The 144,179-nt window shown below is 34.1% G+C and overlaps 3 protein-coding genes, 1 long non-coding RNA gene and 1 pseudogene across 6 annotated transcripts; 2 read left to right on the top strand and 3 right to left on the bottom strand.

The window, feature by feature from the left end:
• Positions 1-25,858: 25,858 nt before the first annotated feature.
• On the bottom strand, positions 25,859-26,134 carry LOC129940080 (GATA zinc finger domain-containing protein 15-like; the record flags this gene model as incomplete). Its single annotated transcript, XM_056048320.1, has 1 exon — positions 25,859-26,134. A coding segment is annotated over one exon (276 nt), but the record flags the coding sequence as incomplete, so codon positions are not given.
• Positions 26,135-38,116: 11,982 nt separating this feature from the next.
• Positions 38,117-130,185, bottom strand: LOC129939471 (sialic acid synthase). Of its 3 annotated transcripts, none has more exons than XM_056047497.1 (3): positions 80,366-80,480; positions 60,766-60,981; positions 38,119-39,099 (listed from the first exon to the last, which is right to left on the bottom strand). In XM_056047497.1, the coding sequence occupies exons 2-3, from the start codon at positions 60,772-60,774 to the stop codon at positions 38,302-38,304; spliced, it is 807 nt and encodes a 268-aa protein (XP_055903472.1). In that variant the 5' UTR covers positions 60,775-60,981; positions 80,366-80,480; the 3' UTR covers positions 38,119-38,301. The 3 variants fall into 3 exon arrangements, with proteins under 3 accessions (XP_055903471.1, XP_055903472.1, XP_055903470.1); XM_056047495.1 differs by lacking the exon at positions 80,366-80,480 and adding an exon at positions 129,731-130,178 and having other exon boundaries at positions 38,120-39,099; XM_056047496.1 differs by lacking the exons at positions 60,766-60,981; positions 80,366-80,480 and adding an exon at positions 129,731-130,185 and having other exon boundaries at positions 38,117-39,099.
• On the top strand, positions 70,243-71,080 carry LOC129939472 (uncharacterized). Its single transcript, XR_008780544.1, has 2 exons — positions 70,243-70,509; positions 70,667-71,080. It is a non-coding gene; the product is annotated as an uncharacterized LOC129939472 (long non-coding RNA).
• Positions 130,186-132,614: 2,429 nt separating the features above from the next.
• Positions 132,615-135,432, bottom strand: LOC129953855 (viral IAP-associated factor homolog; annotated as a pseudogene).
• A 4,193-nt stretch (positions 135,433-139,625) lies between these two features.
• LOC129940973 (uncharacterized) lies at positions 139,626-140,873 on the top strand. Its single transcript, XM_056049506.1, has 5 exons — positions 139,626-139,918; positions 139,983-140,092; positions 140,155-140,380; positions 140,450-140,665; positions 140,726-140,873. Exons 1-5 carry the CDS (start codon positions 139,865-139,867, stop codon positions 140,849-140,851), a joined length of 732 nt encoding a protein of 243 aa, XP_055905481.1. The 5' UTR covers positions 139,626-139,864; the 3' UTR covers positions 140,852-140,873.
• The last annotated feature ends 3,306 nt before the right edge of the window (positions 140,874-144,179 follow it).

The raw sequence follows: 144,179 nt of genomic DNA, 5'->3' as shown, positions 1-144,179 counted from the left end.
CAAAGTCTACTTAGATTTAAAATATTTGAAATTCAAATACGGAATAACGGCTTAACTTGACTTATTATTTTATAAATACCATAGTCTAGTTTGTAAAAAGAGCTTAAGTCAACTTAAGTTTTTAAAAAAATAGAAGTGTAGTTTGGAATAACAGCCTAACTCAAGTTAAGAAAACCAATATTCTTTTCTGAATTTAGGAATAACCGCCTAAGTTGATTTAAGAAAAAAAAGAAAAATGGTAGTTTTTAAAAATACTCAGATACTGAATTTCTTAAGTTGACTTAAGCTCTTATTCCAATTTTTTTTTGTACAAATAAAGAAACAGTTTTGCCTAACTTAAGATAGGTCTATATGAAAAAACGAAAAATTGGTACCTAAAAGACTTAACTTAAGATATGAAACCGACGTTAAATAAACTTCATATTTTGTGTGAGTTAAGTTGTTTTCCAAATTTTTATTTTGAAAAATTGGAAAATTGACTTAGCTATTAGGTTTTTTGTTAATAACTTCCGTTTTAAAAGAGGTACAGGCACACAAAATTGAGTGGAAGTAGATTTTGATATTCCGAACACGATTATGATAATAACTCAATTTCGTCATAACTCGAGTTAGGCGGTTATGACTTGTAGCCACAGATATAACTTCTCCTGAAATGAGAAGCCAATTAATTTTAGGTTTAACTTGAAACTTTTGCAACAAATCATCAATATGTCGCTTTAAAATATCAATTCTGTGGGAGGCCTGTTTTATTTCATCTGTGTATCGGTGACAATGACATGGTGATATTGTGTGTTGATGAATTTGGAGTTTTGCAACAGTCTTCCTCTAAAATGTTGATTTCGGGTATCACATTTGTGTAGTAGGACGTGATTTTTCCTTTAGATATAAGTTGGTTGTAATTTGAATACGCTCTGCAGCCTCCGTTGAGAGTTAAGATTCCAGTAGAGTGTATGAGTTGATCAAAGATTTCAGTTTCTTTACAATCTATGGTGAGTCGATCTGGTTCACTCAGTACAAAAATCCATTTATTATATTTTAATGGATGCCATACTGCTATTGTGCCTGTTACTAGGTAAGTATGACACGAAGATGGTATATTTTTGTGAGTTGTAGTTAATAGCTTTGTCTCACAAATTGGTCTATCGTAACTTGAATGTATCATTTGTATTTCACAAATTTTATCAAATTCAGACAAATCTTTACAATTTTTAAGGTCGTTTAATTGAGCATAATGCATTTTACTTTTGGACATGGCTAAATAAGGAAATGCTGGGTTTATAAATGCATGTGTGGATATATTTTTAGGAATAGGTAAAGGAAATATTTGATATAAATTGAATTTGTTAATTCTAGGAAGAGGAATTTGAATAATAAAAACAAGTTTATTATTTTGATAAAATCCAGTTAATTTGGAAATATCTAGTAACTTATATGCGTTTTCATAGTTCAACGGAATTGGGAATGTTTAACTATCGGAAAGGAAAAGTATATTTTTACTAGCTTTTTACACGCGGCTTCCCCAGCAGTGAAGAAATTAAATAAGTATGAGAGATAAAGGGTAAGGGTATAACAATAGAAATGTGTCAATATAATAACTAAATTTTATTGCTTGGCTGAGATCAACAATTTTTAAAAATTACTACAGACAATGAAGTTTCAACACCTTCATATATGTTTATTGAAATGCAACAACAAATGTTAAAATATATTTCACCGTAACAAAAATAAATAATTCTAAATTCTAACAATTTAAAAAAATAAAATACAAAGTATTAATTTAAGATATTTTTATAGACAATGTTATAAGTTTTTCCGTCGGGTGCAAATATGTGTACATTCCGGGCATTAGATACACGTGAACAGGCTACATAAAGTTGACCATGAGAGAAGCATGGGTTTTCTAAATGCACTCCTGCTACCTGTAATGTTTGTCCTTGATCCTTGTTGATAGTAACAGTAAAGCTAAGCTTGACGGGAAATTGAACCCTTTTAAATTGGAATGGAAGGTCAGTGGGAATAATTGGTATCCGAGGTATTATAACACAATTTTCATTACCGACACCTCTTAAAATAGTAGCAATAAGTATGTTCTGTCCCAATTTTGTTATCCAAAGATTTGTTCCATTACATAGCCGAGGAGCATCTAGATTTCGCATAAGCATTACTGGTACATTTAGTTTCAATTGAAGTTTATGTGACGGTACACCCGATAGTTCAAGTAAATTTAAAAACTCCACAGGATATGAAGTACTTAGTTCCGTATCCATAATTCTATCTATTGACAAATATTCCTTCATTTCTCCTTCAACCTCGTTTAAAATGTCAGTGTTGATGCTATTTTCAATTTATTTTTTTGGTGCTAATATTGCTCTTGCACACAACCACTAATCACTACACAAATTTTGTTGGAATTCCGCAAAAACATTAGCAATGAGATCCACATCACTTTCTTCTAAATTACAAAATTCTCTTGACAGTGATATGTAGCCTTCAGCGTCAGCGTCAACGTCTAAACAACCATCACCAATTCATTATGAAGATGCACTCTTTTATTCGTTTTCAGGCGGTGTTTTTCAACTGTCGGCCATAAGCTTGATGATTTAATGCACGCTTGAATTTCATCTGCTGGTCTTCCCCTTGGAATCACTGGGAGGGTTTGACGGAAATCACCGGCCAATAAAACTACCATGCCTCCCATTATATCTGTACTATCTCGCAAGTCCTGGAGGGTCCGGTTTAAAGCTACTAAAGCATTCATGTTAGACATTGTACTTTCATCATACACTAAAAGCTTGCATTCTCGCAGCATCCTACCTCGTGAACTATTTTTACTAAAATTACAGATGGGTGAATCTTCCTGTGTTAATTTCAATGGTAATTTTAACACGGAATGTGCCGTATGACCGCCCTTTAATAGCGTCGCGGCAATACCTGACGAAGCTACATCAACTGCTATTTTTTGGTCTTTTTTGACGGACATCTATACTAATATTATAAATGCGAATGTAAGTTTGTTTGTTAGAGTAAGAATTAACATCTGCGAATAAGATCTAAAATAATAAAGTAACAGCTAGCCACAAAAATTACGGATAACCTCAAAAATGTGAATAGTATTATACTGCATGCAACGACAGAAGAAAATAACAATAAATATAGAAAAATCAGAAACAGTTGAAACTATATTCAATTAAATTAAATATTTTCGTCACCGTCGGTAATACAGTGGCTTGGTATTACAGTATTCAGGGTTGAAACTTCATTACTACGATGCTAGATGATGGTAGATGGCGTTGAAGTAGCTAAATTTGACGATATTTTGACAAACAATTTTCTTATTTTTCGTAAAAAAAAATTATTTTTTGTTTTAATAAAAAGTATCCTATGTTACTTCTAATACCTTCAAAAGTGTATGTGCAAAGTTTCATGATGATCGGTTAAGTAGTTTTTGCGTGAAAACGTAACAAACAAACTTACATTCGCATTTATAATATTATATAAGTATAAGTATAGTATAGATTCATTTCATCAATGAGTTTTTTTGGAGTAATTATACTTGGATAAATTATTTGTGTTTTTGCGAATAATATAGAATTAGTTAATTGATCATATTGTTCGTTCAATTCATTTACTAAGTAGGTCAGTTCAATTAACTGATTTTCAATTATACTTGAATTTTGGAGCATATCTTCCTCTTTGTTTACTTTATTAATAAAGTATTTGAATTTTTTAATGTTTTCATTAAAAATATTTTCTTGGACCTAAATAATGCTAATTGATTCATTGGAATTAGTTATAGTACTTTTTATAATTTGAATTTGTTCCTTCATAAGCATTTGAACTTTAGAATCGTCGTCTTCTACTTGTTTTATAGCTTTGCTATATTATTTTGCATCATCAGCATCGGGAACGCCGAATAACCAATTCAAAGCATAACCTCCGCCATTAAAAATACCTCTTTTAGTTCTATGACGATTAATTAAGTGAGCTAATGTTTCTTCTTTTTGAATAAGTTTTGTAACTTGTATTGATAAGAAACTAAGTGTTTGAGAACAAAGAGAATTTAGTGATATTCCAGAATTTTTCTCACATAGAGACTTTGATTTTTCGTAAATTTTCTCTATTAGTTCTAGTTTCTTTTTAAAAAATGATATACGAGTATCTGTATAAGTGATTAATTGCCAATAATCAGAATAAAATCTGGCATTGCCCAGATTTTCATAGAATAACCCTCTACCATTAGTGATTTCATTGATTTTGAAGTTTTCGGCATTCGCCTCTGATATGGGAAACCTGTAATGAAATTTTCGTAGTGTAAGCTTATTAAAATGAAAATTTCATGAATTAGAAATATGTGCACGTTTAATACGATTTACATGAACTTTAACTGGTTTATTTTTTATTTCTAACGTAACATTTGTGTTACCATGAATCTCTAAGATCAGAGATCTTATAGGGACCTTTATAGTTAGGAGTAAGTTTTCGAGAAGTTCCAGCTCTAGATGAGTTGTTTTTTAAATATACTAAGTCATTAACACAATAAGTTGGATTATGAACATTTCGATCATAATTAGTTTTTGACTTTTGTTTCTCAGTTAAAAGGTTTTCTTTAGCGATTTGATGAGTCATGTTAAGTCTATATTTTAATTGATCATAGTAATTTTCATAGGTATATTTAAATTCAGGATATTCTGTTAAAGAGCTTGGTAGTATAGGTCTGTGACAAAATAAAAGTTCATATGGAGTGAACTTAGTTGAAGAATGAATATGCGTGTTGTATGAAAACATTGCTAAGGGAATGTATTTATCCCAATTAGTTTGATTAATATAATGCTTTAGATAGTCTTTGAGTGTAGAATGTGACCTTTCTAGAGCACCATTAGATTGAGGGTGATAAGCACTAGTAATGATGTGTTTCATTTGAAACAATTTTGTTAGATTCTTAATAATTTCTGATGTAAAATCAGTTTCTCGATCAGTTAAGATAGATTTTGGAATTCCGAACATAGTTATAAAATTCACGAGATTATTAGCAACAGTTTCAGCTACATGATTAACTAAAGGTATGGCATAAGAGAACTTTGTTAAGTCATCTTGCATGGTAAGTACATATTTATTTCCATTTTCAGTTAATGGTAAGGGACTTACAATGTCAAGGGCTAGTCTTTCGAATGGCTTATTACTTGTACTAGTACTTTCCATGGGAGCTTTATTAGTACGTCTCATGCTTTTGTTTAATTGATATGATTGACATTCTTTAATATATTTCTTGATTTCATTACGCATTTTTTGCCATTTGTATTTTTGTGATATTCTTCTAAACATCCTTTGATATCCGCAATGACCGGATAATGGCAAATCATGGTTTTCCTTGAGAATTACTGGGATTTGTTCAGGAGTTGGAGTTTTGATAACATTTTTGTACATCGAGATACTAATTTTTGCATTTCTAAATATAAATAAAATAATGTCTATACATTTTTGATATTTGAATTGATTGAACTCATCGCATGGATTTGCTTTGGAAATAGAAGATTCATTGCTCAGTTCCAATTGAATACGTAAGTTTTGTATTGTATAAAAGAAATCTGAATAAGAGGGTTTTTCGTAGAAATTGTATTTTTATAAAACTGATAAAATATTTGTTTGTTTTTGCTAGTTGTTTTATAATTTGAATATAACTCATGTGGTACATTACGTATTACTTCAAAGTTAATAGAATTCGATAATATATCATCGGTATGAACATTTTCGTTTGAAAGATCAATAGCAGTAATATAAGCTACTGTTTCTTTTGAGTTTAGTACTCGTATATTCTCTTCGAGTTCTTTAAAATCGTGAATATTTGGTGAAAGAGAATTATAGTAAAATTTAACATAGTCGTTAAATGTTTCTTTAGTTTCCGCATAGAACATAGTAGTTGTATTTTCTTGACGAATACGAGATAAGGAGTCTGCATTTGAGTTTAGACCAGGTTTGAAATGTATCTCATAATCGTATTGTTCGAGTTTTAATCACCAACGCAATAGTTTAGGTGCATTATCTTTAACATTGAACAACCAAACTAATGGTCTGTGATCTGTCACAATTTTGAATCGTCTACCATATAAATATGGTCGAAAGTGATTAATACTCCACACTATTGCAAGGAGTTCTCGTTCTGTTGTGCTGTAGTTTGACTCTTGTCTATTAAGTGTTCTACTTGCGTAAGAAATAGGCAGGTCAGAACAAACTTCACCTTGGCTCAATATGGCACCTATTGCAAAATTGGAAGCATCCGTGGTAAGGATAAATTCCTTAGAAAAGTCCGGATACTGTAATATTGGCTCGGATATAAGTTTCACTTTAAGACAATCGAATGCAGATTGTTGTTTTTTTCCCTATTTAAAAGGAACATCCTTTTTTAAAAGATTTGAAAGGGGTCGAGTTATTTTTGAAAAAATTTCAATGAACTGTCGATAGTAGCCTGCGAGGCTTAAGAAAGATTGTATATCTTTTATGTTAACAAGAACTGGAAATTGGCATACAACGTCAATTTTTTCAGAATTTGATTTGACACCTTGATTTGTGATGTTATGACCTAAATAAATAACCTCTTTTCTTATAAACTCACACTTATCTGGTTGAAGTTTCAGATTATTAAGTAGAAGTCTTTGGAAAACATTTCGAAGTTCTGATTGATAGTCTTCTAATGATGACGCATAAATCACAATGTCGTCTAAATAGACAAAACATTGTAGACCTTGAAGGCCTGTTAAAACATTGTTCATCAATCTCTGGAAGACTTATGGTGCGTTTTTTAATCCGAAAGGCATACGAATAAACTTGAATAAACTTGTAGTGCCCATCGGAAGTTGAAAAAGCGGTTTTGCAACGATCTTCTGGTCGAACATTAATTTGGTGGAAACCAGAAGCTAGATCCAGAGTTGTGAAGTAATTAGAATTACGTAATTGATCCAAAATATCAACAATATTTGGAAGATTAAAAGCATCACCAATTGTGACGTTATTCAATTTCCTGTAGTCTATGACAACACGCCGTTTTTGTTGACCTGAAGCGTCAACTTTCTTTGGCACCACCCAAAGTGGAGCGGACATGAAGATACGGAAGGCTTAGTGATTTCTTGATTTAACATTTTTTGTATTTGCTTATTAACTTCTACTTTATGTTTTTCAGGGTAACGGTACGTTTTTGCCGCTATAGGTCCTGAATTATTTCATGTTGAATAGCTGATGTAGAAGTAAGGACATCTCCCTATAAGTGAAATATGTCACTGGATTCTTTGCATATTTCGATACTATGAGATTTTTCTTCAGTATTTAAATGATCGAGTCTTAAGTTAGCTTGTAAATCTTGAAAACGATCAAATTTATTTTATTTTGTCAATGGAATTAAACTAGGTAATGGTTCCAATTGACAGGAAAGATTTCGAAGAATTATAGGATTTTCAGTGGTATTTAGAATTGAAGCAGGAGAATAAGAATCATTATTTACTTGAGTAATTGCTCTTGACAAGAATACACCTTCTTGTAAATATAGCTCTGAAAGAATGCCTTCTTTAAGCTGAGGATTAGTTATAAAAACTGAAATAAGTTTTTTAGTACGAGGTTCGATTTCAATAAAGTTTGAATTTGCTGAACTTTCTTTTGAGTTGATTGGAATATTTCCGTACTTAAAACGGAGACAGTGGATTTTGTAATCGATAATGGCATCCATGGATTTAAGGAAATCATTTCCCAGAATTCCATCATATGGAATATTTGAATCCGCGGTTAATACATGGAATTTATATGGAAGTGATTTATAAGGAAAGTTTAGTATAAGATTTGAGCAGCCTGAAGTTTTAATGGGATTATTCTGACTAATTCCATTTAATAGAATTTGCTCGTTTTGATAAATAATAGTTTGAGCTCGAAGAGATTGACCTTTGAAAGTTGAAATATTTGATCCTGTATCCAGTAAAAGTTTAAGAATTTGATTTTTTGATTCCATACATGAGAACGTAGGAATTTGTTTCTGAGAACAGAATATTTTCGACTATTAATTGTTTGTTGCCTCGTTCGATATCGTTGACTCCATTTAGGCATGTAATGAAGTCGGATTTGAGTTTTTTATTGTTGTTGCCCCTTTTAATATAGGAGTGAAGTTTATAAGAATTTGATGAGTTGGTATATACAGTGGTGTTTATAAGAATTTGATGATTTGGTACATAACAACTTTTAACTACGTCACCATAGGTAATTCCTAATAAAATTTGTGTGAAAACGTTAACAATAAAGTTATGTTTAATAGTTTATCTTAGCATTAGGCACAAAAAAAAGAAAAGAAACTACGGAAAAAGGTCACTTGCGCTTGTCCTAGTTGATATTGCTAATCCTCTGCCAGATCTCAAAAAGAAAATCAAAGCTTATTGTGTTCAAGGCTAACTTCTTTTAACCAGATCGAAGAGCCAGATCGCTAGTATCGTTCAAGCACATGTATTTTTTTCTTTCCTCTTTTTTTATTATATAACTCTGTGTCTTAGGTTTTCGATAAGACACTTCGGCCGAAGCATGGGGATCGATATTCTCATTGCTTATCACCAGCCCAGATTCATGCAGCAAACAGGTGGTGATAAGACCAGGAATTTCTGTTTATCCCACTGCTTGTGCCATTACAGTGGGAAAGCACAAGGTCAGAACACACCTAAAGTGGACCCCTGCCATTCCACTACCGCTTGTGAGAAATAGCACATTCATCACATATACATATTTTAACACCAATTGATAAAAGGAAGCTGATCTACTTTCCCGCATCAGCTTTCGTGCTATAACCACTGCCATTCCCCTCATCATAATTTTTAACCAACATGAATTAATCAAAAAAAAAAAACTTAAATAATTTAAATTCAATTTTTACATTAATAATATAAAACAAAAAAACGTATAATTTAACAAGTAGATCGGACATCAACAAATCTGCTGTGCACATCATCTTTGGAGAGCCGGTGAGTACAAATAAAGTGTTTCTTTATATATTGTGAATTTCGAAATTTAAATTGCATACCGGTTAAATTGAACGTTCATACATTATGTAGTAAGATATATTTTTATAGTTTGAAAAAAAAGAGAATTTGTATCTGAAATTAGATCATCCCCTAATTTTAATTTTAAATTTTATTTTATATTAATTCTGATTGAACAATAAGATTCAATTTGTGTTTTCTGAGAGTGAGAGTGGGAGTACGAGAGTCAAATCAAATCAAATGGGGTGGCGCAACAGTCCCTTGTGAACCAGGGCCTAGTGACCTACAACTCTCAACCATTCCTGTGTGCGAGAACTGTTGTCAGGAATGGAAGGGACCTACAATTTGAGGCCGAATCCGAACGGCTAGTTTTGAGAAAGCACTTTTTCATGACAAGAATTACTCTTGAAGGATTTGTCAATTCCTCGCAACAGGCAGTACCCGCGAAAATTATTTTTTTTTCTTTTTTTTTAAATTAAGGTGGCACAGGTGAGAGTGGGAGTACGAGAGTGCCTATATCAAATTTCTTTTGAGTGAAACAAAAACTTTTCTCTTTATACTCAATAGAAATAAAAGGAAGTTGATTATTAAAGCAATTTTTTTTCTGTACTTTAGTTTGCCTTGTATTTTCACTCGATCTCTGATCAAACTCAAGTTCAATACAAAAAGAAATTTAGTCAAGTTAAAACTATAGCACAAAAACAAAAAAAAAAGAGAAATTGAATTATGAACTAAACTAAATAAAATTCGTTTGGATTTATTTTATTTTTACAATTTGAGTTTGAATTTGAGTCCTTTCTTTTGAAGTTATGATGGAGTGATTTTTATTCAATTAAAGTGCTAAAGGGAAGGGAAAATAGTGATGTTCATAACGTTGAGTAGTTGTAGCTAGGCAGTGCACTACATCAAATTAGTGGGTGGGTTTACACTCAGGAACACCAAATTACTCCCAGGGTTTTATTTTGTTTCAGAAAAATAAAATAATAAATACAAATATTTTAGCGTATATATACATAGGTTGTGTTCAATATCTTCACTCATTTTCGGCATGAAGTAAGTGAATCGGTAGTCTGTAGCAACGATTAGAAGTACCCCGCCCACCGACGAGCTGGTCATATGGTGAAGCAAGCATGCCGGAACATACTTTGTTGCTCGGACATTCATTTAACATCTCATGAGCTGATTCAGGGAATCCTGTGGTTTTTAGGAAGCAATGAGGGAAACCATTTACAACGTTTGGTTAAATGAGAACAGCTAAATCCGTCACAGACTTCAACTAAGATATGGCAACCTTTACTTCGTCTAAGTCGGGAGGACGGAATGGTTGGTTTTCGTCGTCTATGTTGAATTGATCATCCTTCCTGACAGTGGAATTCGGTTTGTCGTCACCGTTATACAGTCTGCAGAAGTGGTCCTTAGTTATCCTCAGCATTGACTGTGGTTCCACTATGATGTTTCCACTTTCGTTTTTGCAGCCTTCATTTCTAGGTTTATGTACCTGTGAATTTCGTTTCACCTGTTCATTAAACTTTCGAACTTCATTCTTGCTTTTATACCTCTCAATATCTTTGACCGTACGCTTCTCATGCCCTCTCTTTTTCCTTCTGAGAAGTCGGCGTTAATCTCGCTTCTTCTGCTCATAGAGCTCACGAGCAGCTCTCGTCCTTTTATGCATCGCCGCTGTGCGTGCCTGTTGTTTGGCTGCATTTGCCTGCCGACATTCCTTATCAAACCTTGTTTGTTCCTTGTTGGTGGCTGTTTGAAACCCAGCACACTAGAGGCGGCTTCTCTGATTGCATTTTTGAAATATTTCTACTGGTTTTCGATACATTGTGTTGGCGGCAGAGAACTTCGAGAGAGGTTACTTGTAACTCGGTCGGAAAAGGATTTGGCGATCTCTGGCAATTGTAGCCGTTCGACGTTGTACCTTCTCCCAGCATCTCCCTGTTTTGCCTTGGGTCTGGAAATCCGAAAAGTTACCTTGGCTAGAACGAGGTAGTGGTCCGAGTCGATGTTAGCTCCTTCGTACATCCATAATGCTGGAAGCGTGTCTGGCGTCGATCGCAATATGGTCAATCTGGTTGACGGTAGATTGATCTGGAGAAGTACAATTTCCTTTGAAGATGTTGAGGTGTGGAAAACGCGTACGGGCTACCATAACGTTTCGCCCCGCAGCAAAATCTATGAGCCTGAATCCGTTGTCGTGCAGGCTGTTCTTCCCGATTATTCCACCAAAGATGTCTAATGTTGATGCGTATGGTCATGAGGTGCTCATTGATGCACCTATAGCTCAAGACTTCTTGCCTAAGTCTGGCTCCAATGACGAAGCTGCATCCAAATAAGCGCTGTTGGTTTTCGTGGTAGCAGTCACCATAGTAGATATCGCATATTTTCATCCTCTTTTTGCCCGGCCTATCCCATCGTATTTCCTGGATGGCGGTTATATCTGCTTATCCTTCGGCCGCACGTGGTCTGTTAAGGGACCTAACATTCCACGTGCTTATCCGAAGTTGTCCTTTATTTGTTTGCGTTGGTTGTCAACAATAAATCCGTCCGTATCCGAGGCTTGTTGGTGCTTCTCAACTATGAAAGCTTTTACGTGGCCAGGAAGTCACCCCGACGGCACAACCCCCAACCTGGAGGGCCAGATCCTAAGTATAACTCCAAGGATGGGAAGCCGGATAAAACCGCTCCTTATAGGCCTGGGCTCCGAATAAGTCGAAGAAGCCCTATAAACTGTTCACTAAGTAGTTCAACCGTACTGGAACTGTAGACGCCACCGTTGATTCCATCTCGGGAATTCCTCCGCTGCCGTCTGGATAAGGACAGGTGCCTTAGTGGAAACACATCTCCCCACCTCTCTCGTTTGCTGCCCCCAACAACTTTCCACTGGGGTTGGAAGCCAATCTCCAGTTGAGGTACTAGGCACCCGATGTTTACCACGGGGAGTTGAGAGTAGGAGTTGATAGACAGCTGTTGGTTTTGAGAAAAACCTGTGGACGCTTGTGTCCTCTTGAATGCACATGTCTACCATTTGAACATCTTTTATACCAGTTCAACAAGTTCAAAATCAGATTCAAACTCTGAATCAAGTCGATCCCCAAGTCCAGAGCATAGATGTCGCTACAATAGCAGTTCACACATTGTGTTACAAGTAGTTCCGGTTGAGTATTTTTTAAATTTATCACAAGTATAATTGGTGTTATCTTCAAAATCTAGTGGTTTTCGTTCAAATACGTCGTCATCTTCATCTTGTCACAGTCAAGAAGAACAGCTTAAATGAAACGTATGCACACAGCTGATAATATAGCTTATAAACGTTAAGCCATGGGAAAGATTAAGCATATTTTAAGAGTTCTCTAAGCCAAAGACATTTCTAAATAATGTTATTTCAGTTGATACTGTTAAAAAACGATAGTCAATTTTAATGCTTTGGTTGGAGCATCAGACCTAATATCACCTACCATTTCAAACTTATCTGACAAAACAGAAGTTAAAGATATAAAAAGAAGATAATTGAAGAGTTACTAAAGCAGCTAAGAGCAGGTAGTCGAAAATGCCACTGCCAAAAAAGATCCAAATTGATCGGGTTGATATAAGGTTTTTTACACTACAATTATGAGAACTCAGGCTAAAACAACAAAAACAAAATATCAATCTTCAAAGAATGTTTCGTTTCATAATCAACAACAGTTACCGGGTAAACCCCAAACCGTTCAACTATGGATTTTAGCTATGTTACTCTACCAAATCATATTACTGCTGTTAATGCTTTGTTTGGAGCTTAACTTTGGCCTCTGAAGTAAGTAACTTTACTATTGCGATTTTCTAGTTGTTAATTTATTATGTTTTTATCTGTTCATATGTATATATTGATTTGAAATCAATCCGTTCAAAATGTATAATGTCTCTTTTTTGTTGGCAAGGATCAGTATATGAATAAAAAAAATTTGTTAAGCTTATATCCATATTAAATTTCACATCAGTTCAAACTCTTTCACAATAACATTGTATTCTTTTTTTGTGGTAAAAAATTATTTAAATCATTAATCATGTAGACTTCTTGACATGATTAACAACATGTTTATTTGATATTAAAATAAAATGGAATTAATAAAAATATGTTTTTAAAATCTATTCTCCACCTAACCTTATAATTGAAGAAATAAATTAGGTTTAGCAACAGTAATTTAAGACCTAGAGACTTACAACTAAGCAAGATCGCGTCAAGTGGTCCCCCTTTTCCACTTGATTATCAAATTCAGGTATGAGTATTTGTTGATAAAGTATGTACTATAAACAATTAATCCCCAGAACAATTTTTGAAAATTTTTATTTTAACACTAGCTTTTTACCCGCGGCTTCGCCCGCAGTGGAGAAATTAAATAAGTATGAGAGATAAAGGGTAAGGGTATAATAATAGAAATGAGTCAATATAATAACTTAATTTTATTGCTTGGCTGCGATCAACAATTTTTAAAAAATTAATACAATGAAGTTTCAACACCTTAATATATGCTCATTGAAATGCAACAACAAATGTTAAAATATATTTCACCGTAACAAAAATACATAATTCTGAATTCCAACAATTTAAAAAAATAAAATACAAAGTATTAATTTAAGATATTTTTATAGACAATGTTATAAGTTTTTCCGTCGGGTGCAAATATGTGTACATTCCGGGCATTAGATACACGTGAACAGGCTACATAAAGTTGACCATGAGAGAAGCATGGGTTTTCTAAATGCACTCCTACTACCTGTAATGTTTGTCCTTGATCCTTGTTCATGGTAACAGCAAAGCTAAGCTTAACGGGAAACTGAACCCTTTTAAATTGGAATGGAAGGTCAGTGGGAATAATTGGTATCCGAGGTATTATAACACTATTTCCCTTACCGACACCTGTTAAAATAGTAGCAATAAGTATGTTCTGTCCCAATTTTGTTATCCGAAGCTTTGTTCCATTACATAGCCGAGGAGCATCTAGATTTCGCATAAGCATTACTGGTACATTTAGTTTCAATTGAAGTTTATGTGACGGTACACCCGATAGTTCAAGTGAATTTAAAAACTCCACAGGATATGAAGTACTTAGTTCCGTATCCATAATTGTATCTATTGTCAAATATTCCTTCATTTCTCCTTCAACCTCGTTTAAAATGTCAGTGTTGATGCTATTTTCAATTTAATTTTTTGGTGCTAATATTGCTCTTGCACACAACCACTAATCACTACACAAATTTTGTTGGAATTCCGCAAAAACATTAGCAATGAGATCCACATCACTTTCTTCTAAATTACAAAATTCTCTTGACAGTGATATGTAGCCTTCAGCGTCAACGTCTAAACCAAGCGTCAACCATCACCAATTTTCAACAGCATTTCTGCGTAAAGTCCTGAATCCACGTCATTATGAAGATGCACACTCATATTCGTTTTCAGGCGGAGTTTTTCAACTGTCGGCCATAAGCCTGATGATTTAATGCACGCTTGAATTTCATCTGCTGGTCTCCCCCTTTAAATCACTGGAAAGGTTTGACGGAAATCACCGGCCAATAAAACTACCATGCCTCCCATTATATCTGTACTATCTTGCAAGTCCTGGAGGGTCCGGTTTAAAGCTTCTATAGCCTTCTTGTGAGACATTGTACTTTTATCCCACACTAAAAGCTTGCATTCTCGCAGCATCCTACCTCGTTAAATATTTTTACTAAAATTGCAGGTGGGCGAATCTTCCTGTGCCAAATTCAATGGTAGTTTTAAAACGGAATGTGCCGTAAGACCCCTCTTTAAAAGCGTCACGGTAATACCTGACGAAGCTACAGCAACTGCTATTTTTTGGTATTTTTTGACGGACATCTATACTAATAAAAGCTTGCATTCTCGCAGCATCCTACCTCGTTAAATATTTTTACTAAAATTGCAGATGGGCGAATCTTCCTGTGCCAAATTCAATGGTAGTTTTAAAACGGAATGTGCCGTACGACCGCTCTTTAAAAGCGTCACGGCAATACCTGACGAAGCTACAGCAACTGCTATTTTTTGGTCTTTTTTGACGGACATCTATACTAATATTATAAATGCGAATGTAAGCTTGTTTGTTGGGGTAAGAATTAACATCAGCGAATAAGATCTAAAACAATAAAGTAAAAGCTAACCACAAAAATTACGGATAACCTCAAAAATGTGAATAGTATTATACTGCATGCAACGACAGAAGAAAATAACAATAAATATAGAAAAATCAGAAACAGTTGAAACTATATTCAATTGAATTAGATATTGTCGTCACCGTCGGTAATACAGTGGCTTGGTATTACAGTATTTAGGGTTGAAACTTCATTACTACGATGCTAGATGGCATTGAATTAGCTACATTTGACGATATTACACGTGTTTTGTTGTAAAATCTATCCATAGTGAAGTAGGATTTTACACGAATAACAAAAACAATATCCATAGTGAGAATAACACCGATAAAAGTTAGAGTAGAATCTGACTATGGATAGGTTTTTGACATTTATACCATCCTCGAATTGATCTTATGTAATTTCGTTCTCAAATGTTGGTACGATTAATATTGCATTTGTATCTCGATGGCTGTGTTCGTTGAGTAGTTCTGCATTTGGAATCATGTGTGTTTCCCATTGCGGAAAAGACGAATCTATTACTGTTGATATTATTTAGTTTTGTTAGTGAAAATGGACTAACTGGGCTTATTTTGCAAGAAAAAACAATAAAAAAGAGTTTTATGTTTTGCTATGTTTCCAAAAAAGGTTTATCTCAGTTAAGAATAGATAAATCTCAACTCGATTCAGGTATATAAAGAATTGAGGCGAGCTTCAAGCTCGCTTCAACACCACATGTTAATGTAGTAGTCTACGAACAAACCCCCTTTTTGAAGTTTTTTATTATTATTTTGACAGATCTTGTTTCAGTTGTACCAATTTTTAAATACAAAAATTTGGCCACTACCGATCGTTTTGTTGGGAATTTCTCACTTTACTATATATGAAATGCGAACAAAACGCACGTATTTTGACAAACTATTTTCTTATTTTTCGTAAAAAAATTATTCTTTGATTTAATAACTACTTCTAATACCCCCAAGTTCTCTCAGAACTCCTACAAAATGCCCTTAACAGGCTAACTAAATGGGCTAAGCAATGTGGATTGGACGTCAACCGACACAAAACAGAATCAATACTCTTTTCGAGAAGATATAAAATTCCTCAGATTAGCCCACCCAAGATTAGAGGAATACCATTAAGCTTTTCCGATCAAGCTAAATATTTGGGCCTCATTTTAGACAAAAAACTAAATTGGAAGGCAAATATTGATGAAAGAGTCAAAAAGGCTACTGTAGCGCTTTTTACTTGTAAAAAGGCCATACTATCAAAATGGGGCTTCTCCCCAAAAATAACACAACACAACACCAACCGCAGCACTGGAAGTGCTTTTAAACCTAACACCACTTGACATCTTCTCTAAAAAGGTGGCTGCCAACTCATGTGTAAGGCTTAGAGCCACCTCTCAATGGACCAGTAACAATACTGGAAATACTACTATTCTAGACAATTTCAGATCTATCCCAGATCGCTTAGACTATACCACCCCAAAAATGGTATTTGGTAAAAGATTCCATGTGTCCATCCCATCAAGATCCTCCTGGGAAGAAGAGGGACCCCTGGAAGACAATGCGGTACACTTCTATACTGACGGTTCCAAGACCGATCACGGAGTTGGAAGTGGTATCTTTTCAGAACAACTGAATCTCAGTCTATCCTATAGACTTCCCAATCAATGTAGTGTATTTCAGGCAGAAGTAATGGCGATTAAAGAAGCACTATCCTGGCTCAAAGAAAACGTTATATCTTGTAAGGATATACCAATCTTCTCAGACAGCCAAGCCGCTCTTAAATCTCTCGCGTCTGTCTCCACAAACTCTCGAACAGTCCACGATTGTCAGACGAAACAGTTTAACATTCACCTAATTTGGGTGCCGGGCCACAGAGACATTCCGGGAAATTGCAAAGCCGATGAGCTCGCCAAAAACGGAACACTTCTGCCTTTTTTTTTTTTTATAATAAGCGCACACTCAAGGGGATATATTACCCTTATTATGTAGACACAGTGTGAGCACTAGGAAAGGGAGAGAGGGGTTGAAAGGAGATGTCGGTGCACATTGGTTTTGAATTCCTGAATATTGCAATAGCTGGGAAAGACAGAGTGTGGCAAGGCATTCCACATTCGCATAGTACGGCTAAAGAACGAATCTCTGTACTTGACAGTACGACCGAAGATGGGCTCGAGGGTATATTGATGAGCATTCCTAGAAGCGCGAGTACTACGGTTGAACTGTTTAAGGGGAGGAATGCAACTGGCTATTTCTCTAGAGCATAAACCATTAAAATAACGGTAAAACAGGGTGAGACAAGAAACATTTCGACGATGTTCAAGTGACGTAAATGATCTTATGATGGTAATATCACCAATCAATCTAAATGCTCTACGTTCAATACTATCCAAGAGGCTTAAGTAAGTTGTAGGAGCACCGGCCCAGATATGGGAGTTATACTCAAGCTTTGGACGTATATAAGTCTTGTAAATAACAGCCAGATCAGAGGGGGAGAAAAACTTCTTGCATCGCCTTAGAAAACCCAAACTTCTTGCGGCATTTTTGGCGACATCGCGTATGTGATCGTTCCACAAAAGGTGGTTGGTGATACACATACCAAGAATATCCAGATGTTCAGTTTCCTCGATGCAAGTGCCATTTATGGATAATGGCAGGGGGGGTATATTTCGCTTTAACGATACAAGACAGCATTGCGTTTTCGAAGCATTAAATTCCACGCGGTTTCTTATTCCCCATTGTACAATGCTGTTTAGGTCGGAATTTAATGAGCTTATCATATTTTGTCGTTGCAGTTCCACATCCGAAGAAGAGGGGTGTGAATCTGAAAACGAATATGAAAAGCTAAGAGTACTATCGTCAGCGAAACAATGTATTGGATTAGATGTTGCAGACAGGAGATCATTAATAAAAATGAGAAAGAGTGTTGGAGAAAGAACAGAGCCCTGGGGCACACCAGCATTTATTTTGTGGTTTTCAGACTTGAATCCATCCAATACAACTTGTATTGAACGATTCGAAAGATAATTACTAATCCAATGAAGTAGGGATTCATGCAAACCGAAAGCACGCATTTTCGATAAGAGAGCCTGATGCCAAACCCTATCAAACGCTTTTGAAATATCTAGTGCAATAATCTTACTTTCTCCAAAACTATGTAAAGATTTGTTCCACTGTTCGGTGAGATGAACCATGAGATCACCAGTGGACCTATTGCTACGAAAGCCATACTGTCGGTCATTAAGAAGCTTCCGTTCTTCAAGATATTTCTTGAGCTGATAATTAATCAGCGTTTCCATGACCTTGGAAAGAAGGGACGTAAGTGCAATCGGTCGATAATTAGACGGTGAGGAAGATTCGCCTTTTTTAGAAATAGGCTGGACAAATGCGGTTTTCCATCCGCTCGGAACGAGACCTGAGGAGTAGGACAGATGAAAAAGCTTACGCAGTGGTTTTGCCAGCGATGAAGAACACCTCTTCAGAACAATAGCGGGGATACCATCCGGACCAGCAGATTTGTGTATGTTAAGATCTTTTAGGACTCTCGCTACAGTACGAGTGCGAAAAAAGATTTGCCCCATAGAATCATTAACTCGCTCAAGTACAGGCGGAGTCATAACACTCACTGGCAGAGTTGAATTGGCGGCGAACTGCCTAGCAAAGAGATTTGCTTTCTCTAAAGAGCTAACAAATGGAGTGTCATTCACAACGAGCGTAGGAACCGAGGAAGAGGAAGAATTCCTCATATTTTTTACAAATGACCAAAAATTTTTACTGCCTTTGGGACATTGCAGTATTTTTTGCCGTAATTGTTGGTCATGTAAAAATTTGGTCCGTCGAATATGAGCGTTGCAGGCCTTCCTGGCTTGCTTGAACTTATTCCGGTTTTCCTCAGTTGGATTGGCTTTAAAACAACGGAAACTTACCTTCTTAACCCTAATAACCTCTTTACAGCTCGCATCGAACCATGCGTTTTCCTTAGGTCTGATGCTTTTAACCCTATTCGGGATAAAAGTTCTCATTCCCAGGAGAATCAAACTTGTGATCATATCAGCGCTGGCGTCAACGTCACTATCGAGGAAGCATAGTGACCAGTTAAAGATCCTAAAGTAATTGTTGAGACCGTCCCAGTTGGCTTTCTCGTATTGCCAAACGGTTCTCATAGGAGCTCTTTCTTTAACTGGAGAGTTTTTACACGAGAAATTTGCTGATATGACACAATGGTCAGATGTGCCTAGAGGAGATAGAACACTAATAGTGTACTTACCAGGGTCAGAGGTAAGAAACAAGTCAAGAGTGTTTTCTGCTCGAGTGAGCTCGTTGACCAGCTGAGTTAGGTGGTTTAACTCAGCGAAGATCTCAGCACACACTCCTTCTGGTGTTGACTGGCCCGAATGTTGAAGCCATGAAGAATTGTGTACATTGAAATCGCCCGTAACAACGATTTCAGTGCGAGGATAGGACGAAACAATTCTTTGGATGGAATCAGACAAAGCATCAAATTCACGAGAAGTTGATACTCTGTCTAGATTTGGGCTTCGATAAAGGAAGCAATAGTGAATGATTTGCTTGTTCACGGAAAATTTAAACCACATGAAATTGAAAAAAGAATTGGTGCAGAGACCATATTGTGGCAAAAACTGATAAGCAACATCATTCCATGGTGAGAAAAGAATAATGGCACCAAGTTATACCCTTGAATAAAGAATTCAGTGGGATCGGAATCCTCACCCACTTGGGTTTCACTTAGTGCCAAAACAGCTGGCCTGTTTAAAGCAGTATGGGAGTACACAGAAAGAAAATTCGCTCTAAGCCCACGAATATTACAATAATCTACCCTGAAATTTCCAGCCATTGCAAATAAAAGAATAACAAAAACCAAAACAGACGAAGACTTTAAGAAAAATATTACTGCATTGAACCACAGAATGCTATTCGATACACGCCACTACCAGTGTTATGCCTTAGTAGTGACAAGAATCAAATCCGGCCCTGTTAGTACAAAACAGTAAAATTTTTGTTGTCAACAATCTGCTATCAACGATGACGTAGCTGTGTATCAATTGCATTAGTAATTAAACACAATGCAATTTGATACACATGCTAAGCCATGCGACTGTACGAGAGAAGGGGGAAAGTGAAGGATGGTACTCACTATGCTATCGCTATGCTGAGTTGGTTTAACATGATATGTATTATTTTTTTTGTTGGTTGTTTATGTTAGACAAAAACATAACATAGGAACACCACTTGCTACATGCAAATATCTTCTCAAGCAATATGCTCTAGAAACAACAAATGCTAGATTTTCACAAAGTACCACCTGCCTAGCAACCAAGCAAATATGGCCAAGTATTGACTTAAAACGGTCAAAAGGCTTGATATCACTGAGCAGACAAAGTATAAGCTCTACAATTGGAGTAATAACGGGACTGAGGCTAGGGGTCTTCACAAATGACTTATGTAGAAGCTGCATGGACGAGGAGGAAGAGGAAACAGTCCAACACCTTCTGTGTACATGTCCAGCACTCTCCATTAGAAAGAATTACTTTCTCGGTAATCCCTTCTTCGATAACACCGGTGAACTGGCAATGATTGACACAAAACGTCTCTCTAACTTTATTAAAAGTACAAAATGGTTTGTTAAAATTCATTACTCTCCCATGAGTAACCTCATTAGTGGTATCACAATGGACCCTTGAGGTCTACGTGTGTCAATGACATCTGGACAGCCACTCCAACCTAACCTAACCTACTTCTAATACCTTCAAGAGTGTATGTACAAAGTTTCATGATGATCGGTTAAGTAGTTTTTGCGTGGAAGCGTAACAAACAAACTTACATTCACATTTATAATATTAGTATAGAAGTATAGATATAGAAGTATAGATATAGATATAGATTTTCCTGTTTAATGAAAATTTTTATGGCAATTTATTATAAAATCAATAAATAAAAATCCATTAAAGATATTTTAATGAAACTTACAGGATTAGTAGTTAATAAGTTGAACTTTGATTTGATATATAAAATTTTAAGTTTTATATTAATTTTCATATTGTTAATGATCTTTATAGTAAACTAGCTGCTCGGTACGTGCTTCGCTACGTATAAGGCATAGTAATAAAAAATTATTACTAAGTTCATTTATTCAAACAAAAAATATTTTAAATTGCTAGTTATTTAAAAGTCAAAATGACTCAAATGATATATTGTTTATATTATATTTATCAGCTAAGATTTAAAACTAAAAAAAAAGAATTGGATACTCTTACTATGGTGGGTCTATATGGGTAAGTCTAAAACAGTTGAATAAACAATATTTTTAGTTTTTCCATTTTGAGCATGAATACATAAACAGTTGGGTGTACCAACTCTGGAACAGGCAACAAAAAGTTGGCCATGTGAAAAACACGATTCCTCCAAATTGACACCACAAACGTGAAGTGTTTGCCCTTGGGCCTTATTTATAAACATCGCAAATGATAAACGCACAGGATATTGTAATTTTTTGAATTTAAATATCATGTCAGTTGGAATCATAGGGATAAGCGGTATAACTTTTTCACTGATAATCTGGTGCCTAATTCTGAAGAATATTCGGAAAAACACATTCAATCAACTCATCTATAGATTGCGCAATTGTGCAAAATGATCAATCCGTTGGTTCTGTAGATTGGTATTTTGCCACCACCAATTTCTAACAATTGTTTTGATAACTTATGGGCTGTTGTATCATTATGTAGGTGAATATACATATTAATGTTCAGTGTCAATTTTCGTACATATCTCCAAAGAACTGATGACTTCAAACAGGCGTTTATTTCATGTGTAGAAGTTGATCGAGGAATGACATGGAATGTTTGATGAAAGTTCCCAGACAGCAATATCAGAGCACCACCAAAACAGCTATTGATTAGCGTGCAAATCTTGCATTGTTTGATCAAATGCTTCTATTGATTTTTTATTTGCCATTGAGCACTCATCCCATAAAATAATTGACGTTAATCGCAGAAATTTTGCCATAGCAGAATTTCTCAAAATATTGCAAGTTGGAGTTTCAATCACCCGTACATTCAATGGCAATTCTAATGCAGAGTGTGCGGTCCGACCACCTTCTAATAATGTTCCAACAATTCCCGAAGATGCAATTGCCAATTCAATTTTCTGTTCCGATCGAATTGTCGCTAAAGCAATGATACAACGAAAGTTTTGCCTGTACCGCCAGGTACATCCAAGAGATATAATCCACCTGTATTATTGGAAACGGCTTGTAGGATATTTTAGGATATTCAAATTATTTATTATTTATCTTCAGTATTCAAATCAAAATCAAATGGGGTGGCGCAACAGTCCGTTGTGAACCAGGGCCTAGTGACTTACAACTCTCAACCATTCCTGTGTGCGAGTACTGTTGTCAGGAATGGAAGGGACCTACAATTTAAGGCCGAATCCGAACGGCTAGTTTGAGAAAGCACTTTTTCATGACAAGAATTACTCTTGAAGGAATTGTCAATTCCTCGCAAGAGGCAGTACCCGCGAAAATTATTTTTTTAAATTATGGTGGCACAGGCAGGGATTGAACCCAAGACCTCTTGCATGACAGTCCAACGCACTAACCATCATGCTACGGGTACTACTACGGGTACTTCAGTATTACAGTAATAATAATTGTTAATATTTTGGAATTCTATATAATATATAATGATAAAGGCATACGCAATAAATTTCATGAATTTTTAAACTTTTTGAATAGCTACACAGTTGATGTTGCTCTAATAACAGAAACTTGGCTCGATGTTGATATAGGGCTCCCATCATCCGACTTCAAATGCTATCGTGTCGATAGAATAGATCAAATGGGTGGTGGAGTTGCGATTCTTATTAGAAAATCAATTCAACATTCGCTTTTACCTGTAATTCCAACAAGACTTGTTGAAAATGTAGGTGTTATGATTAAATTAAAAAACCAAAAGACTGTAAAAATCTATTCTCTTTATTTCCCTGGTGGATCTTCATCGGATATTAAAAGAAAGTGGTTAAAGCAAGACTTCAAAAAGTTATTTACAATGAATGGTGAATATCTATTAGGTGGCGATTTTAACTGCCGACACAGAGATTGGGGGTGTGTAAGAGCAAATGCTTGGGGCAATATACTGGCTGCTCTTTCATTGGCACTACCGATTAATATTTTTTATCCACCTTGTCCAACTTATTTTCCTGCAGGTTCTCGTGGCGTCCCTTCTGTCCTCGATTTTTTTGTGTCAAATGTCGCAGGTCTTATATCAGAACCCGTTTCGTTTAGTGCTCTTAGTTCAGATCATAATCCAGGTTTTTGCAATCTTTCTTGGTTAGGCGAGAGACAAACTCAATATTTCCTAGACATAAAAAATGCTAATTGGAAATCATTCAAATCAAAAATTAAAAGGAGCCTTCAAAATAATACCACAAACCTTGAAAGCGTGACTTGTAAAGGTGATGTCGATCTTATAATACAAAACTTTACGCAGGCTATCACTTCTTCGGTTGATGAAACTATTCCCAAAAAAAAAAAAAAGATGTATTTAAAAAACTTCCAACACATTATTTGGAACTTATTAAAGTTAGAAATATTCATCGGAAAAATTGGCAAAATTACCGTCAACCCTTCTCTCGATCAATGGTTTCCCATTTTAATAAACGCATCGCTGAACAGATACAAATCCATCGTAAGTAAGAATGGAACACAAAACTGAGCGTTTTGGATAAAAATGCAAAACCATTCTGGAACATAGTAAAATTAATTAAGAACAAAAACCGTAAAATACCATTTTTGAAGAATTCTTCTACAACTTTTGTTACAGGTTTTGAGATAGCAAATCTATTTTGTACAAGTTTTTCAAAAAATCACTTAGTTTCTCAGCATTTGGGGGACTTTGTAACTAATGAACTTGTCAGTAAAACAATTGAAAGATTCGATACTACAAACGGAATAACTCCTCTTAATGCATTTGTAGAAGAAGATAATGTAAAAAATGTAATCAAAATGTTGCAAACTCGAAAGAAAGGAGGTCTGGACAAAGTAAGAAATAGTTATTTAAAACAACTGCCTTACGTTGGAATTAGGTATTTAACATTTATAATTAATGCATGCTTTAAATTGCAATACTTCCCTCAATGTTGGAAAAAATCAATGGTTGTCCCTGTGCTTAAAGCTGGAAACCCTCCAGATAATCCTGAAAGCTACAGACCAATCAGTTTACTGAGCAACATTAGTAAAGTTTTTGAAAAAATACTGAAACAACATATCTGTAAATTTATTTCAGATAAAGACATTCTCCCCGATATACAATTTGGTTTCCGGAGATCTCACAGCACATCTCATCAGATTAAAAGAATTTGCAATCATGTTCTAGACCATCGTTCCCGTGGTCAATCAACGGGCATGATATTGTTAGACATCGAAAAGACTTTTGATACTGTATGGCACAATGGCATTATATATAAAATTATGCAATTCGACTTTCTTTTGTATTTGTGTAAAATTGTTCAGAGTTTCTTATCCGGTAGATGTTATCAAGTTCATGTCAATTGTGATGTTTCTAGGTTGTTATTTGTCGATATCGGCGTCCCCCAAGGCTCAGTACTTGGTCCGGCCTTGTACAATATTTATACTTCGGATTTTCCAAGTCTACCGCAATGTGAATCAGCTATTTTCGCTGATGACGCTGCAGTATTTTCATCACATGAATTTTCTCTCAACATTGAGACAAATCTTAAACATGCGATAGAAATACTTGAAAAATATTATACTAAATGGAAAATAAAGCTGAATGTTGGGAAAACGCAAGCCATCTTTTTTACACGAAAAAGGAAACCTTGCTATCTTCCCAGCAATCAGCTAGATGTAAGTGGTACCACAATTAAATGGGAGCAGTCTGTTAAGTACTTAGGTGTTCATCTTGATTCAAAACTAACTTTTAACCAACATATTCAAAATACTCTTAAAAAAATGAGTGTTGCTATTAAGATGCTTTACCCTTTTATTAACCGACAATCTCTACTCACAAATGAAAATAAGATTATCATTCACAAGGTTATATTCCAAGCAATACTGTTACATGGGTGTCCAGTATGGGGTAACGCTGCCAGATGCCATTTAAAGAAGTTACAGGTATCACAAAACAGGGTTTTAAAAATGATGCTAAACCTTCCTTGGCATTACTCAACCTTAAGTCTCCATAGAAAAGCGAATGTTGAACTGATTTCTGATAGAATTTGTAAGCTTACAAATAATTTTAATATCAGCTGCAAAAGTTCTGAGAATTTTCTCATAAACCAACTTCTTGCATAATCTGTGATATATTTTAAGTAAAACTATTGCGTTTGTTTTTTCTTTTTGGTTTATGTTAATGGTTTTTTATCTGTTTTGTTAATTTATTTATTTGTTTAATTACTTGTGTGTTTATTTATTTATTTCTTAATTAATTTATTTTAGAATTAATTTATTGCTTATTTATTTAGGTGTTAATTTATTTTTGTTTGTTTGATAATTTATTGTTAATTTGCTTATTTGTTAAATTATTTATTTTTAATTTATTTATGGGTTAATTTATTTAATATTTTTTTTAATTAATTTATTTATTTATTCTTAATTTATTTATGCATGTATTAATTTCTTTTATTTTTATTATTATTATTATTATTATTATTATTATTATTATTATTATTATTATTATAATTATTATTATTATTATTATTATTATTAGTATTATTATTATTATTATTATTATTATTATTATTATTATTATTATTATTATTATTATTATTATTATTATTATTATTATTATTATTATTATTATTATTATTATTATTATTATTATTATTATTATTATTATTATTATTATTATTATTATTATTATTATTATTATTATTATTATTATTATTATTATTATTATTATTATTATTATTATTATTATTATTATTATTATTATTATTATTATTATTATTATTAGTATTATTATTATTATTATTACTATTTTTTATTTATTTATTTGTTTATTTTTTTAAAAATTTATTATGTGTTAATTTATTTATTAATTCTTGTTTATGCTTATATTCAATAATTTGCTTGTTAAATTATTTAATTTTTCATTTATTTATTTGCCATTTTCTTGTATATATTTATTTATTTAGCTTATTTATTATGCTTTTACATTTTAATTATTCATTATTATTCTCTAATTGATTTATGTAAATTAAATTTACTTTTTCTGGTTTTGCTTATTGTAATACTTTTTTTTTGTAATATTTTGAATGAAGGTTTTTTTCGTATTTTCCTTCGATTTTCTTCTTAACTATTTATTATATTTTTTTTTCCTCCCAAGATGATGTTTCAGTTGTAAGATATAATTATCAAATCTTTGAATTGTAAAATGAACGGTCCTAGACTTTTTTGAAAATATTTTTTACGTAATAAAGAAACTAAACTAAAATAATAATTTAAGTTGGCAATGGCGTTACCGTCTGCCTGGAAACGGCTTGTATCATGCATCTCACGATTTGGTGCGGTCATACTCAATTGTGCTAATGCTTTATTAACAATCGTTAGACACATATCTTCAATTTATTATTAAAGCTTCGTTGTACATTTCCAAGGTAATCAACAAATCTTGATTTCAAATTTCGTAACAAATTGTTTGTATATGGGAGTTTTTAAGTTTTTTTTTTTTAATTTTTTCTACTACAAACCTTCTCTGGACTTTTACGAATAGTTCAAGACCGAAATTAGCCAAATCAGTAAAGGCATTGTTGAGTTATAACATTACAGCGAAAAGTGGCATTGATTTATATATATATAGACAAATGGAAGAAATTTCAATGACTTCTCCCTCAAAAAACAATTTTTTTCTCGATATTATGCATTAATCATTAAGGTAATAAAATCCGCAAAAAAATTTACTGCTTATTATCATAATATTATTTTGGAGATAATTTGAAAATGCTTACAAAAAACTATTATTATTACTAGATATTATTACACGAGTCCCAGCTTTACGAAACTTGGCATTGGCTTTTTGCAACGTCTCCAGGCTTTCTTTGCTCTACCAGTTAAGAATAATTTGTGAGCAAAGTATGTTGATTGCCTAAAAGATACATTTGCTGCCAGTCTTATATATATTTAAAAGAGGGCAGCTTCTTTAGTAATGTTACAAGAAGATTCAATTTGCACAATATTTTTCTCAATTTACCCTATCCAATAATTGTATATGTGTTATGTATTTATATAGAGAAATAGTCTAGTGATAGGGATATGACCACATTCGTATACGTGATCGTAGACGACCATGATGATATTATTTCATGAACCATAAACCTGTCACCTAGCGTACTGCATTTGTCGCCCTGTACTACAACTATACTGCGACACTTTGCCACAACTATCGACCGATTCGTGTGGTGTAATTGTTATAGGGACACGACACACGACGAAACTTAGCACGGGTGTCTGACAAATGAGACACTATACGCCAACGTTTAACATTTTTATAATTTGGAACTTTTCTTTTGGCCAATTTATACCAACACAATCCACACCAACACCAACCAACATACTCATACATCAAACCACATCGAAGAAAATGTGTGCCCTGAAGTGTCTTGACTACCATTCTCTTCATAGATGCCCACAGGACGATGCAAGGTGCATCATTATTTATTTATTATATTGTATTTTTCGTCGATATTTTGACGAAATCACCTCAATATTTAAATAAAACAATTACTTTTTTACAACTACCTTTTTTGAATTTTTAAAAAATGTTTTATATATACAGTTTTCGTGTTTCCTTGTTAATATTGTTCACTTGGTAGACGGTACAGGATAGTAAATAAGTCCTAGTTACATTAAGTCTTTTGTGTTATTTCACTTAAGCGTGGTTTTATAGTTAATACAAAAAATCAATGTAAAATAATTTAAGAAATTAATACAAAAAGAATAAGTTCCTAATTTTTAAGACTTAATTAACTATACAAGATACCAAAAATAGTGATAAGCCATAATAATTTTAAGGTACTTTTAAAAAACAAAAAACAAGCCTATGCTTAATGAATCGGGTTTAAATAACATTTAAATGTTATTTAAAATTTAAATTCATAAACAAACATTTTTTTTTAATGCACATTTGGATATTTCATTTTTATTTTTTATTTTTTTGAAACCCCCAGTAGAGAAATTTGGAGGGTAAGATCGATCTGGCACAGTTAAAAAAGTCCCACAGTGTATGCAGAATGATTTTCGATTTAGATTAAGATTTAATTTCACTCGATTTGGGAACATAGCTGTAATATACATTTTAAAACTTATAATTTATAATGGCATTGAATTTTTAAAAACTAGGTACTCCACTACGAATCCTTACTAATCAAGGATGAGATTCTAAACATGTCGTCGAATCAACTGAACGGCAGAGTCTAATCGACTTCTAAGCTTTGTTTTGTTTTGAAGCTGAAAAAAAAACACATCAATTAGTGCTTTTAAGTTTTTTTGTTAATGTGAAACTTACTTGAAGTAGTCTTGCAATCATGAGCCTTCTGATCAGTTAAATTGTCACAAATTGATGTGTTATAATTTTACCATTTCTAGAATATGGTAAGCTGATACATTGATTGAAAATATGTGGCTTCTTAAGTCGTTTGGATTAACATTTTTTTACGAGATAAATTTCAAAATCTCAATCGGACATTTTCACTACGTGAAGGTTGTCGGCTCGCGACTTTTTGCGCAGCAACTCTTGGAACATCATTAGGGCAGTTTGTAGTCGGATTTTTGTGCCGTTATGGATTCATAGAATTCACAAAAATTACATACAAGATTATTTTGTACTTAATATATTTATAACTAATTTTTTCAGAAGGCTTGCCAATACCGGCATTCATATCACCTACCTCCTCTATGTCAACTGTGTTAGCCTCAGCGGCAGCAGTAGCCGCTGTCTCAGCCAGCTAATTGTCTCTGTAGTCTTTTAGTGGCTGCGAGATAGTGAGACATTTGATTCGCACTTACACTGATCTACTCGCTTATGCAATGCAAGAGTAGCGGATGGTACTCCGACTTAATAACATTGTGTTCGCATTGTCGACAACGCAGAGATCGCTTGATCCACAAACACTTCACATGTTCACTGTGAATGGTTGATCGGAAGGTTGGCAGCAGCGCGCTGAATTGTCATAACTATAAAGAAATTAATTTTCATTATTTAAGGAAATCTCAAACCGAAGTTGACTGATGTTGACTGTCTGTGTGAAAACCGATGGATTTAAGTAGTCGACATCGTCAGTAGCTGCCGAGGGACTGATCTGAATCTGTTTGGCTTTTTGGAGATTCTTGTCGAGCCAGCCCATTTGCCTTCGAATGATTGCCACCGTTAAGCAAGTGCGATCCTTAACATACAGTCAAGGTTGGACATTTTTTTGAGTCTTCCTGCGATTGTATTCTTGTTTTTCTTGCTTCTCTTGCAGAATTAGCGAGTGGTAGTACCATTTACACCTAGAAGATGAAGATTTAGCGAGTTGGCCACGATATGAATGTTTCGATACGTACTTACACAATTGATCTCAGCGCTCTGTTGCATTGTTTTTTTGAGCCGCTTGCATTTTATTTCTTGGCAGCTGGTGAATAAGCCGAGTTGGCAGTTGGTGCTGTTATGTCGTTCCAACACCTTACACTTACCTGCTGGGAGAAGGGCGTTTTCGATCGACTATTGAATGGCAAAACTTCCACTTGCATCATTGACTTTTAGGTTTGTTGTTGCTGATGGTTTTGTTGCATTGAATGCGATTGACTATTGGTAGAGATGGTGACACCTCCAGCGTCAATGTCTGCGGCAACTATGGCCGTTGAAAGTACATACAAACACAATGGGCAGTATCTGTCGTTAAAAACATTGATATTATTTTGTTAAGAGAAATATAATATACAAAAAACTTGCCGAGCCTTACGATATTAAAATTTTAAAATTGTCCTGGGCGATTTTAATGCCAAACTAGGAAGGGAAAACATCTTTGGTGGAATAATGGGGAAAAACAGCATGCACGACAACACTTCCGACAATGGATTTAGGCTCATAGATTTGGCCAATTTATACCAACACAATCCACACCAACACCAACCAACATACTCATACATCAAACCACATCGAAGAAAATGTGTGCCCTGAAGTGTCTTGACTACCATTCTCTTCATAGATGCCCACAGGACGATGCAAGGTGCATCATTATTTATTTATTATATTGTATTTTTCGTCGATATTTTGACGAAATCACCTCAATATTTAAATAAAACAATTACTTTTTTACAACTACCTTTTTTGAATTTTTAAAAAATGTTTTATATATACAGTTTTCGTGTTTCCTTGTTAATATTGTTCACTTGGTAGACGGTACAGGATAGTAAATAAGTCCTAGTTACATTAAGTCTTTTGTGTTATTTCACTTAAGCGTGGTTTTATAGTTAATACAAAAAATCAATGTAAAATAATTTAAGAAATTAATACAAAAAGAATAAGTTCCTAATTTTTAAGACTTAATTAACTATACAAGATACCAAAAATAGTGATAAGCCATAATAATTTTAAGGTACTTTTAAAAAACAAAAAACAAGCCTATGCTTAATGAATCGGGTTTAAATAACATTTAAATGTTATTTAAAATTTAAATTCATAAACAAACATTTTTTTTTAATGCACATTTGGATATTTCATTTTTATTTTTTATTTTTTTGAAACCCCCAGTAGAGAAATTTGGAGGGTAAGATCGATCTGGCACAGTTAAAAAAGTCCCACAGTGTATGCAGAATGATTTTCGATTTAGATTAAGATTTAATTTCACTCGATTTGGGAACATAGCTGTAATATACATTTTAAAACTTATAATTTATAATGGCATTGAATTTTTAAAAACTAGGTACTCCACTACGAATCCTTACTAATCAAGGATGAGATTCTAAACATGTCGTCGAATCAACTGAACGGCAGAGTCTAATCGACTTCTAAGCTTTGTTTTGTTTTGAAGCTGAAAAAAAAACACATCAATTAGTGCTTTTAAGTTTTTTTGTTAATGTGAAACTTACTTGAAGTAGTCTTGCAATCATGAGCCTTCTGATCAGTTAAATTGTCACAAATTGATGTGTTATAATTTTACCATTTCTAGAATATGGTAAGCTGATACATTGATTGAAAATATGTGGCTTCTTAAGTCGTTTGGATTAACATTTTTTTACGAGATAAATTTCAAAATCTCAATCGGACATTTTCACTACGTGAAGGTTGTCGGCTCGCGACTTTTTGCGCAGCAACTCTTGGAACATCATTAGGGCAGTTTGTAGTCGGATTTTTGTGCCGTTATGGATTCATAGAATTCACAAAAATTACATACAAGATTATTTTGTACTTAATATATTTATAACTAATTTTTTCAGAAGGCTTGCCAATACCGGCATTCATATCACCTACCTCCTCTATGTCAACTGTGTTAGCCTCAGCGGCAGCAGTAGCCGCTGTCTCAGCCAGCTAATTGTCTCTGTAGTCTTTTAGTGGCTGCGAGATAGTGAGACATTTGATTCGCACTTACACTGATCTACTCGCTTATGCAATGCAAGAGTAGCGGATGGTACTCCGACTTAATAACATTGTGTTCGCATTGTCGACAACGCAGAGATCGCTTGATCCACAAACACTTCACATGTTCACTGTGAATGGTTGATCGGAAGGTTGGCAGCAGCGCGCTGAATTGTCATAACTATAAAGAAATTAATTTTCATTATTTAAGGAAATCTCAAACCGAAGTTGACTGATGTTGACTGTCTGTGTGAAAACCGATGGATTTAAGTAGTCGACATCGTCAGTAGCTGCCGAGGGACTGATCTGAATCTGTTTGGCTTTTTGGAGATTCTTGTCGAGCCAGCCCATTTGCCTTCGAATGATTGCCACCGTTAAGCAAGTGCGATCCTTAACATACAGTCAAGGTTGGACATTTTTTTGAGTCTTCCTGCGATTGTATTCTTGTTTTTCTTGCTTCTCTTGCAGAATTAGCGAGTGGTAGTACCATTTACACCTAGAAGATGAAGATTTAGCGAGTTGGCCACGATATGAATGTTTCGATACGTACTTACACAATTGATCTCAGCGCTCTGTTGCATTGTTTTTTTGAGCCGCTTGCATTTTATTTCTTGGCAGCTGGTGAATAAGCCGAGTTGGCAGTTGGTGCTGTTATGTCGTTCCAACACCTTACACTTACCTGCTGGGAGAAGGGCGTTTTCGATCGACTATTGAATGGCAAAACTTCCACTTGCATCATTGACTTTTAGGTTTGTTGTTGCTGATGGTTTTGTTGCATTGAATGCGATTGACTATTGGTAGAGATGGTGACACCTCCAGCGTCAATGTCTGCGGCAACTATGGCCGTTGAAAGTACATACAAACACAATGGGCAGTATCTGTCGTTAAAAACATTGATATTATTTTGTTAAGAGAAATATAATATACAAAAAACTTGCCGAGCCTTACGATATTAAAATTTTAAAATTGTCCTGGGCGATTTTAATGCCAAACTAGGAAGGGAAAACATCTTTGGTTGAATAATGGGGAAAAACAGCATGCACGACAACACTTCCGACAATGGATTTAGGCTCATAGATTTTGCTGCAAGGTGAATCGTCATGGTAGCCAGCAAGCGTTTTCCACACCTTAACATCCACAAAGAAACTTGGAGTTCTCCAGATCAATCTACCGTCAACCAAATTGAACATATTGCGATTGACGCCAGACACGCTTCCAGCATCATGGATGTCTGAACTTTCCGAGGAGCTATAAGCCAAGGTAGGACTTCGGGTTTCAAGACCCAAGGCAAAACAGGGAGGTGCTGGGAGAAGATACAACGTCGAACGGCTAGAATTGCAAGAGATCGCCAAATCATTTTCCGACCGAGTTACAAGTAACCTCTCTCGAAGTTCTCTGCCGTCAAGACAATTTATCGAAAACCCGTGGCAACATTGCCAATATGCAATCAGAGAAGCCGCCTCTGATGTGCTGGGTTTCCAGCAGCCACCAACAAGGAACGCAGCCAAACAACAGGCACGCAAAGCGGCGATGCATTAAAGAACGAGAGCTGCTCATAAGCTCTATGAGCAAGAGAGGCGAGAGGAACACCGACTTATCGAAAATGCTGAGAGGTTTAAAAGCAGGAATAAAGTTCGAAAGTCTTATGAACAGATGAAACGAAATTCACAGGTACATAAACCTAGAACCGCAGTCAGTGCTGAGGATATGGAAGGACCACTTCTGCAGAATGTATAACGGCGACGGCGAACCGAATTCTGCTGTCAGTCACGGTGATCCATTCAACATAGACGACGAAAGCCAACAATCCCGTCCTCCCGACTTAGATCAAGTAAAGATTGCCATATCTAAGCTGATGTCTAATAAAGCCGCTGGAGCGGATGGATTGAATGGCGAGCTCTTAAAAGCAGCTGGAGATAAGTTGGTAAGGAGCATACACCAACTTATTTGTAAGATATGGTCATCAGTGTGGTTTTAGACCAGGAAAGTCCCCAGTCGATCAAATATTCACATTACGGCAGATTCTGGAAAAAACAAACATGCTGTCGTAAAGAAAGGACATACAACACCGACGTCTTGGTCAAAACGTCACAATCGGCAGACGTAACTTTGAGGTAGTCAAGGACTTCGTCTACCTAGGCACCGCTGTAAACGCATAAAACAACACCAGCGCTGAGATCAAACGCAGAATAACTCTTGCTAATTGATGTGTCTTTGGACTAAGAAAGCAATTTAGTGGTAAAGTCCTCTCTCGAGGGACCAAAATGTTGCTATATAAGACCTTTATCATCCCCGTCCTGCTATACAGTGCAGAAGCATGGATTAAGACTAAAGGGAATGAAAGCACCTTGGTTCGGTTCGAGAGAAAAGTTCTTCGTGTTATCTACGGTCCCGTATGCATCGAAGGGGAGTGGACGCGAAGATGGAACGACGAGCTGTATGGGCTGTACAGCGACGTAGACTTAGCTAGAAGGGTAAAAGTCCAACGACTAAGATGGCTGGGTCACGTAGAGCGTATGGAAACCAATGCTCTGGCCCGGAAAGGCTTCGAGTACACACCCACAGGACCGCGCAGTAAAGGAAGACCGCGGATCATGCGGCGCGAAGAAGTGGAAGGTGACCTCACAGAACTAAGAGCACGAAACTTTAGACATCTACCTAGGGACCGAGCTAGATGGAAAAGTTTGTTGGGTGAGGCCCTAGTTCACACAGGACTGCTGCGCCACCTTAAGTAAGTTAGTAGCCTAAAATCGAATCAAAGCTTTCAAGATTTGTTGAAAAAAATTCGTATACTACTATAAATCTATTAAACAGATTTTATTGATAAGCCCCGAGCCGTAAACAGAAGATATATTCCAATCATTAAAAGATTGGACCCCTTTGTTCATGATCAATGATCATTCAACAAAATCATCATTAATTCAAACTATTTTAATCATTAAATTAATGTAAATATTCAAATTAATCATTTCATTCAATTTTAGGTTCAAAATCATTCATTGCCCAAAATTCAATTCATATACTAAGTTAACATATCTGACTCCACCACGTAATGAAATAATCATTATCATAACGCGAACCCATGAACTGCGACACTTGCATAACAGGAGCAAACATTCCACACCATGGAGACCACACAGCGAACAACGAACATCGCTGACACTACAGAAAGATAAGGATCCCACGGTAACCAAGACCCAACCGAGACTGATTGCAAGATAAATAATACCAAGAAGGAGAATGAGTGGAGGAATAAACGGCAGTCTACCATCGGGTGCGAAACTTGAAGTACTTTTAATTAAATAAAACCTTTTTAAAAAGTAAATTTTGAGAGTAATAAAATTAATTGGCGCCCGAGCAGGGACAGTGTTAATTGTATAGCCATAGGATAATATTGCAACTAAATTTAATATTTAAATATAAATTATTGGCAATCAGTTCTTTTAAATGAAAAGAAGTGTTTAAATTTTCTCTTTAAAAAAATAATAAAAACTGACGCGTGAATTCGTGACAATCCGGTTAACAAACTTTTTCACAAGAAGCATCCAAGAAGAACATAAATTCTTCAGCTTCAAGATCCCTTAAATTAAAAAGTTTTAAAAGTGTAAAAATGTTTAAGCTTACAAGTTAAAAGAAACCTCTGTAACTTACTCGTTAACATAGATAAACACAGCAACAATGCAACAACAATACCTCCAAATTTAAAACACCTGTGCGGCAAACGGAACGTTAAAGGATTCCAACTGATTAAAGGAAGTAGGACCATCAGAAACCGTAAACTTGGATAGTAAGAATTAATTATGTATTTTCACATATTTAAATAAGAATTAAAAAAAATTATAATTAAGATAAAAATGATTACAAATTAGATAAAGTGATTCCAGGCTATTATAAAAAGAAAATAATTGTTGTTATAATATAGTGTTAAGATGGCTATGACAGCAGAGCAAATGTCAGCGATTGTAGGCAATCTTAGAGCAGAATTCACTGCTGTATTAAGAAAAGAAATTGACCTTCTTACAAGGCAATTATCCGCTTTGTGCCTACACGATAATATTGAACCATATAAGGACGTGACTATAGATCCTACAATTCTAGGGGTAGAAGGGTTAGAAGTTTCCAAATGCATACCTTAGTTTGATGGGGATAAGAACGTCTCATGGCGTACGGCATTGACAAATGTATTGAAAGTTTATGACGCATGTAAATATACTTAATAATAAAATAGTAGGCAAGGCAAATGACGTTTTGAAAAGTTACGGGACACCTTTAAATGTTGACGCAATTATATAATGCCTTGACTTGACCTACAGCGACAAGAGACCGATACACTTGTTAGAAAAAGAGTTAAGTGGAATGCGACAAGATAAAAAATCTTTGCAGGAATTCTGCGATGAGGTGACTAGGTGATGACCATGCTTATAAATAAGACTATTATATCTTGCGGTCCTAGGACAGCTGACACCGAGTGTTTAACAGACAGAGCACGACAAAACGTGCTAAGAGTTTTTGTAACAGGGTTAAACCAACGAACCAGTGCCTTAACTTCGGAACCCTTCTTGGTCACCGGATTTTAACAAGGAATTTGTTATACTTTGCGACGCTTCGGATACTGGCATAGGATGAGTGTTGATCCAAGCGAGCGCCTTGCTGCGCTTGTGGGTGTATAGAAGTTTAGGGCGCATGTGGAAGGACATGCTTTTAAAATTGTCACGCACCATGCGAGATTGAAGTGGTTGATTTGCCAGAAAGATCTAAGTGGCAGGTTGGCGAGATGGAGTCTAAAGCTAAAGGTGTTACAAGGGTGGGAAAACCTCCTGAGGGCATAACACCTATGTTCCTCTCCCCCTCTCTGGAATCGGAACCCTATAAAAAAGGACACATACACATATACTTACATTTACACTTACACGCACACCTACACTTACACCAACGCATACACTTACACACACTCACGTATACATACACATACACATACACTTAAACTCACCCTACACATACATATGCTTACTCACTTTCCCCTACACCTACACATACACGTACTCTAGAACAATTTTGGCCTCTACATTATACAATTTTAATGGCATGATAAAAGTTCCAGAGTCTAACCCAGGAGAAAGAACCCCTCCAAATCCGAAGAGCTATGACCAGTGCAATGCCAGCATGCCTCGCAACCGTGGTTAGACACTGCACTTAGCTCGACACGGTCGCCTGAAATAGCCTAAGGTGGCTGTACACCTCAGGTTGTAGAGGAGATTTAGAGCTGGGGCAGGGGTTTTCGTTACATCGTTGACAAAAAATAGAGTGATATGCTTTTAAATGCTTCATGGTCATGATTCAGTTATTTATTTGAAACCATTTCATTTTAGGTACTGCATTTCATTGAATAAGCTTTTGGGTTTTTGCCGTAGATTATAAAAAAATACAGGATATGATCCTAAATGTCGTATTACACATTGCAAAAGGTTTCTTTGGGATGAAAAGTAACTAATGAAAAGAAGTATTGAGGTAATAATGCATGCTTATATCATATTGATTGCTAAAAGTAGAAAATCTGAGTTTTTCCCCGCATTCATTCATGTAGTTAACCGTATCATAAATTTGTATTGTTGTCACTTGGGATATCATCGGTGTAAATATGGAAGCAGTTGGATAAATGTATGTATTTCTTTCATCATGAATGCATATTTTAACTGTCGGCATCCATCCCTATAGATAAAATAATGTGTTGACCTTATTGACATACATTTGTATTCCGCAATAAGAATAACCCTTGGACCATTTTTAAGGATATTTATGATAAGGGACAGTGTTAAGTAATATGATTGACATGATGCTGCGTTCCGAACATGAATTTTACATTAATTTTACGTTTTTGCGTTTCAATGTGAAGGTGAATTTTACGTTTTTGCGTTTTAACTTACACGTTAATTACATTCATTCTAACGTTTACTAAGCATGGTCTAGAACCCAAAATAACACCGGTATTTAGCGTAGCATAGATGTTTGCTAAGCATGGTCTAGAACACAAAATTACACCGGTATTTAGCATGGCATAGATTTTTGCTAAGCATGGTCTGGAACCCAATATATGACCGGTATTTAGCATAGCATAGATGTTGGTTAAGCATGGTCTAAAACCTAAAATAACACCGGTATTAAGCATAGCATAGATGTTTGTTAAGCATTTTCTAAAACACAAAATAACACCGGTATTTAGCATAGAATACATATATCAGAACAGAAGTGATACCGGTGGCCTCGTACCCTCTAGTTTACACTACTCCGGCGATACCGGTGGCCTCGTACCCTCTAGTATACTTATATTTTGCTGTTATTTTTAATGAAAGTTTAAATTTTTTGAGGTTATTTATTAAAATATGATAGAAAACAAATCCATTTTTTTAAATATTATATTATATACTATGCGTTTAAAAAACAATAATATCTGATGTAGTACTCAACACTAAGTATTAGAAGCATAATATAAATACAATAATGGATAAATCCTTTTTTTCATTGTCTTTTTTCATTAAACAGCTTTTAATGTTACTCATTGAAAACTTATACAAATCCGATAATATCATTGCACTGGAGAGGTGTATCCTTGCTTAAATCTTTGTTCACAAATTGTCCCACACAATCCCACAATCTTTCTGCTACTACTCCAAGTGGTTGACTTACTTTAACATTTAGTTTATCTTGTGTCAGCATTTCTCCCTTAAAGATAACTTTTGCAGTAACTAATGATTTTCCCAGTTTTTTCCGACAAGCTTGTTCACAATTCAAAATTTTTCGTCCACATATCTTTTCTAAAGATTTTCTTACATTTTCGTCATCATTGAAATGATTAATTATAAATCGTGTAGACTTAGGTATCTGCAACATCTTAGCATGTTCATATGATCTAATAGTTTTGACTAAAGATTCAAATTCCATGGGTGTCAAAGAACATGAATGATCTGAACCTTTCTGCATTTTATCCAGAGTTAAATGTCTTTCAATTATCTTCGCACCTAGTAGAATAGCAGATTCAGATATATATGGAGAAACTTCGTGACCAGAATAGCCAATCAAAACATTAGGAAATTTGTTTTGAAGCAACTGAATGGTCAGCAACTTGCAATCTTCAGGTTTTGTTGGATAAGAAGATATACAGTGCATTAATGCAAAATTAGTCTTGTTTGATTTTTCCATAATTTGAATAATAGTTTTTATTGTTGCCATAGTCTGCATTCCTGTTGATATAATAACTGGGGTTCGTAATTGTGCAGCTTTTTCCAATAATTTAAAGTTGTTAGCATCACCGGAACCAATTTTAATGAATGGCAATTTAAGTGATACTATTTCTTCCAAGGATACCTATATAAAGAGGAATATAATAACGATTAATTAAGTTAGTAAGATAAGAACTTCAAAATTATCTCTAAAAATATGCACATTAGAGTTAGAACTAAGTAAGAAAATATGTGTTTTATAAAAGAATCTTAATTTTCATTATTCAGTAAACTATTCAGTTTTGTCTTAATATCTACCGTGCTCTGTTTTCTTGTTGTGTCCGTCCTAATCCACGTCGCAGTCAGTTCCCCAGTTAATTAAAAGAAACAAATAATAATAATAAACTAATACAAACCTTTTAAAATAAATAGAAAACGATAAATCAGTTCTCAGTATGAAAAAGATATAACCAGAACTTAAAGTCAATATAAAAAACACATAACGTCGGTGAAACCAGAAAAGTGTGTATTGATATTTTTTATAATTATAATTAATTTGAAGACACTTCATTGAAATATATAATAGATCTTGATAAAGTTTCATTACTACTATAATTTGTCATGTGAATTCTTTGGAATAAGAAGAATCTAGCTCTCATAGACCTAGCGGGAACATAGATTGGTACCAAGGAAAGAAGAGATGGACATTTAATATGGTAGCATAGTAAGTCTCTAATAAGCATTACACTATGAATTTTTCTCCTTGATTGTAACGACTTTATTCCAAGTAATTGGCATCTAGCCTCATAACTAGGACTAAAGTTCCAACCAATTTTCTTAAATATATATTTTGTAAATCGTCTTTGAATCTTTTCAATCCGATCAGAATGAACTATATAAATAGGACTCCAAATAACATCAGCATATTCCAAAATTGATCTGACAAGAGATATATACAGGGATAATAACACGAAAGGGTCTTTAAAGTCTTTTGCATTTCGTTTTATGAAACCTACTAGCGAGTTGGCCTTGGGAACCAAATAATCGAAATGACCTTTAAAAGAAAGTTTTGAATCAAGAATAACTCCTAAGTCTTTAATACTTGAAACCCTATCTAAACCCACAGATTCAATTGCATAGTTGAATAAAAAAATATGAGCTTTTCTGTAAAAAGAAATCCTGTTACACTTTTTGATATTCAATTTAAGGCTGTTGATGTGACACCAATTTGATAAAGAATCAATGTCAGATTGCAAAAGTTGAAAATCGTCCAAACTCGAAATTTTTGAAAATATTTTCAGATCGTCCGCATATAATAAGCATTCACAATAATTAAAGACCGAGACAATATCGTTAACGAACATTATGAAAAGAAGCGGACCTAGGTGCCTACCTTGCGGGACACCTGATGTACACTGAATTTCCTTAGAGTATGTATCTCCAATCTTATCTTGTTGTGTTCTACAAGATAAATATGACGATAACCAACGAAGGAAGTGAGAATGAAAACCAAAAATCTCAAGTTTTTTTAGAAGTATTTGGTGGTTCACAGAATCAAAGGCTTTACTAAAGTCAGTGTATACTGCGTCCACTTGAAATTTTTGTTCCATAGCATTAGTGACATACGAAGTGAAATAAGTTAAATTGGTAACAGATGATCGACCGGATACAAAACCATGCTGTACTTCTGATAAATATTCACTTGTAAGAAAATCAAGCTTTATTTTCACCATGCTTTCAAACAATTTGGGAATTGCGGATCATCATTTTTAGAACCTGATTTATGTATAGGGACCAAGTAAGAAAGTTTCCATTCATCAATAAAAATACCTTCTTGTAGGGAATATGCTTAGTAAATTAGCACAGATGGAATCACAACAATTTTTCAACACTGCCGAAGGAATGCCATCTGGTCCAGAACTATAATTAGACTGAAGTGATTTTAGTCCGTAATTAACTTCTTCAAAACTTAACTGGATCGAAATATCAAACCTACTTTTTATGTTTTTTAGTGAACTATTATTAAATCCGGAATGAGAATAAACGGATTTGAAATAATTAGCAAACAATTCAACTATGGAGTCTAAATCTGACGATTCAACACCTCTGAAAAACATGGTATTTGGAATCCCTATCGTAATTCTTTTAGAATTGACAAATGACCAGAAAAATTTACTGTTGTTTTTTATATTACTTTCAATATTCAAGATATAAGCTCTATATAGAAACTTACTAAGAACTACAAAATCTTTACGTAATTTACTAAAATTATCATAATCCAATTGATTTTGTCATTTAGTGTATTTCACGTATGCATTACGTTTTTTCCTTTTTAAGTCACGGAGCAATTTCAATGAAGCGGTTGTACATATTTTTCAAATCAAGAAACATAAATTCATTTAACCAATCAACGTCAGAGAAATAAGTATTTAGTTGAACAAAATAAGTTCTAGAAAAATTATACGATCTAACAGTTTTTTTAACATCATTTAACGAATAAGTGTAAAACTCAATTTGAAAGAACAATTCCTTATGATGAATGGATTCGTTTAAAGGAGAAAAAGGTGCATTACTTGAATTAACTTTGATTTCATCACAACATATAAAAATGAAGTCTAATATTTTTCCTAAAGAATTATCGATATGATTAACTTGTACTAAGTTTAAAGAATATAAAAAATCAATGAATGTAAATTCGAGATCTTGTTTAATATTAAATGGAAATAACATTTTATCCGTTTCAGAACAATTCCAATGTATATCAGATAAATTAAAATCACCTAAGACACATAAATTATCAGATATAGAACAAAGATTATTAATAAAATCAATATTGCTAATATGTTTTTCATACAAATCAAGTGAGCTACTTGGAGGCACATAACTTACAATAAAAAATACATTTCCTCTGGAAAAAGCATTTAAGTTGACGGAGATTCAAACTTGTTCAATATCCGATGTTGGTAAAATAACTTCTTTAGAGCAAATGTAGGATCGAACAGCGATAATTATCCCTCCTCCACGTTCTCTAGATGATTTACATCAATCCCGACGATAAACGTCGTAGATACTGCAATCAAATAGTTCTGAAGAGACAATTCCGTTATAAAGCCATGACTCAACAATGATGATAATGTCATAATATGTAACACATGTATTTTTAAAGAGATCGTGTACTTTGGTTCAGAGGGCACTTGCGTTGTGGAAATAAATCTTTAATGGCGAAAGACGAACATATGTAGACTTTAAACCATTCGTTGTTAGGTTGTTATCCCTACGTCCTTCTATAAGATGTTTTTTGGCATATATATAAGAGGTCGAATTTTGACACCTATCGGCCAAAAATTTTCCGCAAAGACCAATGATGAAACATCCACCGGAACACCAATTTTAAAATTGACAAAACCATGTTTACGATCCTTATCTGCGTTAGCTGATAGTTTGTGGCACACAAAATGAGATGCATCTATTCCCAGGCTAGTGGAAACAAATGCAATAACTTCATCTGGAGTGGTAGAGTATCGAAAACTGCCAATATGAAACCACTTGAATTTGTAAGCAACTCGAAGATTGCCGCAGGATGAGTTAGTTCCGACGATAACATTTTGTGTTATATTTTTGTGAACTATATTGCTTGATAAGTTGTTTTCATTAATACCAGCATTGACCGCTGAAATCGTAGGCAAAAATTCTTCATCCACCATGTCAAGAGCAACAGTTTCATGAATCACAGTATTTGGTAAATCATTGCCTTGCACAGAGCTAGCACTATTTTGCACAGCACTAATACTAGATGCGCCAACGTCAGCATCATCACCATTAACAACCATAGCAACAGAAGACGAGCTTGGATTCATAATATTATCATCAACAGTCTCATGCACAGCTTTTGGTAAATAACTGCCTTGCACAGCACTAGAACTATCTTGCACAGTACTAGCACAAGCCCCGCCATCGACTACATCATCATTAGTAACAACAACAGCGATACAAGATGAGCTTGGATCAAAAAAATTGACAGCTCCACCAACAACAACACCATTAAGAGCTTCAGCAGCAACAGCAACATCACGAACAACAACATTTTTTCCATTTAGCATATTGTTTCCATTCTTTGTATTTCTCTTACCTTTATCGGAGGTAGAATTGAGATTCGTAGTGTTTTTATTTTTAAGCTTAATACCAGCAGCACCAGCGGGAAGAGAAAGAGAAACAGAATTAGGAAAGTCAACCTTTTTAACATGAGAGGTAGCAGGTGAACTATTTTTATTCCTCAAAGAAAGACGAGCCAAACTTGGAGACGAGAGTGCAGGTCTTTTAGAGGTGGACGTGGATTGCTTGGAAGGCCTTTGGTCGCGAGTGCTATCACGAATGGAGCGACTTCTGTTTAATAAATTTGCCGACACATTCCCAGAGATAGATTCATCTACAATGGTTAACGGAGAGTTATTTTTAAAGAGAATACCCATATTCTCTTGCATAAATGCAGAGAGGTTAGCTATTTTATGCGCGAACAAAGATATGTTGTTATTTTTGCAATTATCACACTTGAAAAAAATGCATTCATTGTTTCTAACTAAATTAATAATATTATTATTAAGATAGGAACATTCACCATGCAGATTTAAACCAATAATACCACACGATACAAGATCGGACTTCGATACGGGGTTTAAACATATAAAACACGATGAATTCATAATAATAATTGTAACACTAATTAATATGCGTATGTCATAGACAAAGATCAGACTGAGACTAAGGTGTTCCACATTCGCGTAGTACGGCTAAAAAAAGAATCTTTGTACTTCATAGTACGGTACGAAGTTGGGCTCAAGTTAAAGTTAAAGCTACGGTTAAATTGTTTAAGGGGAGGAATGCAACTGGCTATTTCACTAGAGCATAGTCCGTTAAACTAACGGTAAAAGAGGGTGAGGCAAGAAACCTTGCGTCGATGTTCGAGTGATGTAAACGAGTTGATGATGTTAATGTCACCAATAATTTTAAAAGCTCTTTTTTGAAACTGTCCAAGAGGCTTAAATAAGTTACTGGAGCACCAACCCAGAGATGAGAGTTATATTCATGTTTCGGACGTATATAGGTTTTGTAGATTGTAGCCAGATCAGACGGAGAGACAAATTTCTTGCAACGTCTCAAAAAACCTAGACATCTGGCGGCATTTTTGGCAACATCACGTATGTGATCGCTATACAAAAGGTGGTTGCTGATGCACATTCTGAGGATGTCAAGATTTTCCGTTTCGTTGATGCAAGTGCTACTCATAGATAGTGGCAAAGAGGGTTTATCTCACTTTTACGATGCAAGACAGCATTGCGTTTTCGAAGCATTAAATTAGACGCCGTTTCTTATTCCCCATTGTTCAATGCTGTGTAGGTCGGAATTCAATGAGCTAATAATATTTTGCCGTTGCAGTTCCACATCCGAAGAGGAGGGCTGTCAGACTGGAAATGAATATGAAAAGCTAAGAGTGCTATCGTCAGCGAAACAATGTATTGGATTAGAAGTAGAAGACAGGAGTTCATTTATCCAACGAAGAAGAGATGCGTCGATACCGAAAGCACGTATTTTCGATAAGAGAGCAAAACGCCAGACTTTATCAAATGCCTTTGAAATATCAAGTGCAATAATCTTACTTTCTCCAAAACGATGTAAAGATCTGTTCCACTGTTCGGTGAGATGAACCATGAGATCTCCAGTGGACCTATTACTACAAAAGCCGTATTGCCGTTCATTAAGAAGCTTCCATTCCTCAAGATATTTCTTAAGCTGATAATTAATCAGCGTTTCCATGACCTAAGAAAGAAGGGACGTTAGTGCTATCGGTCGCTAATTTGTGGGAGAAGAAGATTCGCCTTTGTTATGATTGGCTGAACAACTGCAGTCTTCCAACTACACGGGATGAACCCCGAAGAATAAGATAGATGGAAAAGCTTACGCAGTGGTTTTGCTAGCGTGAAAGAACACCTCTTCAGAATAATAGGGTGGATACCATCTGGGCCAGAGGATTTATGAATGTTGGGATCTTTAAGAACTCTCGCCACAGTTTGAGTACGAAAAAAGATTGGTCCCATAGATCGTGTACTCGTACAAGAACTGGGGGAGTCATGACACTATCTGGTAAGGTGGAATTTTTGGCGAACTGCCTTGCAAATAAGTTGTCTTTATCAATAGAGCCAACTAAAGGAGTGTCATTGACAACAAGCGTAGGAACCGAGGAAGAGGAAGAATTCCTCATGATTTTTACAAATGATCAAAAATTCTTACTGCCTTTGGGACATTGCAGTATTTTTCGCCCTAATTTTTGGTCATGTAAAAATTTGGTCCTTCGAATGTAGGCGTTGTAGTTGGGTTGACTTTAAAACACCGGAAGCTCACCTCTTTCTCCTTGATAACCTCTATGCAGCTCGAATCGAACCATGATTTAACCTTGGGTTTAATACTTTTAACGCTATTCGGGATAAATGTTTCCATTGCCAAATGAATCATACTAGAAATCATATCTGCACTGGACTCTACGTCGCTACCGAGGAAGCATAGCGACCAGTTAAAGATTCTGAAAAAATTATTCAGAATGTCCCAGTTGGATATTCCGTACTGCCAAACGGGTCTCTTTGGAGCTCTTTCCTTAACTGGATTTGTTTGACACGAGAAATAAGCTGACATGACATTGTGGTCCGATGTGCCTAGAGAGGTCAATACACTAATTGTGTACTTATCAGGATCAGAAATGAGAAACAAGTCAGGGTATTTTCTGCTCGGCCGTTAACGTCTGATATACGAGAAGGCTCATTGACAAGCTGAGTGAGATGGTTAAACTCAGCAAAAATCTCAGCACACATTCCTTCGGGCGTTGTCCGGCCCAAATTGCGAAGCAACGAAGAATTGTGAACATTGAAATCGCCCGTAATAACGATTTCAGTGTGAGGATATAGGGAGACAATTCTTTGTATGGAGTCAGACATAGCATCAAATTCCTGAGAAGTTAAAACTCTGTCCAGGTTTGGGCTCCGATAAAGAAAACAGTAGTGAATGATGTGCTAATTCACGGAAAGTTTTAACCACATGAAATTAAAAAGGGAGTTGGTACAATGACCGTATTGTGGTAAAAGTTGATATGCAACATCATTCCTAATATATATGGCGAGACCATGGTGTCAGAAGAATATTTGATATTTGATATTTATTGTTTAAAAAATTAATTGATAGTAATAGTAATAGTAATAGTAATAGTAATAGTAATAGTAATAGTAATAGTAATAGTAATAGTAATAGTAATAGTAATAGTAATAGTAATAGTAATAGTAATAGTAATAGTAATAGTAATAGTAATAGTAATAGTAATAGTAATAGTAATAGTAATAGTAATAGTAATAGTAATAGTAATAGTAATAGTAATAGTAATAGTAATAGTAATAGTAATAGTAATAGTAATAGTAATAGTAATAGTAATAGTAATAGTAATAGTAATAGTAATAGTAATAGTAATAGTAATAGTAATAGTAATAGTAATAGTAATAGTAATAGTAATAGTAATAGTAATAGTAATAGTAATAGTAATAGTAATAGTAATAGTAATAGTAATAGTAATAGTAATAGTAATAGTAATAGTAATAGTAATAGTAATAGTAATAGTAATAGTAATAGTAATAGTAATAGTAATAGTAATAGTAATAGTAATAGTAATAGTAATAGTAATAGTAATAGTAATAGTAATAGTAATAGTAATAGTAATAGTAATAGTAATAGTAATAGTAATAGTAATAGTAATAGTAATAGTAATAGTAATAGTAATAGTAATAGTAATAGTAATAGTAATAGTAATAGTAATAGTAATAGTAATAGTAATAGTAATAGTAATAGTAATAGTAATAGTAATAGTAATAGTAATAGTAATAGTAATAGTAATAGTAATAGTAATAGTAATAGTAATAGTAATAGTAATAGTAATAGTAATAGTAATAGTAATAGTAATAGTAATAGTAATAGTAATAGTAATAGTAATAGTAATAGTAATAGTAATAGTAATAGTAATAGTAATAGTAATAGTAATAGTAATAGTAATAGTAATAGTAATAGTAATAGTAATAGTAATAGTAATAGTAATAGTAATAGTAATAGTAATAGTAATAGTAATAGTAATAGTAATAGTAATAGTAATAGTAATAGTAATAGTAATAGTAATAGTAATAGTAATAGTAATAGTAATAGTAATAGTAATAGTAATAGTAATAGTAATAGTAATAGTAATAGTAATAGTAATAGTAATAGTAATAGTAATAGTAATAGTAATAGTAATAGTAATAGTAATAGTAATAGTAATAGTAATAGTAATAGTAATAGTAATAGTAATAGTAATAGTAATAGTAATAGTAATAGTAATAGTAATAGTAATAGTAATAGTAATAGTAATAGTAATAGTAATAGTAATAGTAATAGTAATAGTAATAGTAATAGTAATAGTAATAGTAATAGTAATAGTAATAGTAATAGTAATAGTAATAGTAATAGTAATAGTAATAGTAATAGTAATAGTAATAGTAATAGTAATAGTAATAGTAATAGTAATAGTAATAGTAATAGTAATAGTAATAGTAATAGTAATAGTAATAGTAATAGTAATAGTAATAGTAATAGTAATAGTAATAGTAATAGTAATAGTAATAGTAATAGTAATAGTAATAGTAATAGTAATAGTAATAGTAATAGTAATAGTAATAGTAATAGTAATAGTAATAGTAATAGTAATAGTAATAGTAATAGTAATAGTAATAGTAATAGTAATAGTAATAGTAATAGTAATAGTAATAGTAATAGTAATAGTAATAGTAATAGTAATAGTAATAGTAATAGTAATAGTAATAGTAATAGTAATAGTAATAGTAATAGTAATAGTAATAGTAATAGTAATAGTAATAGTAATAGTAATAGTAATAGTAATAGTAATAGTAATAGTAATAGTAATAGTAATAGTAATAGTAATAGTAATAGTAATAGTAATAGTAATAGTAATAGTAATAGTAATAGTAATAGTAATAGTAATAGTAATAGTAATAGTAATAGTAATAGTAATAGTAATAGTAATAGTAATAGTAATAGTAATAGTAATAGTAATAGTAATAGTAATAGTAATAGTAGTAATAGTAATAGTAATAGTAATAGTAATAGTAATAGTAATAGTAATAGTAATAGTAATAGTAATAGTAATAGTAATAGTAATAGTAATAGTAATAGTAATAGTAATAGTAATAGTAATAGTAATAGTAATAGTAATAGTAATAGTAATAGTAATAGTAATAGTAATAGTAATAGTAATAGTAATAGTAATAGTAATAGTAATAGTAATAGTAATAGTAATAGTAATAGTAATAGTAATAGTAATAGTAATAGTAATAGTAATAGTAATAGTAATAGTAATAGTAATAGTAATAGTAATAGTAATAGTAATAGTAATAGTAATAGTAATAGTAATAGTAATAGTAATAGTAATAGTAATAGTAATAGTAATAGTAATAGTAATAGTAATAGTAATAGTAATAGTAATAGTAATAGTAATAGTAATAGTAATAGTAATAGTAATAGTAATAGTAATAGTAATAGTAATAGTAATAGTAATAGTAATAGTAATAGTAATAGTAATAGTAATAGTAATAGTAATAGTAATAGTAATAGTAATAGTAATAGTAATAGTAATAGTAATAGTAATAGTAATAGTAATAGTAATAGTAATAGTAATAGTAATAGTAATAGTAATAGTAATAGTAATAGTAATAGTAATAGTAATAGTAATAGTAATAGTAATAGTAATAGTAATAGTAATAGTAATAGTAATAGTAATAGTAATAGTAATAGTAATAGTAATAGTAATAGTAATAGTAATAGTAATAGTAATAGTAATAGTAATAGTAATAGTAATAGTAATAGTAATAGTAATAGTAATAGTAATAGTAATAGTAATAGTAATAGTAATAGTAATAGTAATAGTAATAGTAATAGTAATAGTAATAGTAATAGTAATAGTAATAGTAATAGTAATAGTAATAGTAATAGTAATAGTAATAGTAATAGTAATAGTAATAGTAATAGTAATAGTAATAGTAATAGTAATAGTAATAGTAATAGTAATAGTAATAGTAATAGTAATAGTAATAGTAATAGTAATAGTAATAGTAATAGTAATAGTAATAGTAATAGTAATAGTAATAGTAATAGTAATAGTAATAGTAATAGTAATAGTAATAGTAATAGTAATAGTAATAGTAATAGTAATAGTAATAGTAATAGTAATAGTAATAGTAATAGTAATAGTAATAGTAATAGTAATAGTAATAGTAATAGTAATAGTAATAGTAATAGTAATAGTAATAGTAATAGTAATAGTAATAGTAATAGTAATAGTAATAGTAATAGTAATAGTAATAGTAATAGTAATAGTAATAGTAATAGTAATAGTAATAGTAATAGTAATAGTAATAGTAATAGTAATAGTAATAGTAATAGTAATAGTAATAGTAACAGTAATGTATGTTTAAATTTTTGAGGCAATATTTAAAATTCGCGCGAATTCAAAAATTCAAACAAACATTCTGTATAACTTACTTCTCCTTAACAAACTTTAAGTTGACAAGTAGAGTTTGTTATCAATCATACAATTGCACATTGCTACACATGCACCTTTCTTACTGTTTGCAAATTTTTTTTTCTTGCTCAAAAAATAAAATATTGTGTAAACTGATGTATTTGTGTTTTATTGACTTTTAACTGTTAAAAATACAAACAAAAAATCTAGAATTTATATTTTTTTTCGAGATATTTTTCTAGATAGAGTCTTTCGAGATTTTTGTTAATTGTGGATTTTTGTGGATTCGAGATTTTTGCGTTCTAGATAATTTTTTTTTTATTTTCGAGATTTTCGGCATTCGAGATTTTTGGCATTCTAGATTTCGTCATGATCCTATTTACAATCAATTATTGAAAGAATATAACAAAAGATCAAAATGCATGAGTGATCATAATTACTTAGAAATTGGTTGATAATTACTGCAGCTGGCACCTGCACCATGAATTAAATGAATTCTCTCGAATTTGGTTTCCACTATTGCATCATTAAGTCTTCCTCGCTTGAGGTGCATTAGGTTATGGAACTTTGCTGTCGCTATTATGTAAGTTGATAATGATGTAACTTCTGTTATTCAAAAGTAGGGTAGGTCATAAAGTTTTGATGTATGTAGGTATTACGCAAGCCAGAGTATATCTAATAATGAGTAGGGACACTCTCCACGTTTTTGTTCTGAGTTCATATTTTAAATAACCGCTATGTCACATAAACACGAGAAATAGATGGTAGTAAGAAGTGTTACAGTGTAAAAGAGAAGGAAGAAAAAGAATTTTTCTTTTGACTGTAGCATAGGGTGTTTCGGAAAATAAAGGCATATTTATATAATTTTTAGAGCAATTTTATTTAGGTCTTATAAATAATGTCTTACATATGTATGTGTAACGCTTAAATATTTATGCTTATTGCTAAATTTTTTCATAGTTGCATTGAAATTCTTAAGGATATGGTATACTCGAACTAGTATAAAAAACTTTATAATAAAGTCCTTATTTTGGTTCTTACAGCAATTGAAATCAAATTCCTTTTTTTAAAATATCAAACATTTTCATTTCAAAATTATTACAAAAATATAAATTTGGAAAATCAGTTATAAATTTTTGTTCGAGGCTCACTAATGCATCTAAAAAATCGTGGTTAGGTCGTGTTAAATTCGCACTATCAAATTCCTTAAAATCTGTGAATATGGAGGAAATATTAGGTTGCTGGCTCAGTTCCACTTCACACTTATGGTTTGACGGTATTTTTTTTTAAATATAGCCCGCAAAATAATAAAACGGATCTTGACAACCAAAATCAACAGTTTTGTAGTCAGATTCGGTTTCAAAAGCGTAAATTACTTCGCCTTTTTTTTCTTCATTTGATTTAATATGGATATCAATATGAGGCAGTTGCAAATTTATAGTTTCCTTGGGTAATGTCCTCCATATATTTGGCCGCAAACGACCTTTTGAAAGCACATATGAATTGAAAAGGAGTCAGCAACTTATTATTTCCTCCTCGATTGCGTAACACAGCAAATGTGTTTTTTAAACAATCTTGATTAAGGTTTCTTGTGAGAAGAAATGTAATACCTTCTTCTTTTAAGTCACTAAAAATATCAATTAGAGCATTTATGTTCTGTTGCCATCCATTTATAAATCTCATTTTCTTTGTCACATCAATTGAGCTATCAAAAAAACTAATACTTTCAAAAAAAGATTTCATTTCGTTCAGAAAATCAATTTGCTCCTTTTTTGCAAAAAATGGTTATCTGGATGATTTTGCTTTAAATTGAGATGAGGTGAAAACATCAAATAATTTATCAATTTTTTCAATTATTTCAGCAGTGTTAATAGCTGTTGACGATGAAGCACCTATACTGGCAAGGGTATAAATACCAGTTGAAACGGATGAACTTATTGACTGCGAAGCAAGTCTGATACTCATCTTCTGAAAATTGTTTGGGAATATATGTTTATGAGTCAGTTTTGGAGCCATTTTAAATGCAGATTTTTTGTCTCTTAAGTAAAAATCAATGACATCTTTCCAAGTCGCTTTTTTGTTACCAAGTGCAATATTGTCGTATTTAATGAAATTACGCCAAAAAGATTTCAAAAGATGAGGGGTGTCATACATGTAATAAATTTTAGTATTTTCAACATAAAAGAAAGGTTTATGCAAAGGAATGCGTAGAAATCTATTAAGACCAATAAAATTTCCACCTTGGTCTGAAATTACAAGCCTGGGTTTCATTTTAACTTCAATCAATTCTTTAATACATTTAACTACGATTTCTTTCAATGTCTTGGCTGGACAAGAGGAATTAACAAAGTTATACCCAAGTAACTGATTATACCGATGAGTAAGGCCTCTTACCATTTCAACAATGGCATAATTTGCAGCTAAATGTGTTTTATTCTACCCATCGTCTTCCAATCCTATTATCGCTCCCTTATTTTTATTGAAATAAAGATGAGTTTTAAACGACATTTCATTTAAACAAATAACACAATTTTTGGCGATTTCTGGTAAAACCTGTATTTTTAGCTTTAACGCATTAAATAATGACTTGTGAAGTCCAGGTCAATCTTTGGTAAATCTAGTTAAAGTTTTTTTGACGGCAAACATAAATTATGCTCTAAAAAGTAATATGCGTTAGGTGCAATGAAATATATGCTGAGACAAATTTTTTTAAATTCACTAGAGTACCTAGATCCTCTCTGTTTTTTTTATAGTTTGCAATATGAGTTTCAACAATTCGAGCTAACTCTTTAGGTAAAACATTTTTAGTTTTTTCTAAATATGCAGCATCTGAATATTGTTCTTTCTTTTTTTAAAATTTCAATTTCTTTTTTTAAATTTTTACACTCTTTTCTTAATTGAAATACCTCTGCTGTTTCCTTGATGTTTGTCTGCGTTGCCTTATGCTCTCTATATGAGGTTTTCACTTCGATTAATTCTCTAACTTGAATAATTTGAAAGAAAAAATAAGAATATAATAATAAGAAAGAAAAAAGAAAAAAATTATTATTTTTAACCGTATTTTAAGTTGGATTGCAATCTCAGGCAGTTGATGTTACTGTGTTTACAAAACGCTGAAAGGGCGCGGAGTTTTTTTAAGATACCCAAGATACACCCTTTATTCAAGTCACTGAAACGCTTCCACACAAATGATTACAATTCAAACCAGATCGCCTTTAAAAATGCATTGTGAAAAAATGTAAACAACTCCCATTCCACCCCTAATGACCTTTTAGCTTTTAGTGTTACCAGCTGTTTTAAATACGAACTAAAGAAGTAAAAAATACTGTTTCTTATACTACGCTAAACATAGCTTTTTTTATGTTTTTAGAAGAACAAAACAAAGATGACCTTGTAATTTTCATATTTCAGAAAGATACATTTATTTAAAAATTACATAAGAGGTATAATTTCAATTAATGAAAATCACAGCAAAACCACACACACACATGCGATCATACTGGATCGCCTTTAAAAATCCATTATGAAAAAATACCTCAGTTATGTATCATACGATCGAAGGTGTATATGTTAGTGTTGGGAAAACCGATTGTGTATGTTTCTAACATTAGCTATGTCAGGTAAGGATTAAAATGGATACATTTGACCTGTTTTCACTTATAATAATTTGTTGTTTTGTTTTATTGTTCATTTTTTATTGTATTAGTAGGTGTTGTGTAGAGAGTGTCCCTACTCATTGTCATTATCATTATCATTATCATTATACTCTGACGCAAGCTGGTGATGATGAGATCGTTGACTTTGTTTTGTCTGAAATGACATGCAATGGTAATTCGTCTCGTTTTGTCTTCATAGTTTGTATGCTAATGTTTGACTGATTGGACTAGCAATGGCTTACATATGGTTGATAGTGTGATAATATGCCAAGAAATATGACCAGCCCATATGGTGAATTTGTAGGTTTTTTCTTCTACTTGAATTTGTTGTATTTCTTTTGTGTTGTTGATTTGAAGTTCGTTGATCATTTACAGTGATATAAGCTTGTAGTATTCCCTTTCTGCGGGAGAGCGTTGAAGTATTGCTGGAAGGATTCTATGGGTAGTTATTTCTCTTGAAGTAAACTGTTGATTATTGATATTATGGTTGGTATCGTGATATTTGATGAGTAAGATTTTGAATCAAGTTTTCGGTCTTGATTGTTCCGTTGAAATTGTTTAGTAAGATGATGCCAGATGTTACTTCCTCAATGTAGGGATGTTGGTTGTTCATTAAGTTACATTCTGCTTTTAAACATTTTAATAATTTAGCAATACATGCAATAACTCTTTGTTTACAATATACTTAGTATTACAAATTGTAACATAGTTAATAGTTTTACAATTATTGTTTATTGCGTATGATTCATTTTTATTTCGTATGATATTTTCATATTTTGTGTCAAGGGGCAACTTTTCCCTTTTTAATAGATTTTAACAACAATTTTTCATAATTAGTTTCTTTTGTAATTGGTATGCTTATAATATAAAAAAGTGAAGTCATGTTTATTAAAATTTTTATTTTAGCAAAATTTAATGCTTCTTCGATTGTTTCGTAAGGAATTTTTTCCTTATCTTTTATTTATTTATTCTTTTGATAATATCAATGAATTAATAATTCCCATTTTAGCCCAATTAACGGAAAGCTTTATATTTTGTATGTAATTCTTCTTTAACTTTTCTTATCTTATATTGGAGTGTGGTTATAATTTTACTTTTAACAGTATTATCTTTCTTAAGGAATTTTAAATTTTTTGTTAGATTGTTTACTGTTTCATCATGTTATTTATTAATAACAACTTAGTTTTTATTGTTTTTTAACAAATTTGACATTTTCACTATAATAATTAAAAAAGAGGCTGGGATGCGATCCACACTGATAACTTCCCATCCTGTCTGTCGATTTGTCTTGCTTAAAAGTTTGTCTATATGTACTCGTATCAATTTTTGCCAAATTTGCGTACTATTTTTTGTAGATTTTATTTTTTTATGAAAACACGGACTGTTGGATTTTTATATAAAAATTACTGAATATTGAAAACAATATTTTCTGTGAAATAAAATAAGTTTGAAGCCAATATTTTTAATTTTTGAAAAGCTATTTGACCCGAAAGTAAATTTTTACCAAGTTTTAGTATTGTTTTTTTACAGTTTTTTTTTGTAAAAAATCTGTCAATTCGAATTTTTTAAAAATTTTACCAAATGTTGAAAACAATATTTCTTATAAGATAAAATTAGTTTGAAGCCAATATTTAAAATTTTTGAAAAGATATTTTAGTCGAAAATAAATTTTTACCAACTTTTATACATTTTTTTTAGGTTTTTATTTTTTTTGTAAAAAAAACTGTAAATTCGATTTTTCTCAAAATTTGTCCTACTGTTGAAAACAATATTTCTTATAAGAAAAAATTAGTTAGAAGCTATTATCTCAAAGTTTTTATAAGATATATAAGTCGAAAATAATTTTTTACCAACTTTTGTTAATTTTTTTTTTCGTTTTTTTTTTTTGTACAAAAACTGTCAATTCGATTTTTTTCAAAAGTTTACTGAATATTGACAACAAGATTTTTTGAAAGATAAAAGTAAATTAAAGCCAATATCTCAGAGTTTTGAAAAGATATTTGAGTCAAAATTCAATTTTTACCAACTTTTATACATTTGTTTTTAGGTTTTATTTTTTTTTTGTAAAAAAAACTGTCAATTCGATTTTTCTCAAAATTTGTCCTAATGTTGAAAACTATATTTTTTATAAAAACAAATTAGTAAGAAGCTATTATCTCAAAGTGTTTAAAAGATATTTGAGTCGAAAATCATTTTTTACCAACTTTTATTAATTTTTTTTTTCGGTTTTTATTTTTTTGTAAAAAAAACTGTCTATTCGATTTTTTTCAAAATTTTACTGAATGTTAACAACAATAGTTTTTAAAGGATAAAAGTAAATTAAAGCCAATATCTCAGAGTTTTGAAAAGATATTTGAGTCGAAAATCAATTTTTACCAATTTTTATACTTTTTTTTTTAGGTTTTTATTTTTTGTAACAAAAAAATGTCAATTAGATTTTTCTCAAAATTTTGTCAGATGTCAAAAACATTATTCGTCGTTGCACAAAATTGTTTTAGAGATGAGATCATATTTCAGTCGTAAAATTTTGGAGGTTACAAATTTTTTTTTAGTTTTTTTGATTTATAAAAAAACCGTTACATTGATTTTTTTTCAAAAAATATACCTGTTTTGTATCACGTTACAATATATTATATAAAATTTAATTTAAGTCTCTAGCGTTTTTGGTTCGTAAGATATTTAGGGTTAACCAAAATTTTCACCTTTTTTTTAAACTGATATGGTAAAAAAACCACGCACGCAATTTTCTTTAGAGCCCTTTCTGCATCTTTTTGCTTTATTATCTGTATAACAAAATTTATTTGAAGTCGATATCTCTTCTGGTTCTTGAGCTATGGACGACGAAAAAAACGTCGCGAACGTACGAACGTACGTACACACGCACGCACAGACATCTTTCTAAAAATCTTTTATTTCGACTCTAGGGACCTTGAAACGTCGAGAAATGTCAAAATTATCAATTTGACAAATCGGACCCATTACAATACCTTCCTATGGGAAGTTAAAAATCGTCATGGTCAGGATTTCCTGCATTCCATTTCCATGCGGATCCAATAAAATAAAGTGATCTCTTTATAAAGTGATCAATAAAATAAAGTGATCTCTTTCTCTCAAGTGAAATTAATGGAAATAATGTATGGTAACGTGCTATACTAAGATTTAAAGTATCTTAAATAAATGTTTGATATTGTTCAATATCAACATCGTGTATTATCTAAAGGTTTCCTTCTTAAATATGAGAAAACAAGAATTTGAATTTCTCCTTTACCTGTGATGAATAGTAACCTGTAATTAAAATTTCTATTTTAGTTTCTTATTTGACTTTCTATCTGCCCGATTCTTTTATAACTATTGTATTCTTGTTTTCTTTTACTATTTCTTTCGGGTATCTAAATTTCAATTTTGATCCCAATCTCTTATTATGTTTGACAAAAAGAATTTCACCGGGAAGGTAATGCTTTATTGGTTTCCTCTTTTTGTAATGGTATTCAAAATGTTTTTGCTGTTTTGATTTAAGGATTTAAATATTAGAAGCACGAACTTTTCCGAATTTTTCGGGATTTAATCTGGGTATTCGTCGATTATATAACTCAACAGGTTTTTTCCCTGTGGTAGAATGAATAGAGAAATTGTTTTCATTGACTTATCGTTCCAAGAGTTGCTCAAATGAACAAGGAGGCCCATCTGCTTTAAAGCATTTCATAATTTCGGATAATGTGGAATGGAATCGTTCCACTTGTCCATTTACTTCACTTTTATATGGGGGTGTCGTAAAGACTTTAATAAGGAGGTCATCCTCTAACATGGAAGTAATTGATGTGGAATTCAGAGACGTTTCAATTGACAATTACGACATTCTCTGGAACGCAGAAGTACAATAAAATGTCTTGAAGAGGTCTCTATATGTTCTATTGAACGATATTTTTATTATTTTTGCTTGTGCAAATTTAGCGAATTTATCTAGTGCTGTAAGCACGAGAAATTTTTCTGTCGAAAATATATCTATGTGTAAAGTATGACTTGGGTAATTTGGGATAGGAGTAGGTTGGATTACTTGCTTGTTTGGATGTCGGTCGTATTTATTTGCTTTGCATACTGTTCAACGTTTTAGCAAATTTTGCATCTTGTTGTTCATCTGAGAGAAATAATATTTTCGCAGGATTTGAAGTTTTGTTTTCTTCAGCGTTTCGATGAGCTTTTTTGTGTTCTGTTAGCATTAATTCTTCTTGATCGGTTTCGTTTTCTATATCTTGCACGAGAGTTTGGGTAAATCTAATTTTATAATTTTTTGTTTTATTTTTCCCATGACTTGTTCTGGTGCTAAAAGTCCGTTTATCAGATTGGGGTTCAAATATCTATTAAAAATGTCAATTATATCTTTTTCATTGTATTTGCGCTTAATAATGGTGTTGCTGGTAAAATTAGAGAAAAAGGGTTTTATTTGATAACGATGTTCATTACCTTGTTTTAAAATTATTTGATTACGGAAGACATTTATAAGGTATTCAACTGTGGAGATAAGGTTATGAGAAGAACTTTCGGAATTATGTCATAGTTAAATAGTTTAAATGAATTATTGGTTGAATTCTTGAGAGTGCATCTGCTTTTATGTTAGTGTTACTTGGTTTATATAATTCATAATTGTATTCTCCTAAAGTTGCTTTCAATCTTTTCATTTTACTATTAGTATTCTTGTTACTCAATGCATATGTAAGTGGTTGATGGTCCGTAAATAGGTGTACCTTCTTTGATCTGCACAGGAAATTTCTAAGGCTTGTTAAAGCCCAAATGATTGCTAACATTTTTTTCTCGTTGGTAGCGTAGTTTTCTTCGGTTTTATTTAGTATCCGAGCAAAAAAATGTTATTGGTTTCTTATTTTGGGATAAGACTGTGCCAATGGCATAGTCGGAATAAAATTTTAATACGTCTCTTAATACTTAATCTAAAAAATAGATGTCATCTGGTTCTTCAATTTGGTCAAATGGGGAGGTATGTTCTTCTTCTGGATATTGGTTCCAAATCATCTGTGTTTTTAATTTCTTCTGGTTGTTTGTCTGTTTCTGTGTTGTAGGTGTTATTGATTCTTTGGAATTTATCAGCTGATCTCGTATTGCATTGTTGGGAATTTGTAGGGTTTCCACGTTTTTTTCACGGATTGTGGACTGGTGGTCGGCTTGCGCCATTTATTTGTCTAGATTGGATGCTTCTATCGACGTCCATTGGTTCTGGTGGAGGCTGAGGCCTAAGGGTGTATTGAGCAGAATACCTGTTTCATTGTGCTTCGAATGGTGTCCTGTTTTGGAATCTTTGTTTGTTTCCACCAAATTGTGGCCTGTTTTGAAAGTAAGGCTGTGGATTATGAAACAATTCCGGATAGAATTGTTTACGGGGAATGTTTCGATGTTTTCTGAGACAGGTGGTTGCATGGAGACTTGTGTTCTCGCATAATATGTTGGCTATTGTTTGGTTCTATAGTCCATATTTTGGAGTTTAAGACATAGGCGGAGAGCCTGTGGGAGATCTACATGTTCCTTAATGCTGAGGAGGCGTGGGAGATCGTCTCTTAATCCACGAACAAATGTGTGTAATGCCTTACCACGATAATATTGTATAATGTTGGTAAGTGATTCATGGCTCATATCCATGCTTGACAGTTTATTAAGAATAAGTGAAAGGTGCTGGTATGCCATTTGGTAAGAGTGGTCATTTGATACTCTAATGTACCAATGTCTCGTTTATCCGCGTAATGGAGGGTTAAACATTTTGAAATCTTTCGCCAGTTTAATGGCGTATTATAGGACTCAAGAGCTATATCAGCTAGGCCTACTATCTTTTTACGGATGACACTCAAAATTCCATAATACTTAGGTGCACCTTTAAAGTGTTCGTATATTGTTAATATTACTAATATTAATATTGACACTTTTCGTCCAAGAGCTGAACTCTCCTGCCTGCCCCGAAAATTCACGGAGGATTTTGACAACATCTGGGATTTTATCTAAATCTGATAAATTTCTATAATTTCCTATGTTAATAGGTTGGTCTTTGTAATTTGCATATAGTTCTACCTTCTCGAGTAAGAGTGTTATTAATTATTCTATTGGTAGTTGTCCTGCTTTTGCAGGGGGTGCACCAACTGGTAGGACATTTTCGGCACGAGGAAGTCTACCTAAATTATTAGGATGCATTTTTTAAATATTTCCATTAAAATTTGCGAGAGAGTAGGGAGATAGATATTTTTTTGATATTTATGTTTTTTAGATCTTATATTAATTTTTATCAAGCATAATTGTATTTCCTTCCTAAACTAATCAATAATTACATTTTTTTTATTTCTTATTAAAAACGCTTTTATATTTTTTTAATTTCGCTTTTAATAGGTTTTAAATCAATTAATTTCTTTTTTATAATATTTTAAAATTCTTTATTTTTTTTTTCTTCTTTTAAATTTATAATCTTTCTTTAAGTTTTAATTTATTCTCTTTTTTTATGAATTTGACTTTTCTATAATTCTTTTTTTTTTAATTTTATTTGTTTGCTTTCTCTTATTTAATAACGCTCATTTCTTTTTTTATAACATCAATATTAATTTAATAATTTATCATAAAACTTACAAGATTAAAAACATCTTGGGAGCTGCTACTATTTTTCCAATTATTGTCTAGGATCAAGTGAGGGTTATCCTTTCTTTTCTTGAAGGTGACTCCAGGGCCTATCCAGTTTCACTTTTGATGCTTTATTTTTAAGTATTTAATTATTTCTTCCCTTAGTAAATTATTTTTTTGAACTTTCACTTCTTTTTCCTTTTTTTATAGTTTTTAATTTTTCACATTTGTTTTATAATTCCAATTTAACTTTTACATATTTTTTTGTTGTATTTAAGATCATCGAGAATTTTAAACACTATCACGGCCCCTGCTCGGGCGCCATCCAGTTAATAAAAACGTTTTGATTTATTTTAAAAAAATATTTTTTTCTTCTTACAGCTTGCCTGAACCTTTATTATCAAATAGTAAACACAACTCAGAACACTAAATGAACTTCACATGTGTTCATAATAAAAAATTGAAAGAATATAACAAAAGAACAAAAGGCATGAGTGATCATAATTACTTAGAAATTGGTTGATGGTGACTGCAACTGGCACCTACACCATGAAGTAAATGAATTATCTGGAATTTGGTTGGCACTATTGCATCGTTATGTTATGTTTAAATTTAAAAAAATTACCAATTAAATAAGTTTGTCTTAAAAAAATTTGAGATATCGAACTTAAAAAATAAATGCTTAATATTCTTAATCCAAAAAGAAAGACTTTTTATTTTTGAACATCAGTTCTTGAGAAAACTTTGAAAACAATGGTTGTTTTTAAGAATATTCGAAATTCGTTTGGGGACTATTTTTACTGTTGTCCCAACGCAAATCGACTTTAAACCTTCATTTAAATCCACCAAATGCTGTGGTCTGTAAGGGCAAGGACAGACAGACGGATGGAATTATTATTATTTTCTATTGAAGTGTATAATTTCAAAATTTTCCAAACTACATAATACTTACCTCATCCATTGCCGAAACGGAAAAAAATATATCCAAGTTTTTGCAGTACTGTTTTAATAATATGTGTTGTTTTAATGAAAATTCTAGGAACGCCTTGTGTTCCCCGTAAGTATTGCCGAAAGAGTTTTTCCCAGAATAGGATCTGTCAAGGGCACTCTTGGTAAATTTATCACTTAAGCAAGATTTCTGAAACTTCACGCAGTTACAGCCAACTTTCTGGAATAGAGAAAAAGGCCCCAGATTGTAAATTTAATCGTCAAAATATTATTACATACAAAATTGTCTAAAAGGTTATCAAAACATTATGCCTTATTTCGGTAATCCATGTTCCTTTTATTCAAAATTCTTATTTAATAAAACAAAAATTTAGATACAAAAAAAAATCACCCTATGCATCTGACCATTAAGAGGAAAAGGAATTTCTTAAGAGAAACACTAATTTTTCGAATATTAAAAACACCCTCGAGATCAAGATCATACGACTTTTAGTCCAAAACGAGATCATCCAAACTACTCGTAGCTTAGACTATATTTTCTTTGAATTTGAATTGTATTTTGTTTGTTTTCATTTAACTCATAAATACGAGTATGTAGTAAAATAACGATATAGTTAAAAAAAATCGACTTACCAGCAGAGATGGCAGAAATGCGATTTTTTGTGATTTACTACATTTGCTACGTCTGCTACATAAATGAGGTAGTTAATGTAATTAAATGTAGTTAACGTAGTTAAATGTAGCAGACGTAGCGGTAGACATCAAAACGTAGTTTGAAATGTCCATTCAACCACCAAATTGACAAACCGAAAAGATAACAGTGTAAGTGTGAAAAACTAACTCTCGTTTAATTTGCTTTTTTCTTTCATAAAACTTCGAATTACCGGATTTAGTTCATTTACGCAAGATATTTGGTTCTTATGTATAGTTCAGTGTTTTTCACTCATTAGTCGTTACTTATTCACTCGTTTTTTTAAATTCTTTTTGAAATTTAACGTTTTTTGTGAAGGTAGCACACGTAACAAATGTAGGGTAGTTAATGAAACAAATCAAACGTGTAGTTTATCCAATTAACTACACGTAGTTTACCGAGTAGATTACCTGACGTAATCTACTCTGCCATCTCTACTTACCAGTACTCCCAGGTGTTGTGCACAGCATTTGGTTGACCTGGTGAAATCCTAAACGATGATGGTATTTAAAGTTGATAAAAATTTAATGATGATGATGAAGTGAGTAATAATATTCGAAATATTCTGTTTTCTTTTACACTTAAAAAAAAAATTAACTCCGTCACGATGTATAGAATGGTACACTAACGTATTATTGATTATAACGACTTATCCACTAAATTTTTACACTATTATCATCTGTTTTTTTTTTTCTTTTAATGTTTTTGTAAAGTCACAATTTTGAATTTCTTAATTCTTCCCAAAATTCATTTAACTCAAAGAAAAAAAACTTTTGAACTTTACTGTTCTCTCTCTCTAGTTATATCGAGTATACACAACTTACTATCTAATATCGTATTTACTTTGCATACGGGTTTCTTATTAATCGATCACTTTTTGCTTTTTTTTATATACAAACATATATGTTCTCAATTCTGAAGATATGAAGTTTTTGTTTTTTTTTGTAAATTCAAATATTCTGTCACATCCTATACTGTTTTATTTTTTTTTTTTATTTTATCGTCCTAAAATTAACATAACATATGTATGTACATACATAAACCTATATGTAGAGCACGTGTAAGTTTTTATATCGTATCTTTTCTTTTAATTTCTTTTTAAATTTCTTTCAAAATTATTCTAATCTTTTCTCTTTTTTGTTTTCAGAGCCGTTAATTTTTCTAAAGATTTCCTTTCTTTCTAATCATCACTTTAATTTTCTTTATTCTTTTAGTTGAATTCTCAGAATACTGACAGACGAATTCCACCGTGTTACCCTGGAGTCCCTCGTGAATCCGAAGAGCGGTCAAGTCTTCCCGTGTCCTCCTATACCTTTACGGTTGGCTATTCTTTTCTATATTTGGGGTAATGAAATCAAAATTGGTCAGAAAAAAAAAAAGAATGTAGTGAGAACTCCGCACCTACGTACTTATACTTCTTGATCCTCCTCGCTCAACGACAACTACCGAGTTCCTGTTTGTTCGGGTCAGATAGGTGCATATAGCTACCGCTTCTGGCTTCCCCGACTGGAACTTATTTCTTATCCAAGATATGTGAGAATATGGGAGAACACGGATTGTAAAGATGAGGCTAATTATTGAAGTAAAGGAAAAATATATAAATCCTATAATCTGTTACTAATATGTACGTACACTTATTTTACCTTTTTGAAAGCTCCGGATTTTCACTATTAATTTGGGTGCCCATTCGAAATTTTTTTTGAACTTGGTCTATCTTTAGTTGGTCACGGCTAAATTAATTGAACCAAATTAAGAGACCACCAGCTTGTATAGCCACGAAATTAAATGAAAGAAAGAACTAGAAAGCTCTTTCTATTCGCTGTCTCGGAAATCTGCATTTCGCAATAAAACATAATAGAATGGGGCAAAAACGGAAATGAAATGCTGTTCGGTACGGCACGAAGTCGAACATTAGGTGTGTTCGTTAACACTGTGTCATAAACCGAGAGCTTCTATCTCAACACAATGATGCGATTGAGTGCGCTGGTGCAACGAGTTACTTTTAATATTTTACTTTTTTTTTATTGGAATTTCTATGAGGTCTATTTTTCACAATATGTTTTTTTTTGGTAGAGACGTTTCCTACAAATCATATAATTTTTGTAACAGATTTTCTGTGCAAAAAGTATATGAACAGAAACGTTGAACTTTGTTGCTTGTTCATTTCCTACCTAATGTAGAGGAGTCTTATGTACAGCTGAGCATAGGCCGGGTTATGACCTTAAAATTATTTCTTCAGATCCTTTGAATGCGTTACACTTTTGTGACCTTTAGCATCTATAACTTCATACAAATTGTTGCTTATTATTTTGCACACTGTGACTTTAATGAATTTCGGACAAAGTTTGGCATTAAGATGTTTTCCAGCGTCGCTTAAGATGAGATTCCGTTTATATAATATATCACCCTCCTTGTACAACGCAACCCTACTTCTCAAATTATACGTTCGTGCATATGATTCGTAAGTCTTATCTAAAGCTGACTTCAAATAATTATGTAAAACATTCATTCTTGCTGGTTTTGGTAACCAGTCGATTTCGGATTGATTCAACCCACTAAGGCGACGCAAAAGTTTATAATCCGCCCCATGCTCAATAATACGATGTCCGAATAAAGCTTCAAAGGGGGTCATACCGATTGCTGAATGTACCGACGAACGCAAGACACTTCCTATTGAAGGCAAGTAAAGATCCCAATCCGTTTGTCTAGGGTCTATGTATGCTCGGACAGCGGCCAAGATAGAGCGATTAACACGCTCACTCGCATTCGCCTGAGGCGAATATACGGCTGTTCTGTAATGAGTTATTCCGAATTTTTGTATCATCTTAGCGAAATCACGTCCTATAAACTTACTGCCGTTGTCTGAAAGAATACTTTCAGGGACTCCGAAAATGAGAAAGACATCTTCCTCTAGACATTTAATCACGGTTTGACTAGTAGCTTTTCGAAGTGGTTTAATGAGCACAAACTTCATCAGTTGATCTAAGGCTATAACTATCTTAGTGTTACCAACTTTGGACCGTGGATAAGGACCCAGATATGTGGGAATGGCCTGTCTACAGAAAAAGGTTTTCCCATTTCGGCTCTCAGTACGCAGTTAGATGGTTTAGTAGTTTTACAGATTTCACAATTTTCGATGGCACTTTTAACATGTGAAGCCATATTTAGAGCCGCTGGAACCCATAGTTTCCAGACTAAATCGTCTTGAAGAGGATTCCCTGAACAATGCCTAACTTTCTTGTACACAAAACCGTCTGACACAATCAGGTCAGGAAGCTGTTCTTTATTTTGTCCGATATGTCGGATGATTTGGAGATATTCATCCGATTTGAAACTCAGATCCTCTAAATCAATATGGAGAACATCAGTAGGGCTTGTTGACATCGACCCCGGTGTACCCTCCACTGAATGTAGTGTCTCTACCTCATAAACTCGGGATAGAGCATCGGGTACTACATTCAGGGTGCCCTTCCGGTGTTCGATGCCAAAATCAAATCCTTGCAATTTGAGATCCCAGCGCGCTAACCTCAACGTTGGATCCCGTAGACTCATCAGCCACTTTAGGCTTGAATGATCGGTGACTATAGTAAACCTATACCCTTCAACATAAGGTCGGAATTTTTGTATGCCTCGGACGGCAGCTAGACATTCGCGCTCGGTAACAGTGTAGTTGCGCTGAGCGGAATTCAGTTTTTGAGAATAATAATAAATAGGCCGTTCAGCTCCACTGTCATCCTTCTGGCACAAAACACACCCAATACATTTGCGTTTACCAGAACAGGTTAAGATGTTAATGCTGACTTAACTGCTTCGAAGTTTCTGCTTCTTTTCCAAGTAAAAAGTTTTTTCCTTTCTTCAAAGTGTCTGTCACAGGAGCCGCGAGAGTCGAAAAGTTACTCACAAACCTACGGTACCACCCTGCCATACCGAGAAATCGTCTGACTTGTTTGACCGTCTTTGGGACCGGGAACTCAATGATTGCAGAAATTTTTGCTCGATCTGGTTTTAAACAACCCTGACCTACGACGCACGTAACCTAAGTACTGGAGTTCCTTGAAATAGAATTTCGATTTTTCATCGTGCTTCAAGTAACCTTTTCCCTATAATACCAAGAATTTTAATATGTTCCTCAAAAGTTCGCGATATGACTAGTAAATCAGAAGGTACAACTAGATTCATCAAATATGTTAAGCTCTGGGTCGCATTAGAAAGTCCGAAAGGCATAACTTTAAATTGGTAGAGTGGTCTACCAGGGACAGTGAAGGCCGTTTTCTCCCGTGAACTTTGCTCCAGTGGTATCTGCCAGTACGCGTCTTTAAGGTCCACGCTCGATATAAAGTGTGTCTTCTGAAGGCGTGCTAACAGTCCCTCTATATGAGCAATTGGGCTCGCATTCCTCTTTGTAACTAGGTTCACCTTCCGAAAGTCCAAGCACAATCGGTTCTTACCAGGTTTTCGTACTAATACGACTGGAGAACTCCATGCGCTGGAACTCTCTTCGATGACCCCCAAAGCAAGCATGCGATCCAATTCCTCATACACTAGGGGTTGTATTGCTGGAGAAATGGGATAATGGCGTTGCTTGATAGGTGCCGCGTCTCCCGTGTCGATGATATGCTCTACTAGGTGAGTCTTTCCCAAGCCACTGGTTGTAAACGATGGGAATTGTTTGATCGTTTCAAAAAGTACTTCTCGTTGGTGATCGTTTAGATCACACTCGATTGCACTACTGATTTTAGCGATTATTTCGTTACTTGTCTGATATGGGGGGGGGGGAAATCCACACCTAGGTATAGTTTTTGGGTCAGTGATGGTACTACGAATAAATCTATGACCTTGACTATGCCTCGGTAATACATTTTCGTCGTTACCACTCCGACAATAGATTGTTTCTGTCCATCGGCTGTAGAGATGGAAGATACAAATTTTTTAAACTGAATCTGGTTTTCGCTTAGAAATTCTATAGCACCATTCCCTAGGCAACTCACACTGGCTCCAGAATCGAGCAAACCGAGTATTTTATTTCCAAAAATCTCGACAGATACATATGGACGGGGATCGTCCGTAGAACAATTCAAGGTTGTTTCTGCCACTGACTTGTAAAGTTCCTTCTTTTTCTTCATTCTGTTTCGCAATTTTTGAACCTTTTTTGAAGTCGCTGGGAATGTAGCTATCCTCTTTCTAGCCTCATAATATTCTTTTATGCGTTGGTAAATTGATTTGATCGGTTTTTCACTTATTGTTTTTTTTTATTATTGTTTAGAGATTTTTCCCTAAGTTCGATCTCTTCCGGTGAATAACTTAGCAGGGTAATTTTAGTATATAAATCTACTTTAATTATTTCTCCAGGTTCTCTGTCCTCGAACACTTCCCCCTGGTTGAAGAATTGCTTGATGGTCGGTTTCCCGTACAACTTTCACATATGGGCGTTATAACGTTATCTCGACCACACCTAAAGCAAAACAGATTCCGTTTAGGACTGTCGCATTTTCAAAACGTATGGCCCTCTGCTTTGCAATTCCAACATTTGAGTATATTGGCTTCCCTTTGGTAGGCCTCAACTGTGGTTGGAACTGCAAAGTCAGCGTCTTCTCGAGACTTGTCTAACTCACTAATTTGCCTTCAGGTCGACTGAAAAGCGTTATTGGGTGCATATTTGGACCTATTTGCGGCTGGTTCACTCCCATTTAAAAATTTCTCTATAGTGCGGCATACGTATACCATCTCTGTACTGCTGTGCGTACCGAAAGTCACAAGAAGTTCACCCATTCTACGACGCACATTCTGCTTAATCAGCTCAATAATTTCTTTTACCGGTTTCGGTACTCGTAATCGCGAATTGAATTGAATTAGGTCGTCGTAGAAATCATCGAAAGATTCGTTTGGTAGTTGCTTATGATCATTTTCCACATTTTCCGGGACAGTTCAGAATCTGTTTCCAAACTTCTATACTGTTCGATAAGTGCTAGTCGCAAGGTTGGCCAATCAGCGCGTGTATTATTTTTGGACCACATCCAATACCATGTCGTCGCACGTCCGTCCGCAAAGTGGTGAAAATTATTAACTATTTCTGCCCATGTTGCATTGTAACTATCTTTTATCCGTTCAAGACGAAATAAGAAATCGTCAATTGTCATACTTTTCGTATCAAATTTAATGCCCCATTTATGGAAGTGTGGGAATCGCACTACTGAAGTAGAGGTAGACGGAGCCGGCTGAGTTTGATTTGTATTTGCTGGTGAATCGTTAAAATTCAAGTTGCTTAATTGAGCTAAAAAGTTGTCCACGTTTGAACCACGAGCCATTTCTATTGGATGGACAATTGGTTCATTATCTACGTAAGTAATGGTGGTGGGATTAGCTGTATTGAGTTGTTGTGTGGAATATTCAGTTGCTCGCTCTCGCGGAGTAGTAGGTAATCTTTGGGTGTTTTGTGTGTTAGCCGGTTGAGCTGGAGTGACGTTGGCAATGGTTTCCCTTACTATTGTTCTAACCTGACTTAATAACTCGGTATGAGTCCCTTTTAGCTCTTGTCTTATAAACCGCTGGTCCTCGACCCGTTTCAAACCTCTTGTACATAAGTTTCGAACTGTTCTGCTTCATTAGAGGTGCCATCTTGTCTACTATTCAAAGTTGTTCTTTGATTTCCGTCAGTTTGTACATTTAAACTATTATTATATCACGTAGCCAAAGGTTCGACATCACTTTGTGATTGTTCTTCCTCGTTACCTTCGGGCGGAGGACTTTGCTGCCTGCTATTTTGGCGTTTGCTCTTCCCACTCCCCCTTCCACACATTGCAAAAGGTTTATAAGACGTTTATAAAAAAATATAAATTACTTTCCAATATATGTATACTACCTACTTCTAATACCTTTTAACAAACGAAAGATAAGTAATAAGTCTCACTTCTTTTTTTTTTAAGGAACTGCTTATCTATGAATTAGCTTTGGATAAACCAAAAAAAAATATTTTTATTACTAGTAAAACAATCGCGAAGAACTCAATAAAAAAATACCTAGCCTTAATAAAAATATTAATCGAAAACGGAATTTTATTTTACTTATTTCATATACTAACTTTTCTGGGGAAGTGCATATAGGGGTGTGAAGTGGAAAGTCAAAAAAAACTGATCTTCAAATACCTTTTCAAAAAAAACGTCTGGGGTTCCGTAACATAAAAATGTACTTTACATACATATCTGGATACATTTTCCTATAGATGTTCCTTCTTGTCAAAACTTCATTCCAAAAAAATGTTTACCCTCTCAAAACGATACAACTGCTGAAAGCTCGGAATATAACCTTAGCTTACCGGATAACGTGAAGAGCAAACTAATCGGAACGTTCTAATCTTTTCATTGGAGCGTTAAGACCTTATAGATATTTTGTTGTTGGATAATTTATGATGACTCTTATTTGCTAATCGAGTATCAGGCTTCCGCATCAGTCGTAGATCTGGAAATCCATTCCTAACCTACCGGACAGAAGTCTCGATACTTAGGTATCGCTAACACAAACATAATATCTTTTGGCATTCCTTATTTTAAAGCTTACGTTTCAGTGCTATCAGCTACCGAAAATAAAAATCCGTATACGGTCACTGGATAACGTAATTTAATTAGGGCTTGAGCCTTAAAGCATGCCACCTTACGACTGACAAGGGAAAACAAAAACTTAACCCTTCGGGCAAATGTGACTACTCTAAAGTCTCGGTGTTTTTAGCCTAAGGGAATGAAAATACTAACTTTCCAACAAACACCCACAACTAAAACGAATTCTCAAAAAAAATTATTTGGAAATTTGAAAATTATCTTATCTCAGCGAAAGCTAGATAAGAAATACAAATCAGTCACGTAAATCAGGCCCCACGTTGGGCGCCATTTGTAACGTTGGTTCTCCACAACTGCTCCCTCCTAACTACCCTTTACAACCTTAGGACCAATGTGTACAGGCCCATCAGCCAGTCCAGGCAAAAGTCAAAAAGGAGTGTCCAATTACGCTGGTAACAGAAGGCTTATCATTTACCACGCTTAGCTCGTCGATGGGGGGGGGGGGGGGCGTAAAGAGGACGTGTTTCTTGTCCAAGCCTAAGTCTAAGTTTGAGTTCGACTGTAAATAAGTTCCATCTTCCAAAAAAAAAAAAATGGTAGGACCCGAATTTCCGCAACCGATATCGACTTAGTTTCTTCAGTTTTTGTTTTCCATGCATCTGACCATTAAGAGGAAAAGGAATTCCTTAAGAGAAACACTAATTTTTCGAATATTGGAAACACCCTCGAGATCAAGATCATACGACTTTTAGTCCAAAACGAGATCATCCAAACTACTCGTAGCTTAGACTATATTTTCTTTGAATTTGAATTGTATTTTGTTTGTTTTCATTTAACTCATAAATACGAGTATGTAGTAAAATAACGATATAGTTAAAAAAAAATCGACTAACCAGTACTCCCAGATGTTGTGCACAGCATTTGGTTGACATGGTGAAATCCTTAACGATGATGGTATTTAAAGTTGATAAAAATTTAATGATGATGATGAAGTGAGTAATAATATTCGAAATATTCTGTTTTCTTTTACACTTAAAAAAAATTAACTCCGTCACGATGTATAGAATGGTACACTAACGTATTATTGATTATAACGACTTATCCACTAAATTTTTACACTATTATCATCTGTTTTTTTTTCTTTTAATGTTTTTGTAAAATCACAATTTTGAATTTCTTAATTCTTCCCAAAATTCATTTAACTCAAAGAAAAAAAACTTTTGAACTTCACTGTTCTCTCTCTAGATATATAGAGTATACACAATTTACTATCTAATATCGTATTTACTTTGCATACGGTTTTCTTATTAATCGATCACTCTTTCCTTTTTTTTGTATACAAACATTTATATGTTCTCAATTCTGAAGATATTAAGTTTTTGTTTTTTTTTTGTAAATTCAAATATTCTGTCGCATCCTATACTGTTTGATTTTTTTTTTTATTTTATCGTCCTAAAATTAACGTAACATATGTATGTGCATACATAAACCTATATGTAGAGTACGTGTAAGTTTTTATATAGTATCTTTTCTTTTAATTTCTTTTTAAATTTCTTTCAAAATTATTCTAATCTTTTCTCTTTTTTGTTTTCAGAGCCGTTAATTTTTCTAAAGATTTCCTTCCTTTCTAATCATAAGCACTTTAATTTTCTTTATTCTTTTAGTTGAATTCTCAGAATACTGACAGACGAATTCCACCGTGTTACCCTGGAGTCCCTCGTGAATCCGAAGAGCGGTCAAGTCTCCCCGTGTCCTCCTATACCTTTACGGTTGGCTATTCTTTTCTATATTTGGGGTAATGAAATCAAAATTGGTCAGAAAAAAAAAGAAGAATGTAGTGAGAACTCCGTACCTACGTACTTATACTTCTTGATCCTCCTCGCTCAACGACAACTACCAAGTTCCTGTTTGTTCGGGTCAGATAGGTGCATATAGCTACCGCTTCTGGCTTCCCCGACTGGAACTTATTTCTAATCCAAGATATGTGAGAATATGGGAAAACACGGATTGTAAAGATGAGGCTAATTATTGAAGTAAAGGAAAAATATGTAGATCCTATAATCTGGTACTAATATGTACGTACACTTATTTTACCTTTTTGAAAGCTCCGGATTTTCACTATTAATTTGGGTGCCCATTCAAAATTTTTTTTGAACTTGGTCTATCTTTAGTTGGTCACGGCTAAATTAATTGAACCAAATTAAGAGACCACCAGCTTGTCTAGCCACGAAATTAAATGAAAGAAAGAACTAGAAAGCTCTTTCTATTCGCTGCCACGAGGATGTCTCGGAAATCTGCATTTCGCAATAAAACATAATAGAATGGGGCAAAACGGAAATGAAATGCTGTTCGGTACGGCACGAAGTCGAACATTAGGTGTGTTCGTTAACTCTGTGTCATAAACCGAGAGCTTCTATCTCAACACAATGATACGATTGAGTGCGCTGGTGCAACGAGTTACTTTTAATATTTTACTTTTTTTTATTGGAATTTCTATGAGGTCTATTTTTCATAATATGTTTTTTTTTTGGTAAAGACGTTTCCTACAATTGATCATGGTATTGTATGCCGTGCTGTTGTTATTTTTCGAATTTGAAAAAAGCGTTAAGAAACCTGCATCCACAACAAACTCCGCATCAGCTTATGCGGATGCTGATGTTGGAATTATTGCGAATAATCCGCAATTACGGATGCGGATGCGAATACTCGCATCCCTAACAGGTACATAGAAACATGTATGAATAAAAATTGCATACATATACATCTACACATTATGACTTGCTTTCACGATTGACAAAACAGGGGTGGAATCGGCTAAGGTGATTGTTGATAAATGACAATCAAAATGATCGAATTTGATCTACATAAGGTGATTGTCAAATTGATACGTAAAAAGCTATTACAAAAAAATGTGATAGTCGTTTTCAAACAAATTTGTTTATTCCGAATAGAGCTACCAGACGCTTACACAAACGACTGGCAAATTTTCTTAGTTCACTTTGTTTCTTTTAAAAAACACATTCCTGTGACCGATAGAGTCACAGAGTTCGAAAAAAAGCAAGAAAAGTAATAATTTTATTCAAAATCAGCCAATTTGAAACTTTTATTTAGATATTTTATAAGAATCAATTTAAAATTTCACCAAGGCAACAACGAATTTTGACAGTTTGAATCTGAAATTGTTCAATCGAATTGAATTGAGTTGAATCATCTTACACAGACGGAATGAAAATGATAGTCAATTTGACTATCAAAAAATTGATAGTCAACAATCACCTTAGCCGATTCCACCCCAGTTTAACTTTGACTTCAAAGCTAAAACTTAATTTTTATATGCATTACGCATGTATAAGTTTGCTATACTTAACGATTTATATGAAAGGTATCGATTCGAGAAAAAAAACTGTCAAGTTTACGATTGACCTTCTATATATTATAGATCGAAATTCAATGAAATTTTTGCTTATATCTGCATGCTTCCAAGTCTTAAAACCACCCGCCCGGCTTGATAAAGTTTCTCAACTAACGTAAACAAAATAGTTTAAAAGCAATTTATTTTGTTACCCTCTACAAGCCATTCTTTATAGGTTTAAGAGAAATTTTTCACAATTATAGTAGAATATGCCTTAAAATTGTTCCTAACTAAACAGAGCTGGCATATTTTGTATGAATAGGAGCTGTGTCTAACCTATATGTTAAATTTAGACTCCAGTTCAAATAGACTCAGGTTAAAAATATCACTATGAATATGCCCCATATTATTTTGTGTCTTACATTAAGGTATGTTTAAATGCAGACACGCATTGAAATGTTTAAAAATATTAAATAAAGGAGACATCACGTAAATTTCAATATTTATTTGATTCTTGTTCTTGTTCTTGTTCTTGAAAAATAGGAAAAAAATGGGAAAATGGCAAACATTGTTGTTGTTTTTGTTTTAAAATATTCTTGTGTCAAAATTCAAGAAGTGGAAAAAGTTAGGTTAAAAGTTCTTCTTTTTAATTTGCATATAAAGCTTGTAACATTATTAATTATTGGTTTGAGTTGTGCTTACATACAAAGATATCTTTACACATCAATAGCCTCAGAGTTACAAGATAGAATCCCGATGACAAAAAAAAAAAATTTGCCTCCGCTCTATTTTAACCAAAAACAAAAAAGGCATAACAGATTAAACCTGAGTAACTCTCATAGCTGCTTGTTTGCTGTGCTTAGCTCGAAAATGGGGGGGATCGTGTTACAAGAGTAAGAATCCTGTTACTTCATTCAGACCATAGTCTCAGATTTCATTTGACTGTTGAGAATAAAAAAAAGATTCAAAGAGACATTAATTAAATTAATTTTAGTTTCAAATGCGAGTATAGAGATGGGTAGAAGGGAGGTAGAAATGGCGATCTCAAGGCAACCTAGCCTGAGATCTAATTAGCGCTGTAGTAAGCCGTTCTAATACCAAAAACTCGTTCGACTTATGATAGAAAGGGAAAGATTTATAGAGAAGCTTCATAGCGATTATGTTAGAGCCATTTTTTCGCATTGAGATAAAAGATTAGGTCTCTAATCTTTGTCTCAGATAGCTCACCAAGTTCGTGAAAGAATGTTTTACCAAAGTATTCCATTCTAGTGTTTGCCAAAGCAGGACATTTGCAGAAGAAATGGATTATTGTTTCACTTTCTCTTTGGTCACTAAACCTACGGCAAAAGATGTTGTAGGAGATACCCAACTTCTCAGCATGAACTCCTATAAACAATCCTGACTATGTCTTGCTTTGGCCTGCATAGAAGATCGGGTTTTATTATAGGTGGGCCATATCTTCTTAGATATAATGCAGTTGGGCAAATTGCTCCACCTTCGGTTTGATTCAGTTTGGTAGATAGAAAAGATTTTACCCTTCATAGCATCAACAGGAATGTTAACCATTTCCGCAAGAGAGCTATGAAGGGCCGATCCTTGCCTGGCTAGCTCGTCAGCCCGTTCATTTCCCGATACCACTATGACCCGGAACCCAGATCAGGGTGACATCGAGGTTAATATTCAGGCTCGCAAGTTCATCGCGACATTGCTGGACCAATTTAGATGAGGATGTGGCTGAGTTAATGGCTTTGACAGCTGCCTGACTACAAATTTAGAAATTAGAAACATTTTATTCATTCATTTTTTCATTTCCAACTTAAAACTAGTGCAATAGCAAGTGTAAAAAAAGGAATAAATAAAAGCTATCAATCCCTAACTTGAAAGTTAGTATTGAATGATACATTTTGATTTAATTTTACAATAATTAGAAACTGTTGTGGGGTGACAATCAGCAATACAAATAATAAAACAATGGTTCAATGAAGTAAGTAAATCAATAAATATTTCAAAGACAGTATAACTGAATATAAAAAGGGTAGGTATATACATACATTCATAGGTGATAATGATAAATAATTCATCATAAAATTCAGGCAAGAATAACAACAAAATTGTACATTTTTTATGATTATAAAAATATGATACAAAATTCAATAATAGTTATCAATGGAATTTAAATCAATTGTAAAAAGCCAGTCTTTTCCTTTTTTATGAAATAGTTTTAGTTTTGAATTGTTCTGATAGACAAAGGTAATTTATCCCGAATAGGGTTAAAAGCATCAAAGGCAGTACAAATTTTTGGTCATTTGTTAAAAATATGAGGAATTCTTCCTCTTCCTCGGTTCCTACGCTCGTTGTGAATGACACTCCATTTGTTAGCTCCTTAGAGAAAGCAAATCTCTTTGCTATGCAGTTCGCCGCCAATTCAACTCTGCCAGTGAGTGTTATGACTCCGACTGTACTTGAGCGAGTTAATGATTCTATGGGGCAAATCTTTTTTCGCACTCGTAATGAAGCGAGGGTCCTAAAAGATCTTAACATACAAAAATCTGCTGGTCCGGATGGTATCCCCGCTATTGTTTTGAAGAGGTGTTCTTCAACGCTGGCAAAACCTTCTTCATCTGTCCTACTCCTCAGGTCTCGTTCCGAGCGGAGGGAAAACCGCATTTGTCCAGCCTATTCCCAAAAAAGGCGAATCTTCCTCGCCGTCTACTTATCGACCGATTGCACTTACGTCCCTTCTTTCCAAGGTCATAGAAACGCTGATTAATTATCAGCTCAAGAAATATCTTGAAGAACGGAAGCTTCTTAATGACCGACAGTATGGCTTTCGTAGCAATAGGTCCACTGGTGATCTCATGGTTCATCTCACCGAACAGTGAAACAAATCTTTACATAGTTTTGGAGAAAGTAAGAAAGTAAGATTGCACTAGATATTTCAAAAGCATTTGATAGGGTTTGGCATCAGGCTCTCTTATCGAAAATGCGTGCTTTCGGTTTGCATGAATCCCTCCTTCATTGGATTAGTAATTACCTTTCGAAGCGTTCAATACAAGTTGTTTTGGATGGATTCAAGTCTGAAAACCACAAAATAAATGCTGGTGTGCCCCAGGGCTCTATTCTATCTCCAACACTCTTTCTTATTTTTATTAATGATCTCCTGTCTGCAACATAGATTTTAGATAGATTGTAGATTTTATTTTTTATGAAAAAACGGACTGTTGGATTTTTATATAAAAATTACTGAATATCGAAAACAATATTTTCTGTGAAATAAAATAAGTTTCAAGCCAATATTTTTATGTTTTGAAAAGCTATTTGAGTCGAAAGTAAATTTTTACGAAGTTTTAGTATTGTTTTTTTTTAGAGCTTTATTTTTTATAAAAAATCTGTCAATTCGATTTTTTTCAAACTTTGACTGAATGTTGAAAACAAGATTTTTTGAAAGATAAAATTAAATTAAAGCCAATATCTCAAAGTTTTGAAAAGATATTTGAGTAGAAAATCAATTTTTACCAACTTTTATAAATTTTTTTTTAAGTTTTTATTTTTTGTAAAAAAGCTGTCAATTCGATTTTTCTTAACATTTTTCAAAATGTTGAAAACAATATTTCTTATAAGATAAAATAAGCTTGAAGCCTAAATTTCAAGTTTTTGAAAAGATATTTGAATCGATATTCTATTTTTACGAACTTTGAGTAATGTTTTTTTTTAGATTTTTATTTTTGATAAAAAAACTGTCAATTAGATTTTTCTCAAAATTTTATCAGATGCCAAAAACATTATTCTTCGTTGCACAAAATTGTTTTAGAGATGAAATCATATTTGAGTCGTAAAATTTTGGAGGTAACACATTTTTTTTTTCAGTTTTATTGATTTAAAAAAAAAACCGTTGTATTGATTTTTTTCAAAAAATATACCTGTTTGGTATCACGTTACAATCTATTATATAAAATTCAATTCAAGTCTGATAGCGTTTTTGGTTCGTAAGATATTAAGGGTTAACCAAAATTTTCACCTTTTTTTCAAACTGCTATGGTAAAAAAACCACCCACGCAATTTTATTGAGAGCCCTTTCTGCATCTTTCTGCCTTATTATCTGTATAATAAAATTTATTTGAAGTCGATATCTTTTCTGGTTCTTGAGCTATGGACGACGAAAAAAACGTCGCGAACGTACGGACGTACGGACGTACAAACGTACGTACACACGCACGCACAGACATCTTTCTAAAAATCTTTTATTTCGACTCTAGGGACCTTGAAACGTCGAGAAATGTCAAAATTTTCAATTTGACAAATCGGACCCATTACAATAACTTCCTATGGGAAGTTAAAAAGGGTAGAATCCGCAATTCCTTGTATAAAGGCTAACTTTGAGTATAACGATTTTTGTTGCAAATAATTCTAATAACATGTTTTTGGGCAATCAATAACGGCCTAAAAGTATTTGCATAGGAACCACCCCAGCTAGATAACCCATATTGTAGTTTAGAGTGCGCAAGACCATAATATATAGAAGTTAGAACCCTTTTAGAGCAGAATAGTTTTAAAAGATAAATTTTTCGCGTTATGAGCATCAAATGATTCTTGATGTTGTAACTATGATCTTTCCAATTAAGGTTTGAATCAATTGTTACACCTAAATATTTAAAACTATTCACAGAATCAATTTTGAAACAAGAATTGGAACAACTCTACAACTCGAAGCATGAAAAAATATATTGTGATTACAGACTGTATGGCCAGATGTTTTAAAAGTCATGAATTTAGTTTTTTCACTAATTATTAACCTAAGGTTAGAAAACCAAGTTTTTAGAACTTCGAGATCTTCTTCAATTAGTAAAACACAATTAAAATCCGAATTAGACTGGTAGGTAAATAATATATCATCAGCAAATGCCGTCAAAAGGCCATTTAATCGAAGCTTAAAAATAGAGTTAATATAATTTAGGAAAAATAAAGGGCCGAATACAGATCCCTGTGGTACTCCATTTTTTAAAAAACGAGCTTCACTTTGTGTACCGTTGATTATAACTTTTTGAACTCTTCCCTTTAAGGGCATGTCGCATGCAAAAAAATTGATTGGTGCTTTGCGCTTAGCTTTGTAGCGTTCATATTTTTTTAAATATTTAAACGAAATAAACGGGTTTTGATTGAAAATATATTGGGCTAAATATGTATAAAGGAATAAAAAATTTAAAAAAATTGTTTGTTCCTTAACAGCACTAGAATCACTAAAAAATCATTAAATTCAGGTAGGTACTTGCGAAAATCAATGGGGCAGTGTGTAAAATATAATTTTTTATTTTTTTTATATTTTTTTCCAAAAAACAATAAATTTTTATAAATAGTATCGATTTTCTTTTTTTTTCAATTTATTTATTTATTCCAAGAAAAATTGTAGAAAACTATGAAAAATAGGGCAAATTTGCATTGTGGCATAGGTGCAATATTTGATAAAACTTCCAAAGTATAACAGCTAGCTAAGTCAATTTAACTTTTTTTCACATTCTAAATATATGTTCAGATATTTGCTTTTAATTTTTTTTTTTTTTAAATAGTTATAGTAACTTTTTTAGACAAAAAATCCAAAATGCATTCTTTTTTTTCCAATATTTTTTGCGAATTCATGGGGCGAGCTGATTTTTTTTTTTTTAGTTTTAATTTTTTTTTCTTAAAAAAAGGACCATATATATTACTCTTACTATCGATTTTGAAAAAAAAAAATATTTGTCGCAACATAATTAAAAATGCATTTCAATATAACAACATTTGTGGTGCAATTGTGAGGGATTGGGAGCTTATATAATTGCAACATATTTTTTTTATTTTTTTTTTGCATTTTGTTTATTTTATTTAAAAAGTAAAAAGTTCTTGAGTCTACTGTTTATTTAATTTAATTTTTATAAAAGAGGTCTATTTTGCATTTTTTAACAACAAATTTCTTTGTAAACGCACACAATGAAGTTTCCAGTTCCCAAGAATGCCACTGCATCTCAGCGCTCAAGAAGAGAATTCCTTGCAAAAGAGTTTCGCCCGCCCATCCTCTCTCAGATTTTTTTTTGTTGTTGGTCTCATTTAGTTTTTGTATTCTTTGTTTTGCTTGCGGTATACAATAACAGAAAATACAACAAAAAAAAGACTTTTCTTAGAAATATTTTTTTATTTCTAGTATGTGTTATGATGTAAGGTCATGGACTCGTGATTTGGGTGTTACGTAGTCAATCGTATACGCAGAATTTGATTTTTGGGTTAACTTTCGGCAAGTTTTGTGGTTGCACATTATAGTGTAGGTATAAAAAAGGGTAAAGAGGTATTGTAGGTATCGTGAATTCGCTGTCATATATTTTTTTTTCTTGATTTTTTTTGCGTACTATAACTTCCCATAGGAAGTTATTATAATATATATAGTATAGTTTTTTTTAGAGTTTTATTTTTTGTAAAAAAACTGTCAATGAGATTTTCTTCAAATTTCTATCAAATGTTGAAAACAATATTTCATATAAGATAAAATTAGTTTAAAGCCAATATTTCAAATTTTTAAAAAGAGATTTGAGGTGAAAATCAATTTTTACCAACTTTTGTTAAATTTTTTTTAAGTTTTTAATTTTTTGTACAAAAATAATCGATTTGATTATGTTCAAAATTTTACTGAATATTGAAAACAATATTTCTTATAAGATAAAATAAGTTTGAAGTCTAACTTTCAAGGTTTTGAAAAGACATTTGAATCGATATTCAATTTTTACCAACTTTTGTTAATTTTTTTTCGGTTTTTAATTTTTTGTAAACAAATTGTCAATTCGATTTTGTTCAAAATTTTATTAAATGTTGACAACAATATTTTTTGAAAGATAAAAGTAAATTAAAGCCAATATCTCAAAGTTTTGAAAAGATATTTGAGTCGAAAATCAATTTTTACCAACTTTTATTCATTTTTTTAGTTTTTTATTTTTTATAAAAAAAAACTGTCAATTCGATTTTTCTCAAAATTTTATCAGATGTCAAAAACATTATTCTTCGTTGCACAAAATTGTTTTGGAGATAAAATCATATTTTAGTCGTAAAATTTGGTAGGTGACACATTTTTTTTCAGTTTTTTTTTATTTATAAAAAAAACCGTTAAATGGATTTTTTTCAAAAAATATACTTGGTTGATATCACGTTACAATATACTATATAAAATTTAATTCAAGTCTCTAGCGTTTTGGGTTCGTAAGATATTGAGGGTTAACCAAAATTTTCACCTTTTTTTCAAACTGCTATGGTAAAAAAACCACCCAAGCAATTTTCTTGAGAGCCCTTTCTGCATCTTTCTGCCATATTATCTGTATAACAAAATTTATTTGAAGTCGATATCTCTTCTGGTTCTTGAGCTATGGAAGACGAAAAAAACGTCGCGAACGTACGGACGTACGAACGTACGTACACACGCACGCACAGACATCTTTTCTTTTATTTCATCTCTATTGACCTTGAAACCTCGAGAAATGTCAAAATTTTCAATTTGACAAATCGGACCCATTACAATAACTTCCAATGGGAAGTTAAAAAATATTAAAATAAAATAGGTATTTTCAATAATTAGAAAATGTCGACCAAAAAAAGAAATTCGAGAAAAAAACATCTCCTTCGATAGCAAAATACCCACTTGCTTTATAAAATTCGAACCATATGCAAACGACAACAACAAATCTACCTAACTAGCCATACAAAAAAAAACCGGTTTATCATGCAACGTTGTTCTATTTCTTATTTCTTTGATTGGCTGCTTGTGCGGAAATATATCCCTCGCTCTGAGAGACAAAAAAGATCAAGAGGCAAATATAGAGTAATTGGAAATTCAAATTTTGAATTTGATAATGAAGAGAGTAACGATCTTTGACTAATACATTCAAATACATTTACATGAGTTCTGAGTTCGCTTCTGCGGGAGACATACCCTTAAGTATGATTTTAACCACTAAAAAATTACTCCCCTAAATCCTGCATTATAAATACAACTTACCTAAAAGTAAATCGTGGTCAACCATATCAAAAGCTTTTGTCATATCAATGAAGAGAGCCATTGTTGATTTATTGTTATTCAAACTGCCATAAAGCTGACTGCATAGCCTAAGAATTGCATCTTCGGTTGATTTTCCTGAACGAAAACCAAATTGATTTTCAATAAAAAACTTATTTTTATTCAGGAAAGAAGTAATTCTATTAATCATAAGTTTTTAAAAAAATTTTGAAAAAGTAGGAAGAATAGAAATAAGTCGGTAGTTAATCATATTTTTCTTATCTCCCTTTTTAAAGAGGGGAATAACCTCAGCGCATTTAAATTTTTCAGGAAAACAGCCCTGTTTAACACTTAAGTTAAATATGTAACTCAAAACATCTGAAACATAGAATGCAATTTTTTTAAGTACGTTACTAGATATTCCATCTGAAGTGCCAGAATTTGTATTTATTAAAGTTAGAATTATTTTGTAGGTTTCAAAAGAGGTTATAGAATTAAACGCAAATGTTGATTATAACAATCACAATCATCACCGGTATTACTAGATGGCTTCAATATTTCAGTAAAATATTTATTAAATTTATTTGATATACAGTTAACATCAGTTAGAGGAACATTATTAGCTACAATACTTTCTATTACGTTTGGCTTTTTTGTTTTACCTAAAATGCTGTCAACAGCCTTCCATTCATCTTTTATATTGCCTTTTGATTTTTCAAATAAGTTACAATAATACTTTTCGCGAGCCAATTCAACATTTGTACTAACAGCTTTACAAAGTGTGAGGTAATACGTTTTTAGCTTTACATTATTTGGATGTTTTTTTAGCTTAATACTAATTGTGTTTTTTTTTTTTTTAATCTGCTTAAGGAGACTCTTATTCATCCAAGGCTTTAGAAATTTGTTTTTATTAGAATTTTGTATCGACACAGAAGTACATGACTCTACGAGTATATGTTTTTGCAAGATTGTGATAAAAATAGCAAACGAAGTTGATGGGTCCGTTTCCGAATAAACCTGATCCCAAAATTCATGCTCAAAATATTCCGCAATAATATGTAATCGGTGGTATAATGCTCTTTTCTTTGTGTTACTGAAGAAGAATTCAGATTATTTTGTATCTCATTAAATAAAATGATCGATTTATGATCAGTAATATTTAGGTCAAGAACACTTCCAAAAAATTTGGATTTATTGCTGACTTTAAAACGAGTAAAAATGTGGTCAATGCAAGTACTTGAAGATTTAGTTACGCGAGTTGGTTCATTAATAATTCTCTTTATACCATTAGAAGCCATAAGAAACAAATAATTATCACTGTCTTTGTCGGATACGTTTAAGAATAATACCAACTGCAAGATCGATGTGTGGTGTGTCTTTGTTTATAATTGGAACATTATATACTTCAATGCTGTTAGATAGAAGTTGTTGTTCTATTTAGTCTAAACTTTGTTCCAGTGTGACAATTTTTGTTTCATTTTCCTTAATTTTGGCAACCATTTCATCAATTTTTGCTTTGTGGTAGTTCTTTAGTTGCACAATTTCAGCATAAACCATGTCCAGGGTAACAGCGACAGGTAGTGCATCGATCGGTTGAATGTTGTTGCTTATACCAGTGTTGTAGGTAGTGGTAGAAAAAGTGGTGGTGGTGACGGGGGCGGATAATATGGCTGCGGTGACGATGATGGTAGCAGTAGAATCAGAAGCATCAATGCAGGATGATTTGGAGAAGGTGGCAGCCGTGGTAGAAAGGGTGGTGACAGTGGTGGTAGTTTTAGCAACGGTGGCAGCAGTTGTGTCTTTACTTGGAAGAGAGTCGGATGCAATCGAAGATGGTGTAGGCGGTGTGTGTTTGGTTAACGGTGTAGTTGAAGAGTATTTAACTGGAGTGACACCAGAAATAGATCCTCTCCTCTCAGCCGTACAACTAGGGCATCTCCAACTTTTCTTAGAATTTTTCATAAATTCAATAACATTTGCTGTAATTTTTGCACATTTTCCATGGAAATATTTATTGCAGCTACTGCATTTTATGTTAAGCTCAGCTCTATCGACCTTTTTTCTACAAATTACGAACGACATTTTAGTTTGATAAGTTATTATAAAACTTATTAAAAATGATTTTTAACTATTTTTAAAATGAAAAAAGCTCCCGAACATGAGTGTACCCCACAACGTCACACTGGAAACATAATACTGACTGTCTGTAAAGATAGCCGCATTTCGGTTTTGGTTTGGGCTTTGTTTAGTATCTTACATGCCTCCCTTATTGCCAGCAGTTCAGCTTGAAAAACGCTAGCAAAGTCAGGAAGCCTAAAGGATTTTGCTACATTAAGGGACTCAGAAAAGATCCCAGAACCAACTCCGCACTCCATCTTTAAGATGGTTGTGTCGAAACCTATCGACATGATGTCATCCTTCCAATCTTCTCCGGATGGGAAAATATCCTAAAAACCCTTACTAAGGCTCAAAATAGGAGTGCAGCAGTCAGTGTCTACCGAGATAATATCTGAGGGAATCAATTTCGATGTGTTGCTGTGACTAAAAGGTTTTGACAACCAGCTGTTTTATTACTTCATTCTAAAATCACTGCAGGAAACTATGTATTTACTAAAAAGGTCGATTGGTAGAAGATCCAAAATAACGTTTAAGGCGTCCGTTGGGTAAGTACGCATGGGGCATGGGCCCTGTGGTGCCCACGCAAGCTGTTCTCTGAACCTTCTTTACCTTATCAATATTATAGGCTCTGCTAAGAGCAGGCCACCACACAACCTACCCATATGTTAAGATTGGATGTACTACGGCTATTTACGTCCATAAAATCATCTTCGACTAAAGTACCCACTTTTTGCCGAAAGTTTTGCTGCAGGCAACACAGGGTTGATTATAACTGCCAAATATTTTGCACTGAAAGACAATGATAGGATTTTACCGCTGAGTCTAGGTAGCGTGAAGGTCGGTACTTTAGTTTTGGTGGTAAAGAGCAACATTTCAGTTTTACTTTGGTTAATTCATAGTCCACAACTCGTGAGCCAGCTGCTTACTTGCTTCAAAGCTGATTCCGTGACTTCACTAATCACAGAGTTGTACTTTCCTGACACCAATAACACCAAATCATACGCATAGGCTACCTCCTTCACTCCAATAAGCAATTTTACTGAATTTCTTCCTGTCAGTTCTTTTGGGATTACTATAAGGTGGATAGTTTTCGACTCGAAATTGTTTACTTAAGTAACATCAAGCACATCCATAATTTTCCGAACTCGGAAAGACAAAAATGGGAGTATTGCCTTGTTACAAATGGTCATATTATTTTCAATAATAAAATCAAAAAGTAAATCACCTCGTTCGTTGACCCCAGAACTTCCCCAAAGGGTATGCCGAGTATTTGCGTCGCCTCTGATCAGAAGGTTTGCCTCGGTTATGATTTTGCAAACCTCCTCCGGAGGTGATGGTTCATTATGGGAAGAGTCCCTGTGTATTCTAGGAGTGCTATAAATAGCACTGCCTATACTTCCTGTGGTTTTGGGTTGCTCACAAGTGCTGGGACTACCAGCACTAAATGAGCTCCCCTTCAAGGTCTCCTGGCTGGAGGCCAAGAGTTCATCCTCCAAGTCTGTGGATGGTTTTACGTTTCTCATGCCTAGTTCGTCCATTTTGTAAAAGTTTTTGAATGTTGGCCCCACGAGTAGGTCGGAAAAAAGAGGTCAGCCCCGGCAGAGCCGATATACCGGGGTAAGGCAGAAGATAAGACGGACCCTCCCAAGGCATCCGAATGAGCTCGTTAGCGACTGGTTTGCCCCCCAGCCTTTCATTCTTCTGCACGGATTATGTAAGACGCTCACACCACCACTGAAATTAGGGAACCTGTATCTTTGGTCAAATTGCATTGCTAATGCTTGCTACTATTAAGGAGTAGGAAACTTCAGCAATTCAATTTGACCTTAGCTGATCTTCATCTTGACAACGTGCAAGACAACTGTGGTGATCATTACCGCCCGGCACCTACTGGGAGGGCTAGAAACAAGGATTTTTGCCAGGCCGAGTATAGAGATATATTGCTACAGTCTAGATTGTGCAAGCATACGAGCGTCAATTAAGTACATTATTGTATCTAAATATAAGTTAACAACAGCAACAAACGTTCCCACGAAAGCTACGGTCATCCGATACATCCTGCATGCGCGCAAGTAAACTGTGTGAAATGGGAAATGCAATCTTGCACTTTTGTCACCTTAGATAGCTTACTTCATTTCCAAACATTTTGTTCAGAGTCAGTCTTAAGTCTAATGTCGTGTGAACTAGTTAAAAGCAATTTAAAATAAATAAAGATATTTTTTTTAAAAGGAATTCAAACTTGTTTCAATAATTGGCGCCCGAGCAGGGACGGGTATTTTGCTAAAAAGTAAATTTAACAATCGAACGTGAACTAGCTACTTATAAATATAAAACATTTTCGTAATACGCGACTGTAGAAAAGTGCGCTACAATAATCGAACGTGAATTAACTACTTACAAATATAAAACATTTTCGTAATACGCGACTGTAGAAAAGTGCGCTGAAATATTCAAAAAAAACTAACTATTTATAAATAGAAACATTTTCCTAATACGCGACTGTAGAAAGTGCGTGACAAAAATTACGTGGAAATAACAAGGAAGAGTATCCCGAGTCACCGCGGAAACCAGGAATCTCCGCTGGAAAAAAACGAATTATACTCTCGGCCGGCACAGTACCCAAAGGAAAAAAAAATGAAAATATTTTTCTAAAAGAATTTTTAAAAAATTCTTATGGAAATTATAATTCTTGTAAGCATTTGAAATTTTTTATATCGAAAAATAAAAAAAAAAACTTTTATATTGAAAATTATTTTTGTAAACATCCACTTTCGAAGACAAGACATAAGACTCACAAAAACCTTAACCTAATCCCTTTTCCTAAAAGTGTAAGCATTATTATTATTGAATTCCAATCAGTAAAGGATTTTGAAACAACATTCGAACAGCAAAATGGTCAACCAAGATCAACCAAGTAATGCAAGTTTAGTACCTCCTCCACCACCTCGAAACTCTGCAGGATCACAAGATTTAACTGATTATATTAACCAGGTAGTTGCGAAAGCTTTCTCCCAAATGGGAACCCCTTCTAGGGAAACCGAATACTTAGACCAACCTATTGATATCGGTCAAGCTAGGAATCTACAGGGATTAGAAAAAATCCCAGATGTGGTGAAATGTCTACGTCAATTCTCAGGAGAACCTGGAGAATTTAGCTCCTGGAAAAAAAAGCGTAGACAGGATTTTAACAATCTACGAGACTGTTCGGGGTTCTCCGAAATATTTCGGCATCCTTAGCGTTATACGAAATAAAATTGTCGGCCAAGCGGACATCGTCCTAGAATCATATAACACTCCGTTAAACTGGAGTAGGATTTCCAAATGCCTCATGCTGCATTATGCAGACAAGAGGGACCTTGGTACTCTCGAGTACCAGATGATGGTTTTGGTTCAAGGAAACCAAACCATCCCTGATTTCTACCAGCAAGTTTACCAACACCTTTCTCTGATACTGAACAAATTAGCGTCCATGGAACTAAGTGCGGAATCACTTACTACTATGACTAGTGCGTACAGAGATAAGGCATTAGACACCTTCATACGTGGTCTACTGGAGATCTTCTTCGGCTTCTTAGCATAAGAGAACCTTACGACCTCCCTCAGGCACTACACCTCTGTCTCAAATTAGACAATGTGAACTTAAGGACAAATTATGCAATGAATAACCAAAACACATTTAAAAGATCTGTTCTTCAAACACCCCCTTCACTACCACCTCATCGACAAATCCTTTCTAGCAGCACACCAGCTTCTGGAAATAGGTTTATACCCGAACTTTACTATAATCTCCAACCAAGACCTTACTCCCAACCACAACAACCAATGAACCGACAGAATGTTCCTTACCAAAAAAATTCCTATCCCTTCCAACATAACCAAACCAATCCATACAACCGGCATTCCTATTATCCTAAAAATCTCCCTCCGAAACCACAACCAAAGCCCCAACCAATGTCAGTCGATGGTTCCGTCCAATCGCAAAAGGTCAACTATCAAAATAGACCAAAATATCAAAACCCAGCCCATAAAAGGCCTAACTCTCAACAAGTCCACACTCCACACAAATTTCAAAGACTCTACCATACTACCTTAGAGGACGACCCAAATATCGGGGAGTCTAACGAGATCAATGAGCAGCAATCATACGAAGACTATGAAGGCCCCGTTTACCCTGAGGAATACGACGACGACTTGGATGAATATGCCGATCTCCAAAATGACGAACAAGTGGAGCAAACTCAACCAGAAGAGGTTCATTTTTTAGACTAGATAGCTCTTCGCTCCCGTATTTTGAATTCAAATCGAAGAGCGGAAAAGTATGTAGATTCTTACTAGACACCGGATCAAAGAAAAACTACACACAATCATGTTACATACGGAATCCCATACCTAATAAAACCATATTCTTTGCATACTCCAGTAATGGTAATACCAAAATAACTCATCATGCAGAACTAGAAATTTTCGGCCCAGATATCCCCAAAATCAAATTTTACATTCTCCCCAATTTAAAAACATTTGACGGAATCCTTGGAAATGACAGTTTAAAGGAATTGAACACTGTCATTCATACTAAGGACAACTTCTTTGTAATTAACAATAATATTAAAATTACCCTGAAGCAACAATCCTCTCAGGCAGTTAACACAATATTAAATACTAAAATTTCTCATTTATCGCAAAATCAAGTCGATCGATTAACTCAAATTTTTCACAAATGCACAAATATCTTTGCCGATCGCGATACGAAACTAACTTATACTTCGAGTATAAGTTAGTTTCGTATCCTTATTTCCAATAAAATTATGCTTGCCTACCCAAACTTTTCAAAAGAATTCCAACTAACCACCGACGCATCTGAGTATGCTATTGGTGCAGTTCTGTCGCAAGACGATAGACCAATTACTTACCTTTCAAGATCACTGAATAAGACCGAAGAGTTCTACGCCACCAACGAAAAGGAAATGCTATGGGAACTTGGCTCCCTTCGGAACTTCTTATACGGATCAAAAAAGGTAAAAATCTTCACTGATCACCAGCCTCTCACCTTTGCGCTCAGTAACAAAAATTCAAACACGAAAATGAAAAGATGGAAGGCAAAGCTTGAAGAGTACAATTATGAACTCCAGTACAAACCTGGAAGGGCGAATGTTTTAGCAGATAGCCTTTCGAGACCTCCGCGAACTGAAGTAAATTCAATGACGGCAAGTCTGCATAGTGGTGAAAGCTCGTCACATTACCTCATCCCATCAGTTGAAGTCCCCATTAATGCTTTCAGTAACCAATTAGTATTGTCAATTGGCCAAGGAACTAGTTATCAACTGAAGAAACCTTTCCCTGGTTACAATCGTCATATTTTAACGGAACCTAGCTACACCAAAGAAATGATAATTGGTTTTTAAGCGGTATCTGAATCCCAAGGTTATTAACGGTCTGAAGACGGATGAGTCAACTATGGCCATTATCCAAAAACTTTATCCACTTCATTTTCTTAACTATAAAATTCGTTTCACTCAGTCAGAAGTAATAGACGTTCCCGATGAGACAGAGCAAGTAGAAATATTCCTTAAGAACCACCGAAGAGCTCATAGGAATGCGTGCGAAAACAGGACTCAAATCGTAGAAAAATATTACTTCCCAAGGATGAACTCGAAAATCCAAAACTCCCTTAAGCGCTGTACGATCTGTAAAGAAAACAAATATGAGCGACACCCTAACAAGATCTATATAAATGAAACTCCTCTGCCTTCCTATCCACGTTATATAATTCACCTCGACATTTTTTCCACACAAACATTTTTAGTCCTTACTTCTATAGACAAATTCTCGAAGAAGACATCCGCCAGCCTTTATGGGATACAACCTTTCATTTCGGTATCCCCGAACACGTCGTCATCGACAATGAGAAATCCTTAAATTCAATATCCCTTAAGGCTATGATGGAAGAACTCAACATAACAGTTTACCAGACCCCGCCATACAAAAGCGAGGTTAATGGGCAAATAGAGAGATTCCATTCTACCTTATCGGAAATCATGCGATGTGTGAGTTCCGAATTCCAGATTACTGAATTCCGAGATCTACTTAAAAGAACAGTATATGAATATAATTCGACCATCCATTCCACCACGGGAAAAAAACCTATAGAAGTATTTTTTGGCCGCGAGCAAAGAGTTTCCCCGGAATTATACGAAAAGGGAAGAAAAAGTAACATTGAGAGGATTAAAGAAAAACAACTAAAGGATTTACAAACTCATAACAAAACGCGGAAACCCCCTAAAACGTACCAAGTAGGAGAAGAAATTTTTGTTACACACAACAAAAGAATAGGTTCCAAATTAAGAGTACGCTACAAATCAGAGAAAATCAAAGAAGACAGGAACACTACTGTACTTACCGAGTCAGGGAAAATTGTCCACAAGAGTAATATTAGAAACTAATTTTCACAAAATTTCAGGATTCCCTTTGTATTAGCCTGTGCCGAGGTACAAATACTGGACTACTCAAACTCCCAAATTGTGGCCATAAATAATGGATAAGCAAAAATTCAGAATGGAAATTTTAAGATCATCCATACAATTGATCTGGACAAATATGATAAATTCATAGATCAAGCTAACGCCACCCTCCTTTCAATGAACATCAAGTCCCATATCCTTTTTCCTCTCCTTCAATTTGAACTAACACAGATAAAAAACATACTAACCTACATTAAACCCAAAAGAAACAAAAGGTCTTTAAATTTCATAGGATCAGCATGGAAGTGGCTCGCTGGCAGCCCCGACCATGACGATCTCGTCCTTATTAAAAATAAAGCGAATAATTTAATTGAAAACAATGAAAACCAAATTGTCATTAACGCATTGTACAACAAAAGAATTAATAATATAACTATAGTCACTAACAAAATCCTAAAAGAAATACGAGAAAATAAATATCTAGATAACGAATTACTTGTAACCCTTAAATATAAAATTAAAATCATTAAAGAAGAGCTTGTTAACATTAAATACGCCATTCATTGGGCGAAGGAACAAATTCTAAATTCAATTATTTTATCAACCGAAGAAATAAATATCGCCATAAAGGCACTTAATAAAGAAAAGTTTCCTTTTAATACTGTGGAAGAAGCACTAGAGTTTTGAAATGTCAAAATTTTTACAAACAATTCAACACTTATTTATGTAGTTAACATCCCACTTACAGATTTAAATCTTTGTGAAAAACTTTCTCTTAAACCGATTTAAAGGAATAATAAAGTAATAAAGTTACCAAACGAGAATGATTGTAAAGTATTAATATGTGAAAACAGATTTTATAGTATTAAAAAACCATGTAAAACTCTGAACAAATTGTCTGTTTGCAACTCAGAAAATGTTATAGAAATAAAAAACTCAGATTGCATTCCCAACTTGCTAAGGAGCGTCAACTCATCCTGCTCCGTCACGACCGCTGAACACATCCCTAGCATCGAGATAATCGAAGAAGGTTTCATTTTCCTCAACCAATTTGAAGACACAATTACAGTAAACGGAGTCGAACGTCCCCTAAGCGGAAGTTTCCTCGGTTAATTCCATAATGCAACGATTGGAATCAAGGACCAGACCTATCGCTCTGAGGAGATATCATCAGTACGTGTCCTACCTGCGATCATTCAACCACAACCATACGAGAAGGAAATCAATGAAGTCCTTTCATTGGAAATGATGCGAGAACTTCATATCAAAAACAGAGAACACATTGAGAAGCTCGAAGTAAACCACCTTATTCATCAGTCCATCTCTTACGGCACTGTTATGATCATCATAGGAATCATAGGGCTAATGTTTTTTATGAGAAGAGAAAAAACAAAAGTCACTATCAAACATGAAGAAACCCATCGAGAAGTACCATCTGAGGTCTCTATAGCCCCTACAACTTTCAAGCCAATGGTCATACCTACGCTAAGTCAGCTGAGAAGTCCCAGCATCAAGAAGATCTATGATGCTCCATATTTTTAATTACTGGAGGAGGGCGTCCAGATTTAAGCAGGGAGGAGTTAACAACAGCAACAAACGTTCCCACGAAAGCTACGGTCATCCGATACATCCTGCACGCGCGCAAGTAAACTGTGGGAAATGGGAAATGCAATCTTGCACTTTTGTCATCTTAGATAGCTTACTTCATTTCCAAACATTTTGTTCAGAGTCAGTCTTAAGTCTAATATCGTGTGAACTAGTTATAAGCAATTAAAAATAAATAAATATATTTTTTTTTAAAAGGAATTCAACCTCGTTTCAATAATTTATATACTATTAACAGAAATTAAAATAAATAAAATTCACTTACCAGCGACTCTCCAATGTTGTGCACAGCATTTCTGGTCAATCGTTTGTTTTGCTATGTTAATTGTGAATGAAATTAATTTCCTTTTTTTTAAATGAAGGTAACGATCTTAACTATTTTCTTTAAAAAAATATAAAATTTAGGTTCTTATCAATGTAATTAAAAGTGGCACATGTGAAATTTTTATAATTATATTCCGACTCTTATATCCTTCATTTCATAAATTGTGCAATTTTTATTTGTATTATTAACTCTGATTAATTTTTGTTTTGTTTTGTAACAATAAGGTATGTAAATATATCCGTAGTAAAGTAGATACAAACACAGATTTTATAGATTCATGATAGAACTTAAAGGTGTACATTTCGGTTTGCCTATAAGCTACTGAGGACTAAATGTGAGAAAAAGTATTCAGGCTCATCTAAATGCTTCATTTTGAATGTTTCATGGCCTTCGTTCAAAAACCAAACAATTCTAATCAACAGAATCTAAAGTGCTGACATGGTCTTAAATTGGAAGATTTGAAAAGCTTTTTAATTTCAATCCAAATAAATGTTGTAAGTGTATATTAAATATAATAATATTGACCAAATACACATTTAATGATTTATTAGTGCTGTATTTGTTTACTTAATTTATTTGCCAACATTTGTCTGGTGACGTTAGAATTCAGGTGGAAACAATAGGCGGGTGTCTCCGTATTTTTTTTTGTACAGACAATCCTTCGAGAAGCATACTGGTGAAGCTCCATTGCCAACTTTAGTTAGTTCAGATTTCTCAATTAAAATAGTATTTGCATCATTTAAGCAGTTCGATAATTGCAATACCAAATTTTAGTTTTGCTTGTTGCAGAAATATTCCTGAAAATTTCTATTTGAGGGACTATGTTAGAGTAAGAATTTTGTTTGTAGTTAGATTTTGGAATAAAATTTGAGGGAACCATGTTTAAGAAATAAGTTGCTTTATGTATACTTACTATTACTTTAACTAATACTTTAAGGAATAGAAAAAGACAATATGGTTACACACAATTCCAACTAAATGAGGCCAATAAATATATTTAAGTTACTTTTTTTATTCCAATATGGGGAAACCGAACACCCAATAGAAAAAAAAAATCGGTGAACGCTCCAAAATGTATACCTCTTGACTAAATAATGTTGTCTTTTATGCTTACGCAAAAAATTACGAATTTTGTACCATATGAACATTTCTAGACATTTTACAATGTTAACAATTAAATATGCTATGAAATAATAGGCTGCTATATTTTTTTCTCTAAAAAGTTGATGAAGGTTAGCTGAAGCAGAAATTTCTTTAATGAACACATACCTAAAATTGTAACGTACCTCGCAGATGTTGTCGAGTTAGGGATGAGAACAAAAACTTCAAACCCCAATAACCATACACTCCGTACACTACCAGTAAGCATTGGAGCTTACAGGGACTCCAAAACTGTACTGGCAGTAAAGTGTATTTGTGCCCAATTTCCTTACCGCGGCATGCTTGCATGGCCAAAGGTTAGATCGTCGGATTGTCGGGGTTCTTTTGGTTTAGAAATTGGGCGGCCGTTACGTTATATCATGCCGTTAAAAATCGTACAAAAATATTCGCGAAGCTGATAATTGTCTTGGTGTAGTAATGACACTATTTGTTGTCCTTGATAGAGTGAGGAGAGTTAAGATGATATTACCCTCCGAGGATATCCCACCCCAGTATCACACGGCTATGTTCTATGAGCAGAACCATGCGACACATCCTGGTTACTATGTCCTCTATTTTTATAGTAACCCCAAAAGAAACCAGTAAACCATATTTAAGCTTTCATTGCATCGTCTTCATCATCGCTATAGCTCATTCTCGTCAGAGCTACATCCCCCAGAAACTAAAAACCTAAACCATTACCATGGTTTGTAGCTTGAATTTAAAAATCGAAAATTAAAACTTTAACTATATTACACTCAAACATTCAAACTTCCGAAAAAAAATAGAAACGTAAACGTATCTTTAACCAAAAGGATTAAAATTAAACTCATAATTTCAAATCAAATGAAAAGATATTGTTGTTTTCAAAAGATAAATATTATAGAAACAAAATTTTATTCAAAAAAAAAAAAACAAATAACTAACACTACAATGAATTCACCTAAGAAGTGGGTATATCTTTAAATCAAAATTAAAAAAAAAATAATTGTTTTCTTTAGAAACAAAAAAAAATCAAATAATATACAAAAAAATTTAAGTTTTTAAAAACAGAATACCGAAACAAAATGTTTAGATACGAAATTTATTTTATGTCTGTAAGAGCAATTTTTATCAACAACGAAAATTATCTAAAGTTTAGTTAAGTAGGTTTACTTTTTATTTCCTTTCTAGGTTTAAGCTTTTTCTTTTTTGTTTTCTTTTCGCGAAATATTTTGGATTTAATAAATAATATTTTAGGTAACAAATAACCAAATTAAACAAATATTCGTTCTTTCAAATTAAGTAATATAAGAAAAAATTCCTTACCGCACAAATGGTATTATTAAATTCTTGATTTTTAACTTGTTGTATTTTTATTGTTGCTTGTTTCAATTTGTAGTTGCTCAATTCCTCCTGATGGTGTGCACAGCATCGCAGGATTGAATTTCGTTGCTTTGTAAATTATTTTCACTAAACTAAAACTTGATAAAAATAGAAAGAAATTTGAACGAATTGAATTTACAAGGTCAAATTATAATAATGTTTAATAATGAAAAATAAAACATTAAAAAAAAAAAGAGGCAGCGCAAAAACAACAGCAACAACAACTACAGCAGCAAAAACAACCACAACATAAGCCCGCTCCCAAAAACACAGGAGCGGAGCAAAATAAAAAGAAGCCAGCAGCAGTCACAGGCCCAAATGTTGAGGGCCCATCGACCTCAGCTAAGGCAATGCAGCAGCAACAACAGCAGCAGAAACAGCAGCAGCAGAAACAACAGCAGCAGAAGCAGCAACAACTGCAGCAACACCAGAAACAACCACAGCCCAAGAAGGAGAAGGTGCCACCAATTAGGACCTACCGGGTTGACCTGCAAGACTTGAAACAGGTATGTAAGTCGGCCACTAAGGGCAAATTTTTAATCAATATTCTGAATGAAAAAGAAAAGCGGTATTCGGTACAGTGCTTCTCACTGGCCGAATAAAAACTACTTAAAGAAGTGCTCAAACAGGCCACCGCTGAGTTCTTCAGCTATACGACCAAGAGCGAAAAATTCCAGACGGTCCTTCTGAAGGGCATAAGTTCCTGCACGGAACCAGAGGAGCTCTTAGCTGAGCTCCGTCAAAAAGCCACGGACGATCTCGATTTCATCGGGGTCAAGCCGTTCACTACGGTGAATTCAAGACGAGGGGGTTATAGGCTGCCAATGTTCCTGGTAACATTATCGCCCCAAAGCAGTTTTGATAGTGTGAAGAAAATCACATCTCTCGACTATCAAACTGCACGCTGGGATACATTAAAAAGGCACGACGGCATTTTACAATGTACTAACTGCCAGAGGTTTGGCCATGCCAATGCCAACTGCAATATGCAGTTGCGTTGTGTCAGGTGCGGAGAAACCCACAAAGTAGGAGAATGTAAGCTGGGGAATGAGCGGGTTGAGGATTTGACCCTGCTCAAGTGTGTCCTTTGTGGAAACCAAGGGCACCCGGCTAACTATAGGGGTTGCCCTAAGGTCCAACAAATGAAGCAAAAACAGGCCAGTCAAAAAGCCGAAAAAAGTCGAGCAGTTCGACAGGATCCAACACAAAAATTCGTGGATCCCAAATTCTCTTACGCCCAAATGGTGTCAGGGAATGGGAATACGAGACAGGCTCCACCAACGGTTGCCCCCAAGGCCACTGTACCTAAGGCACCAGAGGTGCAGCCTGACATTGTAGCCTTGTTGTTGAGCATTCAAGGTCAACTAACAGGACTGCAAAGTCAGATAAAGGAGCAAGGCAAAAGGGTAGATAATCTCTACTCTTTGTTGCCTGGCCTGGCGCAATTTAGACCATAATGGGCGCGCTGCCGGAGACGCGCCTAAAAGTCCTAGCTGTGAATGTAAATTCACTGATTAGGATTGAACGAAGAGCCAATATGTTCCAATTGTTGAAAGACTACAGTCCCGATGTGTTTATGGCTAGCGAAACTAAGCTAAACCACAAACACAAATTGACTCATAAAAATTACAATATCGTAAGAAGAGACCGGCCCGACTCCACTCAAGGGGGCGGTGTCGCTCTCTTTATACGAAAAGGCATTAATTATAAGGTCATATACAACAATGAATTGCGAAAGCTCAAGACGCTAGAAGTTTGCGTTGTATGCATCTCTCTCTCTCAAGGGAAGCGGATGTATATGATTGCGGCTTATGCGGCTAGAGCTCCGCAGGTCACTTACTTTGCATCAGAACTCGAGATTGTTTTTAGGGAACTTAAACTGAGCTTGGAAGAAAACTATTTCATCTTGGCCGGTGATTTGAATGCAAAACATGAAGATTGGGGAAATCAACAAAGTAATCCCAGAGGTAATCATCTTTTTAATTTGATGAATCTTTACAGCGTTGAATATGGCGTCGACCTGCTGGCTACTGAAAGGCCATCGTATCCAAGAAGCGGCTCCTTTCTGGATCTTTTGCTGTACGACACTAGACTGACAGTAACAGACAAAGTGGGTAATCACCCGCGAAACTGCTTACAGACAGTCGAGTACGACAGTGATCACTGCGGACTGGCTGCTGTAATGCAGATTCCGAACGAACGCGTGGAGTTGGAGGAATACGTTGCAACGCACTCTTACAATTACAGTAAGATGCGTTGGCCTCGTTTCACCAACGCCTTAGCGAGAGAACTTCGTTCGAGTGACATAGCCCCACCAAACAACAGAAACCTGACAAATACAGAAATTGACCAACATTTACAACAGATGGACGAAACAATAAAACGAACAATGGAAAGGACAATTCCAAAGTACAAAGAACGGGACCAAATGGACGCTTATAGAAACGCGACTATTGACGCACTACGTAGGCACAAGAGTGGCTTACTGACAAGACTCAAAAACTTGCACAGACGACTTACAGACCCACGCGACTTGGAGGTTAGGACACTGAAATCGTCAATAAAAAATGTCAATCTGTTGATTAAGGAGAACTACATGCTATCAATTAACAAGTACTGGGACCGCAAGATCCGGTCAGTTAATTCGAGCGACCCTAGTATGTTCCCTAAAATCAACAAGATATTCAGAAAAAAGAACGACAATGACCTTCCGAGTCTGAAACTCCAAAGAACTGAAGAAAACAGAGACGTACTCATGACAGCGCAAATAGATCCAGAAGAAGCCATCCTTGACGATGACTTTTATATAATTGAAGATCCGAAGGAAAAAGTTGAGGCGGTAGGAGCTGCTTTTCAGCAAGTGTACAAGGTGAATGTTAGCATTCGCCCCAACCACGACCTGGAAAACAGAGCCCTACTTAATCACTTTTACCTCCGTAATGATATCACACATTGGCGATCTGAGAACCGCGGATTCATGCGGTTCAATGACGATTCCTTGGCAAATGCCATAATCGCCGAACAAACGGGACCAAGTCCCTTGTTAGTGACGAAGGTTGAGCTTCAGCTCATCCTTAATTCAATAAAAAACAAAAAGTCAGCAGGTGTCGATGGTATATCCAACGTTGTACTAAGACATTTACCGATGGAAGCAATTGACATTTACACCACACTCTTCAACAATGCACTGAATAATGCATATTATCCAGTGCATTGGAAGACTGCTGTGGTTCATCCTCTCCCGAAAAAGGGAAAGGACAACTCCAACCCGTCAAATCTTCGGTCGATAAGTCTTCTTCCGAGCATCAGCAAAGTTTTCGAAAAGATCATTAATAGGGCTCTGACTAAGTGGGCTGCGGACAACAAAATAATTCCGGATAAACAGTTCGGGTTCAAGGCGGGTCATGACACAATTCATGCTGCGTCTAAACTCGTTTCTGATATCCAATGGAATAAATCAAAACAACAATGCACAGGTGCTGTCCTGGTTGATTTGGAAAAGGCCTTTGACACCGTATGGTTAGAGGGTCTTTACCTAAAACTGAGCAGGCTTGGCATAAGCAAGCCATTGTTGTATATACTTTATGATATGCTTAACGGTAGAAAGTTTGTTGTCAAAAGTGGCAATGTAACTTCTACCACAACATTCTCAATTAAAAATGGTCTTCAACAGGGAGCGGTGAATTCGCCGATTCTCTTCAGCATTTACACCAGCGATCTGATAGGTAGTCTTACAAAGGCAATTGCGTACGCCGACGATCTAATTGCGTACAGAACGGCCCGAAAGGTTGAGGTTATTAGAATTCTCTTGCAGCGTGATTTCGACAAGATTCAGCGATATTGCGACGACTGGAAACTGAAAATAAATGTCCAGAAGTCAGAGACAATTCTGTTCCGGACTCCGTTGGCTGGGGCCACGAGGGATACGTGTAAGAATTGGCGCAAGATGGTCATCGTTGATCTTCATTTGCAGCCATTAGCGAGCAAAAGTGTAGTGAAGTACCTTGGTATCTGGTTAGATCAGTATTTATATTTCGACAGACATATAAATGCTGCTCTGACCAGGGCCAGAGGAGCCTTCGCTCTGACGAAACGGCTGTTTTTTAGCAGTCGGCTTGACCCCAGAGTGAAGGTAATTTGCTACATGGCCCTCATACGGCCAATGATCGTGTATGGTTGTCCTGTGTGGTTCAACGTTGCCCCTTCCCAGATGGAGAAGTTCCGGGTGTTCGAGCGGCAGTGTTTACGACGCTGTACCGGCTTATATCGAACAGCCGAATCTTCTTATGTGCATTACTATTCCAACGAGGTCCTATACAACGGGGCTCGAATCAACAGAATTGACAATTTCGTGATAAAACTCGTTCGAGGTCACATTGCAAGAGCTATGTCTTCGACCAACAATTTAATTTTCGGGGCGTTCTATCCGAACGACGAGTATTTTGAGAGTGCACGCTTGAGCGGGTTCATTCCACCAGAGGCATTCCTCTTTTTAGACAGATGCGGTCTGATACAGGATAGATTGGCAGTTCCGTTAATCTACCACGTCAGACGAAGAACCGTGGATAGGCGACTCCCGTACAGTCGGGACGTCATGGCACAAGGCGGAGCGGAGCTCCTTCGGTTCAGTAGGGCTGTGTCCGAACGGGACCGAACTGATAGGGTGAAGCAGGAGAACCAGTTTTGGTGGCTTCAATCGGCACTTGATAATGGGTAGGTCGGGATGGGGTTTAAGCCTTGGCCGGCTTACATACTTGTTTTATAGTTTTAGGGTTAAGTTTTAAGTAGAATAGGCATGGTGGCACAAAAAAAATACAAAAAAAAAATTAAAAAATTAAAAAAAAAAATTTTAAAAAACAAAAAAAATAAAACAAAAAAAAATAACATGGAATAAAAAAAAAAAAAAAAAAACATACAAAAAAGACAGTAAAATATTAAAACAAAAAATGTTAGATTTGCTGCTGTGGTTGTTCTAGTTTTAAGTAGTTTATAGGTAGAATAGGTAGTTTAAGTTAGCTTTAAGTTTTATTTAAGGACCTAATTTTAAGTAGTTTTTTAAGTAAAAATAAAAAAGGACCATGATATTAGTTTTTTCTCATAATTTTCTAATAAATACAAAATAAATAAAATTAAAATGAAGTAAAATAGATCTTAGGGCCGAAAGGCATTAGTTTTAAGTGTTATAGTTTAACTTAGAGTGTCCGTATGGGACCATTAAGTTAGTTGTAAGTTATGGATAATTAGGCTAGTTTTATGAATTTTTGTCTAGCTTTAAGATAGGTTTAAGAATGAATTAATAAAAATGAATTTAAAAAAAAAAAAAAAAAAAAAAAAAAAGTGACGTCTGCAGACTCCGGGCGGAGTCGACGAAAAATATTATTGCTTTTTTTCATAATCGAGAAATTGTTGACTTCATCGATTAGGAAGAGAAGCAAATGGTTAAGGAAAAGAAAGCGGGGGTATCGAAAGATACCTCTGCCAACACGTCAGGCGATGTTACGGTGGTGACAGTAACAGTACCACAATCAACAGCAACAACATCTGGTCAGACATCAGAACAGTGGATAGAAGCAGCAGCAACTAGCAACAACTCTGCTAAGCGGCGGGACATGCGGAAGGAAATGGAGAGTGGTAAAGGAGGAGTTACCACCGAGAGCGATTTTTCAGACTACGCCGAGTCTGAAAAAACTGAATACGTTTCCGAAGGTGGAGAGGGGCTCTTCAGGCCTCCGAATATGGATTTAATCCTATCGGAGCCAGAGCCAGTCCCGCCGAAAACGAAGGCTTTGGAGGTAGTGGCGGACCTCCAAGATGAAACCGAACTGGTGCAGGCCCTGCAAACCAAACAGGCAGCCATCAGCCAGTTCGAGCAAAGTCTCAACAAGCTCAAGCAGGAAATAGGGCCCCTCCTCACTGCACTTAAGAACAAGCAAGAGGCGCTCCGAAAGCAAGAGGCAGCCCAAAAACATCAGCAACAAAAACAACAGCAACATCAACCACAGCAGCAAAAACAGCCACAACCCAAGCCCGCTCCCAAAAACACAGGAGCGGAGCAAAATAAAAAGAAGCCAGCTGCAGTGACAGGCCCAATTGCTGATGCCCCATCGACCTCGGCTAAGGCCAAACAGCAGCAACAACAACAGCTACAACTAAGGCAGCAGGAGCAGCAGAAACAGCAGCAGCAGAAGCAGAAGCAGCAACAACAACAGCAACACCAGCAGCAACCACAGCCCAAAAAAGAGAAGGTGCCACCAATTAGGACCTACCGGGTTGACCTGCAGGACCTGAAACAGGTATGTAAGTCGGCCACCAAGGGCAAATTTGTAATAAAAATTTTGAATGACAACGAAAAGCGTTATTCGGTACAGTGCTTCTCACTGGCCGAATACAATTTACTTAAAGGCGTGCTCAAACAGGCCACCGTTGAGTTCTTCAGCTACACGCCTAAGAGCGAAAAATTCCAGACGGTCCTTCTGAAGGGCATACGTTCCTGCACGGAACCAGAGGAGCTCTTAGCTGAGCTCCGTCAAAAAGCCACGGACGATCTCGATTTCATCGGGGTCAAGCCGTTCACTACGGGGAAGTCAAGGCGAGAGGGTTATAGGCTGCCAATGTTCCTGGTAACATTATCGACCCAAAGCAGTTTCGATAGTGTGAAGAAAATCACATCTCTCGACTATCAAACTGCACGCTGGGATACATTAAAAAGGCACGACGGCATTTTAAAATGTACGAAGTGCCAGAGGTTTGGCCATGCCAATGCCAACTGCAATATGCAGTTGCGTTGTGTGAGGTGCGGAGAAACCCACAAAGAAGGAGAATGCAAGCTGGGGAATGAGCGGGTTGAGGATTTGACCCTGCTCAAGTGTGTCCTTTGTGGAAACCAAGGGCACCCGGCTAACTATAGGGGTTTCCCTAAGGTCCAGGAAATGAAACAGAAACAGGCCAGCCAAAAAGCCGAAAGAAGTCGAACAGTTCGACAGGCTCCAATACAAAAATTTGTGGATCCCAAATTCTCTTACGCCCAAATGGTGTCAGGGAGTGGAAATACGAGACAGGCTCCACCAACGGTTGCCCCAAAGGCCCCTGTGCCTAAGGCACCAGAGGTGCAGCCTGACATTGTAGCCTTGTTGTTGAGCATTCAAGGTCAACTAACAGGACTGCAAAGTCAGATAAAGGAGCAAGGCAAAAGGGTAGATCATCTCTACTCTTTGTTGCCTGGCCTGGCGCAATTTAGATCATAATGGGCGCGCTGCCGGAGACGCGCCTTAAAGTCCTAGCTGTGAATGTAAATTCACTGATTAGGATTGAACGAAGAGCCAATATGTTCCAATTGTTGAAAGACTACAGTCCCGATGTGTTTATGGCTAGCGAAACTAAGCTAAACCACAAACACAAATTGACTCATAAAAATTACAATATCGTAAGAAGAAACCGGCCCGACTCCACTCAAGGGGGTGGTGTCACTCTCTTTATACGAAAAAGCATTAATTATAAAGTCATATACAACAATGAATTACGAAAGCTCAAGACGCTAGAAGTTTGCGTTGTATGCATCTCTCTCACTCAAGGGAAGCGGATGTATAATATGATTGCGGCTTATGCGGCTGAAGCTCCGCAGGTTACTTACTTTGCTTCAGAACTCGAGATTCTTTTTAGGGAACTGAAACTGAGCTTGGAAGAAAACTATTTCATCTTGGCCGGTGATTTGAATGCAAAACATGAAGATTGGGGAAATCAACATAGTAATCCCAGAGGTAATCATCTTATTAATTTGATGAATCTTTACAGCGTTGAATATGGCGTCGACCTGCTGGCTACCGAAAAGCCATCGAACGAACGCGTGGAGTTGGAGGAATACGTTCCAACGCATTTTTACAATTACAGTCAGATGCGGTGGCCTCGTTTCACCAATGCCCTAGCGAGAGAACTTCGTTCGAGTGACATAGCCCCACCAAACAACAGAAACCTGACAAATACAGAAATCGACCATTACTTACAACAGATGGAGGAAACAATAAAACGAACGATGGAACGGACAATCCCAAAGTACAAAGAACGGGACCAAATGGACGCTTACAGAAACGCGACAATTGACGCACTACGTAGGCACAAGAGTGGCTTACTGACAAGACTCAAAAACTTGCACAGATGACTTACAGACCCACGCGACTTGGAGGTTAGGACACTGAAATCGTCAATAAAAATGTCAATCTGTTGATTAAGGAGAACTACAGGCTATCAATTAACAAGTACTGGGACCGCAAGATCCGGTCAGTTAATTCGAGTGACCCTAGTATGTTCCCCAAAATCAACAAGATATTCAGGAAAAAAAACGATAATGACCTTCCGTGTCTTAAACTTTAAAGAAATGAAGAGAACAGAGACGTACTCAGGACAGCGCAAATAGATCCAGAGGAAGCCATCTTTGACGATGACTTTTACATAATTGAAGATCCAAAGGAAAAAGTGGAGGCGGTGGGAGCTGCTTTCCAGCAAGTGTACAAGCTGAATGTTAGCATTCGGCCCAACCACGACCTGGAAAACAGAGCAGGCTTGGCATAAGCAAGCCATTGTTGTATATACTTTATGATATGCTTAACGGTAGAAAGTTTGTTGTCAAAAGTGGCAATGTAACTTCTACCACAACATTCTCAATTAAAAATGGTCTTCAACAGGGAGCGGTGAATTCGCCGATTCTCTTCAGCATTTACACCAGCGATCTGATATGTAGTCTTACAAAGGCAATTGCGTACGCCGACGATCTAATTGCGTACAGAACGGCCCGAAGCGTGATTTCGACAAGATTCAGCGATATTGCGAAGACAGGAAACTGAAAATAAATGTCCAGAAGTCAGAGACAATTCTGTTCCGGACTCCGTTGGCTAGGGCCACGAGGAATACGTGTAAGAATTGGCGCAAGATGGTCATCGTTGATCTTCACGGGCAGCCATTGGCGAGCAAAAGTGTAGTGAAGTACCGCGGTATCTGGTTAGATCAGTATTTATATTTCTACAGACTTATAAATGCTGCTCTGACCAGGGCCAGAGGAGCCTTCGCTCTGACGAAACGACTGTTTTTTAGCAGTCGGCTTGACCCCAGAGTGAAGGTAATTTGCTACATGGCCCTCATACGGCCAATGATCGTTTATAGTTGTCCTGTGTGGTTCAACGTTGCCCCTTCCCAGATGGAGAAGTTTCGGGTGTTCGAGCGGCAGTGTTTACGACGCTGTACCGGCTTATATCGAACAGCCGAATCTTCTTATGTGCATTACTATTCAAACGAGGTCCTATACAACGGGGCTCGAATCAACAGAATTGACAATTTCGTGATAAAACTCGTTCGAGGTCACATTGCAAGAGCTATGTCTTCGACCAACAATTTAATTTTCGGGGCGTTCTATCCGAACGACGAGTATTTTGAGAGTGCACGCTTGAGTTGCTTCATTCCACTAGAGGCATTCCTCTTTTTAGACAGATGCGGTCTGATACAGGATAGATTGGCAGTTCCGTTAATCTACCACGTCAGACGAAGAACCGTGGATAGGCGACTCCTGTACAATCGGGACGTCATGGCACAAGGCGGAGCAGAGCTCCTTCGGTTCAGTAGGGCTGTGTCCGAACGGGACCGAACTGATAGGGTGAAGCAGGAGAACCAGTTTTGGTGGCTTCAATCGGCACTTGATAGTGGGTAGTCGCGATGGGGTTTAAGCCTTGGCCGGCTTACATACTTGTTTTATAGTTTTAGGGTTTAGTTTTAAGTAGAATAGGCATGGTGGCACAAAAAAAAATACAAAAACAAATTAAAAAATAAAAAGAAAAAAAACACAAAAAAAAAAGAAAAAAAAAAACAAAAAAAATCAAAGGAAAAAAAAATAACATGGAATAAAAAAAAAAAAAAACATACAAAAAAGACAGTAAAATATAAAAACAAAAAACGTTAGATTTGCTGCTGTGGTTGTTCTAGTTTTAAGTAGTTTATAGGTAGAATAGGTAGTTTCAGTTAGTTTTAAGTTTTATTTAAGGACCTTATTTTAAGTAGTTTGTAAGTAATAATAAATAAAAAAGGTTTTTGATATTAGTTTTTTCCAAAATTTTCTAATAAAAACAAAACAAATAAAATTTAAATTGAAGTAAAATAGATCTTAAGGCCGAAAGGCATTAGTAATTAGTGTTATAGTTTAGCTTAGAGTGTCCGTATGGGACCATTAAGTTAGTTGTAAGTTATGGATAATTAGGCTAGTTTTATGAATTTTTGTCTAGCTTTAAGATAGGTTTAAGAATGAATTAATAAAAATGAATTTAAAAAAAAAAAAAGGGTAAAGACACTGGACCCATCTCCAGCCCATCATGGTTCGATTCCTGTTGTGATCACTTATCTCTTTTTTTTTGTATTTTCTTATTTTTTTAAATATTTTTTTTTCGAAATTAAATTTATCAAAATCGTAACTTAAAAAAAAGGATCTACAGTCTTGGAGAGAGTGTAGAGTATCCTTAAGATTTTGTATAGATTTTAAATAATTCTACCCAAAATAAATAAATTAAGTTTATTATTTGCTCCTATGTATATGCAACGTTTATTTAATTTGTTATGCTATTTATGTTTTTAACATTAGTTTAACAGAGCTCTCAAACTATTTTCACTCATATCAAATGCACATAGAAAATTGCTAAGAATCTAGTAGCCAGCGAAGTTATAAAAACCTAGAAACGATAGCGAAAAACAGAAATCATAAAACGATTTTAAACCAACACTACGACGAAAGTTCATGAGTTTAAGAAAATAGTGTAACGATGCCAGATTTCTCACAAAACTTTTTCATTTTGTATGCTGTTAGGCTTACAAATGAAAATGAAATGAAATCTGCAATGGTATTTGTGTGAAGACAACAACCCACACCCGAGAATAATGAGTCTCGTGTTCAGACTGGCTAGCTGCTTAACTTCAATTCTTACTTTTTGAGATCCTTCGAGTGGAACACTCCTAACGATTGTCCTTTCTCGTTTTTGAGTTCATATAAGTGGTTACCGACTATTCTTACAATTTCAGCTTTTAATAAATTTAGGGCTCAGTTTCTTTGAAGCATCGCTCAAAATAAAATTAATCTTGTACACAACATCCCCTATTTTTAAGTCAGCTGTTTTGCTCCTAGTATTGTATCTATGTTCATACTCTGAGTGAGCTTTGTCGAGTGCATCCTTAATTTTTTCGTGTAGCATATTAATTTTAGAACTTTTTGGAATAAAGTTCAATTCATAACTATTAATCTTTCCGAGCTTTCGCAAAAGTTTAAAATCAGACCCATGTTTAATCATTTTCTGACCAAACAAAGCCTCATACGGAGATACTCCAATCGCCGAATGCACGGATGTACGCAACGCACAACCAATTGATGGAAGATGGTTATTCCAATCTCTCTGGTCTAGCTTCAAATATGATCGTATGGAGAATGGAGCGGTTAACTCTTCCGCTTGCATTAGCTTGTGGTGCATACGAAGCTGTTTTGATATGTTGTACACCTAGTGAATTCAAAAATTTCGTAAAAGAAGTGCTTGTAAATTGTTTCCCGTTGTCCGTCATTAAGGACTCTGGTACACCAAACAAACAAAATACTTCCTCATGCAAAAACTTAATTGCAACATCTGAAGTGGCTTTTCGCAACGCTTTAATAATAAAAAATTTTGTTAGTTGGTCTAGTGCTATAATAATGTGGATGTTTCCTTTCTTGGAACGTGGATATGGACCAAAGAAGTCCACATAAACATGTTGAAGAGGATAGTCTTCAGTAAATGGATTTCCCATTTGTTCACGAAGTATCTGGTTAGCAGGTTTTGAAGTCTTACAAGTTTCACAGCTGTTTATAAATAACTTGACTTGAGATGCCATATTTGGCCAAAAGAACCTATTTTTAAGCCTGTATAGAGTCTTGGCTATTCCCATATGTGCAGCTTTAGTTGCGTGATGGGCTAAAGAAATGAGCTGGTCGGTCAGCATCGATGGTACCCATAACTTCCATGTTAAGTCATCCTCGAGTGGGTTACCTGTACTATGGTTGACCTTCTTGTAAACGAAACCGTCCGAAACCAGAAGGTCAGGTAGTTGTTGATTTTGATTTTCGATGTTTGAGATGATCTTTAGGTATTCGTCCGATTTGAAGGCGGAATCTGTAAGATCTAAGTGCAGCACATCGGAAGGATCAGTTGAAATAGCTTCTAGGCTTAATGCATCCGATGAATGAACTCTAGATAGAGCATCAGGCACCACATGCAGTGAACCTTTCCGATGCTCAATTTCAAAGTTATATCCTTGAAGTTTTAAGCTCCATCGGTCCAACCTACCATTCAAATTCTGCTGTCCCATCAGCCATTTTAGACTGGCATGATCAGTTATAATCTTGAACTTATAGCCTTCTACATATTGTCGAAACTTTTCCACAGAGGATTATGAAAGGCTTTTGGAAATTGGGATAAACTAAGACAGGCGATGTTGTTAACTTATCCTTAATAAGATTAAAAGCATTAATAGCTTCCTCTCCAAACTCAAACTTAACACCCTTTTTCAGTGTATTTGTTATTGGGGTAGCCAGTGTAGCATAATCGCGAATAAACCTCCTATACCACCCTGACATACCTAAAAACCTACAAACCTGACGTGTTGTGGTCGGAACCGGAAAGTCTCTGACTGCAGCGACCTTATCTTTATCTGTTTTGAGACAACCATTACTCACAACGTATCCTAAAAATGTTAATTCTTGGTAACAGAACTTTGAATTTTCCACATTTATTGTAAGTCCAGCTACATTCAACCTACTGGCAAGTTGCATCAAGATTTTGATGTGTTCGCCGAAGGTACGAGAAATCACAAGCAAATCATCAACGTAAGGAAATACATTTAGTTTTAGATCTGGAGTCATAACCTTATCCATGAGACGACACATGCGTTGGACACCACCGCTTAGTCCAGGAGGCATAACTACAAACTCTAATAAGGGCTTACCAGGCACCGTGAAGGCCGTTTTTTCTCTTGAAGATTTTTCAAGTGGGATTTGTAGAAAAGCATCCTTGAGATCTATGCTCGAAATATAAACAGCATCTTTAACGCGAGAAAGAGGACCCTCTATCGGATGAAGTGGATAGGCATCATTCTTGGAAACAGCATTCACCTTCCTGTAGTCCAGGCACAGTCGATTTTTGCCAGGTTTACGTACTAGGACTACAGGAGAGCTCCATGCACTGTTACTCTCTTGAATAATACCCATCTTCATCATACGATCTAGTTCTTCGTACATTAAATTTTGAATTGCAGGTGAAACGGGATAATGTCTCTGCTTTATGGGAGGTGCATCACCGGTATCGATGAAATGCTCTTCTAAGGTTGTACGTCCTAGACCATGAACTTCTTTATTGCAGCTTGAAGTCGTCCTGACTGATCATGTGTCAACTTATGTGGTTCAAAACAATTATGTAAATTGATCTTATCTATTTTTTGTTTTGTGATTTCAGATATAACTTGTGGTATAACCTTCGGTGCTAAATTAAAAGCGATCCAGAAATCTATACCTAAATACAATTTCTGTTTTACAGGATGGAACAACAAAAACTTCTATATCCTTACTCATACCATTATACGTAATTGAAATTTTAGACTTCCCTTCTATTGCCTGATCGTTACCATCAGCAGTTTTTACCTTTGCTAAACACTTCTGAGTTGAAACACCCCATCTCTTTAACAACTCTTGTCCACCCTGTCCCAAACAGCTAATGTTGGCTCCGCTGTCAAGCAAACCCAACAAGGTGTCACCGCAAATGGTAACTTCCGCGTTAGGACGAGGATCTCCATTTAAGCAAAAAGTGGTTGCTTCTATAGCTCTATGATGTAATTTTTTGGATTTCATCTTTTGACGGATCCTATTAATGTTTCTGGAAACTGGTGGAGACTTTGTTCCAAAAATTCTGTTTCTCGCAGCTTCATACTCTACAAGGCGTTCGTGAAGGGATTTTCTGAGTTTATATTCCGATTTTGGTGATGGTAAGTCTATAGGAATAATTTCCTTAAGTCTTTTTAAAATTTGAAAAGCTTGTTCATTATTTGGTTGCGAACTATTTTGTTTGCTTGAGAAGTGATAATTTTTTTGTTTGGTGTCAGTTAATGTTTCGATTCCCGATTTCTAAGCTTCGGGTGTCAGATTGCTATTTCGAATGTTTCCCGGACACTTTGCATTAGGGCATTGGGGAGATGTGGTATCTTCCTTTCCACATTTATAGCAAAATAGTGATCTTTGAGCTACAGGACATTCAAGGTAACTGTGGTCAACGGCCTTACAGTTCCAGCACGTAAAAGAACTTGTGTCTTTCTTGAACTGGAGAGCTTCAATTGTGTTCTCAGATCCTATTGATATTGATGGATTTGTTGCATCAAGGTCAACCTGATGGACATATTTCCGAAACTGAGGAACTACATTTGTTTGTGCCTTACTTTTAAGGGCATCCTGATCATAGATGTACTTTTCCATCTTTCTACATACGTAGACCATTTCTTGAAGGTTATGAGTTTGGTATGTTAGAAGTAACTCACCCATTCTTCTACGCACATTTTGCTTTATTAAGCTAATGAGCTCAAAATCAGGTTTGGGAACAGCAAGCCTTGTGTTTAACTTTTGTAGATCTACATAAAAGTCATCGAATTTCTCGGTTGGTCCCTGACGTCTGTCATAAAGTCTCTTAGACAATTCAGCATCAGTTTCTAACGTTCTAAACTGGTCCACAAGGGCTATCCGTAACGCAGACCAATCAGCGGACGAATGGGCTTTCATATAAAGCCAAAACCAAGTTTCAGCAAAACCACTAACAAATTGGTGAAAGTGTAGAAAAATATCCTGCCAACTTACACCGTAGCAATCCTTAAGTCGCTCTAACCGAAACAGAAACTCATGAACGGTCATATTAGTACTATCGAATTTAAGTCCCCATTTATGACAGCTAAGGAATTTTGCATATGTACAAGAGGATCTACCAAAAGAGGAAACATTGGCTTGGGAAGTTGGTGGGATTGCCCCAGAAGCTATAATAGAGGGATCACTTAGTCCCAGATTTTCGAATTGTGCTAAAAATGCGTTTGGTGAAGTATAAACCGGTGAAGCAGAAGACGAAGTCTGTCTTTGTTGTTGTCGTAGGAACAGAAGTTGGTTTTGGTGGAGCTTCACTACGTTTACGCAGCTCATATTCATTTGGAGTTTCGTTAGTTGGAGTAGTTCGAGATGCCGCAAGTTCCTGACGAATGATGGCTGTCAAATCTTGCCTCATTGCAGTAGCGTTTCTCTCCATTTCTTTTTGCATATGCTTCAAATCTTCAGCTGTACCTAAACCAACCGTAGCAGAAACTATCCTTTGAATATAATTCGAAATCTCTACCTCATCAACTTGTAAATTTTCTGTTACACTTTTCTCAGATGTTCCATTATTTTGAGATTTCCGAGAATGTTTTGGAACAGCACCTGTGGCAGCAGCACCAGTACTAACATTGCATGCTTCCGTTGTGTTCAATACATTCAAGTCATTTGAAGTAAGTTGCGTATCATTTGCCAAATTAGATAACCAATTAGCATTGTATTTAGACTCACGATTACGGCCATAATATGAGCCTCTTCTGTGAGGCAGCCCACGTCTCGCCATTGTAACAACCAATAACGAAAAATGAACAGATCAAAGTAAAAAAAATCTAAGTTTAAAGAAAAAGGCTCGAAAATTTAAACCGAAGAAAAAAAAAATAATAATAACTCGAAGCTCAGGAAAAAGTAAAAGTAAGCAATGTGGCCAAAAAATATGCAAAATATTAAATATATCGAAAAATTAAAGCCTTACATGCAAACTCAGCTTCAAGGTAAAACTAAAACAATTTAAAAGTAAAATAAAATCAAAACAAAAAAAATATAAACAAAATAAAAAGTTATTAAATCAAAACCAAAAAAAATCAAATTGGAATTAAAAAAAATCAATCCAAAAGGGATATAAAACAAAAAAAATATATCAACATACCTGCAAATTAAAAAAAAATCTATAAGATTTTTCAAAAAAGAAATAAATTAATTGAAATCGTGAAAATCCAAAAGACAATAAGACACAAATTAAAGTTTAATCACAAGAACTGTGAATTCAAAATAAATCAAAATAGGCAAAAAAATCAATATCCAAAAGAAATCCCAAACAAAAAAATCAATCAAAAATATAATAAGGTTCAAAATGTTATTATCAACTAGAAATTTTAGTTGAAGCCAAACAAAATCAAAATTGTGTTTTGTAATCAATATTCATGATGTGGGTGGATGTAACTCTGCGTTCACGATACAAACTATCTAAATGACGAAAACGACTATATGTACTCACTCACACAAGGAAATAGTATATAATTGCAGTGCTTTTATATTAAAATGTGAAATTTAAAATTTTAAGAAAAAGAATACAAATTTGTTTATTTTTTTTTGCAGCGAACTAGTCAGGCTCTTATAGCCATGCTATCGGTCAAAAATATATAAACAAAAACAAATTTAGAAGAAATAAAAGAGAAATTGCAAAAGTTAAAATCTACACAGAAAGAGAAAAAGGTCCGAAGCAACAGACTAAACGAGGATCTCACCCATTTACTGGACATCTTATCCTTACTCAATCCGCGAGCGAAAAAACTGTGTTTACAACACTGATCTTACAAAATGTATTTAATAAAATCAACAAAGAAATAATCGATACATGCAGCAGACTAATTGAGGATTTCACCCAATTACTGGTCAGGTTCTCGAGATTACTATCTTGTCAAAAATTAAAGAAAAGAAAGAATACTAAAGAGAGAGTGAAATAAAAGCACGAACAAAATTCATTGAACCGGCGCGACGCCTCTCAAAAAAAAAAAAAATAATAAAATATTATAGTAAAAATTTTAAAATGACAAAATCGAGCCCCACGTTGGGCGCCACCTGTAAAGTACCTCGCAGATGTTGTCGAGTTAGGGATGAGAACAAAAACTTCAAACCCCAATAACCATACACTCCGTACACTACCAGTAAGCATTGGAGCTTACAGGGACTCCAAAACTGTACTGGCAGTAAAGTGTATTTGTGCCCAATTTCCTTACCGCGGCATGCTTGCATGGCCAAAGGTTACATCGTCGGATTGTCGGGGTTCTTTTGGTTTAGAAATTGGACGGCCGTTACGTTATATCATGCCGTTAAAAATCGTACGAAAAATATTCGCGAAGCTGATAATTGTCTTGGTGTAGTAATGACACTATTTGTTATCCTTGATAGAGTGAGGAGAGTTAAGATGATATTACCCTCCGGGGATATCCCACCCCAGTATCACACGGCTATGTTCTATGAGCAGAACCATGCGACACATCCTGGTTACTACGTCCTCTATTTTTATAGTAACCCCAAAAGAAACCAGTAAACCATATTTAAGCTTTCATTGCATCGTCTTCATCATCGCTATAGCTCATTCTCGTCAGAGCTACATCCCCCAGAAACTAAAAACCTAAACCATTACCATGGTTTGTAGCTTGAATTTAAAAATCGAAAATTAAAAACTTTAACTATATTACACTGAAACATTCAAACTTCCGAAAAAAATAGAAACGTAAACGTATCTTTAACCAAAAGGATTAAAATTAAACTCATAATTTCAAATCAAATGAAAAGATATTGTTGTTTTCAAAAGATAAATATTATAGAAACAAAATTTTATTCAAAAAAAACAAATAACTAACACTACAATGAATTCACCTAACAAGTGGGTATATCTTTAAATCAAAATTTAAAAAAAAATAATTGTTTTCTTTAGAAACAAAAAAAAATCAAATAATGTACAAAAAAATTTAAGTTTTTAAAAACAGAATACCGAAACAAAATGTTTAGATACGAAATTTATTTTATGTCTGTAAGAGCAATTTTTATCAACAACGAAAATTATCTAAAGTTTAGTTAAGTAGGTTTACTTTTTATTTCCTTTCTAGGTTTAAGCTTTATCTTTCTTGTTTTCTTTTCGCGAAATATTTTGGATTTAATAAATAATATTTTAGGTAACAAATAACCAAATTAAACAAATATTCGTTCGTTCAAATTAAGTAATATAAGAAAAAATTACTTACCGCACAAATGGTATTATTAAATTCTTGATTTTTAACTTGTTGTATTTTTATTGTTGCTTGTTTCAATTTGTAGTTGCTCAATTCCTCCTGATGGTGTGCACAGCATCGCAGGATTGAATTTCGTTGCTTTGTAAATTATTTTCACTAAACTAAAACTTGATAAAAATAGAAAGAAATTTGAACGAATTGAATTTACAAGGTCAAATTATAATAATGTTTAATAATGAAAAATAATAGTTAAGTTATTGAAAAGAAAGATATGAATGTACTTAGCTTTTTTTATAAATTTATGATGATAATTTATGATGTGTATTTGTTCTGGATCGTAGGTTTTTTAAAATATTTTCCTGGATGTTATATGGATAATTATAGTATGAATGATTTTGATAGTACGTATAGTTCTTGATGCTGTTTTTTTTTTGTTTGCATGTGTGACGTGTTTTTGTAGATCTACTCTTTTATGTAGATCACATTGGTTGTAAGAAAATGATGGATCATGAAAATCATCAAAATTATGAAAATTATGATTTTTTTTTATGTTTGTGATGATAAAAAAAAGATGTCAAGATGGAGATTTTGACGATAGTGTGGTTTTTCGATGGTGTTTTTTCTTTTTGTAGTTCTCGAAATCTTAGGCTTCCGTGGAAGGACCATGATGTGGAAGATCGCACCTTGTTCCTATAGATCCGCGGCTTCCGTATAATTTAAAAAGTGTGATATGTTTGATGGATTTTATTGTAAAATCAATCGATTTTTGGGCCTCTGGAGCACCTTTTTTTAAAAAGATCACAAGGACTTAATTTTAAGCACATGTAGGAGCACATATCATAAAAAAACTCACCTTGAAATTTTCATTACTTAATAAGTCTAACACTGGGAAATATTTCTAAGACTTTTTTTCTTTTCCACCTTGAGCACCTGGTAAGTAGGTAATTAGGTATAAGGACAGAGGGCCTTGAACAATTTTATTTAAAATCTCACCTTAATTACTTCAAATTATGTATGGTCAACTTTTAATTAAACTTTTTCACAAAAAAAAAAACTTGGAAAAAAAACTCGAAAAATGCTTCTTTTAATTCTTAAGATTTCGATCGTCACTGTATCGTCTTAGAGAACTGGGAAAAAAAAAACACCAAAAAGAAAGATTTTGGTTTTGACCCGAGTATTTATACCCTTGCGATGATCGGAGATTTTCTCTACACTCAAAAAAAACCATCATGGTCGAAAATTTTGGGTTTCCGATTATCGATATTTCAATGGATTTTGACCACTTAAATACAAATTATATGTCAAATTCAATTTCAGAATTTTTGAAAAATAGGTGTATTATTTAGAAATTGATCTAGTCAAAATCCAATTATTTTGACATATTTTTAATATTTATTTTGCATGTAAGTGTAAGTTTTCGAAATCTCTAACTTCGAACACTCTCTCAGATATATTTGTCCTTGAAAATTATTTTTGATTTTTTTGTTTTTTTGTTTGTTTTACGAAATTTCCTTACACATATTAACAATAGGTTTTGTTCTCCCTACCGGGTTGGTGGAAAGGGTAAAGACACTGGACCCATCTCCAGCCCATCATGGTTCGATTCCTGTTGTGATCACTTATCTCTTTTTTTTGTATTTTCTTATTTTTTTAAATATTTTTCTTTTTGAAATTTTTGATCTTTTATATTTTTTTTTTAATTAAATTTATCAAAATCGTAACTTAAAAAAAAACGATGTACAGTCTTAGAGAGAGTGTAGAGTATCCTTAAGATTTTGTATAGATTTTAAATAATTCTACCCAAAATAAATAAACTAAGTTTATTATTGGCTCCTATGCATATGCAACGTTTATTTAATTTGTTATGCTATTTATGTTTTTATCATTAGTTTAACAGAGCTCTCAAACTATTTTCACTCATATCAAATGCACATAGAAAATCGCTAAAAATCTAGTAGCCAGCGATGTTATAAAAACCTAGAAACGATAGCGAAAAACAGAAATCATAAAACGATTTTAAACCAACACTGCGACGAAAGTTCATGAGTTTAAGAAAATAGTGTAACGATGCCAGATTTCTCACAAAATATTATTGGCTTCCTCAAAAATATTTGTCTCCACTTACCTCTACTTTATATCTGAAAACTATTGTTTATGTTCATTAACAAATGTAATCTATGGAAGTATTTATTATATTAAGAAAAACAAAAACATTTACTTAAAACTCATTAGTTTTGTTCATTATTAGCAGCACTTTTACTAAATATACCTTTTAAACAATAATAAATAAACTTGAACTTTAGTAACTAACATTTTTAAGGAATGAATGAAAATTATATTTTGCGTTAAACTGTGGAATTATAAAAAAAAAACGTCTGTACGTAAACAATAAACATTAATGTCGATTACATGATCTATTGAATGAATTATGCATGAATTCAGAACGATTTTAAGACTTTTTCATTTTGTGATATATGTTAAAATTTGAATTTTATTTGATCTGCATTTATTCAACAGGTTCGCTATAATGGTTGTGATTATTTTCTTAAGACATTGGTGGTCCTTTGCAGCATAGTTTTTTGTATAGCAAATACATGTATGCTTCCATCAATCAAGAATGTTATGGATAATGTATTTTTTTATTATAACTCATTTTTAAAATTTAATATTTATTAACAAAAACGAAAAATAAATATACTTGCATTAATTAAACAGATACAGATTTTAATTACTTAATTAGTTACGAACTAATATTTGGGCCGTTCATTTACGAAAATTTATTAGAATTCAATAAATTGCGCTCGCACCCTCAACTTGATGGCTCTTCGAACGCATCTTTGATACAATAATCCGAGGTTAATTATGAAATTTAAAGAATTTCGTAGTGATTACTGTAAATTAATGAAATAATTATAATAAACTGATGTTAAAATTGCTTTTTCAAAGACAAAAATGTATAGTGGTTCGCTATCAACAAAATGACTGCAAAATTAAAGTTCAAACTGACTTTTTCATCAAAAAAAGTAAAAAGAAAAATCTGACAAAAATGTATTAACCTCCCCATTTCGGTTTTGCTTTGCAAAGTGCCGCTAGCCCAACGCATCGTTTTTTTGTTGGTTTTCACATCTATTCATGGACTAATCGTCAAATCGTCAAAATTATAAATACAACAATGTAAACAAACGGGTTTTGGAGAGTGAAACGAAAGATTCCCATCTTGGTAAATGGAGTATTTTTGATTCCAACTGAGAAACACTACTCTAACTTTTATCTCCACACATATCTCTGCTTCTTTTCTTTTGCACCAATTTTAACGTTAGTTTTATCGATCGTATCTTAAAGCACGGAATTAAAGTTCGACTTTTGTTAGTCTTTTCTTTCTTCTTTTGCTCCTTCCCTGATTGAAATATGTTGACCTGACACTTCTAGTAAAAATGTGACTGGTAATTACTACTACCGTTTGATAGGTGGCGCAGCACAATATTCACAAATACCCCTATGAATTTTATATTTTGTTTATAAATATATATAAAAGAATCGCTTAATAAAAGATAATGTCTTATTTTAATTTCTTACCCTATGGGGGGATGCCACTCAATTACTAGTGAACCTTTTCTGGTTCAATTAAGAACTGTACTCGATCGAGAACTTTCCTTATTGCCGTGTGTCGCAGTAAGGCGCAACTATAATAGGCATAAGTAAACATAAGCTTATGTCAAAAACACAACGAAAATTCACTTAAGCTTGCGAAATTACTGCATAGCCATAATGCAAATTTTGCTCACGTATCTACATGTCAGATTTTACTTATGCGGCGAGCGACTGGGATCGCTCTTGCTTAAGTGTGCTTAAGTTAACGAAACTGAGAAAAATTGAACGAAACGTAGCTAGACTCCATTATGTTCACTCGTATTGAGATTCTTTGTATTCGCACGTTTACTTATGCGTGCATATGCTAGCTTATGCCAATTATAGTTGGGCCTGTAGTCTTGAAGCTTACTTTTTTTTGATAACTACTTCTCGATCCTTTAAATAATGTAACATAGGCTATGGCCAAAATTGTCTTTTGAAAGTCAAAGGCCAAGCCGTAGGTTGTTCTTAGAAAATTTACTTGACTTGATGTGAAGAACTTCCCATCCTTTGGTTCTGATAACTTGCGAAAAAGAATTTGGCTATACCTTTCTTTTAATTGGAAACCTTCCTCGTGGCAAATTTCCTTTTAACCGGAACGGATGAACAAAAGAACAACTTTTATGTAAGTTCTTTTGGAACGAAATAATAATGGGGTTGCATGTCATTTGTACTACCCAGCGAAACTTATAATTTAAGCATAATTAGTTCAATTCAGAAATTTAAATCAGTTTGCAACTATTTATGAAACTGTGGTATTTTTGGTCAGTTGGTAGGTAAGTATGTATCGAAGTTAAGTATTTTAGCAGATTTCAATTATAGGTAAGTGAATAAAGGTAAGCATTTTGGTGATGTTTCAAGTAAGTGGTAAGTAAGTGTAAGTACCTATTTCAGTTCTTATTCGGTTTAAATAAATTTATATTTTTTTTGTTCAATCTGTAGGTATGCAAGAGGCACCTATGTAAAGATTGATTTTCTCAACCTAACATAAATGAACCGAACAGTTTGTGGGTGTTTTAAAAATTAAATTTGTCATAAGTGGTCGTGAGATCGTTACAAAACAAGCACAACAAGGTCGTTTTCTTTTTTCAATGTATTATTTTTAGCCATAAGAAACATGGCAAAAGAGGGTATCTCTGTGTTCATAATAATACTAAGCTACATACAAAAAGTTAAAAACCTTTCATCTTCTACCTCAGTGTTGGAAAATAAAAATACTAATAAACTAATAAAAAATACTACTAATTCTTAGTATGAATGAAAACAAGAATAATATTTTTCCTTCTTTAGCAAAAATAGAGAAATGTATGTGGCGGAGTGTTCTGGCAACCCTTCGAGCAGTGTTAGAGGCCACCATAAGTCGGCCAATCACGGAGCAACACGACAACAGGCGCGAGTCTCGATAGAGGCTGCCTGCAGCGAGCTACATGACGATGACCATTCACTATCATGATGCAGTCTTAATATCGAGTTTGAGAGAAGCACATCGCCCTTTAAATACCTTCTTCCTAAATAAAGTTAAATTAGTATAAACGTTTCTTTTATTTCGTTTTTTGGACTTTAAGGTTTCCTGCGACCAAAGTGGTGACCCCCACGTGATGGCTGAAGAAAACGGTGTACCTCCAGTACATCCAGTACCTCAAGCTATTGTTCAACCGGTCGATGTAGCCGCCAACTACTATGCTCGCCTCCAGATGCCACCTTTTGTTGAGTCAGACGTAGACAACTGGTTCTTTTTGCTAAATTTTTATTTTCGGGCATCAGGAGTAGCACAGGATGGCCGAAAATTCGACACCGTTTGTGCACAACTGCCGCTCTCTCGAATTACTGAGCTCCGACCGATAATTGATGCAGCCCCAGAACGCGAGAAGTACGAATATATTCGCTCCGAACTCATCAATTATTTTGCTGACAGCCAACAAAAAAGACTCCGTTGAGTCCTTCACGATATGCCGCTTGGCGACAAAAAACCGAGTCAGCTCTACTATGAGATGGTCCAAGCGTCTAAAGGCTCTCTCAGTGAACCGGTGTTGCTCGATCTATGGGCAGCACGTCTTCCGCAATCTGTCCATGCAGTGACTGTCATGGTTAAAGGATCCGCCGCGGAAAAAACACAAATTGCCGACACGGTAATGGAAAATGTTGAACTACGCCAGCTAAATTCCGTCGCATCCAGTGCCAATGGGCCAGCTTTAACATTAGTACCCAATGAACGTCAAGCCTCCATCGGCAGCGCCCCGTCCTCGTCCGAAATCGCTCATCTGACACAGGAAATTTCGAAATTAGTAACCCAGCAGCGCCAACAACGACCGTTCAGCGCAGACGCGAGCAATCGATTGAGCAGTTTGATGACTGTTGGTTCCATCGCAGTTTTGGGAAAAAGGCAACCAATTGGCGTCCGCCTTGCCGCCTTGGTCGGCAACTGCCACTTATATCATCTTCTCAAAATCAATTATGACTTCGCTCGAAAACCTCGGATAACATAGCAGAACCCAAACGTGCCTTATTCTCTATCAATAGACTCTGCTTGCGTGAACATAATACAAACCTCTCTTTAATCATTGATACAGGTGCTGAAGTTTCCTGCATTCCACCATCTTCATCAAAGAAAAAACCTCGACCGACAACCATGCAGCTGTTTGCTGTAAACAGCTCCCCGATAAAAGTTTACAGTGAAGTCACCCATGAGCTCAACCTTGGGCTCCACCGTCCATTCGTTTGGACTTTCATCGTCGCCGACGTCACATCGCCAATCATTGGAGCCGATTTTCTCCAGCATCACGACCTAATGGTGGACGTTAAAAGAGCTCGCCTAATTGACTCACGCTCCAACTCAGCTTCGAAATCGCTCTTCGCTATTACCAGCAACCAACAGTCCCCGCAGCTCATCGATCGAAATTCACCGTTTGCCGACATTATAACGACTTTCCCAAACATTACTAGCCTCGCACCGCCCGGTGTATCGACCAACTCCAAAGTAGTCCACTTCATCGAAACAAACGGTCCACCATGTTCAGTTTGAGCACGTCGACTGCCTCCGGATATTGAAGGTTGCAAGGAAGGAATTTGAATTGCTGATGCGTGCTAGTATTTGTCGACCCTCAAAATCCAATTGGTCGAGCCCGCTTCACATGGTGCGTAAAGCAGACGGCTCATGGAGACCCTGTGGTGACTACAGGAGTCTCAACGCGATTACGTCACCAGATCGCTACCCGCTCCCGTACCTTCATGATTTTACAAACATTCTTCGAGGTAAGTCTGTTTACTCAAAAATAGATTTACAAAAGGCTTTTCACCAGGTGCCAATCAACCCCGAAGACGTTCCTAAGACGGCCATCATCACGCCGTTTGGCCTGTACGAGTTCACCCATATGACATTTGGGTTACGTAACGCAGGCCAAACCCTCCAACGGCTAATTCATGAAGTGCTACGAGGAGTCGAATTTGCATTTCCATACATGGACGACATCTGCGTCGCATCATCGAACATCGATGAACATCGTCAACACCTATGTGAAGTGTTAAAACGGCTTGCTAAACACAACTTAGCGATCAACGTAGCTAAGTGTGTCTTCGGGAAGTCGGAGCTGGAATTCCTTGGACATCTTATTACCAAGGATGGAATTTTCCCACTCCCATCACGAGTTGACGCGATTCGACGTTTCAAAAGGCCAGGGACGATGAAACAACTGAAAGGATTTATCGCGAGGATAAATTTTTATCGCAAATTCATCCCCCACGCAGCCGAAGTTCAATTTCCCTTGTTAGCGATGACCCCAGGTAACCGAAAAAACGACAAAACCCCTTTGAGCTGGACCCAAGCTACGAATGAAGCGTTTGAAAGCTGCCGTCAACTTCTCGCCCAAGCCGTGTGTCTGTCACACCCCATACCTGAAGCAGAGTTGAGTTTAGTCACGGACGCATCGAACATAGCAGCAGGTGCTGCTTTGAATCAATTAGTCGACAACGTTGCCGAGCCACTAGGCTATTTTTCGAAAAAATTCTCCAAGACTCAACAAGTTTATTCCACCTATTTACCACCGATATCCGCTATATTAAAGGTGAAGACAACCATGCAGCAGACTTGTTGTCGCGCATCGACGTGGTCAATGCTAACGACGATCTCTACTTGAAACTCGCTGAGTCGCAGGAAAACGATCCCGAGCTTCAAGAGCTGCTCAAAGGTAACAGTGTTCACTCAATGCAACTAACACTGTTTTCTTTTCCTCACCTAGGCAAACCAATTTATTGTGACGTGTCACATAATAGAGTCCGACCGTTCATTACCAAGGCTCTTCGCAAAACGTTCTTTGACGCAACACATAGCCTGTCGCATCCTGGACGCCGAGCTTCAGTTCGACTGATGACAGAGCGATTCATCTGGCCTAACATTCGCCAACATTGTGCTAATTTTGCAAAAACTTGCATTCCGTGCCAGCGAACGAAGGTACAACGCCACTCGAGAGCCGAACTTCAACGCTACCTAACTCCTGGCGAGCGCTTTGCCTACATCAACGTCGATATTCTAGGACCGTTTCCGCCTTCTGAAGGATATCGCTACCTCTTGACAGTCATCGATCGCTACACAAGGTGGCCAGAGGCGTACCCAATGATAGATATGTCAGCAATCAATTGTGCGAACGCGCTCATCAACGGATGGATTTCCCGATTTGGACCTCCTTTGCAAATTACTTCACCTCGTCGATCTTCACGGAACTTTGTAAGTGCATAGGAACTAATCACTCAATGACGACTTCGTATCACCCGCAGGCTAATGGAATCGTTGAGCGATTTCATCGGACGTTGAAAGCAGCAATAAATTGTAACGACTCCAATCGATGGGTACAACGACTCCCACTGATACTACTTGGCCTTCGTGCGACCCTTAAAGAAGATTTGAAAGCCACCCCAGCAGAGCTGGTATATGATACGTCACTCAGGCTACCAGCAGATTTACTGGCTCCAACGATCGTGAATCAGTCGCAATGCGAGTTCGTTAAAGACCTTAGACGTATGATGCGCCAAACCAAACCTCAGAAGACGGCCTGGCACACCGAGCAGCAGCCATTCGTTCACCAAGATCTAAAGTCATCAACTCATGTGATTGTTCGCAATGACTCCGTCAAAGCATCAATCGTTCCACCTTACGAGGGACCCTATAAAGTACTTGGGCGCAGCGACAAATACTTCACCCTTGACATCCGAGGTAAGCAAATAAAACTGTCTATAGACCGTCTAAAGCCAGCGTATCTTGAAGCCGATGAGGACACCGGCACCGTCGGAGCTCAAGCACCTTCAAGTTCATCATCTCCTTCTCCAGAACCGCCACAAATAATAACAACTCAGCCTTACCACACCTCTAGAGGCCGCTGTGTCCGAATTCCAGGGCGTTATACCTAAAGGTGCGTAAGCCTTCTGGGGGGCCACTGTGGCGGAGTGTTCTGGCAACCCTTCGAGCAGTGTTAGAGGCCACCATAAGTCGGCCAATCACGGAGCAACACGACAACAGGCGCGAGTCTCGATAGAGGCTGCCTGCAGCGAGCTACACGACGATGACCATTCATTATCATGATGCAGTCTTAATATCGAGTTTGAGAGAAGCACATCGCGCTTTAAATACCTTCTTCCTAAATAAAGTTAAATTAGTATTAACGTTTCTTTTATTTCGTTTTTTGGACTTTAAGGTTTCCTGCGACCAAATGTATTATTCTGATTTAGTGTGTTTGTGTTTTGTGCACAATTTCTATCACCGTAGAAAATGTATTAAATTTTTTGTTTAACATAGTTGGAAAATTTGAGTTGGAAATTAATTTGGTTGCGTTTCTGTTTTTTTTTTGTTTGAATAATAATGGATATTTGATTACGGCAGATATTCTGATATTTCGGGGGTGATGTATACCCCCAAAACCCTAAACTGCGTTCTCCCCTGCCTAAGATCTTCTGCAAAAAAGGACACAGCAAAGTTGGTACGAACACTTTCTTTTTTGTTACCAGCTCCACTAAGCCCTTTCAGGAATATTTTATCTGAAGGCCGTTAGTTGAAAAAAATATATTAAAGACCTCGTGTTTAGTTGCATTCATATCGACAACTTGAATGTCAAAATTATTCACATGTTTATTATGTAGTAGTGCTTCATCAAAATACGAATCGTTAGAGTAATTAATTATAAATAACTTAAAGACAAATTTTCAAATAACACGACTATTGCTTGCCACCTCGCATTCCCATAGTTGAAAATTTAAAAATATTTCTTTGGAAATTCACTTGATACAGCCAGACGCATGTCCGCACTTTCGTCGGGTCAACGGCAATCGCATTTGTGATAAATCTTTCGTTTTTAAATCTCAAATCTTGCCATACTTTATCGATCGTCAAAAGAATGGCATGTTATTGATTTTAGGGTTGCTTTGCTCTTGCATAAAATCCATCTCGATCTTGGGAAATTTATCCACTCTTCCATTGGCTTCTGGTGTTTGGTTTTTTTGTACGATGTTCGTATTTTTACGTTTTGGAAATATCTTCCATATAATCAATATTATGAAAAGAAGTCCAATGATGGAAAAGAAGGAATATGTTGTTACTTGATGACGATTATTTTCTATTTGCAGAAGATGAATTTCATTTGTGTTGTTAAAATAAAGATCTTTCATTTCTAGTGAGAGTAATTTACGGTATTCGTTGTCCTTCGGACTTGTTTGTATGATTGAACCTTCTTTGTAGATATATGGGATTCGATTTAAGTTGATGGTTATGTTATAGAAATTGATCAAAAACGTTCAGCTTAAATTGTGGCCAATTCAAGAGTTCAATAAACTGATTGAGAAATATTACATCTATTGTTGTATCATCTATGGTTGGAATGTGGTGATTGTTAATTTTATTGCAGGTAGCTAGAAAGCCTCTTAGCAAATTAGGAATGTAAGAGTCGTTTGTAATATTAGCAATATTTTTAGAGTTACAAATTGATTGTTTGTTAAAAGTCTTAAGTTTCTTTTTATTGTTTTATACAATTGATCGTTACTTCTTAAAACGATATACATATCAGTCACAATATTTTTCTTTTTAATTGGTTTATTATATAGAGAATTGGCAAATTCCTGCTTATTCTTTTTATTTCTGCGTAACCCTAAGCTTCTTCTATTGTTTTGTAAGGTATATAATTCAGTTGGCCAAGGGTTGCGCAGAGAGACGATTTGAGAGAACAGAATATTTAATAGACAGGGAAATTTAAACAATTTTAAAAACCAACCACAACAAAATAACAATAATAATAGAGGAATAAATTATAGTCAGATTTCAAGTAATTATAGACCACCACCTCCAAATAATTCCAGAAATAATTATCAAAGACACCAGAATTCAGGACAGTTTAGAAATAATAATAATAATCAGGGAAATTCCAGGAATTTTAGTAATAATCAAGGACCTTTCAATTGGGGGCAATATAGGAACAATTATAATAATAATTATTATAATAATACTAATACTAATAAAAATAATAATAATAGGTATCCAAGGCCAGAACCTATGGATGTTAATAATACAGAGTTTAAATATGAAAAGATAAATTTTACCATGGCCGGGAAGAAGAATCACTTCCCATAATCAAAAATCAAAATAAATAATACAAAATTTAACATTCTAATAGATACTGGCTCAACAAAAAGTATACTTGATGAGTCACAACTATTAGAAATCCCGAGAACTTTAATGAAAGTTCCAATCAAAGTAAAATCACTTAATCATGAAAAAATGATTAAATTTGAATTCATAACTGAAGTACCGGTAGAATTCAACGAAGATGAATCTACTATGGCATGGAAGTTAATGAGAATATCGAACAAAAAATTTGTAGGAATCATAGGACAAAATTTATTAAAACCTATTGGAGCTAAATTTAACCTAAAAGAAGTATATATGGAAATAAATAATAGAAAAACATATTTTGAAAATTATGATATTAAGAGTATATATGAATATGAAGAAATTCACATTCTTGAATATTGCAACTCAACGCAAATGAGCCAATTGATAGATGTGAATTTAAATTTTGAAGAAAAAAAAGAATTAAGAAAATTTATTAATGAAAATAAAAGTATTTTCTTTAAAGAAGGTGATAAACTCACATCAACAACACAAACTATGCATAGCATTAGGACTGAGCATGACAGTCCTTTATTAAGCAAAATTTACAGATATCCTAAAATTCATGAAAAAGAAATTGAACGCCAAGTTAAAGATTTATTGCAATAAGGCATAATAAGAAAAAGTGTTTCCCCGTATAATGCACCTATCTGGGTAGTCCCAAAGAAGATAGATAATTCAGGTGAACAAAAATTAAGAATGGTAGTGGATTACAGAAAGTTGAATGAAAACACTATTGAATTTAAGCATCCTATACCTAATATCGACGAGATATTAGATAAATTAGTAAGGGCACAATATTTTTCAACCCTCGACCTTGCTAAAGGCTTTCATCAAATTAAAATGAATCCTGCTGATTCCGAAAAAACAGCCTTTTCGACTCCGTTTGGACATTACGAATGGTTAGGAATGCCATTTGGTCTAAAGAATGCACCAGCAACTTTTCAAAGAATGATGAACGAGGTTTAAGAAGGTTTGATAAACAAAATCTGTGTAGTATATCTTGATGATATACTAATTTTTAGTACTTCATTACAGGAACATTTAATTAATCTTCTTTTAGTTTTTCAACGTTTAAAAAAATATAACCTTAAAGTACAAGTAGATAAATGTAATTTTCTTAAAAGAGAAACAAAGCTTTTAGGATACACAATTACAGACAAGGGCGTGAAACCTAATTTAGATAAAATAGAAGCCATAGCAAAAATACAACTATAATGTACATTGTACAACGAAAGAAATTAAATCATTCCTAGGAATAACAGGTTATTACAGGAAATTCATTCAAGATTACGCAAAAATTGCTCAACCCATTACCAAGGATTTAAAGAAAGACAAGAAAAGTAGAACTCTCAATGATCATGAAATAAACTACAGTACTACGGAAAAAGAATAACTCGCAATAGTTTGGTCAGTAAAATATTTACGAACCTATTTATATGGTAGGCGATTTGATCTCAAAACAGATCACCAACCATTAAAATGGTTACAAACAAAGAATTTAGGCAGAGATATTTCACCCAGATTACAAAGATGGATACTCCAGTTAGGAGAATATGATATGCAAATAGAATATTTGAAAGGTACAAGTAACATTGTAGCGGACTTTTTGAGTAGAGAAATTAAAGATGTACAAGAAATAAACATGTTAGAACACGAATCTCTTAAGGCTACAATACATTCACAACATGAAGAGTTGAATGATCACTTCCCAATTATAGATAGTGCAGTGAACATATTCAAACAACAAATAATACTGCAAACAAGAAACGGAATTAAGATATCAGACAATAAAAGAATACATATAGGAATAAATGAAATACATAAAGATAATTTTAATGATTCAATAATACCATTTATAGAAAAAACTAATACAGGAATTTATACTGAATTGACAGACAACGAATACAATATACTTCAACAAAAATTAATAAACCTATTTGGAACAGGAATAACATTCTATAAATGTCTATACTTTGATAAAGATATAGACACAGAAGAAGAAGCCATTAAAAATATAAAATTGTACCATGAAAAAGAGACAGCTCATTCAGGTATCGAAGAAAATTATAGAGGACTTAGAACAAAAGTCTATTTTAAACAATTAAAAAATTTAATACAGAATGTTATTAACAGTTGTAATACATGTAAGCAATCTAAATATAATAGACCAATTAACAAAAAAAAATTTGTTTTACAGAAACTCCAAAAGACATTAACGAAATAGTTCATTTAGATATTTATTGTATTAATAAAATGAAATACTTAAATACATCGATAAATTTAGTAAGTAAACTACAGCTACATACTCGTACGTTATAAATGTTTCTCATGAAACCTTAGAAGAAACAATTTTACAATTTTTAGCAACAATTGGTAAACCAAAAAGACTTGTGATGGATAATGAATTCAACTTTTCAAGAATCATAAAATTGTTAGAAGATCTTGATATAGAAATACATTTTATTAAGCCAAACAGTCATACAGAAAATTCAGACATTGAAGTATTTCACAGAACATTAGCTGAAAAAATTAGAGCATTCTTAAACGGAAAAATGAACCCTAGCATTCATGAAATTCGAGTAGCTGTTCATAAAGCTAATCTTTTCTATAACACGTCAATACATTCAAAAAGAGATAGAAATATTGCAAAAAAATGATTGATACAAAAACAAAAAATAGTTATGGTTTAATGAAAGAATTTAAAAATATTGGAAAAAAGAATTATAACCGTAGAATATGTTCGAACAGTTGATAAACTAAAAGCAATTATTGAAAAAATTCAAAACATTATATTGGAAAGTAGATTGCAAATAATGACAGAAAGTTTGCAGAGAAAATTGATTACTATGAAATTGATTTATTCAAACTCAAAAATATTAAATTATCAGTAAGTGAATACGATAACGATCTATTAATATTTATAATTCAAATACCAGATAAGATTTATAATTTGGATAAATATTTTATAACTTCCATACCCAATGAGGAAAATATGGAATTAAATATAGAAGATGAAAAAATCGTAAAAATAAATGAAACATTTTATAAATACTGTGAAAACAAAGAATTAAAAAATCTAAAACCATATGTTAACTGTATAAATAAAATAATTGTCTATAAAGAAAAAATGAAGAAATAAATATTGTAAAAGAACTGAAGAAAGGTACATTAATTGTTAAAAATAGTGATTATGAATTTAAAAATTATTGTGACGAAAGAAAAATTATTCAAATAAAAAGGAATGTGTTAATTAATCTTGAAAACTGTAATATTAAAATAGGTGTCACAGAATATGTAAACAAAAATCAAATTGTAAAACAACCAATAAATATTTATATGGAAGATACATTTAATTTGACTAAATTTGACTTAAAAATTAAAGCTTATAATTTGACAAGAATTGAAAATATTAAAGAAATTATAGAAAGAATATCAGACCAATCATATATCCACTTTGGACTTAATGGATTTGTAATTATTATAAATTGTGTTATACTTTTAGTTTTATATAAAAAATTGTTTCAGGAGAAACAAAAGTCAAAGGGGGGGGAGTTATAGAATTACCTCCCAACACACAAAAGAACATACCAAGCATATTCACTTGAGTATGCGACATATGTCAACGATCGAATTTCTAATATAAACAAAAATTGTCAACGATCGTATTCTTCGACCGACATATGTCAACGATCGAATTCTTCGACCGACATAAAAGATAATCACAAAGTCACCCCCAATAAAAATACGGATAATTTACGATTCAACTTCTTTGAATCGTTATCAAATATACTTATGCATATGTAAACCTAAATATATCTTTCTGACAAAGCAACATCACTGCATGTACAAAATATTTTAAGATAAAAAGGCCTGGGATGACCAGCCAAGAGTACAGTTGTACAGTTCAGTTCGAATTGTTTTAACTAAAGATTTCCTACCACCAGTGGTAAGGGATTTGAAGTTATAAATAATTTAAAATAAAAATTAAGATACAAATGTAAATTGTTTTTTTTTTATTTTTTTTTAAATTGATCCCAGAGGATCAAATACAAAATTAGTCCGAGCCTGCTCGATCGATCTCACATGCGAGTTCAAGTTCGTCAGCTCTGACTCTGAGAACTTTCCCATCTCTTAGCATATGACCTATTGTCTGCGTAAACTACAATAAAATAGAGACTCTGTTCCATAAAACAAACAATTTGTCTAGTTAGGATTTTTTTTCAAAAATGTTTGAGAGAATAGGAAAGAGGAACATTTTGCGACATTCATTATAATCGTAATGGTTTCGCGATATTTTCTGAAAAACTTTAAGTTTGGCTCTTTTCCAGTAATGTGGAAAGGTTCCAACTGACATAATGTTTTTGTTTTTACACTTCAGGATTTTCAGAAAGTAGTTAGGTTAGGTTAAGTTATGTGCATGTGTTAGCTGTTAGTAAAAAATAATGCAATTATTGCCTAACACACGCACAAAATACAAAACATTTTAATTTTAACATTTAGCATGAACTATTACAGAACAAAAAATAAAATGAGAACGTTTACAAAGTGGAGCACTGGTTCTAAACAATGATTTTCAGCCCACCTTATTTAAATTTAAATCTATCGATGAGCAGATTTGAAGCAGAATACGCTGTTTTTAGGGTGCCAGATCATAAGGATCATCCCAAGGACCATGTTGTTATAAAGACAATAGATTCGGTCCTTTAGGCTCATCGTCACATAAGGATTTATCCATGAAGCGATTTCAAAAGTATAAGGCTGGAATTCGATATTTTTCAAACTTTACTATCGAACAACGCATACAAATTTTTAAAACGTCTGACAAAAATAGTGATTGTGACACAGCCACATATCGTATTTTAAGAGGAGATTATTGTTTACATAATTGTCCAACAACGCAAGCAATTGGCAAAATTGCGAACAAAATTTGGAGAGATCCAGTCTTTTCAAATTTGTTCCCTTTTCTTCTTGTGCTTGAACAATAGTTGGTGGGCGTCAAAAAAAAATAATTTCTTCAGCGACACATTTCTCAGTCGGTGTGTATGCTAATAAACAAAATTGTCGTATTTGGAGTTCTGAAAATTCTCAAGTAATTGAGAGAGACCATTCTATCTACAAAAAGTCACTGTTTGGTGCGCTTTTTGGTCCGGAGGTGTGATTAGACCTTATTTCTTAGAAAATTTAGATGGAATGACTATCAACATCGATTCGGAGCGTTAGGGTCATATGATAACCGATTTTTTTTGCTGCAATTGAAGAATACAACTTGGAAAGTATGTACATCTACAAGACGGTGCCACATGCCACACAACTCAAGCGAATATAGCTTTATTGCAAGAGACATTTTCTGGCAATGTAATTTCATGGGATTTGACAACGCTTGAAAACTTAATGATCAAAACCTTCCGCACTTAAACTCAGCTTTATTTAAAACAAATATTAATGGTAGGTGATCCTTCAGATAAGTACAACTTGATGTCAGTTACAAAATATTATTAACAAGTGTTATAGAATTCAAGCCACTAACCAAAGCTACATATCTTGCAAAATGAAACTCAGAAAAAATTTATGATTTATAACAATCCGTAGGCACATACCTCTTCGTGTGCAAAGCAGACTTCTGCATGTGTGTAAAATCGCAAAAGAAAAATGTGCATATGGCAATGAAGCTAAGCAGTTGATGCATAACTTTTTTTATGCACGACATACGTCTTAATGCTTTACCATATCAGAGCGACAGTAACGAAGATGGAACCTTTGACCCCGAAATCATGTAACTTGAGACAATTGTCGTTGAAGAAGACCAGTTTAAAATTTACCAGCAGCCAGAAGACGACGATGAAGACGAAGAAGATTATTAAAATTATTAATCGTAGTTTTTGTACCCTTTATTCCATTTTTTTCTTTTCAATAAAAATTAATGTATTAAATGATAAGTTTTAATAAACAGAATTTTTTTTTTTTTCATCATGTAAGAAGTTATTAATATTAATCAGGTTAAAATTCAAATATAATTAGTATATTTTCATTAACAAATCTGGAATAAAATGGGCAGGTAAGTGGTGTTAAATAAATTACTACTGAATAAAAAGTGGATACCTTAGGAATAAAAATTGACAAATATTTATAATCATTAATTTATCGATAGTTCCTCAACTATACATGGCGACTTTTCTACCGAAGGCACCGGTTGAATCCAAGTGATGCTGTGTCCGCGGGCTCTCGGCCCTCTATCTCGAAAACAGTTAACCGTAAACAAAAAACAATTGTAGAGAATTTTGTGTTCTACAATATTGATAATAAATACAAATAGCAAAAACCCATAGCAAATTATATATTTAAAAAATCGACTTTTATGACCTTTGACCTTAAAATTTAATAGTTGCTTACACCCTACCATATGTTGGTTTTGATACAACGTTTAGGGTGTCAATATAAAAGTATACTTACAGCTGCGAAAAAATTCGCATTCTATTTTCTGAGTTGATGTTTTCAATTCTATGTATGTATGTATATACATTTTTTTTAATATGGTATTTCCATTGAATTCACAATGTAGGTATTTTAATTAGTATATAATTCCTTTTCTATTTTCATGAAATATAATATCTAAGTCGATACTTAGATTGATGAAATGTGTTTTCTTAAATTTAAACCATTAACCCAAAAAATAAGGGCATTTTTCATTTGAACGATAATGGAAACTCATCTGCGAACCAAACGTTTGATAATACGTTCAATCCGTTAAAACGTACGTACGCATCTGTATGTATGAGGATATGCAATTACATATATTTACCTAACTACTAATAGTTTTGGTATCGTTTTTATTTAATATTCATGTACAAAGAATGCTTCATCTGCTTTGATATTATACATGTAATTTGCATATACATACATGATACCTATCCACATTTATCTTTTTATGTAGAATATTGTTATAAAATAGCTTTTACCTTAGCTGCCTTTATTAATTTTTTAGCTGTTTCAATGCAACCTTGATGATTTTGACCGATTTCAGCTATTATAAACACAGGATCTTCAACTGATCCGACAGAAAAATGTCCAATTTTAAAAGGAACCATTGCTGATAATACACCATATAAAACAATATACTTAATTGATTTTGTTTGATTCTATTTCACTGTATAGTTTATTGAGAACAACTTTAATTTGATTTCAACCACACTTTTTTGATACTGTTAAAAAAAAATATTAAGTGTAATTCATTAGATCAATGAAGTTCATAACAAAGAACGAATTTGAAGATAACCATCTCGAGCTTTGGTTTTTTTTCGAATTAAAATTAATTATTGAAATCGTACTAGAGTATTTTCAAAAGCAAATGTGTATTTTCTGCACCAGCATTTGTGTTTCAATTGAATTGAATAACCAAAGCAGTTGAGGTCTAAAGCTTCGCGAGTAGTCTATTCACTCCGGGATCCAACTGCAAAGGGGCTCTCTTTTTCCAAAAATAATCTCAAAAGTAAATGAAATAAATATAGTAATAGATTCAACCGCTTGTACAACTTATTTGTGTGCGAATAACGGTGTCTCCTGCATTTATTCTCAAAACTAGTTTTAAGATTTTGAGGGTTGTTTTCATGGACACACCATATAAAGACCGGAAACAAATCTGTCATTCTGGTTTGCCTACAAGCTGAAACGTCTACTTACACGCGCTCTTAGGTCTAACATCAATTCATCACTGCTAACATCAATTCACCACCCTCTAAAGTCAATTCACCACGAAAATAAGGAATAGTGATGAGAAATTTTTTAGGGGTGGCACGTAGTGGCTACGGCGACATTAGCTATTGCATTTTTTGGGAAGAGTACGATAACTCAGGCGACAAAGATTGATGACGGATTTGTATAGAACAGTTAAAAACAAGTATTTTTTACTATGAGAGCGGGTCTGTTTCCCCCCATTTAGGAGGTAGGGACATTTAAAAAAAATATGTAAGTTAAATGGAAACAAAATAATGGTAATACTTACAACTAAGTTTTATAAATTTTTCAAAGCCAACACTTTTGTCTATTAGCTTTTTTTGAAATCAAGTCAAAACTATGCAAATTAGAATAGTTCGTTGAGATATTACATTTTTAAATAAATATTTATTAATCGAAACATCTCAGATGTCAACTTAAGACTAAAATCGAAAAACATTTTTGCTGTTAACTGTCGTTAAATACTGTTAAAGAAAGACCTTATGATTTCTTATACATGAATCACTTATTCAGAAAACAACATGTTCCTACGTGATTGTATTGAAATGTAACATAATATTTAATATCATATTTTATGATCGAGAGGATCGTGCTTGATGCTTATTATTATATTTTGGTTCATATTTTCTAATTACTAATGGAACAGACGTGTTAATTTGCATAGTTTTTCAAAAAAATTGTTTTAAGCTCAAAATTTGGGCAAAAAAAAGTTTTGAAGTGTAATTTTTAAAACTAAAATTATCTATTATTGTTTTTAGAATTCATTGTTCATATTTGTTTTTGATCAAAACTGAAAACTAGATGATTTTATGTCTTCTTGTTCTTGAGAAAATTACCAAAAAAATATATTTTAATTTAATTATTGTTTCCTTCCTTAAGTATTAACGTAGTCTTATTTTGATAGGAATAATCGAATAAGGATTAAGGTATACCAAAGATAAATTATTTTTTCTTACATCCAGCTTATTAAAATGCTAAAGAAACTTTTGTAAGAAGAAGTGGCAAGAAATTGTTAATTTTTAACTTTACTATATTTAAAAGTGTGTAGTACGTATAATACACTTTTCAATTCATTTGTTGTATTATGTAAAGAAAACCTGAAATATATTAGCGAAAATGTAAAACATTGTTTTTTTTTTTTTAATTTTGAATCTAATATAGAGTTCTCATTCAGGTAAAATTAAACGTTCCAAAAATTATATTTTTGAATGTTATAATAATTCTTTTTTTTGTCGAATCTAAAAACGATGACTATTTCATAAAAGTATTTTGATAATTACAAAACAGTAACCAAGTTTTAACAATTTCAATATAAGTTTAGTTTTTCAAATAAAAATAAATAATAAAAGTGTGACATCACCTCAACATCACACATCACTTAAATGTTTATTTCTTCGAGGTGAGTTTGAAAACGTAAACAAAAATTCCAATGTTCGCATTTTTAAACTTTTACAATAGGAAAATACGAACATTGGAACTCACTTGTTTTTTTAATTTTTACTAAAAAGTGTGAATGCAAAGTTCCTACTCACACTTCAAGGATTCCAGGAAGATATAAACCATTCCTGTAGGTACACTATTGTTCCAAGGACACGACCAAATGAATTCCAATGTTTGCATTTTTAAACCTACAAGAATGGTTTATACCTTCCTGGAATCCTTGAAGTGTGAGTAGGAACTTTGCATCCACACTTTTTAGTAAAATCAAAAAAACTTGTAAGAACACGTCCAAGTGAGTTCGAATGTTCGTATTTTCCTATCGAAAATGTTTAAAAATGCAAACATTGGAATTCATTTGGTCGTGTCCTTGGAACAATAGTATACCTACAGGAATGGTTTATACCTTCCTGGAATCCTTGAAGTGTGAGTAAGAACTTTGCATTCACACGTCCAAGTGAGTTCCAATGTTTTTTTTCCTATTAAAAATGTTTAAGCATTTTTTCATTAATTTTTTTTTCGGCTGACTATTAAAATTTGCATTCGGCTTTTAATTGTTCGTAGAACCTATGGTACCATTTTCTTTTTTATTATTATTTGAATATTTAAAAATACATTCGAAAACAAAAATAAATATTAAAAATCTAACAATATTTCTTCTTGATTGCGAAATCAATACAAATCAACGGATTCCAGGTCGCTGAGCATTTTTTCACGAGTTTGTTGCTTGGAATCTTCCTTGATTTCCGTTAGAATTGAACCACACTGACCGAACATGAACTCCAATTCATCGGTGGTCAATTTTTAACCACGAAGCTCCAAGGCACCAATGAATTGCTTTCTCATTTGGCCTTTAAAATAGATAAACACTGTTGGCAGATGGTTCTCTGCAATGGCGGATCCAGGGGGGGGGGGGCGTAGGGGTCATGACCCCCCTGGGAGATAATTTGTTTGCTTTTTCGTATTAATTCCCTTAAATTCAAAACTAATCGTATTGCGTTAATGGATATGACCCCCATTATATTTTGAATTATTAATTTTTTGTATATGAAAACAACATTTGTATTTTACTTCCTTACACTTTGTTGCCAAAGTACTACTTTTGACTGAAGATTGGACCAAGAACATATTATGAATCAGATATTCAGCCCTATTCCAAAAACACAGCACAAATTCATCAACTTTTGACCAATTGACTATCCTGGGGGGGTCATATGAGCCAAAAAGCTTATACAGTTAAGTTGTATAAGTAAAGATTTATTAGTAATTTAACGACATTCACCAAAAAGTGGTATGCTGTCAAAAACAACTCAAATTTTGATTTTCGCTCAATTTATAACTAGAAAAAACTTACTTGATGCTTTAAATTATTTTCATAAAAATTGGTTCTGAGAAAAAGAGAAAATATTCAGGTACTTAAGAAGAAACCTTGAATAAGAGATCATCAATTATATATTAAGTTGCCTTTGAATTCCTTAAACTAGCCTTCAATTTTATTATTAAATTTTTTTGACACACATAAATAGTGATTATTTATTGCAAACTAGAGTTTTTAATCAAATATGATATTACGACGGTAGAGAAGTGAAAAAAAAGTTGTCACCTCGATTCCTTCCGTCTGTCTATCTTTCCTGGCCCCTGCAGTCCAAACAATTGTGTTGATTGAATTTAAGATTTTCAGATGATTAGTGTAAGAAGTATTTATCATTTTATTAGAACAAAGAATAACAGCACATAACAACACACATTTTTTGGTTCAAACATGTGATTTTTCTAAAACTTTCTCAAAATTGTGTGTTCTTAATTTGGCTTCTTTCTACAAGAAAAACATATTTTCGTATTGCTCCAGAAGGGTACACCTCAAAAAAATCTTTTGTTTTGTTCTCAAGAACTAATGGAACGATTTCAAAATTCTTCTTTTTCTGTGCAAGCTATTGTCAATGATCAAATTGATGATGATTTGTTATGCTCAAAAATGTATTTTTTTTATTTTTAATAAAATACTAATTTTTTTTAGAAAACTCGATATTTCAGAAAGGGGACAACATTTTTTTACGAAATTTAAATGTAAAATGTTCATATGTTTATAAGCTCTTTATTTAGTGCCTATATCGCAAATATTTTTAATACAAAATTTAAAATGTTTTTCGAAAAAAAAATAGGTTAATCTAGATTTTTCAACCAGAAAATGGCATTTAAATTTTTGAGAAGAACTTATTTTTAAACAGACTTTTTGCAAGAAATTATCAAGCTCTTGCGACACAGTCGTGCATTTCATTTTTTTCAAAATTGGTTTTCTGTTGAATACAAAAGATCTTAAAAGATTAAATAAATATAGTTTTGAAGTGAATTTGCTTCGGATGCTCTAGAACTGAGATTCAAACACGAATTTCAATAATACAAATGTCCCAAAAAATCAAGTCTCACTTTTGTTAAACTGATAGCGAAGTGAAAAACATAATAAACGTTTCATATCTATTGATATAAAAGCTTTGAAACGTGTAATTTGTGATTACTATAAAAGTTTTAAGTTTTGTTGACGCCTTTATAAGATCCAAATACGTGTAAGCTGATTGATAACGATAATAATAAGAGACTCCCGGAAATTGAGTTCGAAAAAACTACGTCAAAAAAAGCCCGACATTTTTACATATCAGATCCTCTCTCATTTTCTGGATTTTTTAATTTTTGCAGATTTCTTCGCATTAATAAAATGAAAACAAGAAAAGTGTGTTTTGTTTTTGGAAAAAAGCAACGTTTCAAAACAATTTCCTACATTTCTGCGAAAAATGCACCAAAACATTCTAAGCTATTGTATTTAAGCTCTTAAATATGGCATATTTAGACAACTGTTCGAATCTTGGAACGTTTTCATATAAGTCATCCAAATTAAATAGTTAGACCAAAACTTACCGGACAACAGTGTTCTAAATAATTTGATACTAAAGTTGTCATTTTAGCAGTTATTAAATTTTGTTAGCATCCTTTATAAAACATTAAAGAACATTTTTAATCGGTGTGTAAAAACTCATCTAAGTGTGAACCCCCACTGACGAAAAGTTTGGATCCGCCCTTGGTTCTCTGTTAAATTTGGGATGCAGGTGGTGGCTATCGACCGCAGGAACTGTTGCATATGGTGGTGTATGAGCGAACAGAGCCGCACACCATTTGTGTACAAATGCAACACAACCCAGATACCTTCTCCAGTTTAAGTCACTTCGTTGACGTAATCTTGTCCGAAAATTTCCCACACTGAACCGAAAAGAGCCTTGTCTGCGAATGCTCGCATCTATGCCATTCGTTTGTGACGATATTCCTCGCGAACACTTTCGTCTTGGGAGTCTTCAGATTCGTTCATGTTCATGTCTTCGATATTTTCCTGCTTCTCACCACCAGTTCACTTCTCAATGGCATTCTCTAGCATGGGTGGAAGGATACCTTTTGCACGGAAGACATCATTCCATTCGGAATCTTTTTTTGGATCCTGCATTTTTAAACAAATTAACAAAACAAGAAATGCTTCATTTGACAGCTAAAATCAAATCTAAAATTCTCACCACAGCAATTTAATAAAAAAAAAATCTGTCAAAACAAGTTAATGCACCGCATCGAATTGTTGTCGGATTTCGCATTTCAAAATGAGCGTAATGTCAAAATTACAAATACAACAATGTAAACAAATGGGTGTTGGAGGGTAAAACGTACGAAAGATTACGGTTTTTATGTGGTGTGTCTATGGTTGTTTTTCTCACTTCTTTTTACCTAATTTATCTTCAGAAAAAGCTATAAAGTGTTACTAATTATTTTGTATTTAATGTTCTTTAAAATAGATAGAAAACGGATTTTATAATTGAACTGAGGGTAAGTTAATAAATAGGTAAATATATTCATGTATGTATGCACATTTCCGTCAATTTTTACTTTGCATTGATGATTCGTTTTATTTTTCTCGTAAATTTTGAGTAAATTTTGTATAAACGAAAAAAAGTAAAAAGATTCTGGAATAGTCGATTTTTATAAAACTTTAACCAAATATTAATTACAACATTACGTGATTTTAAGTCAAAATCTTTCTTTATACTCATAATACATGAACTAAAAAAAACTATTTCTTTTGCTCTATTAAGAAAGTTCATTGCACGCTTTTTTATACAAACAAATTAGCAATGGAGCTTATTTCAGGGCAAACGGATGCCTGAAGCAGTTTTGCTTGTTTACTTGTTTGCTTGATTTTATTGGACTAATTAACGAACAGATATTAAGCCTTTGGTTCATTGTTGATCTTATGTCTGCAGGACACACCTTGGTTTTAGTAAATTAACTATAATTTTGAGCAGATATTGTGCCTATAAATCTAATTGGTTTTAAGTTACAGCTTTTCAAAAGTTGAATTTAATACTTTTTTTACAAACATTTGACTAATTTTTACCAATTAGAGAAATAGAGAAGGTTACTATATCAGTGTTACAGTAAAAATGAGCCATACTACATTATTTATCAGTATTTTTTTTTTTGTTATATACACAACCATTCAATTCTAAAAAACTGTTTTTTTAGTAAATTGGAAATAACTTAATCTAGTATACAATTTCATTGTTAAGTAGCTTTATCTTAAGGCAAACAGTTGACGTTGTAAGGAGTAAAACGTATTTTTCTTTTCTTTTTGTAACTAGTCGGAACGTCCAAATCACAAAACGCCTAAGTATACAGTTTAAGTAATGAATATTTTCAATCTACAAATACAAATTTTAATAATTCCCAATAAAGCTGAATAATCCCGTAGCAATTACTGGCAGCCTGGCAAGTATACTATATACTGCGTACAACTTACAAGGGACATTGATCATTCGGATGATGAATACAAAATATATATTGGGCCAATCAAATTTATGAGTTCCTAACCTCATATACCTCAAAAAAAAATTCAATCTTTCAATCACAATTTCAAAAGCGAGAAATCATTTGAAGTTGTTATATTCGGGTTAGACAAAATTAATATTGATCTTCTCAAAGCTGAATTTATCAAGCTCGCAATGCAAAACAAAAGCACTACGAACACTACACATAAGTTCTGTTTATATAGTTTTCCTTGAAAAGCAATATGATATGTTCAATGCAGACAAAAAAAAAAAATGACCAAATGTATGGGCATCGTTAGGCTGACCAGACGTCCTCTTTTAAGAGAACATGTCCTCTTTTTGTCTAAAAAAAAATGTCCGGTATCTTTTTGAAAAAACATCCAATTTTTCCTCTTTTAAAGAAAAACATTTTTTTTCTTAACACTGATTCAGAAGTTTTCTGCATAATTCTGATGTGAACAAGACCTAAAATATAACTGAACCTGAACTCATTCACTTCTGAACACAATGCCATCTATTGTTGTTTTTTCAACAATCGTCTGAACACATCCTCTTATTTGACAGCTCAGTCCATACCTCTTGTTTGTTGTTTTCTAGGTATTAAGAAAAATTAAAACGGTTAACTTTGTTTTGATTATTGTCCGTGCTGTTTTATTGTAAAATAAGTGAAGTGAATTAGAAACAAAATGCCAAAACAAAAATGTAGATCAGCAAAAAAACTACCCAATGTTTAAACAAAACGATGCAAATGAACGACATATTGTCGTTTGCCCGTCTTGTAATTCGTCATTCTCTGTGGCAAACAACGGTAAAACAGATCTAGACCAGCATTTAAAAACTGAAAAACACAAATATAATGTACAATCTGGAAGTTCCTGTAAAAAAGTTACAGAATTTCTCATTCCAAAACATTCAAAATTGGCAGCGGAAGGTGCACTCGCCTATCACACTGTAGTCCACCACTTTGGATTCCGATCCGTTGACTGCAGTCATAAGTTCTTGAAATGCATTTTACCAGATTCTAAGAATGCTCTGCACATTTCCAGCGCGAGAACAAAAACAGAAGCCATTGTTATCAATGTCTTAGCTCCCTTATCCCTAGACTGTGTTATCAAAGATTTTAATGAAATAAACTATATATCGATCTCAACCGACGCCAGCAATCATGGAAACCAGAAAGTATTCCCTGTGTTGGTGCAATACTTCAAAAAGGATTCAGGTAATTATTCAAAAATAATAATATGAGTTGTAATTCTTTTTAACTTTTTGTCTATTACGTAGGTGTTAATATAAAAGTAGTTGATATTCAAGCAATGAAAGATGAAACATCGGACACGATATCCAATTACTTGCTTTCGACTTTAAAAAAATTCGACTTATCTTCGAAATGTATTGCAATGTCTGCGGATAATTGTAACACAAATTTTGGTGGTTTGAAACGCGCCGGCAAGAATAATGTATTTTATAAATTACAAATCAATGGATATTCAAATTTGATTGGAATCGGATGCCCCGCTCATATTTTGCACAACAATGTTCAATTCGGATTTGACAGGTTGCCTTTGGATGTCGAAAGCATTGTAGTGAAAATATACAACCACTTTTCCGTTTTTACCGTTCGAACAGAAAAACTAAAAGCTTTTTGTGAATCTGTGCAAATTGAGTATAAAAAGCTTCTCAGTCATTCCAGAACACGCTGGTTTTCACTATACCCCGCCGTTGAAAGAACTTTGCAAATATTTGAAGGCTTAAAAACTTATTTTCTTTCCTTGGATAGTCCAACGCTTATACTATTTTTTTTTTTTAAAACGATCTTAATGAAGCTTATCTGTGATTTTTTCATTCACTTATGTACTTGTATAATGAACATATAGGGGCAATAGAAAGAGAGAAGAATTCTAAAGTAGAAACATTAGAGAAGATTCAACATGTAAAAAAGTTTTAAATGACAGAATATCCGAGAAATGTATTCCATTAAAAGTGAAGGAAATTTTAAAGAAATTTGTAGTTAAAGGCGGAAGTGAAAATGATGTCTTAAATGTGGAAAAACATTTATTAGAGGTTTATTCAAGATGTTTAAAATATCTCCAGAGATGGGGTGAATCTCTGGATGAATTTGATTGTTTTGCATGGATGGATTTAAACAAAATTCCCAAATGGTGCGATATCCAAAATTCTTTGCTTTACTTGCGAAACAAAGGTGTTAATTTAAACGAAAATAAATGTTTGACCAATTTTGTAATCTAAAAATATTTTTAGAGCAAGAACATGACAATGATAACTTTATAAATGCACCAATGCACGAAAAATGGGTAGAATATTTTTAAAAAAATGTACGATATTGAATTACACAGTGAACTTTTCATAATTGCACAGTTTGTTTTTTGTAATGCTAATGTTGAGCAAATATTTTCTTTGATAACGAGCCAATGGACTGAAGAGCGAAATAAGCATAAAGTCGAAAATGTAAAAGCAATTATTTTTTGTAAATATAATTTTAAAAATATGTCCTGTTCGGAGTTTTATGGTTATATTTTAAAACAACCCGATATTTCAAAGAAAATACGGTCAAACGACAAGTATAATCAGAGCCAATAATTTAATCAAAGCCATAATTATATTTTTATTTTTCTATTTTAGTTTAATTTTTCTATTTTATTTGTATAACTTATTTTATTGAATTTTATTTTAATTTGTTAAAATTGATGTTTTTTGTTTAATGAATTTAAAAAAAAATGATAGACATCTGTACATAAACATTTTGAATAGATTTCTATAAAACAAAAAGTATATGTTACATATAGATTATACATAATCAGTCTTATTTAATAGAATTCGCTAAACAGATGAATAGTTATACAGTGCATAAGGATTTATGTAGGCTCTATGTAACGTTGCGTAAATTCCTATTTATAAACAGTTCTGCTATACATTTTAGTTATACAATGCTTATGTCAAAAAAAGTACCAAAATGGAGCAATCTATTCCATTTATCTGTCTATCAAATCAGCTGTTTGTCATAACAAACAAAATATAGAAATTTGTGTTGTGCTTTTGTTGAAAATGGAATCGAAAACAAAAAGGTCTCGTACCCCGAATTGGGATTCGTCCGATAAAGTAAGTAATATCAGCGTTAAGAACCTTTGAATGAAATCGATAAAACTTCTTACATTTCTTTTAGATACTCCTTCGACAGCTAATAGAGGACAAAATTCAAATAATCGAAAACAAAAATGTTGACACCAACACATCCCGCATGAAACGAGATGCCTGGCGTGAAATAACCGATAGGTATGTACAAATATACATAGATAATCTTTGTTTTTTACTAATTTGTTTGCAATGATTTTCAGTTTCAACAGTTTAAGCGCAACAATGAGGGAAACATCTCAAATTCAGGCTCAATGGCGAGGAACTAAAATGAAGGCCAAAGCAGAGATGTCGGCCTTCCAAAGAAACCTGAGGGCAACAGGTGGTGGACCACCTCCCAAGTCACCTGAGCCTGAGAACATCAAATTGATGGCACTTTTCCCCCATGAATTTGAGGTGGATACAAATGAGTTCGATTGCGATACTGAGGTTTGTAACACACGATACGTGCTTATGCTTTATATAATTATAACAAATCATTTTTTTCTTTGGGAGTAGATGATAAAAGAAAACGTAACTTCAGTGGTTGTAGACGATGAGTATGAAGATGTTTTTTTTGTGGAGGATGAATCCCCAAGGAAATATATGCCATCAACTTCTTCACCAAAAGTACATGCCCCATCACCACCAATACCATCACCAAAACCGCCACCACCTTCACCTCCACCTTTGGATGCTTTTTGTAAAAAGAAGTCAGCATCATTTAAACGAAAGGTAGCACATTACATGCATTCCTCTTTGTCATTGAATAATATTATTTTTTTTCTTTATCAGATTAATTGCAAAGATGGCGAACTCCTCAAAAAAGAATTGTTTCAGTTCGCTATGGCAAATCGGAGAGCCGAAAAAGAGTTATATGTATACCTACTTACATATAAATTAAATATTTATTTATTTTGACGAATTAAACTTTGTTTTGTTGTTTTTATTGCGTTTCAATTTTCCAATTGATGGTGTCCTCTTTTTTTTGAACATGGATCTGGTCACCCTAGGCATGGTGAGAGGAATGGCAATGTTAATACAAATTGTGTAAATTGCTCTCAGTCACACAAACCAACAAATGTTCTGCCGCAGGCATTTCTTAATGTGCTTATTGTCAGGTAAACCACAAGTAACCTGACATCAACTGCCCTCGAAAAGCCAACAGGTCTTCGGTTTCCACAGATACATATATTTATGTAAAAGTCTATATTCTGTGTAAGTAGTTGTTATGAGCAGTTGTGCACCCTAAACCTGCTATACGAACGTGGCCCAATTTGAATTGGTCCAAGCACAGATAATAAATATACAGAAATAAACCAAAAAAATAGCTTTTTCAAAAAGTTCAACACATTTACTAAATGAATACACGAAAGCTATGTTGCTCGTCGTCTTTCCTATGAATGAAAACTAAGGCAAAGAAAAATCATGTTCTTTTAATCTCATAATCCTAATGCACAGTAACTCATAATACACCATGATCATTGATCATTCTTCACAAATGAAAACAAAACTAGTTTTATTTTGATTTTTTGTGGTATGGTGTGGTTGGTGGTGATGCGTTGAAAATAGGTGCAGGAGAGTTGATCGCTTGTCGACGACGAGAAAAAAAATATTTACAGTTGTCTTGGCTCGAGTTCTTATAATCGGATATGTAAATGCTAGTTGCGTGCACTCATGTGGATTTTTTTTTTAATTTATCTTTTTCTTCAATTTTGTAAAATCTCCACAAATACATTTTTCTGTTATATATGTATATTTTCAAACGTTATGAAGTGTTGTTGACTGGTGTCAATTGGATAATGAAGTACCTACATTTGTACATGTATGTATGTACCTCATTGTACTTAATGTGTCAACAATTAAAATAATATTTTTTTTCCAGTTTGGGTAGAACTGATCGCATTTTTTTTTTTTATTCAAAAAGATAACTTCTTCAAAAATGGACAAGTAGATTTTGTGCAGCAAAAAATAAAATATTTATGTTCTGTTGTCTGTTCAAATAAGGGTCTATTTTTTGCAAAAAAAAACTGTCAATTTGATTTCTTTCAAAATTTTTCAGAATGAAAACAATAAAAATAAATCAATAAATTGGGTGGCTCAACAGTCCGTTGTGAACCAGGGCCTAGTGACTTACAACTCTCAACCATTCCTGTGTGCGAGTACTGTTGCCAGGAATGGAATGGACCTACAATTTTAGGCCGAATCCGAACGGCTAACTTTGAGAAAGCACTTTTTCATGACAAGATTATTTGTCAATTCCTCGCAAGAGGCAGTACCAGCGCAAATTAATTTTTTCAAATTAAGGTGGCACAGGCAGGGATTGAACCCGAAACCCCATGCATTACAGTCCAACGCACTTTTTTTTTAAAATTCATTTTTATTACTTCATTCTTAAACCTATCTTAAAGCTAGACAAAAATTCATAAAACTAGCCTAATTATCCATAACTTGCAACTAACTTGATGGTCCCATACGGACACTCTAAGTTAAACTATAACACTTAAAACTAATGCCTTTCGGCCCTAAAATCTATTTTACTTTTTTTAAATTTTATTTATTTTTGTATTTATTAGAAAATTTGAAAAAAAGTAATATCAATATCCTTTTTAATATCCTTAAATAAAACTTAAAACTAACTTAAACTACCTATTCTACCTATAAACTACTTAAAACTAGAACAACCACAGCAGCAAATCTAAATATCTAACATTTTTGTTATTCACATTTTGTTGTCTTTTTTTATTTTTTTTTAATGTTTTTTTTTGTATTTTTTTTTACTGTTTTTTTCTTTTTGTGCCACAATGCCTATTCTACTTAAAACTAAACTCTAATACTATTAAACAAGTATGTATGCCGGCCAAGGCTTAAAGTGCCGATTGAAGCCACCAAAACTGGTTCTCCTGCTTCACCCTATCAGTTCGGTCCCGTTCGGACACAGTCCCACTGAACCGAAGGAGCTCTGCTCCACCTTGTGCCATGACGTCCCGATTGTACAGGAGTGGCCTATCCACGGCTCTTCGTCTGACGTGGTAGATTAACGGAACTGCCAATCTATCCTGTATCAGACCGCATTTGTCTAAAAAGAGGAATGTTTCTGGTGTAATTAAGCCGCTCAAGCGTGCACTTTCAAAATACTTGTCGTTCGGATAGAACGCCCCGAAAATAAAATTGTTGGTCGAAGCCATAGCACTTGCAATGTGATTCGAGCTCCGTTGTATAGGACCTCGTTGGAAAAGTAATGCACATAAGAAGATTCAGCTGTTCGATATAAGCCGGTACAGCGTCGTAAACACTGCCGCTCGAACACCCGAAACCTCTAAATCTGGGAAGGGGCAACGCTGAACCACACAGGATAACTATAAACGATCATTGGCCGTATGAGGGCAATGTAGCAAATTACCTTCACTCTGGGTTGGAGTTGTCCTTTCACTTTTTTGGGAGAGGATGAACCACAGTGGTCCTCCAATGCACTGGATAATATGCATTATTCAGTGCATTGTTGAAGAGTGTGGTGTAAATATCAATTGCTTCCGTCGGTAAATGTCTTAGTACAACGTTGGATATACCATCGACACCTGCTGACTTTTTGTTTTTTATTGAATTGAAGATGAGCTGAAGCTCAACCTTCGTCACAAACAAGGGACTTGGTCCCGTTTGATCGGCGATTATGGCTCAGTCCAACGCACTTACCATCATACCACGGGTACTACTACTGTTGAAAACAATATTCCTTATAAATTAAAATTGGTTGGAAACCATGATCTCAAATTTACGAAAAGATATTTGGGTCGAAAATCAATTTTACCAACTTTTATTGAGTTGTCTTTTAATTTTTTATTTTTTTTTTTAAAAAACTGTCAATTCGATTTTTCTCAAAATTTAACTAAATGTTGACAACAATATTTTTTAAAATTAAAAAGTAGTTTAAAGCTAATATCTCAAAGTTTTGAAAAGATATTTAAGTCGAAATTCAGTTTTTACCAACTTTGAGTAATGTTTTCTTAGGTTTTTATTTTTTGTAAAAAAACTGTCAAATAGATTTTTCTTAAAATTTTTACCAGATGTTAAAAACTTAATTTTTCGTTGCACAAAATTGGTTTGTAGATAAAATAATTTTGTATTCGTAAAATGTTCGAGGTAACAAATTGACAAACAAAATTACAAATGAGCAGAGAAAAGTTTCTAGAAAAAAGCTTTATTTTCAAAAGCTCTTGTCTGTTAAGGCTTGTCTGTAGGGATGAGACAT

This window comes from Eupeodes corollae, chromosome 1 (assembly GCF_945859685.1).
Source record: "Eupeodes corollae chromosome 1, idEupCoro1.1, whole genome shotgun sequence".
In the NCBI taxonomy this organism is placed as follows: Eukaryota; Metazoa; Arthropoda; class Insecta; order Diptera; family Syrphidae; genus Eupeodes; species Eupeodes corollae.
The sequence above is the reverse complement of the archived record's forward strand: the minus strand, read 5'-3'. Positions and strand labels throughout refer to the sequence as shown.

Coding starts and splice junctions, on each gene's coding strand:
- LOC129939471 (XM_056047495.1), bottom strand. CDS start 129,859: ATGGTTCCTTTTAAAATTGGACATTTTTCTGTCGGATCAGTTGAAGAT. Junction 60,982..129,730: donor AATTAATAAAGGCAGCTAAG/GTAAAAGCTATT, acceptor TCTCTATTCCAG/AAAGTTGGCTGTAACTGCGT. Junction 39,100..60,765: donor CCGTTTCGGCAATGGATGAG/GTAAGTATTATG, acceptor CTCTTTATATAG/GTATCCTTGGAAGAAATAGT.
- LOC129940973 (XM_056049506.1), top strand. CDS start 139,865: ATGGAATCGAAAACAAAAAGGTCTCGTACCCCGAATTGGGATTCGTCC. Junction 140,381..140,449: donor AGTTCGATTGCGATACTGAG/GTTTGTAACACA, acceptor CTTTGGGAGTAG/ATGATAAAAGAAAACGTAAC. Junction 140,666..140,725: donor CAGCATCATTTAAACGAAAG/GTAGCACATTAC, acceptor TTTCTTTATCAG/ATTAATTGCAAAGATGGCGA.